This window comes from Chanodichthys erythropterus, chromosome 24, assembly GCF_024489055.1.
Source record: "Chanodichthys erythropterus isolate Z2021 chromosome 24, ASM2448905v1, whole genome shotgun sequence".
NCBI classification, from domain to species: domain Eukaryota; kingdom Metazoa; phylum Chordata; class Actinopteri; order Cypriniformes; family Xenocyprididae; genus Chanodichthys; species Chanodichthys erythropterus.
Window position 1 is genome coordinate 12,138,013 of NC_090244.1, and position 139,667 is coordinate 12,277,679.

The window sequence follows — 139,667 nt, forward strand, 5'->3', positions numbered from 1 at the left end:
TGTTTTGATATTTCTGTTTCTTATTACATTTTATTATAAAATGCTATGTCCTCTTATTTTAGCTTCTTCATTCATTGGTTCTCATTTCTAACCTAAACCCTCTGATGGGAATCTGTTTTGTAGTGACCTCAGGAATGCCTAGCCATTAAGAAAATACTTTGGCTGGTACTATATAAACCCTAAACTCATTTCTGGAATAGCCCTGGTTGAGGTCCCACAGAATGTGATTTTCTAGCTAATGTGTTCTCATTGTATACTGTTTCTAAAACTACGGGGCGGCGCACGAGCCAGGCTTCAGCTATGAGTGGTATGCTTTACCCTTTGGGCGTTAGCTGGAGAAAAACATTAGCTTGTCTGTATATTTTGCAATACTTGGAAATGGGAAATGTTTTCAATACAGAAAAACAAGTAGCTAGAGCTGCATGATTAATTGTTAAAAGATTGTGATTAATCGACCTACGTGATCAAATTAAAGATCTTGATTTAAAAGACCTATGCAATCAAATTATTACAGAGGTATCGTTAGATCATGTATTTTTCATTGAATCATTCATTCAAGAGTTTCTTTCAAAAGCGCCGATTCATCCAGTTATGAAACAAGTGAAGTCTTTATGAGCAAATGAGATAATTTTTATTTTTTTTTATAGACCACCGCAATTAACATTTTGCTAACAGCTCTGAAAAACATGTTTCTATTCAGAATTGTGGGAGAATCTTGATCACTATTTAAAAAAAAAAAAAAAAGATCAATTTATCCAGAATTGTGCAGAGTAGTGTTGTCACGGTACCAAAATTCCAGTAGTTGGTACCGATACCATGACAATTTTACGGTTCTCGGTACCAATTTCAGTACCACAGCAAAATCTGCTGGAATTATTTTTTATTTTATATAGGCTAGCCTATTTAAAAAACATTGTGTATGTTTGTGTGTGTACTACGGAAGAGGATTAGGGCCAAGCAATAATAAAAAAATAAAACCATCTCGAGATTAAAGTTAATTAAATTACGAGAAAAAAGTCATTAAATTACAAGAACAAATTTGTTAAATTATGAGAAAAATGCCGTTAAATTTCGAGAAAAAAGTAGAGATAAAATGTTGAGAATAAACTCATTAAATTATGAGAATAAAGTAATTAAATTACGAGAAAAAAGTCATTAAATTACAAGAACAAATTCGTTAAATTATGAGAAAAATGCCGTTAAATTTCGAGAAAAAAGTAGAGATAAAATGTTGAGAATAAACTCATTAAATTATGAGAATAAAGTCATTAAATTACGAGAAAAAAGTTGTTAAATTATGAGAACAAATTCGTAATTTATCACAAAGATGCGTCATAGCCAAAGTCCCATTATTCTATAGTCTCTGATATAGCCGCTTTGAGAGGGATGTGGGACACGAGCAGGAAAGAGACCACTTCTCTTTAATAATATCTTCATGTTTTCTCCTGATGTTACAAGCAACTGACACTTGTTGTAAAAGGTCTGAAGAGCGAGTTTTATCCTCCGCAAGGGAAAGATATTCAGGCTATGTTTGATTTTGCGCTGTCAGAGAAAATGAAAGTAAAAATCACCAGCGTGAAACGCGATATATACAAATAAACTTGACGCGCCTAAAGTCTAATAACGAGCACAAACTGTGTTAAATAGAAATTGACGTGCAAGCAAAAAGGTTTCTGTCCTACGGTGTTTTTTCTACTTTACCACAGTAAAGATTGCGAATAGCCTATAATAGGCCTCAATGCGAACGAAAGAAAGAAGCGTTTATAATCCCCTGCGTGATTGAAGATTTGGGAAAAGAAACAGATTCCATGTTCAGTGGAATAACTAATGGAATATTGTTAAATTCTCTGATAATCAGGTGACCAGATCGCGATTCGCAAAACAGAATACAAAGCTTAAATTTATGGAGTCACGTACCTCTCATTCGGCATGGACCAAAATATTTCCATGGCTGCGATTTCACATTTAATTGTTAACCCATTTTCTTTTGTAAACAAAGCTTTGGACACTCGTGTCATATTCAAGTAAATACTGCCACAGACTATCAGTAGGTACCGAATATACCCAGATTCTCGGTACTACAGAAATGCTGGTATCGTCACATTTTCAAAATTTCAGTACCGACTTGGTACCGAAGTACCGGTACTTTTGACAACACTAGTGCAGAGCCATTTTTTTCAGTATGCATTCTCTGAAAATTGGGAAACAAATTGTTTTACTGTGCGTGTTTAAAAGTCCAGTCCAGTACAGGATGTTGCTCAGGTTATATTACGTCACCTAAATTTCCTTTCAGATTTGGAGAGAAAACCCTTTATGCAAAGGGACCTATGGCTCTGACCGAAAAGTTTTGGATGACTTTAAGGGGAATTCTTCTTTTTTTGCTTTTTTTATTATAATACAAAATAAACCAATATTAGGACTGCTTACGCTTAATTGTCGAAGTTTCCCTCAGACCATGTCAGATTAGCTTCATGCCTGAGTCATATTTTATGAATATAGAAGTGGTGAAACAAAATATTTTAAGTTTTATTTTAGTTATTTCAGTTTGACATTTATTTCTTTTTTTTATTTCTCCAGTGAATCGGTTCAAAAACGGATTCATCTATTTGTTTGTCAACATTTTGCATGCTTTGATATGTTTTGATATTGCTGATTATTACTACTATATTGTGTTGAAAACTGCTTTGTCCTCCTATTTTAGCTACACATTCACCCATTCTCATTTCTAACCTAAACCTTCTGATGGGAATCTGTTTTTGTTTTGTTACCGTGCGTGTTATTGAAAGTTCAGTACGGTACTGGATGTCATAATGGCTCGGGTTGTGTTACTCAACTTAAATTTCCTTTCAGATTAGGAGAGAAAACCCAGTGATATATGTTCCTTTATGCAAAGGGACCCGCGGTGCTCACGGAAAAGTTTTGGATGACTTAAAGGGGAAGTCCGAATAACTGCTCTCTGCTGTAGGAGATTAGATAAGCAGTGTTTGGGTGGGATTTGTTTACAGAGTGCTCTCTGACTGGATGCTGAGCAGGAGGGGAGGAAAAAAACCCAGTGACCCATGTTTTCTCATTCTTGTTCACAGAAGCTGCTGTTAATGAAAGGCTTTAATGCTGTTTCGCTGCTGGCAGGCACGTGTGGATCATCTGCTGCGGCTATGTGTTCATATTCGGCTCTCTCCGGGCGGTTGACTGCGTGCCAGAGAGAGTCTGATGTTCTCACCCTTTTGCGAGCAACACAAGACGTTGAATCCCAGGGGTTAGGCTGTGATGATCAGCTGGGGTGGATTTCTGAAACTCCCACACCCTCTTTCACGCTGCCTGTTTGCGGTGAGAGGCTGCTGACAGCGGTTTTGACACAGCTGATCTCCCTAATCTCACGTCCCCTGACACGTTTCGCCGCCTTTGTTTTTTTTTTTTTAAACTGAAATCCCACCCCGATCGGCGCTCTCTCTAGACGGTGTGCCGTAAGCTTGTTTTCTGAACAGCTGCAGAGCTCCGTTGGCCTTCAGAGAGGTTATTGTGTGGTCAGGGCTCGCTGTCCCAGTAGCCGCTTTAGACTGTGGTCGCTCCAGGCTTTCCGGCTGCAGCTTGAACCAGATGACTTGGACCCCCTCCTTCCCACCCCACCGACCTCACAGGAAATAACTGAGCTGGACAGGGGTTCAAATTTAGCATGGCTTTGCTTGACGAACACTGGTTTGTACTGACTCAGAAAATGGTCTGTTTTAGCATGTGGCCACCGTTAGCATTGTTCCCAAATTCCACATTTTAGTCTTTCTTTTGGTCTGCGTGGAATCAGGTTGCACGGCCGAGAACAGTGGACTGATTGATACACAACACCTCCTTTTTGAAAACACTTTTGGTAAAGTTGATGCAGTAATGGTGAAAATTCTCTTGCTGCTGTTTTCACTTTTTTTAAGTGATATTTAGGTTGTAACCTTTTTTGTCTTAAAGAATCTGATTTGTTTACCCAATTATATTTTTGGTTTTAGTATAAAAAAAAAATAATAAAAAATCGCCCATTTTTTTTTTCACAGAAAACATGCTTACATTCAGATGTTTGGAGTCACCAATTTGGAGTTTGGAGTTATAATGTAATTTATTATTGGGCAGTCATTACACCAGTCTTCAGGTGCTCAAGAAACTTATTATAAATGTTGAAAACAGTTGTGATGCTTAAAATTTTTTTGGAAACTGGTGATTTAAAGGATTCTTTGACGAATAGAAAGATCAAAAGAACAGAATTTTTCATATATATATAAATATAAATAAAAAAAATTATAATAAAATATATAATATTTTTTATTTTTTTCCCTAGCTGATAACACTTTAACTTTGCTTCACACTTAGCAAGATTATCTGGCCGGCTCTATTTTGCAATATTTTCTAACATTATAAATATATTTTACTGTCACTTCTGATAAATTTACAATTTGTGTCCTTGTTGAATAATATTTTTTTTTTTTTTTTTTTTTTTTTTTTAATTGTACAAACCCCAAACTTCTGAATGGTAGTATGCATAAATATATAAAGCATTTTAGTATCATCAAAATGCTGAAAAATGACAAGCATCCATCTGAATCTGATCCATTTGCACATGGATCGGGAACATACATTCAGAATCTGTTTTTGTGGATGTGTAAATCATCCAAATCTGTATTTCTTCCAAAATAACCCCATATCCAGCAGTATCACGGCTAATACAACAGTAGCTCAATGTGTTTCTCACATGGCCAGGTCTGTGTCCTCTTTCACTGAAATTAAAATTATTTTTTTTAGATTTGAATTTGTATAAGGCATTTAACAACATTATCGTGTTGCCAGTGACGTCTGTATTTAATGAAATTACATGTCACCATCTTGACACTCAATAACTCATGTTACCAAATATTTGTATTCGGTAGTTGAAATTAGAAATTATGCGAAAAACATTGCATTGTTTGTTAGTTAGTTTGTTTTTAATCCAAGCTGTTCTTGGCTGATGTCCACAAATTGAGCTTTGCACTGAAATTACCACTATGAAATCTAATCTTACTTCAGGGGAAAGAGCTTGAACATTTGAAGTCTGGCCTGGACTCAAGCAAACATAACACGGGTGCAAAAGGGTCCTCTAAATAGTCTTAACAGTAACTCTTTGTTTGAGTTGGGAAGTCCAGACCTGCTCTGTTATGTCATCATTCTATTTGACCTGATTTCTGTAACTTCCCCTGATTCTTTCACCTGAAATGCGACTTCCTGCTGACTGTGGGCTGATGGGAATTTTTTTTTTCTTTCTTTTTTTTTTTTTTTTTTTTTTAAAAGATCTGAAAAACCACATTGATATAACTAAGCAGTCTTAAAACCTTGAATATATTTGGAACATTACCCAATTGCAATATAATTTAGCAGTATGAAATATTAACATGTTAGCATTTAGGGTCTGTTAACTGGCCTAATACCCTTTTGTCCTTCAATGCCCCTTGCTATTGGATTTCCCCCCTGTGCAGCCGGAGCGTGTGGTATTATCATGTTTAACTTATGTTAGGCTTTGGATTTAGTTGCTTTGCCCATCACTATGCTGGAGGTTTATTGGGGTTTAGGCCATAAGATCTTGTGCAGAATATAGAGCACTCTATTTGTTGTAACCGAGCCAAACATACTCAAGTTTGTACTGTCAGCTAAGCCATACTGTTACCAGGGCAGAAAATAGCCTCTCGTGCTTGAAACTGTAGTAGTTCTGTTGAAACAACAGCTGTCTGTTGAGTTCTCGACCACTGTGTTCCTATTTTGTGCTATACGACCAAGATGTTATGGCATGGGTAATTTCATGTCACGATTAGCTATAGGCCTATAGCATGATGGTTTTTGCTGGACGTTTTATGAAAAATGGCTTATATGAAAGCCCACATGGAATCTGTGCAGGCTGATTTGTATGCTTTGTTTAATAGTTTGCCCAATTTAGTAGTGTAAAGCATAATAAGAGGTTTGTTGTACCCTCAGCTCAATTTACCACAGTTTATTATATATTATATTATATTATATTATATTATATTATATTATATTATATTATATTATATTATATTATATTATATTATATTATATTATTATTTACATAGCTATCTTAAATATTATTACTATCATTATTATTATTATTATTATTATTATTATTATTATTAATAAAATATATTAATAAAAATAATAGTAGTTTTGTTTAATTATTTTATTTAAATAAAAAATATTTTTTATAATATACAACCTTGCAGATTGTTTATTTTTGTAAATAATTATTTGTTAATATTTTAATGATAATAAGTAGTTTTACATTGTTTAATTATATTTAAATAATAAATAAAATTTGTATAATATAAAAACAGTAGTTTTAAGATGTTTAATTATTATTATATTTAAATTTATAATAAAACAACCCTGTAGATTGTTTATTTTTGTAAATAATTATAAATAACCTATTAAAATATATTAAAGATAGTAGTTTTAAGTTGTTTAATTATATTTAAATAATAAACAGCAACATTTTTATAATAAAATCAACCCTGCAGATTGTTTATTTTTGTAAATCATAATAAAAAATAACATTATTATTTATAATTAAAAAAAATCATTTATTTATTATGATATATAATAATCATTAATTATAATTATTATTATTAAATGTCCTCATGCTAATTGTTTGGATATTCCAGTATAATACACATGAAACTTTATCATAGTGGATTTTTAAAAAAAAAATTCCAACTGCGAACAATTGTTCAATTGCCGTCTCTCTATTTTTTTGCCTTTTTCCTCTTTAAACTTGCATGTAAATAACATAAAGCAGTCCACTGATAGCTGCCCAAATATATCAAGCGTTGCACTATGTAGACCATTCCCGCCCATTTGTGTTTGTTTCACTCTGTGATTACTTTGTTATAATGCGTCATATAATGCGTGTGCAAATAATGGGTTGTGCAGCTTAAAATGAATCACAGCATGTGCTTCTGCAACACCTTTTGACTATGAAGACTAAGCTTGTTAAGGATGGCCTACATGAACAGGCATTAAAGGGAAACCTTAACTGTAACTTAATTTCAAAGCTTAGAATTTAAAAAGGTAGTCTCACATTGCCAAGCCACCGGTGAATTATTCATAGCGGCTTTTGTTACCGCATAAGTAGGGCCCTGTTGGTAGTTACAGCCGCTTACTAGTGACCTAGCATTACGTACTCTGGTATCAGTAACTGTAGCAACAGTTACTGTTTTAACTGTGTATCCTTTAACTTTAGGAGCTACATTCTCGATCGGGGAGCAACGGGCTCGGACAAACAGCAAAGCTTGTTAGTGACTGTGCATGAGGAGTTTGCTCTGTAGTTGATTATTAATGGTGACCAGGGTTAATTGTGTCATCAGACTCCTCCTCTGTCATCATCCAGTTTTGGTGTTTAGATCCGTCCTCGTCTGTCGCTAGGCAGCCAGCCTTTTCCCTCCGGTTGTCACGGTAGCAGATGTGGATGGGCCCGTTGACGTCAAAACCCCGATCCAACGGCAGACTCTCACTGCATCAGAACAGGAGAACAGCGTCATTAGACTCGAGATCATATCAATATAGACACAAAACACGACTCTTGAGCTTAAAGAGCGTGAGACGTGACTTATCAGACATCTCAGACCCAAACTACAGAGTCTGTCATTACATCACGTTAAATGTTACATTTAATTTTGGATGTGTATAAATCATCTTTATATTATTTGTCTGATTCAAATTGTAGCATTTTGCTCATCCAAGCAAATGCTCTTCTCCAGAGCTTTTGTAATAAAGTGTCCCACTGCTTTTCAATCAACAGCCTGTTGTCAAGGTAACCCCTCCATTAATTCTCATTCTTTCCTGATAATGTGTTCCAGGGCTCCAGAGATCATCCTTGGCTTACCCTTCTGTGAGGCCATTGACATGTGGTCACTGGGCTGCGTCATCGCTGAGCTCTTCTTGGGCTGGCCGCTTTACCCAGGAGCGCTGGAGTATGACCAGGTAATATAAGGCAGTGATCTTGGATAATGACCCACTTTGTCGCGTTGGGGCCATGCTAACGTGCAGTATTTTGGTGTATGACGTCATTTGCTTTTTTCTCAATTTAAGTCTTTAATTATTGGGCAAAACATGTATAATGGAATAGGGTGCAGGGGTCTCGTGACATGTTTTTAAAAGCTACAACTTGAATTCAACACAGTCGTGTTGCAAAGATGCTAAATAAAGACTAACCAATAGTGGATTTTGGATGGAACCACACCAAAAACAATTTTCATTTAATTAAATGTAATTTTAATGTGGTAAGCCCAGGATGATTTCAAATATATTTTATTTTAATTTGTGTTATTTTATTTCAGAGAATAGGGCTTACCCTTTTAAAATAAAATTAAATATTTTTACTGAAAGAAATCATCCTGAGCTTACTCTAATAAAATATATTATATATAAAAAAATATTGAATATTATGTATAATATAATAAAAAGATCTCTGGGGTTTATTCTTCTGTGATGCCATAAGCATGGTCACTATTTTGAATGATTTTTATTCAAATGTTATTAATTTATTTTTATTTATTTATTTATTTTTATTTTGTGTAAATTTATAATATAGTTATACAACCATTGTGAATTTTTGCTGGTAGAGATCTATGTAAATTAACATTAAATGCAATTTTTTATTAAACAATTTGGCTAATAAGTATTTAATAAAATTAATAGATATTTGTGGACAATTTTTTTGAGATCCTCCAATCAGAATGCTCGCAACCGATCAGCTTGGAGATTTCAGAAAAAATTCAAACAAGATGCCAGCCTCTAAGCGAAGAAAAGGAGCGTGAACTTATCTTTTTACGCTTGTAAGTTGTCGTGTCAACGCAAAACAGGGAATTTACCCACATACCCCAGTAGTGGGCACTCGTGCAACGTAATCAATGACGCACATCCGAGTCCACAAGACAGAGGGAAGTTAGCGAGTGAAGGACATTAAAATCTGGAGTGGAACGCAGCCACTCTCTCACTCGTTCACTCACTCAAAATTTGTTAGCTCACTATTTAAAGTGAATTTCGACACGTAACCTGAAAGGTGACTCACACACATTAAAATGTGTGAGCGCATTTATCGTCACCATGAACCAATGCTGCCGATAAACCAGATGTCGGAGGCGGTGTAAATGGCACATATGACAGTAACAAAACTAGTCGGCTGTGTCAGAGTATGCTGGTCTGGGTTTGCTGACCACAAACCCCTGGGCCGCCTGTCTGTGCCAGCAATGGGTCCAGTTCCACTCCACACAGCAGAATGTATTTATAACTGAAAGCCCCACTCGTGCACACACACCCTCTATCTCTGCACTATCAGCAGGTTCTCACTTCAGCGCGCTCTCTGTGTTTGTGCAGCGCTTTGGCAACCCGATCATGTCACTATAACACCCCTAAGATGCCATAAACACTGCTTGTTTAACACGGCGGTGTTGAGCCTCAGCGCTTGTAAAAGGAGAGGTGGCGTCATAGTCGAGAGAGGAAGAGACAGAGAGGAATGAGAGCGTGCAGCCAAAGAGGGCTTTGTAGTGGCTTGTGTTTTCACTGGTAGAGGCCCTCTATGACACAGTCTTTCTGAGAAGCAACAGATGCATGCTTGAAGGCGAACGTCGGCAGAGTTCACTGACCAGCAATACTTGGTTTCCCAAGGCAACAAGAACAATGGTGTTTTCAGACAGAGCCTCGTGCATTGGTGTGGTCGAACTGCTCCTGCCTTCCCTAAAAAGACAGCGCTGTGGTTAACCAAACACTGCTAATGCTTTTGCGATGTTATTTGCGTTATGAAGTCATTGCTAGTTACTGTCATAGATTTATAAAAGCATGTTATGGCAAACAAACCACAACACTAAAGCATTGATTTATACTGCCAGGTAGTTAAAAGGGAGAGATGTAGCATAATGTTTAAAGATCTGAGGTGAAAAACAAAGAGACTATTACAACAAACCTTAGTCCAGTTAGACGAGTTATTTAAATCTATTCAAATGAAAAACAAAGCTGTCATAATGTCATCGGTCATGTCTGGAAATGCATTTTCAGTGTGTTGTTGACTGAATGATCAATGCAGAGGGCAAAATTTGCCCCAGGAATTGATTTTCACGGGCTGTTCTATATTTCATTGTAAACACACACTGTTGTCTGTTTATTTTAAATACAAATACAATATAGGGGGCTTTTTTTTACACTCGCATTGTAAATTTAAAGGAACACTCAGTTGGGTTTTACCGTTTTCGAATCCATTCAGGCGATCTCCGGTTCTGGCGGTACCACTTTTAGCATAGCTTAGCATAGTTCATTGAATCTGATTAGACCGTTAGCATCACGCAAAAAAATGACCAAAGAGTTTTGATATTTTTCCTATTTAAAACTTGACTCTTCTGTAGTTAAATCGTGTACTAAGACTGACGGAAAATAAAAAGTTGTGATTTTCTAGGCTGATATGGCTAGGAACTATACTCTCATTCAGGCGTAATAATCAAGGAACTTTGCTGCCGTTCCATGGCTGAAGCAGTGCAATGATATTACGCAGCGCCCGTGAGCCCCTGCTTGCACAGGGAACGTGCCTTGCAACCATGGGGACGTTTGTGAGAGACGCTGCGTAATATCATTGCACTGCTGCAGCCATGATACGGCAGCAAAGTTCCTTGATTATTACGCCTGAATGAGAGTATAGTTCCTAGCCATATCAGCCTAGAAAATCGCAACTTCTCATTTTCTTTCGGTCGTAGTGCACGATTTAACAACAGAAGAATCAAGTTTTAAATAGGAAAAATATCAAAACTCTTTGGTCATTTTTTTGCGTGATGCTAATGGTCTAATCAGATTCAATGAACTATGCTAAGCTATGCTAAAAGTGGTACTGCCAGACCCGGAGATCGGCTGAATGGATTCAAAAACGGTAAAACTTAACTGTTTAACTTTAGGGGAGTTGGAAAATGAGCCTATTTTCAAAAAAAGTGGAGTGTTCCTTTAAGCTTTTTTGTCACTTTTTTTTTTAATCATATATTTTTAATATATTTTAATCACCTCCATTGGCATTTACCATGATGCATGGTTCGTTTCTGACCCTGTTGTCATTCACTTCCAATTAAACTTGCCGTTTCCTAACTAAGGCCAGTTGTGTCCTTGAGCGAGACATTTACCCTCAAGTTGCTTGATGGGAACTGTCCATATACTGTGCTGTAGGTGGTGTCTTATAAATCAATCTTGATTTAAAAACATCAACCAAATGGTAAAGAACACATTTTGCCCTGAGTTGGCTTGCATTAAGCCTGTGCAGTGTGAGAGGACTGACATCTGTTGTGGGCAGAAAGAGTGGCCAGCATCTTGACTTGGCATCTTTAATAAAGCCTCGAGGAGCAGCAGACCCCATACTGCGCTCTGTATTGAGAGTTAAACACTGAGCTTACCAAGCTTAGCCTTCATGAAGCTGAACTCAAAGCTTGGAATAACAACTGAAGTAGTTATTTGCTTATTTTTATCTCTTTTGTTGTGCATATCTGAGCTGGTTTTGCTGGTTCATGACGATTGATATCACTGTGTGCTTTGTAACTTCTTGAAACCTTTAATTTTTCATCCTGAACATGCACCATGCATCCTAAGTGACATCTAAGAATATTTGTTCCCGCCGAATAAATTCAAGCCATTGTTATCTTTAGTAAACACAAGGGTTGTCAGTATACAAATATACTTGTCAAGACAAAATACCATTCTGAATGGTTCATTGGTATTTTGGCACACAGTTCCCTTGCTGCATACCACTCATAGGGACTTGCCTATTCCAGACCAGTCTTATCTCGAATTACTTCCTCTTGGAATAGTGGAAAAGTACCACATGCACCCCACCATCTTGTCATGCTTTGTAAATCAAAGGATTTTCAGATGCATTTAGCTTTACTTGTTTTATCAGAAATGAGACTGTTGAGATCCACTAATAGTGAAAACATCTCTGCAGATTCGTTACATCTCTCAAACTCAAGGGTTGCCAGGAGAGCAGCTTCTGAATGTGGGGACGAAGACAGCCCGATTCTTCTGCAAGGAGTCTGATTCACCATATGCCACCTGGAGACTGAAGGCAAGGGTCCATTTCTCATCCACTTAACCAGACATAAATAGTGTTGTCAAAAGTGCTGACTTCGATACCAAGTCGGTACTGACATTTTAGAAATGTGACTCTTTGAGCGCTGTTAAGTGGATTTGTAAACACCTCTGATTAGCCATTGTGTTCACGCGCTCATCAGATATGTCTGTGATTGGCTACAATGATCGTCTATGAATAATCATGTTAAATAACCGTGATTTCAATATTAACTAAAATAATCATGATTGTGATTTTTGCCATAATCGATTAGCCCTACTCCGCATAAAGTTTTGATGTGAATTTCTTATATAATGACTTCAAATGTGCATCTGCAGACGACTGAAGAACATGAGAAAGAAACGGGCCTGAAGTCCAAAGAAGCGAGGAAGTACATTTTCAGCTGTCTGGATGACATTGGACATGTAAGACCTCATTAATCCTGCTTAGCTTTAAAATGAGAGTTTTTGCTTGCATATGCTTGTCAAACATCAAGAAAAGTGTTGCAAATTTGGAATTATTGTTCTAATAATTGTATAATATTTATAGTATTATATTGTATATAACAATTGATGATAATCATTAGTTTTGTTTATTAATAATAATAATAATAATAATTATTATTATTATTATTATTATTTTATTTAATAACTGTCATTATTATTGTTATTTTATAATAATCACATAACAATAATAAAACAATTTTATTATTATTATTATTGCATGTAGTAGTAGTAGTAGTAGTAGTAGTAGTAGTAGTAGTAATGTTGAATTATTTATATTTATTTTGTATTTTCTATGCATTTATCAGGTGAATCTAATGCTCAACATGGAGGGCTGTGACCAGTTGGCGGAGAAAGCTGACAGGAGAGAATTCGTGGACCTGCTGAAGATGATGCTGATGATTGATGCCGATCAGAGAATCGCCCCTTCAGATGCACTTACTCACCCTTTTGTCACTATGCAGCACCTGATGGATTTCCCTCATTGCAACCAGTATGTTCAGACATTTATATTGGCAATTTCACTGACTATTCGGTTGTGTGAAATCATTGTGTGTCTCCAACAGTGTCCAGTCTTGTTTCCATATCATGGATGCGTGTCACTCAAGAACCAGCATTTACGATACTCTCAACCGCAACAAAGCACCCCCACTCATGAAGCCTGTGACACTTCCAAGTGCTCCAAATATCACTGTCGCCTTCAACAAAATGCCATCTGTCCACTCTCAGGTAAAACAGCATGCTCTGAAAAGTCTCAGGGTTTAAGTGCAAGCAAGACGACGACAGATTGTTCCTGAGACTGATCTATTTACCTTTCCATTTAGACTCTGCCGCCGTCTGCTCCGCCTGTGGTGCATCCTGGAATTCCCATCCAGACAGGAAACGCCCAGTTTGGGTGTAACGACTCCTTTCAGCAGGCGCTCATTCTATGCCCTCCTGCTCTTCAAGGTACTGGAATTCACATTGTAGTGGGAGGCGCATAATGATTTGAACTAGGGATGCAAGATTTGGGGGCAATTTTTTAATTGCTGCTTTTAAAAAAAACAATAAAAAAATACAAATAAAAATAAGGTCCAGGTTTGCAGTGCTTGACTGTAGGGCACTACAATTTGGGCAAAATGTTGTGATTGTACAGTAATGGTCAAAAGTTTGGACACATTACTATTTTTAATGTTTTTGAAAGAAGTCTCTTATGCTCTTCAAGCCTGCATTTATTAGATCAGAAATACAGATAAAATGGTAATATTGTGAAATATTAAAATTATATATATATATATATATATATATATATATATATATATATATATATATATATATATATATATATATATATATATATATATATAATTCTTTAATGAATATAAAGCTAAAAAAAACAGCATTTGTTAAAAATGGGAATCTAACAATTCTAACAATATCAGTCTTTACTATCACATTTTTTAATCAATTTAACACATCTTTGCTGAATAAATATAAATGCTGTTATTTTTAACTTTTTATTCAATCCTGAAAAACATCACAGGTTATTAAAAATAAATAAATAAATATTAAGCAGGATAACTGTTTACAACATTGATAATAAATCAGCATATTAGAATGATTTCTGAAGGATCATGTGACACTGAAGACTGGAGTAATGATGCTGAAAATTCAGCTTTGCATCACAGAAATAAAATATATTAAGTATATTAAAATAAGAAAACCATTATTTTAAATTGTAATATTTTACAATATTTTTTCTGTATTTTTGATCAAATGAATGTAGGCTTAATGAGCGTAAGAGACTTATTTAAAAAAACATTAAAAATAGTAATGTATAACAATAAAAACGTTTTTGACCGGTACTGTATATCGATATGACTATAAAATAATGAATTCTAATTTTCTCTAAAATAAAATTACTATTGTTATTATTATTACTACTACTAAATTAAAATATAAGCAAAATAAGAAAAATTACCATTATTTAGTAATAAGAAATATTATTAATTGCTGTAAAATAAAATAAAAATTACTAACACTTTACATTAAGGTTCATTAGTTAAACATTAGTTAATGTATTAACTAACATGAACTAACCATGAACAATACACTTGTTACTGTATTTACTAGTCTTTGTTAACATTTAGTTATGAAAATAGTTTAGTTTGTTCATATTAGTTCACAGTGTATTAATGTTAACAAGTTTCTAATAACGTATTAGTAAATGTTGAAATGAACATTAACAAAGATTAATAAATGCTGTAGAAATGCAGTTCATTATTAGTTCATGTTAACTTATGTAGTTAACTAATGTTAACTACTGAACCTTACTGTAAAGTGTTACAAAAAAATCATTAATAGTAATAGTAGTCTTACAGTACATCTATAAAAATGACAATTCTTATATATATGGCTGTCTTCATTTTTTCATTTTAGAACCAAGATTTTATTTTGACAAAGTACATGCCTCTTTTGTTGACAACAGCCAGTTAATAAGTGCTTCTCATTACAAGTTTGGAAAGATAATTGGCACATTTTTCATTTCATTCATTTCTTTATTTAACCAGGTTAAAAAACTCAATGAGATTAAAATCTATTTTACAAGAGTGACCTGGCCAAGAAAGCAGCAGCAATAACATAGACATACAAATACACATCAAGACAAAAAACAAAAAAGCAAAAAAACAAAACAAAAAAACAATCAAGGATCACAGCAGCAATTTATCAAAGGATAAAACACATAATCTGTTAAAAGTAACTTAAACTCATTTAGTGATGGAAGCACAGTCAGCTTTAAGACATTTTGTAAGGTATTCCAAACAGCGGAAGCAGTGGAACCTTTTTTACCTAGCTCTGTTCGAACTCGAGGAACTTTAAGATATAACAAATTGTTTGATCGAAGATTGCAACAAACATTTGTGTTTGAAAAGCTATAGACGAGATTGAACAAAATCAAACGCTGACTGTAAATAATGAAGAGCTTGTGAAGCTGATGAAGCACAGCAACAAATGGCAGTGTCATCTGCATAAAGATGGTACATAGCATTGGGAATGTTATCACAAATATTATTTATATACAAAGAAAATAAAATGGTCCCAAAACAGACCCCTGAGGGACAACCCTTTAAAAACACACACTGTTCTCTTGCTGAAAGGTAGTTTGCAAACCATTTGATAGCATTATCTGAGAAACTAACAATGGCAAGTCTTTTTAGAAGGATGTCGGGATCAACTGTGTCAAAAGCCTTCGATAAATCAAGAAAAAGAGCTGAACAAATTTGTTTACAGTCTAAAACATTTATAATATCACTAAACACTTTCATGGCAGCAGTAACAGTGCTATGCTGCTTTCTGAAACCAGACTGAAAAGGAGATAGAATATTATGCGCATGTTGCGTTCCTAAATGCATTTTATTAGAGACCCAAGTTCAGAGCCGCTTTGAGAGACTGAAAACACTGGATCATGAGCTGCTTGCATGTAAAAAAAAACAAAAAAAAACAAAAAAAAAACACAGCTCTGCTGTGCATATATTTACATTGCAATTTGATAATCATACTAAGCCATATCATGAGCCAAATCTTGCAGCCCTAATTTGAACTGAGCATGACCGCAGATTTTCAATTTGATAAACATCGTGTGGGGCTAATTTGGTTGTTTGACTACAGGAATCCCTTCAAACCCAAATCAGCCAGCAGGATATTCGGTTAGAATGGAGAACACTCTTCCTCTGGTGACCCAAGCCCCAGCTATCCAGCCCTTACCCATGAGACCAGGAGTTATAGCACAAGTGAGTGCCTATTTCACAAGATAATGTGGAAAAAATAATGGAAAGGGAATGGCCAAGGGTTGTTCTCAATCTTGACGTACCAGTTTCGATATTAAACTCGAAGCCATATACATTACAAAGGTTCAGCATTGTCCTTTTTTGACCTTTCAGCAGCCGTGGTCCAACAGAACTCCACAGATCCTGGTGCCAGCTTGGCAGCAGGTCCCACCACCTGCTACGAGCTTGGCATCAGATACAGTCGTTGGACCGCAGAGGCGAGGAGACTGGGGGTAAGAAGATCAAGAAGGAGCCGCGCTTCAAATATCATGTGCTGACATGACCTCTTGAGCATTTCAGTGAACTAAAATGTGTCGTTGTTTTCTTTGTTAAAGGAAAATGCGGCCACACAGCAGCCATTACAGTTCGGTGATGCCCCAGCCTATTGTTCCTAACCAAATGGCTGTGTCAGCCCATCAGCCTATAAACATTGGCATTGCTCATGTTGTCTGGCCTCAGCCTGCATCTAACAAGAGGAACAAACCCAGCCAGAACAGGTGAGCAACAGCCTACAGTCATTGGCAGGGTCTCAAAAACTCTGTGAGACGCCTAGGCCTCTATTCAAACCTTATGATACTCTTGTTAGACAACTAATTCGGTTTTGACTCAATGGATCCGAAAGGCAGAGTGGAGATAAATATATTGATTCTTGTTGCTCTTTAGAAGTATGAATGTCTCGCACTACACGGACACACAGCCCTCAGTGTGTCCGTCACCAAAGATGGCGGACAGGTTGGTGAGTGTGGAGCAACAGCCGAGTTCTCCTGACAGAGAGGTGCAGGCCCAAGTGAAGCAGGAACCGGAGCAGCTGGAGGAAGAGGGCTGCTGTAAGGCAGCAGTGGCCAATCAGCAGCGAGAGTCTATCATTATCAGAGAGTCGCCCAGTCCGGTGGTTAGCGTCATTAGTATAAGCAGTGGCACGGATGAGGAGGAACAAGCACAGAGGTGCTCTCTTAACAAGTGAGTTGAACCTTCAATATGCATTCTCGTTTAAAAATCAACAAATAGTACCATGCAAAAGTTTTTTATTTTTTATATTTTTAAGTCTCTAACAGCATTTATTTGAAATGGAAGTCTTTTGTAACGTCACTTTTGATCAATTTAATGCATCCTTGCTGAATAAAAATATTGAACTCTTTCCAAGTAGTGTATATTCAGCATTCAGGCAGGGGTGGTATGACTTATTTTACTTGCAAATAGATTAACCAATTATAACTTATGTCATTTGCATATAGAACTCTTAAAGGTGTATGAGCAAATACACCCTCTTTAATTCAGAGGGTCAGCGAGAGGTTTTAGATGGTTATGTAAAGCTAAATTATAACTGTTTTGGTGCAAAACATCTTGACTAACTAACATTGTAAGTAGATTCCAGGGAAATAAAATGCTGCTAAATAAAATACTGTCATTTGTGGACTTGCTTGTGGACAAACATGTATTAAATTCTGTTTAGCTTGCATACATATCACTCTTGTAGCTAAATTGAGTGGCATGTGGTCTTTGATAGGTGTAAGGGCAGTCCAGAGTGTGAAGCATGCACAGGCTCTCTGAACATGGAGCGAGTGTGTTCCCTCAGCAGTCCTGATAGCAGTCTCAGCACCAGCTCCTCAGCCTCGGCACAATCCAGCCCCTCACCGTGCAAAAGACCCAGCAGGTACGCCATTTTATATTCAACACCAGTAGAACTGTGAGGTGAGGTTGAGTCTGCATGTGTTTTGATGTTTTTTGCCCTTCTATGCCTTACTGCAGTATATCAGAAGATGATGGCCATGAAAGTGGGTGTGAAACAGTAGACGGTTCACCCCCGTCTGACTCCTCCCTAGGGCCCCACGACAGCCCCTTCCCCGAAAGACGCTTTCTGACCAATCACAACCAGAACCAGGAACCCCAGGCCAGGCGTGGACACCCCAACACAAGGCTGAATAAACCTGCAGTGAGGACCGTGGTGGTGCCGCCCATGAGAGTGCTGAACAATAACCATCATCCCAATAGTGAGCACCACATGGCCAACACAGGTACGGATTTTCCATATGTTGAAGAATAACTGCAGCTGTAGATCTTCAGAAACTTCACTTGAAATAATATTTTAGGTTTTTTTATACAGGCTGCCGATTATTACTGAAAATCATTCAACTTGTCCTTCAGATTGTAAAAATGAACAATTTACTATGGAAGTCTATGGGGCATTGAGAGCTGAAGTGTTATCTAAATCAACCTTTTATATTTCTATGCTGTTTAAGTTCTACTAAAAGATGAAATTCCTGTCGGTGGAGTTTGCTTCATTTAAACAATACTTTGCAGATAGCTACACTATTATTCAAAAGTTTGGATTTGGTAAGATTTTTTTTCAAAGCTGCATTTATTTGATCAAAATACAGTAAAACAGTAATTCTGTTAAATATTATTACAATTTAAAAACTGTTCTCTATTTTAATATATTTTTAAATTTATTCTTGTGATGCAAAGTTGAATTTTCAGCATCATTACTCCAGTCTTCAGTGTCACATGATCCTTCAGAAATCATTCTAATATGATGATTTGCTGCTCAAGAAATATTTCTTACTGATATTATTAAAAACACTTATGCAGCTTAATATTTTTGTGGAAATTAGGGATGCTCATTTCGGTTAAATTTCTCAACCGACAACTGACGCTCGTTATCCGATTATTAACCGTTAACTGATAAGATTATAATATTGTACAGCCTATATGATGATAATATGACATATATAGGCTATGACATTAAATAAAAAATACAATTGACGAGTGTCTGTGTCTTCCACGGGTTTATTTTAACATGCAAACAGCAGCATAGAACAGATAAACAACAGAAAGTGCATGCCACTGATAAGCTTTGTAAATGCAGTATTACAGTAGCTATACACATACCAATTAAACGCGCAGGTCTCCTCTCGTGCGTCCTCCCCACTGTGTTGCCGGTCGAGGCAATAATTTTCGTTTCGCTTTTAGATATCTCTTTTATAGATGCCATCAATGCTTTTAACTTTCTAGATACCGAACTCAAAACATAAACTACAAATCCTCACGAAAACTTCAGTCAAGCCAGCTCGCGCGTCAATCTGAGAGATCAGCCTCTTACCTTAAAGTGTCAAATTTCTCGGTTTCTAAATGGACGGTTTGGCTTGATTGACAAACGCTAACGTTCGGCCATGATTTATATACCATCGACCGTTAGCACACTGTGATCGATTGCTTGGAGATCGCGTGTTTCCTCTTCTTCACATCTGCGACAAAACAGTTGATTATTTATGAAAGAAAGCTCACAGAAACGTGAAAATGGTCTCATTTGAAAGAAAATAAGCTAAAAGATGATATATTGTATGCAGCCCTTATCAAAAGTGCGGGGGTCGAATTCTGTCTTTTCAAAACTGCGGGGGTCCTGATCCCCCTGTCCCCCGTGCCAACGGCGCGCCTGACCATTTCTATTGAAATGGTCAGTACTTCTTTTCGCTCGCTTCAATTTGCTTGTTGCTTAGCGAAATATGTCTGGCACGTGTGAAACACCCCGCGAGTTAACAAATAATATGTATATATGTAACGGAGGCCAGCTAGTAGTTGCTGTGTGAGTAAACCTCACTCCTCTGATCACAAGAGATGCTCTAGCGACTGATGCTAGAGGTTGCAGCCTTTAGCCTCCTCGTTACTCCCACGCCGGAGACCCGGGTTCGAGGCCCGCACGGAGTGGGGCAAGTAGGACCTGGGTAGAGGGGTTACATATATAGCATATTTTTCTTTAACAATGCAGCAAACAGCAAAAAAAAAAAAAAAAAAAAAAAAAAAATCCGTTTAACTGATAGTATTAATCGGTTAAAATTCTTACTTTCGGTTAACGGTTAAACGGTCAATGTGAGCATCCCTAGTGGAAATAATTATGCTTTTTTCCCATTTTGATTCTTTGATGAATTGAAAGTTTAAAAGAGAATTAGAAATCTTTTGTAACATTATAAATGTCTTTATGGTCACTTTTGATTAATTTAATGAACAAAAGTGCTTAAAAAAATTGAACAGTAGTGTATCTCATCTCCCTTTGTGTTATTTGTGTGTGTATTGTGCAAAAGTTTACTTTGCAAGACATGAGTTTGGATTGGATTTAGAGTTGCACGATATATTGGCCACCATATCGGTATGGGCCAATATGTTAATTTTTAATGTTATTGTTAGTGGCCAAATTAGAAAATTTGGCAGATATATCAAAGCTGATAAAAAATGTATTATTTCCCTCAGTGGAGACACTTCAGATGCACTTTGTTTACCATGATGGTTTTGAATTGCTTGAAATATGATTGGTGTCACTTCAAAAAGGAAACTACAGTTAAGTGTAATGTGCAGCACAAGTCTGTCATATAGGCTACATAAAATTATAATGAGAACATTATAATTGTGTGCTTGAGACATGGCTTTTAATGGTGAAACTTGTTTTTGTAATCAGGCTCTCAAAAATTATATAAAAATTGTATTTAGATTTATTAGCTTTTAAATATAAAGAATTATTGGTTACCGGTATCGGCCAAAGTTTTCATATCGATGCATCCCTAAGTGTATTATAACTTTGCACAGACAAACACTTTCTTACCCTAGCATACAGTCAAACCAAAATTTATTCAGACACCTTGAACATTTCATTCATTAAAACAGTTTATTCACTATATTTTAAAAATGGTAATAACATATGACAAGATCTCCAGAAAAAAAAAATCTTAATTATGTCAGATAACACTTAAGAAAACATGGTCAGGTCAAAGTGTCTGAATAATTTTTGGTTCCAAATTTTGCTGGTAGTCCACTGTATGAAGAATTTTTGGGTATAATATGTCAAAATTTATTTTGCTATCCTCACTTACATAAATGAACTGTAGTGTCCTGCATCCACCAGTAAAAATATATCAAAAATGTTTGAATAATTTTTGGTTTGACTGTATAATGTTTAAATGTCCTGGCTGTATTTTCAAAAAAATGTGTATTTTAACTTCTAGTTAACTCTAGTGCAATGCTCTGTTAAATAGACTTCCAAAAAAGTTTTTTTTACTTAATTAACGATGGTCAAAATTATTTTCTGTGCCATCATGCCAGAAGTTTGACTGTCTAAAGAGCTCAACTTCCGTCAAACCTGTAATGATCCTTTGTCTTGTACGGGTTAATGTACAACAGTTTTTTGAAGTGCTATTTGCATCCCGTTTACATCTACGGCTCAGATTTTACATAGCTGCGTGGTAAAAATATAAACTGACTTGCTTCATTCCGTACCGTTGAACAGTTGCTGTTTTGTGAAAGTGTTTTTTTTTTTTTTTTGTGTGGTATAGACTGGTTACTCTGAATGGACTTTTTTCCAGTCTAAAATTGGGCTATTAATACAAAGTTCCTTCTGCACAACCAGTTTCTTTAGTGTGGTCACAGCCAATGTCTACTTTACAGGTCATAGGAGAGAAACAGGAAGTTGTCACAGAGGCTATCGCAGGTGATTATATGGGTATAACGTGCACTGCGACCCTGTGTCTTGTGCGCGACATCCCAGTGTTGAGTGAGACCCTTTCGGTTTGAGCTTCTTCTCCCATACCTGTGATCTTTTCATTCCTGTATTCATTTTTACTCTGCGTGTTGACTGCCCTAAATTTGTTTACTTTGGTTTTTTGAAAATATTTTCCTGGCCTCCCCCTTTCGTATCAAAGCATATCTGTCCTGCTTCCTACATGGAGCCAATGCTTTGTTTTCGACGCATGCTATCAACGAAATATTGCTGGAGCGGTAAACTCTTTCAGAGGCTTCTCATGGCACGTTACCCTGGCAACATGTTTGTTTTGGGGTGTCCATGGAAAGTTTGAGGAGAGTTTATGTTTTAGATACATTGCTATCTAAGTTTGTTTATAAGTTGGTAGGTCCCCAGTTTTGTTTTTCAGCCTCACAGTTCGTAATTGTTGTTTTTGATGTTTAAATTACTTTCTTGTGAGCAGTACGTCAGTGAATACTGGCAGCTGATTCAGTTCGTACAAGCTGCAGTTCTTGTGCCAAACTGCAAACGTTCATTTATATTAGCTGAAGTTTTGCATTTAAGTTTAATCATCCTCCTTTCTTCGTTTCCCTTTTATGTATTGATAACTCATTTTTTTGGTCTTTTCTGCTCTCTGCAGTCTTAGAATCCTCCTGCCAGTCCAGAGGTCGCTGCGGCCCAGGACGACTGAGCCACCTTTCCACGCCCACGCTGCCCCGCCAGCAGAAACTGAGCTCTTCATTCCAGCCACAGCTGCCAGGCTTTGGCCAGGTATGTCGGTCTTAACTCTCTGGCTTCTCTCAGTAATACTTTACGAACTGAAAATGTAGTTCATACTAAATTAATCATTTTACCAAAATAAACATTGTGAATGCTGATGTTGGATAAAACCATACACTGATTCTGTTCCAAAACAGTTTTTTAGATCCCGAACAGTACATGGATTAAAATGTTTATCGTATGTTTAAACCAAAAATACTGATGACTCATCCTGCACTATACAGATTTATGTCCCATCAGATACTTTAAAATGAGAGTGTCCCACCCACTAATAATGCCTGCAACTGACTACCAAGTAGCAAATCATAGTTCATGACTATGATGTAAACTAAAGCTATTGGTTATTTAATGAAAATTATACCATGATTTACTCACGCTCAAATCATCCTAGGTGTATATGACTATCTTTTTTCAGACAAACACAATCGGAGATACATTTAAAAATATCCTGGATCTACCAAGCTTTATAATTGTAGTGAAGGGAGGGGCCAGATTTTGTAGCCCCAAAAAATGCATCCATCCATCATAAAAATAATTCATACAACTCCAGGGGTTAATAAAGGGCTTCTTATGTGAAGCGATGGGTTTTTGAAAGAAAAATATCCATATTTTAACTTTATTAACTATAATAATTAGCTTTCGGCAGACGGTCGTACACATCAATTTGCGTCGGAAGAATAACCCCTGACCTGACGCATGATATATTGACGAACATGGAAGTGCAGAGGACAGAGCAAAACAAAACACCGGTCACAAATTAGAAGTCTAAAATGAGAAATTTTAAAGATCTGTTGGAAGAGAAGAGGAGCTTAACTTTGTTGCACAGTCCTATTTGCGAACGCGTCATACATCGCGTCAGAATTATTTGACTAATTATTTTAGTTTATAAAGTTTTAAATATGGACATTTTTCTTACAAAAACACATCACTTCGCTTCAGAAGGCCTTTATGGATTATTTTTTATAATGGATGGATGAATTTTTTTGAGCTTCAAAATCTGGTCCCCCCCCTTCACAACCATTATAAAGCTTGGAAGAGCCAGGATATTTTTAAATATAACTCCAATCGTGTTCGTCTGAAAGAAGATTGTCATACATCTAGGATGGCTCAAGGGTGAGTAAATCATGGGGTAATTTTCATTTTTGGGTGAACTATCCCTTTAAATAAAAATAAAAAAGATGAGCCACCCAACTTCCTATTTTAAAGTCAGCATGAAATATCACTATTTTGTAAATGCATGTTTTATGTTTATATTTTATGAAAGTTTATCCATGTATGTTTATTTATTTGTTTCACTTTTTTTATTATAATTTTTAATCAAAATGTCTACACAATCTTCTGGTGAATCATTAAGTATGCTTTTCTTACGATCAGCTTCAAGCTTCAGCTTGCCTCCATTCAATCAATAACCAGATAATCAGTTACACTTGGATGTTCATCACAATACAGAGGAAAAACTCTATCGCTACTTTCATTTCATAGCGACTTTAATTGGAAAATTGTCCAGATGGGGTAATTCATTAGGTTTTTAAGTTAATATTTAAAATGTTGGAACAAAATTGACATTTTGTTTTATCCCCGCTCAGGTCCAGCATTACGGCTCCTGCCACAAGGAGTGGAACGGCAACTACAGACAGCCGCGCCGGCCGCAGGCCTTCATCCCACCCACAGTGCACGGTCCCACCTTCCCGCTTCCCCACGGCAGCCCCACACACTCGGCCGGCCACCCACCACCTCCCGCCCTCCTCTCCTATCCACCTTCCGCGCCCGTGGCCCACCTCTTGCCTTCGCCGTGCCCACCACCGGGCCCCCGACCCGTCTTGCAACCCGCCTACAGCCTGGTGCACCACCAGGGCATCAGCGTGGGCATCAACCACAGGCTTCTGCCCTCGCCCACCCTGCTCCCGCAGGGCCAGTTCAAAGCCCTCTTTCCCCCGCACTCCTATGTGGCGTCGCCCGTCTACGCAGGCTTCCCCCTCAGCCCCAGCAAACTCAGTCAGTACCCATACATCTGAGCTGGAGCCCACGGCAGCCACGCGCACGCAGCCGACACTGAGCCGCAACATCTTTCTTTTTCATTTCCTTTTCTTATAAAGTTTGATGATGATGATGCAAATTGAGCTTTATAGATATCATGGAGAATAAAACAAACAAATGGATGCGTGAGCGAGCGAGTGGATTGAACACAACTCACTTTTAATGTGTTTTTGCACATTTGATACAACAAAATCCCTAGTCGTGAGATCCTCGGCAGAGGGTCGCAGCAGTTCCCCTATGCTATTTTTCGATATTGCCTTCTGACGTGCGTATTAGACACAGTGACTCTCGTTCAAGCCATCCCTGTCTCCAGTGTGTGTGTGTGCGAGTCCCCCTTGTGGCGACCCGGTGTTACCTGTCTGTATTTTTCCGTAGTAGCCCCATGCTCCTCAGTGTTAAGTCTCTCTTTTAGACCGGTGTTGAAAAGGTTCTGTCACGCTGCATGTCTCTGCATGGGCAAAAAACAATGTTGGACTTCAAAAAAGGGGGAGGGGGGGGGCTGCAAACCGTCGCTTTTCACCCTCTGTGTATATGTTGTAAGACTTGCTGCATTGAATCCTTGGGGTTCAATAAACAGTGCCTTAAAATACATGTTGTTGCAAGTTACCCCGAGTCCTACGTGCAGTCATGCGTGTACCGGACTGCAGCACTTGAAACATTTTCAATCGTTATTTGTGATTTTTATATTAGGGCTGTTTCATAGATCTTTTTGGTTTTTTTCGAGCTTGGTGCATTTGCGTATTCGTTAGCTTACGTAATATCTACATCGGTGTCATTTATCATTATTTAATTCATCTCTTAGGGTCTCGACAGGAGTTTTTGTTTGGAAAGCGGCTTGGGTGTCGGTCCAAATGGGTCTTAAACCGACAATAAAATCTCACCTGATCGGCTCATGATTTGACCCTTTGTGCAGGCGAAATGTTTCGTTTAACGCCTTAGATGATTTGCGCATTATTCGGAAGCGTGTGGTATTTACAGGTGGATGCATTACGCTGAGTGGTAGCAGAGTTCGATTTTTCAAGTATAACGTGCTTTGCCGTAGCAGAGGCCGATGAACTATGTATAGAAACGTTTGAGTACTTTCATATTGATAATCTGTTTCTACTCTAATAGTATTTACACTGTTTAATGAAACTGCAATACAATCCATAGATTTGAGGGGGGGGTGGGGGTGTTTTTCGTTTTCTTTCCACGAGTTTTATGTTAATTTTAGAGTTAGAAGTGTTATCGGTGTTGGACTTGTATCAGCAGATAGCTCTTTGATGATATTGTATGGTTTCATGTTTGCTTTGTGCAGAATTATTCAGTATTGAGTATCCAACTGTAAAGTCTATCATTGCTGGAGTATTCAGTGCTTTATAAGATGAGAGTTGATTGTGTGCAATTTTCTTCATAGATGCATGTGACAAGATTTGGATTTTTGTATTCCCTCTCTCACCGTTTAATTGCTTTTTTGACGCTGGCTGTTTTTATTTCATACATTCCGTCAGGGAGAAATAGCTTTTTTTTTTCTGTGTGAATTTCTTTTTAGATTTGAGTTTTTCATTAGGTGCATTCTTTCATTATTATGCTTTCGCTACACCAAAGACAGTAATTCATTTCTTAAGCAGAGTAGCTACTGTTTTAGCGTAGACCTCGAACGTAGTGTAGTTGAGGCCGTATTTAACAGAAAAAAAAATCTATGTAAAATGTTGAGGTTGATGTTTAGCTTTTTCGGGCAAGTTATGACTTTGTTTCATTTATTCTTGAATGTATCATAGATAAGCTGCTATATACTGATTGCCACTTCATAATAGCTGTGAAATTAGATGATTAACTTTGTTCTTAGCCTTCTTATTTTTATATATGTCTAATTACCTTGAAATAGAAGTGAGTTTTTTTTTTTTTTTTTTTTTTTTTTGTTTGTTTGTTTGTTTTTGGGTTTTACCGTACTGACTGGCATCAGAAGCATTTTAATGCCTCTTTCTCTGTTTTGCTTTCTTTTTTTGAAGTGTCATTGTAACTACTGTATTGCAAGTAATGGAGATTTTGGGGTTTTTGTGTGCGTGGGTTTTGTATTCTTTTACGTTTCGTTTGCATCAGTGTTTTATCTGTTGTTATCTTGGGGCTAATCTTACGTATTAGATGCATATTGGTGTATATCTATCTTAGTACGTATATTTGCATTTTGTTAAAGCATAGCTTGCAGGATAGATTTAACTTTTTGTTTTAAGTATCGATATAAATTCTGTATTCAACGACCCACTCATCTTACCATTTCAGAATATTAATTTCAGCACTTGATATGTTTGATAAGCTAGACAAAATTTAGGTTTGGGCAAAACAATCGCATTTGGGCGTCTCATCTCGGTAACTACAGTGCTTAGGATTTTCATTTGATTTCATTTTCCCCCTTATTATTATTATTATTATTATTATTATAATTTTACATTGAAATGCACACAAGTTGTATCAGGTATATACATGTATTAAGAAATGAAAAAAAAAAACGATACAGAATGCACGTTTTGCTTGTGTTTTAAGCCGGACCCGGCAGCCGTTCTCATTTTGTGGGCGATTATATATGGGTGTGTTCATTCTCCCGTCGGTCCCTGCTCTTAAAAGCGAGCGACACTGCGTTAGTGCCTTTGAAATGTGCTTCAGACCTTTATATCCCTTTGACAAACACTGCCTGCCAGCCTCTTCCTCGCTTTCATGCTTGACCGAGGAATGAAGGCGTAACTGCGGTGTTTGATAGTCGTAACTGAAGTGCTGTTACCGACCAGTTGCTTAATAAAGTAGTTCGTAATCCACGGTAGACTTCCTGTTGGATGTTGATAACCTGATAACCAATAGGTACTCATGCAATGCAGTAATCACCTGTGCGGTGAAAAATGGATGTTTGTTTCTTAAAATCGTGGAAAGGAAAATCCAATCATGCTTGATTAATTTATATTTTTATGACCAACAATGACGACAACAACAACAAAACAATAATGAAATGATATCAGGGATTGTTGTTATTATGCTGACTAAACACCCAAGACACGGTTTTCTTGTATTTGGGAAGCTTTACATGATACACTGTGAATGTAAACCACCATTTGTAAAGTAGAATGAACATTGCCCTTTGTTTCACAGGACGTTATCAGAGTTTATTGCTTTAGCGTAGCCGACTTCATGGAGATACAGTCCAAAATGTGGTGTGGTTCCTCACATTATGACCCTATATTTTATATTTAGCATGTAGCACTAGAGACGAGTACTAAATTGCTACTCATTCGCACATTATATGAATTCTTTGCATTAATTCACATTTCAGAAATGTTTTTCTTCTAATAAGGTCTACCAAACCCAACCTAATAAGAGTGAGGAGAGAGAGAGAGAGATTTGCAAACAAAACTAAAGATGAAATGTCTTTGAAACTCCCGAACCAAACTGATTTCTTTGATCCATGTTTTTCTTTTAGAACTTCTTGTACAGTTTATTCAGGGTCCTTGTATTTGTCATATGTGCTACTGTGTAACACTTGCCGTAAGATTTGGGTTGGATTGCTTTAGATCTATTTTTAACTCTTCTGCAGATTATATTTTAGTAAAAGTTAAATCTCACTGCAAGTTATCGGATAATATTTAGACTTAAGAGCAAACAGACTTGATTGACTAAATCTGAACTGTTACTGTTTTCATATTTGTACTTTTTTTGTGGCTTTCTGATTTCTGTTTGCTTTTGATTTCTATGCTACATTAGTTTGCCATGTAGCCACTGCACTGTGCAATATTCACTATATGAGGACTGGGAACCTTTTTTTTTTTTTTTTGATGTATTGTCTCTTACAGTTTGCGGTCGTATTTCTCTCTAGTTCTCAGTGATTTATATGTGACCAAGCCTTATGTACTTTGTCACAGAAAGCGGGTTTTCCTGGTGACTATTGGTGAGTGTCAAATTACAGAAATGGTGTATTGTCAAAATTCACTTTGAATTAAAATATATATTGCTGCGGGCACACAATGTTTGTTTGTCTTTATTTAAAGATCTCTTTAAGACAACTGAGAACATGAAGAATGTGGTACACTCTGAAAAATGCTGGGTTAAAAGCAACCCAAGTTGGGTTGAAAATGGACAAACCGAGCGGTTGGATTAAATGTTTGTCCAACCTTCTGGGTAGTTTTATTTAACCCAACTCTTGTTTAAAAATTACTGTATTGCTTGCTTAAAATGAACCCAAAATGTTTGAAATTAACATTTATTTAAAAGTTTAATGATTGATCATTAAACATTAAATTGCTTATTAATAAATTGTTGCCTCTAGTTATTATATCTGATATTATTATATCAACCTATTTTGAGTTTATTAATATTAATAAATATCCTGACGCATCCAAGCTTTATAATGGCAGTGAGCGAGGATCAATGAGTACGACCTAAAAAATGCTTCCATCTACATCCATCCATCATAAATGTACTCCACACGGCTCCAGGGGGTTAATAAAGGCCTTCTGAAGTGAAGCGATGCATTTGTTTAAAAAATATAGTTGTGAAGTACAATATCTAGCTTTAGCCAGACCGCCTTCCATATTCAAGTTACGAAGAAAGTGTAAACTGGCGTCATGTCAGTTAAGTTTTCCTTGGGTTGAATAAGGAAGGCGTAGGATGTAATGTAAACTGTGAGTTTTGAACTGTGAAGAGAAGGCGGTCTGGTGGAAGCTAGATATTTTACTTAAAGGGTTAGTTCACCCAAAAATGAAAATAATGTCATTAATTACTCACCCTCATGTCGTTCTACACCCGTAAGACCTTCGTTAATCTTCGGAACACAAATTAAGATATTTTTGATGAAATCCGATTATCAGTGAGGCCTGCATTGAGAGCAAAGCCATTCAAACTCTCAAGGTCCATAAAGGTACTAAAAACATTTGAAACTGTTCATGTGACTTCTACGGAAGAGGATTAGGGCCAAGCAATAATAAAAAAATAAAACCATCTCGAAATTAAAGTTGTTAAATTTCGAGAAAAAACTCGTTAAATTTTGAAAAAAAGTAAATAAAATGTTGAGAATAAACTCATTAAATTTCGAGAAAAAAGTCATTCAATTTCGAGAAAAAGATCGAGATAAAATGTTGAGAATAAAGTCTTTAGATTATGAAAACAAATTCGTTAAATTATGAGAAAAAGTCGTTAAATTTCGAGAAAAAAAGTCGAGATAAAATGTTGACAATAAAGTTGTTCGATTATGAGAACAAATTTGTTAAATTATGAGAAATTCGTTAAATTATGAGAAAAAAAGTCGTTAAATTTCGAGAAAAAAAGTTGAGATAAAATGTTGAGAATAAAGTAATTAAATTATGAGAAAAACATTAGATTACGAGAACAAATTCGTTAAATTATGAGAAAAAAAGTCGTTAAATTTCGAGAAAAAAGTCGAGATAAAATGTTGGGAATAAAGTTGTTAAATTATGAGAACAAATTCGTAATTTAACAAATTTGTTCTCATAATTTAACTACTTTTTTCTTGTAATTTAATGAGTTTATTCTCAACATTTTATTTCGAGTTTTTTCTCAAAATTGAACAACTTTAATCTCGAGATGGTTTTATTTTTTTATTATTGCTTGGCCCTAATCCTCTTCCGTAGACTTCAGTGGTTCTTAACTTAATATTATAAAGCGATAAGAAAAAAAAAAAAAAAAAGGACTTTTCAACAATATCTATATGGGCCGATTTCAAAACACTGCTTCATGAAGTTTCTGAGCTTTATGAATCTTTTGTTTCGAATCAGGGATTCGGGTCTCTATGGCTCTGCAAACGGCTAAACTGCTGAAATCACGTGACTTTGGCGCTCCGATTCACTGATTCGAAATTTCTGAAGCAGTGTTTTGAACTCGGCCCATACAGATATTGAAAAGTCTTTATTTTGTTTTTGCTGTTTGGCGCACAAAAAGGGTACGACATGAGGGTGAGTAATAAAGGACATTATTTTCATTTTTGGGTGAACTCACCCTTTAATAACTTGTTAAATATGGATATTTTTTTTACACAAGCGCATCGCTTCAGAAGGCATTTATTAACCCCCCGGAGCCATGTGCAGTAAGTTCATGATGGATGGATGTGGATGGAGACACTTTCGTTGATCCTCGCTCACTGCCATTATAAAGCTTAGATGCGTCAGGATATTAATATTTCTCTGATTGTGTTCATCAGAAAGAAAGTCGTAACGTTACATCTAGGAGGGCTTGAAGGTGTGTAAAGCTTGGGCTAATTTTCATTTGAAAGTGAACTATAATGCTTTAAGCCTGCCATATAGTAATTTTTAAACAATAGTTGAACAGAAAGTTGGGCTTATATTTAACCCAACATTTTAGTGTATGTTCCAGCTTGATAGATGTTGGCTACTTTTGTGGAATCATTCGTTTAAAATACTGATCACAAATAAGATTTTTAGCTTCTGAAGATTATATTTTAGTTTGTCTATTTGCATCAGATATATATTTTAAATCTATTTATATTATATTAGAAAATAAAAATATAATCTTGTACCAGGCCCAAAAAACTTAAGTTGAAACTGACGAAATTGCGCCATCATGCGGGTGGAAGCGGGATTTTTTTATGACGTTTGATATTGGTGCTTCCGGTTATGTAACAGACACTTACCATAAGTACACAAGGACATTAATACTGCTAAACTTTATTTAAAGAGAAGCCTACACGTATTTAAATACCAAGTATTTATTTGCAAATCAAATTACTGCTATAGTTTCATTACGTTGTCCACTTTTTAGTTGAGTAACAGTATATTTTAACTGTAACATTTATCTTAGCGGATTGTTGAAACAAGGTATTTGAAGTATCAGCATTGAATTGTTTCATAAACACCTTGTGGCAAAATTAAATTTGAAACTGTCACTCATTCTATATAAATATATACTAAGAGATTACATTATTATTATCATTTTAATAACATTTTTGCTTTATAATACACGGTGCTATTTATTTACCACTTAAAGGCAGTACAAAACGTCTGATAATGTATAAAATCATAAAGAATGTAGTAGAATGACCCACAATGTCGATGGACAGAAGCAGGTTTTCATTGGTGGCACCAGCCATCCTCGTGTAAACCCAGCAGAGGTCGTCTTCCTCTTGTACATCAGTCCTCGTCACCAGTTTGCCTGCATACGCTCGCTTGGAGACGCGGTATTTTTTCCCAATCAAAAGCAGACGATTTTCCGTCGCAGCATCATCGATATAATAGCGGGATTATAGGATTGACGCCCTTGGATTCCTATGCTGAATGTGTGTTTCATGAAGCGCGACAGATAACCTGCTCTAATAACGCGCGCGTGATTGATGTGGTGGTCGCGGATGCTTCTGAATGCGCTTTGAAGACGCATCGCCTTAAAGTTTCAATGCTGACATAGAGCAGAACATTGGAGAGAAGACCTCAGTCTAAGGAACTGGAAAGGATAGATCAAATGTCTTTTTCGGGACCTTTCGGCCTATTGCTGAATTTATCTCTAGCCCGATGGCCCCAAGAAATGCGCGCAACGATTTCTACATTTTGGGCTCCAATAGCGGGAATGGCAACGCTGGAACCCAAGGCATGTCGGAATGGATAGGCTTGTCCTTGTGCCGAAAATATGTTGACCTGGACGGAGTGTGGACCAAGTGTCTGATATCTGTTGGAATTACATTGCTCCTGGTTCCGTCCATATTTGCCATAGACGGTGAGATATTTTTGGGTTATTTTGTGGACAACCTGTTTGAGCGCCCAGCTTCAAAACCTTTCCAAAAAGGTTTTGTTTGTATGTTTAATTTGAACGTTCTGAAACTGCACGTTTGAATTTCTAATAATTTCAAACGAACTACATTGTATCTATGGAGGTTCTAATTGTTAAACGCAATGCGGAATATAAACAGTCTCTCTCGTGAAAACGAATCAAATTAACAGACAGACCAAATATGATTAACCACTTGTGCGTTTGATTTGTCTGCGATTTGTTTGCTTTCCTGTGGCCGTTTGCGAACAAAACAGCTGAAAGACACAACAGAACCTCTCAGACAAAAACAAGATGCAGGTAGCCCTACATCACTCTGAAGCACTTGTGTATAAACAGCATGTGACGTCTGACCAGGGCATTTGGTGCTGCAGTGCTGGGCGCTCGGTCTGTGTTCGCTCCTCAGACATTTCTATTCATTTTCAGTTCTTGGTGATTTTGCGCACTCGCAAAAAATCACCAAGTAGCTGAGGGAATATAAAAAAGTGCCTGAGGTGAAGGAATTTGAAGACTGTGATTCATCTCAGTGACGCGAATCTTTTGATTACCAAAAAGATTCATTCACTTCAGATTCATTTTCTGAAGGTTCGATATGCGCCAGATTCGCCACAAAACAACCGAATCGATTAAAAGGTCAAGAATGAGATGGCTGATTCGTTAACAAGATTGGCTATTTTGTTCATTCAGTTATTTGACAACCGAGATGTTTTGTTCATTTAATTAGTTCGAACGAGATGATTCAGTGAAGGAGCTATTTATTCATTAGCCAGTGAAATGCTCACAGCCGGCAATCGAATTCTATTGGTTTCTGCTATATTGAGTCTTTAAATGCAAGAAAATAAAGTCAGAAACGACTCTTTTAAAGGGATAGTTCATCCAAAAATGAAAATTCTGTCATTAATTAGGCTACTCACCCTCATGTCGTTTCAAACCCGTAAGACTTTTGTTTATCTTCAGAACACAAATGAAGATCTTTTTGATGAAATCTGAGAGCTTTCTGTCCCTCTGTTGACAGTTACGCAACCACTACTTTGCTTCAAAAAGTTCATAAGGAGATCGTAAAACTAATCCATATGAATTGAGCGGTTTAGTCCAAATATTCTGAAGAGACACGATCGCTTTATGTGATGAACAGATTAAATTTAGGCTTTTATTCACATGTAAACATTCATCAACTCACATATCAGTTGTGGTAAACTGAAGCTCAAGCATATTTGCTTGACGTGCGACAAAAAATGAGGTTCATTCTCTTGTGTGTTACGCCGCAAGTTTGAACCAATGCGGTTTGTTCTCGTGCGTCAAGCAGGTTTGGTTGAACTTCTGTTTATGTTCGCTGATCAATGTTTAAAGATTATGAATCTGCTCAACATATAAAGCGATCGTGTCTCTTCAGAAAATTTGTTCTAAATCGCTCAATTCATATGGATTAGTTTTACGATCTCTTTAGGAACTTTTTGAAGCGTGAAAGTGGTAGTTGCGTAGCTGTCAATGGAGGGACAGAAATCACTCAGATTTCATCAAAAAGATCTTCATTTGTGTTGTGAAGATAAACAAATGTCTTATGGGTTTGGAAAGACATGAGGGTGAGTAATTAATGACAGAATTTTCATTTTGGTCTAAACTTGGGTTCAAGTCTACCTCCTTTTTCACATTGTTATTTTCATTTCTGGGTCTAAACCACTCAAAACCACTAGTGAGCCATATGAATAAAACATTTGAGTTTGTATACAAGAACAGTTCATTCAATAAAATGTTTTATTCAACTACAAAAGCGGTTTGGTTTGCATAGCAACTGTTGCTGTTCTTATTGAAAGCCAAATTCATTTTACCTTTTCAACCATAAACCAACATTCTCAGAACGTTCCGGGAACAAATAATTGTTAAATGAGGCAAAAACACATAGGAAGGGGTGCTGTATCACCTTGAACTGGTATTTTTTGTGATAATTACATACCTTACCCCCTATCAAATGGCTATTTACCAAATAAGTTTATATATGGCCTTGTATACCTTTTAGTATTTACCTCAGTGTGTGATTCCACATGTGGTTGTCCCATTACCACCTGTGTTTTTATGGAGATTATCAGTATATTATACAAAACAGATTTTAGTACTTCAGTAAGTTGGGATATTAACATTATATCAATTAATGAAACATAGTTGTTTTTTTTACTGTAAATGTTTGTAAATTTAATCTGTAAAACCTAAAATATTGCTAACAAATATTTTTTATGGTACACAAAAAAGATGGAGGCAAAAAATAATAAAATATTTTGTATAAATCTTAATGGAACAAGGGAATGTACCATTTCGGAAGAGGATTAGAGCCTAGCAATAATAAAAAAATAAAACCATCTCGAGATTAAAGTTGTTAAATTTCGAGAAAAAAGTCGAAATAAAATGTTGAGAATAAACTCATTAAATTACTAGAAAGAAGTCGTTAAATTTCGAGAAAAAACTTGAAATAAAATGTTGAGAATAAACTCATTAAATTACGAGAAAAAAATCGTTAAATTTCAAGAAAAAAGTCAAGATAAAATGTTGAGAATAAACTCATTAAATTACGAGAAAAAAATCATTAAACTTCAAGAAAAAAGTCGAGATAAAATGTTGAGAATAAACTCATTAAATTACGAGAAAAAACTCATTAAATTTCAAGAAAAAAGTTGAGATAAAATTTTGAGAATAAACTCGTTAAATTATGAGAAAAAAAACTTGTTAAATTTCAAGAAAAAAGTCAAGATAAAATGCTGAGAACAAACGCATTAAATTATGAGAAAAAAGTTCTCAATTTTTCTTTGTTCTCATAATTTAACAACTTTTTTCTCGTAATTTAATGACTTTATTCTCAACATTTTATCTCGACTTTTTTCTCGATATTTAACAAGTTTATTCTCATAATTATCAAGTTTATTCTAAACATTTTATTCCGACTTTTTTCTCGAAATTTAACAACTTTAATCTTGAGATGGTTTTATTTTTTTATTATTGCTTGGCCCTAATCCTCTTCTGTACATTTCAGTTTATGTGATTCATATTCATTAATTTACATATTTTATTTATTGTTTTACAATTTATGAATACGAATCGCATAAACTGAAATTGTCCATTCCCTTGTTCCATTAACATTCATACAAAATGTTTTTTTAAACTCTAGTTTTCTTTTTAGCGATTAGTGATTTAATCCATAATAATATGTAAGCATTATTGAATTCAATTTGATGTAATTTTACTATACTATTGAAATTCATAAATCTTAAAAACAAGAGACTCTTAAAAATAAAGTTTCTATATAGGCATCAATGGTTTCATTAAAAAACGTTATCATCCGAAGCTCAACCCACAAAAAGATTCTTTATTTTGACAAAATGTTATTTAGATTATTAAAATGTTCTTTAAAAAAATATTTTATGGAACGGTTCACTGAAATATTCTTTGGGGAACTAAAAACGGTTCATTTATGTCATTGCACAAAAAAAAACCTTTTGGAACCGTTATTTTTAAGAGCGTACTGTTGTTTTTAAACACATATTTCATGGATTTATTCAAAAATATTTAACTACTGAATGTGCAAATGGCCATATAATAATAATATACAACTTGATTTTAAGTCCATATCAGTGACTGAAACACAGTAAGTTGCCTTCCATTGAAATATCTATTGTATGTATGCTTAATATTCTTGACCTGCATCACACATCCTCCTGAAAATGACACTCGAGCGTAGAAATTTCTACATCAATATGGCACTTTCAACTCCACTGTGTTCTCTATTCATGCTGCAATTTATCAGTAGCCTTTGCCTGAGGACCAGAAGAGCATTTAAACAAAAAAATGATTTAATTTGTGCAAACAAGTTCAGCGTTGATGATGTGAACTAACTCCAGGCATGATGGCCCTTCTTAAACATCTCAAATACAGATATCAAAAAGGCAGATTAGATTTTCGAAAGCTAGAATTACAAGAGAAATACATTTCTAAAGCTAGAATTACACCAGATTAGTTTTATGTGAGCACGCAGACATGCATCGGTCTGGACCATAGGCTTAATACACAGAGGTAAAGAGCCTATGCCTTCTCATTCATAAAACCACTATTGTCCTTGTTGGCTTTGAGCTGGGTCTATGGCGCATGGCCAGACACACTTGTGGCTTGCTGAGGATGAGGCATCTCTCCTCAATGCCCCTACAGTGATGCTACCGCTAGTCAACAGGAGCCTGCTGTGCTGTGTTGCCATGGGAACTGATCTACTTTTTTTTTTCTTTTTTTTTTTTTTGACCAGAGTGGAAAGAGTGAGTGTATTACCAGAATGACAGTGATGAACTGGTCCGTTTGATTTTCAAAGGCTTTTTTGTGGCCTCAGATCTGCAGTGACTGGATTCAGCAATTAGTTGAACAGAACTAGACTGGATTTGTGCTTTAATTGACTATTTTATGGGGATGTTTTGTCACTTGTCAGTAGAAAGGTTGTGTGTAACGGGAACCAAAGCCAAGTTTTAATGGAGTAGGCATAGTGTTTTTCCCCCTGTGGTGTGTGTGTGTGTGTAATTATTATAACTGGAGAAGCAGGTCTCTCAATGCTCTTTAAGAAATCTGTGGTGGTTTTGTTCTGTAACTCACATTATAAAACCTGGACCAGTCAATCTGATCCCATCAAAACGTTTGAAGCATCATTGCAAAACCCATCTGTTCACCCTCAAGAGGGGAGCTGCATTAAAAAAAAACGAAAAAACATGCAATGATGACAACAGCGGGAGTCTTTGATTCACAGCCATGTACTGTTGAAATGACTGAGAACAAAGGGAGAGCTTTTTACATTGTTAATACTGCCATTAAAATGATTTACAATATAAAAGACTTTAGGTTAAGAAAAATTATGACATCAATGTGAAATATTGATATGAGGTTGGTACAATATTATTGTGTATTTACTAGGATTGTCAATTGTGAATAAAATTGAATCAGATTGATTACATAATATACTGATTAATTAATCAATCAAATGAATTGCATGTCAATATTTGCTGAGATAAACCCTCATATGAAGATAATTTAAAGACATTATTGTGGTAGATGAGTAAAACATTACATTACAAAAAAAAAAAAAAAATGGCTTTAGAAATCAACATTTTGTTCATTTTTATCTCATGGAATGCATTTTTCTATGACTAAAGGCCTGATTACACTAGCTATATTTGTTGTTTAGATGTGCTCGAAACGTAGCATGCTAACAAGAAAGAGCAAAAACGTTCAATGTTCATCATATGTTAAGCTTAGAATAAATAGAACAATATCTTTCATTGATATAGTTAAAGTTATAGATATTTTACAGTTATCAACTGGCATTAAGGCTGTAAATATTTACTAAAAGAATGGCGAGTATGTTAAGCTATTTGGGTTATATTAAAGGTTAGTGAAAATTCTGTCATTATTAACTCACCCTCATGTTTTTCCAAACCTGTAAGACTTTCATTCATCTTCGAAATACAAATGATCTTTTAATGAAATCTGAGTGATTTTTGTCCCTCCATTGACAGTCTACGCAACTACTACTTGATGCTTCATAAAACTCGTTGTGTATTGAGCGTTTTACTCCAATTTTTCACTTTATATGACAAACAGGTTTAATTTAGGCTTTTATTCATATAAACATTCATCAACTCAGATTCGTTATGGTAAACCGAAGCTCAAGCATGTTAGCTTGATGTGCGAGAACCAATGAGGTTAATTCTTGTGTGTTACTCGGCACATTTGAGCTTCCCTAAGAACCAATGAGGTTTGTTCTCACGCATCAAGCAGGTTCGGTTATGTTATGGTTATGTTTGCTGATCAATGTTTATATGTGAATAAAAGACTAAATTCATATTTAAAATCATATAAAGTGATCAAATCTCTTCAGAAAATTTGGACTAAACTAATCCATTCATATGGATTAGTTTTACAATCCCTTTATGAACTTTTTGAAGCGTTGAAGTGGTAGTTGTGTGAACTGTCAATGGAAGACAGAAGTCTCTCAGATTTCATTTGTGTTTCGAAGATGAACAAAAGTCCTAGGGCTGGTTCACACAGAACGCATGTCAGTAGAACGGAAAAAAGCGCAAGGTCTAGAGATGTTTCAATCTTATTTTAGCTTGAGCGCCATGTTTTTAGAATGCTGTTGCCGTGTCATGGGAGACGCAAGCGCAGTGGTTAAAGGCGTCCATCTAGCACGTGATTACTTTGAACAATAATGTGTGAACGGCTCCTTACGAGTTTAAATGATGACAGAATTTTCATTTTTGGGTGAACTATCCCTTTAATTTAATAAGTTTGATACTACTAATAATTTTGATCAATTATTATTAATAATAAAAATAACTAACAATTAATACATAATATAAATAATCTGAATAAACCCCTAACCAGAATGTTGAAGCATTTTTTTTTATGGTTAAGGCTGTAGTTATCTACAGATTACAGAAATACAAAGAGTGTATGTTAAGCTATTTAAGTTGTATTAATTGCAAAAGTCGAATAATTTTATGAATAATAAATTAAAATAATAACAATGATAATTTGATTCATTATTATTGACAATAAAAATGACTAATTATTCATAAAAATGTGAATGATAATGAAAAACAGAATGTTGAAGGAATATCAAAACAGTGCCGCCTTGGCATTATTTCTCATAATTGCTTGTTAAATTCCACACAGATGTCAAATACTATATGTGGTCAGTGAATTTGCATCAGCAAAGGTGAAAAACCCACATAAAGAGCACGGTTTTATTACTCTAAGCCTTTTTAAGCCTTTTGGCTTGTCTTTTAACCATCCATTTTGTTTGTCTTTAGACACTTCATAGAATTACATTAGAGCCGACTTTGTTAGCACCAGGATTCTTTCCAGAGGATCAGCGCCTGCCAGGAAAAAGATGCTGCGCACCACAACTAGTGTTGAAATGCTAAAATATCACATTTTAACAAGTAGACGTGCCGTGTCCAAACAGAAGCACAATTACAGTTTCCAGTAGGACTGAATTCAGTCTTCGTAATACGTATTTCTCTCAGTCTAATTACTGCCACTAGAGTCCTGAACCAGTTAATTATCTGCTGATGTCAGCTATGACCAAAGCAGCTGATCTGCTTCCCTGACTGACCGTTTTCACAGTTGACATGTTCTCATTTCCGACAATTCCATGCTTCATTAGTGAAACAGTCCATGTGAAAGTTGATTATGTCGAGTCTTGAGGCGCTCACTCCGTTTCCATAAATACAAAAGGTTATTTTTTTCTTCCTTCATTCTTTTTTTGGCACAGTCTGCAAGTAGCCTTGCTGCAGGGCCTGAGCAAATTCATGAGTGGACTGAAATCCATACCCCCAATTCGACATACTCTGTCCTTATAACAAATCTATAGTAATTATGTTCTTTTATATAACACTATATACCCAGTCGTGGTTTTTGGCCCTTGCCTGGGACAAACTTACACATCTAATGCTTTTTTTGGTAATTTTATGAAATAGCTATATTGCCATTTATGAGTTCAGTAGTGACAACGGTGACCATTTCATGATGGATGATAAGTACAGAGCTTTGACAAGCCGTTTGCAAACAGCTCATCTCCAGAGATGAATGACTTCAATCAGGTTGCCCACCATCTTTTCCATCTTGTGATTTGACCTGTGGATTCAGGATGTTTGGTGCAAAATGGTTAGAAATTGCTGTCCTTGGCAGTTTATTGGATAATTCTTTATAATATGAAATATATAGTATACTGATCACCTGATAATGTGGTTATACTTCCTTTGAAGTATTGAAATGTAGGCCTGGACTACCATAAATTGTACTATACTTTGAATTCTCATTGAGGATAACTCTTAAACAAGGTGCGAAAAATGGGATCTGACAGTATTTATTCCATAACATAGTTATTTTTTTTGCATTTTCTTTACAGCTTCAGGATTTATTGGGTTGTAACAGTAAAATGTGATATTTTGATATTTAGGCCTTTTTTTCAACTTTAACAGGGAATGGTATTTAGTATTCAAACTTGCAGCATTGGATCTGACAACTTTTATCGTATATTGCATATCATAATTATTTTCTGTTGGGATGGACTGGTTATGGCTTGGTTTAGGGTTAGTTGCATGTAATTATGTATAATAATTTAATAAAAGGACATATGTTACATGTACTTACTATAGTAAACTGTTTTTAGAGATTAAATTTAAGTGAGTGTTACATGGAATAAATAATATTGGCGATATTATTTATTCCATGCAACACTCACTTAAATTTAATCTCTAAAAACGGTTAAGCTTTATTAGGTAACACTTTATTTTACAGTCCTTGCGACATATGTTATATGTACTTACAATAGTAATTACATTAAATTATACATAATTGCATGCAACTAACCCTAAACCAAACCTTATTCCTAACCCTACCCTATAGTAAGTACTTGTTAATTAATATTACTCAGTACTTAAATGTATAATTACACTGAGCACCTTAAAATAAAGTATAACCCTGTTACAGTGTAATTGGGTCATTGACGAATAAGGTTATTAAAAGTGTAAAAAAACATAATGGAGATTGGAGAAAAAGATTTAACAATGAGATAATGTGGTTTTTATAATCAATTAACACTGCTTTTGTCATTTTTTACAATATGGACAAAATTTGTCACCAAAAAAGCCATTCGGTTGTACTGAATGACACTTTTGGTTATACCAAATTATCATATTTCCAAACAATGCTAACAGGCTGATATCTAGCTATCTAGATAGCTAGCAAAAGGATAGTCAAATATTTTATATTTAGTACAAGTTTTTAAAATATTACATTTTCCATGTAGTTTTATTGCGGTTGTTCCGAATGACCAGATATTTCAGGACATGCGTATGAGCAAGTGACAACATGAATTTTTCAAATAGTTAAAAGAGAGTTAGCTACTTTGCTTCATGACCATGTGGTTCTTTGCAGGTGTCTGAATGATATCAAATCCTGCCACATGATATTGACCGCAAGACTTGATCCAAAATGGTCCCTTTATATTGGTTACTCCGAATGACATTAATGAAATTCATTTTTCCAGACATTCTTTCTCATAACAAAGCAATGACTTCTACACATAATTTTAATACCATTTTTGCACTATATGGATAGATGATGCTATAAAGTCATGCCAGAATTAAAAAATATAAACATTTATTAAATTTTAAGATATTTTAATCATAAATGAAATGGCTGTATTGGCCTTTGGACGGTTAAACCAAATGACCTTTTGACATTTCAAAATCTTTAAAATACCTTTATATGTAGCAAAATATAATTAAAAACTTTTGGAATCAATAAAAGAGATCTAGTTGTACTACCTTACTGTAACGAAGCGGGACTGAGGCAGAGATCCAGTTGCAAGCTTTTATTCAAAGTGAGCATAGTCGTACAGGCTGGGTCGATCAGGGGCAAACAGGAACAGCAAGGAACAGGCAGAGTCGTAGTCAGAGTACAGGCAGTAGATCGAGGCAGGCGGATATCATTCACAGGTCGGTATACAAGGCAAGAGTCAGGACAGGCAGCAACGGGTCAATAAACAGGAACAGGCAAGATCAAACACGGGCAGACAGGAAACACAGAAACGCTCAGAAATGACACACTGGGAAATCAAGACTTCGCGGTGAGGTGGTGTGTGTGACAGTCCTTTATAGTCCTGGTAATGAGTGGCAGCTGGGTGTGGTGATTAGTGTGGAGTGATTGTGAAGTGAGTGTAGGTGATGAGCAATGGAGGATCATGGGAAATGTAGTCCGGGATGTGACAGGAACAGACGTGATCGTGACATAACGCCCCCCTCCCGGAAGGCGCGTCCTCGCGGCGTAGATGACACCAATAGGGAGGGGGGGTGGGTGCATTGGAGCTCTAGTGGCGGACAGGAATGGAGTCTCCAATGCAGGTTCCCGGGCCGCCATGGCGGGTCAGGCGCTACGGGCAGCTATGGCGGGTCAGGTGCTATGGGCAGCCATGGCGGATCAGGTGCCACGGGCAGCCATGGTGAGTCCGGAGTGTCAGAAGGCCATAGGGGATCAGGTGGCTTGGGTAACCTCGGCAGGTCAGGTGACTTGAGCAACCACGGCAGGTCAGGTGGTTTGGGTAACCACGGTAGGTCAGGTGGTTTGGGTAACCACGGCAGGTTAGGGTCCATAAACGGCCATAATAGTTCAAAGGCCAATGACGGCAGTGGCCAGGCAGAGTGCCCACCCACAGGTATACTGCCCCCCCCCAAAAAGTTCTTGGGGATTTCAACGGGGTCTGTTGCGGCCTCGTGGGCAAGGAGTACAGGTGGTTCCGGCAGGGCGAGACGCCTGGGTTGCGTTGGCAGGGCTAGGAGCTTGGATGGCGCCGGCAGGGCCAGGAGCTCGGGTGGTGCTGGCAAGGCAGGGCGAGGAGCGCAGGTGGCGCCGGCAGGGCGAGGAGCGCAGGTGGCGCCGGCAGGGCGAGGAGCGCAGGTGGCGCCGGCAGGGCGAGGAGCTCAGGTGGCGCCGGCAGGGCGAGGAGCGCAGGTGGCGCCGGCAGGGCGAGGAGCGCAGGTGGCGCCGGCAGGGCGAGGAGCGCAGGTGGCGCCGGCAGGGCGAGGAGCTCAGTAGGCGCCGGCAGGGCGAGGAGCGCAGGTGGCGCCGGCAGGGCGAGGAGCTCAGTAGGCGCCGGCAGGGCAAGACGCTTAAGCGGTGCTGGTAGAGCATGACGCTTGGGCGGAGCAGGAGAGACCTCTGGAGTGGTCTCCAGGCCCACAGCGGCCTCTTGAACGGCGTCTGCGTCTTGAGGAGAGGAGGACGCCTTCTTCCTCCTCCTCCTCCTCTTCCTCCGGGAGTGAGGCGATGGTTCACCGACTGGAGCGGTCTCTGGAGCAAACTCACTGGCTGAAGCGGGTTCTGGAGCGGACTCAATGGCTGGAACGCCCCTTACCTCCGTGAGCACTGAAGGGGCGGCCATCTTGCCCGTAGGCACTGGCAAAGCAGCCATCTTGTCCATCGCGTCCAGGGCGCTTGAGAGCGTTACAACAGGCGAGCCTGAGAGCGTTGCAACGGGCGAGCTTGAGAGCGTTGCAACAGGCGAGCTTGAGAGCGTTGCAACAGGCGAGCTTGAGAGCGTTGCAACAGGCGAGCTTGAGAGCGAAGCGGCCGGCGGGCTTGAGAGCGAAGCGGCCGGCGGGCTTGAGAGCGAAGCGGCCGGCGGGCTTGAGAGCGAAGCGTCCGGCTGGCTTGAGAGCGAAGCGTCCGGCTGGCTTGAGAGCGAAGCGTCCGGCTGGCTTGAGAGCGAAGCGCCCATGGGTTTCGGAATGCCAGCTGCTCGTGCTGTAGTCAGTGGAGGATCATTCATGCTGGCACGCAATCCTCTCCGCTCTCTGACAGGACCAGCGACGTGACGTGACTCTGGACGATCAGCGGAGACGTGACGTTGCTCTTGGCGATCAGCGGAGACGTGACGTGGCTCTGGGCGATCAGCAGAGACGTGGACTGGTGTTGCTGTTATGGAAGCCGCCATCTTGTGAGTGTCCTTAGGTGCGGCGGCCATTACACAGCCAGCCGAGGAATCGCATTCCACCGCGACACCCACAGTAAATGGAGAACCAACTAACAACAGAGCATAGTCCATAAAACCGCAGAGTGATGAACGCGGTCCCTCTCGTCTTAATCTACTCTGGAGAGGTTGGTTGACGCCATCACAAAAGAAGTCAATCAGAGCACAGTCCGGTAGATCAGAGAGGTAAGCAATGTCCAGATATTCCTGCACATAATCCTCTAACGATCGCGTGCCCTGCGTACTCCACAATAACAAATGATCAAGATCCATACCATACAAATGTTCTCTGGTAAAGCTGCTGGATCTTGGTGGTGGCGAAGTCTTCTGTAACGAAGCGGGACTGAGGCAGAGATCCAGTTGCAAGCTTTTATTCAAAGTGAGCATAGTCGTACAGGCTGGGTCGATCAGGGGCAAACAGGAACAGCAAGGAACAGGCAGAGTCGTAGTCAGAGTACAGGCAGTAGATCGAGGCAGGCGGATATCATTCACAGGTCGGTATACAAGGCAAGAGTCAGGACAGGCAGCAACGGGTCAATAAACAGGAACAGGCAAGATCAAACACGGGCAGACAGGAAACACAGAAACGCTCAGAAATGACACACTGGGAAATCAAGACTTCGCGGTGAGGTGGTGTGTGTGACAGTCCTTTATAGTCCTGGTAATGAGTGGCAGCTGGGTGTGGTGATTAGTGTGGAGTGATTGTGAAGTGAGTGTAGGTGATGAGCAATGGAGGATCATGGGAAATGTAGTCCGGGATGTGACAGGAACAGACGTGATCGTGACACTTACATACTTTTATTGTTATTATTATTATTATTATTATTATTAAGGCCTTTGTACAAAAAATTACCCATCATGTCATTGACCCAATTTTACATGTACTTACTATAGGGTTATGGTTAGGATCAGTTAGAAAAACACTAATAGTATAATAACACCGTTAAATGTAATCTTTAGCAATATCAAATTGATAGTATATCAATTTTAGTAAATAATATATATTTTTAAATATCAGCCATAACATGAAAATAATTATCAGCTTATCGACGATAATAACATCGATCCCTAATGTTTTGAATTTATTATACAGCTTCATGGTCATTTATTGCAGCTCTCTTGTTTGTCACTTGCCTATGAGGACATCTGCTGTAACACAAGCCAGTCATTTTCAGGTCACGTGCGTCGAGCTAATACTTAGATCCAACCATCTGATGCCAATCGTCTCCCTAAAAGTGTTCCTTTGCCAGGAGCGATGACAAACAAATATGTTTTATTTAATCTGTTTTGTTAATGAATGAACAGATTATGATGTCCATTATCAATGCCATAAACCAAAGGGTTATCGTTTTGCTCCCTCGCTTTGATCTATTTGGCTTAGATCAAGGGATTGATGCTGACCTCTGCCAGATTAATACACAATTCGGAGAACCGGTAATGAAATTGTGTGCCAGCTCACACCTGAAAATCTCCTCAGGCTTATGAAACCAGGTTTATGCTGGGGAGGGGCTAATCTGGTTTGTGAGCAAGAAGAAGGGGCATTAAAGGGTCAATAGCTGCATAAAGAGAGACATCTCTTGTTTTATGGAGCTTTTCGTATATGGGCGGATGTCATTAATTTAATTATTGTTTTGTAGCTGTTATAGCGCACCCATTTTTTTCAGAGGTTATTCATCCTACTTCAAAGCTCCAGACAGGCTCAGCTGTGCGTGTTTCGGTGTCTGATGTCTGTCTGTCTGTCTTTTGGGACTGATCAAATCCGCGTCCTCGTTTTACTCAACCGTCGACCAGTGTTAATTTACACGGAACTCATAACTGTGGCCTCATTTAACTCTAGAGGCGTTTGAAATCTAGTCAAAGCGTTGTTCCAGCAAATATGCGGGAAAACCGGAGCACAAATATTCCGAGCTAATTAGGCATATGCATACGCATAATTCTCTTTGTGCTTGTGGAATCGCTTGCGTAATTAAATCAGGCAGTCGTCTTTGTACTTGTTGATAGAATTGCCACGTTCGATTTTGATCCTACCCTTAGATTTATTTAATTGCTAAACTGTATCTTGAAATAAAAGTATTCCGCTTCATGTTCACACCTGGAATTTCACACATGACAGTGCTCATTAGATGAGAAAAAGGAAAAAGGAGCTTTTTGTGTAATGAGCTCTGTCCTTGTCGAACCTCAGACGTCATCAGCTTTACCCTAAAAAATCCCTTAGGAAATGATGCCATGTAAAAGGAATGGGATTATCTATTTTTGCCTTCAGAGAAGGCTGATGTTATGTGGCCATGTCATGTTTGCTATGCTAAAGCCCATAATATTCAGTGTAATTCATGTGCAGAATGAATATTTCGAGGACTCTTGGTTGCTCTGCTCTCTTCCCTGGGGGTCAGATTGGCTTGAACATAAGAGGTGGTCTGGAAAACTGGGAAAGAGACTGAGGGGCCAATTCACTAAACAGCTGCGCTACTTTTCTGTGCTGATGTACCACCCACAATCCAGTTCAACCAGGCTATAAATGCGCTAAAATAACACATCTTTTTTTTTTTTTTTAGTCCTATTTTGTAGTCCTTTAAATTTAGTCAGTGTTTCATCACGTCATATTCATTCATGTTAGTCAGTATTAAAGGGTTAGTTCACCCAAAAATGAAAATTATGTCGTTCCACACCTGTAAGACCTTTGTTCATCTTCTGAACACAGTTTAAGATATTTTAGATTCAGTCCGAGAGCTTTCTGTCCCTCCATTGAAAGTGTTTGTACGGTAGACTGTCCATGTCCAGAAAGGTAATAAAAACATCACCAAAGTAGTCCATGTGACATCAGTGGGTTAGTTAGAAGTTTTTGAAGCATCGAAAATACATTTTGGTCCAAAAATAACAAAAACTACGACTTTATTCAGCATTGTATTCTCTTCCGGGTCTGTTGTCAATCCGCGTTCACGACTCCGCAGTGACACTGCTGACATGTTATCCGGTACGCCCGAGCTTCGTTTACAGTCTGAGGGAGACGCACGCTGTAAACAAAACAACCTTTGCAAACATGTCTAAGGATTTCGACACAGAGGAAGACTTGCATTTTTTTGCTCAGCCATATTTATTTGAACTCGAATACACGGACGAAGAACTGAAGCCCCGTTCACACCGCCAGCGACGCGCAGCGACAAAGCGACAGGATCCCATTCATTTCAATGGAGCCCTGCCGACTTCCGGCGACAGTGACCGTTGGCCATGGGCGTAGGTTTGGTCTCAGCTTTGGTGGGGACATTTATTTGTTTATTTGTGGGGCTAGCTAATTATAGTTAAAACGGAATATTAAAATGTTTTTACTCTGGCCTTTGTATGTGGCAGAGAGACAGCCCTGGTAACTTACCGTCGGCGTCGTCAACATGCGCGCGCGCGCACACACACCAACCGCTCGCTGCTAGTGCAAGCACAAAAGTAGTCCCGGCCCGCGCGTGTAGCCTGTAAGATACCCCGCCGCCAATCAAATTACGGCGTTTCTTGTACTGTCGTCGTCCTGGCCGTTAGAATCGATCCAAGTAGCAGTGCAAAGGAGCTTGCTAAATATTGGTGGAGACAAATTTGTCATATCAAAATATTGATAGGGACTAGTACCTAGCGTCCCCCCCTAAACCTACGCCCATGCCGTTGGCGACAGAATGTAGGCGTGTCAAGTGATGGGAGACATGCAACAAAAGTTCAGATATTTCAACTTTATGCAAATCAGGAGCAAATTTCACGAGCAACAACCAATAGGAGTGGAGCTTATGTCACCGTCTCGAGTGCAGGCAAGACAGACAGGAATAGTTCCTGAGCGATTTTACTGTTTTATATGATTTGACTGTACATGGATATAATAAAATGATGCGTAGAAAAGAAACTGTCGGCAGTCTTGTGAGTTTGATTCATACATTTTGTGTTGTTAATTATATGATGCTGTGAGCAGTTTAGCACTGCTGCAGTTTCCCTTGCATTGTGATTATTATTAGGGACAAGAAAATTGATTATTTGTCAAATTCGAATGACGTTTTAGTATTTTTTGACAGTATGAGTGAGTTTAATTTGTTGATAGACTGATAGACTCTGCAGTCACAACACTCTACAACAGCAGAATGTTACTTTGAATTATTTTAAACCTAATTCCTTGTCAAATTGGAATGATTTCTTAGTTTTATATATCATTTGTGATTGCATTTTCTATAGATATGATCAGACGTGCAGTCTACCAATGATATTAGAGCGACAGCACTAGGAACGCCCACAAGCGACTTCACAATAGGAGACTAGCGACATGCAGCGAAAAAGTCGCTGGCGGTTTGAACGGGGCTTGAGAGTGATGGAAGAAGCTCCTACACAGCAGCAACCGCTGTCACAAGCAGCATCACTGCGGAGTCGTGAACGCGGATTGACAACAGACCCGGAAGAGAAGACAATGCTGAATAAAGTCGTAGTTTTTTTTATTTTTGGACCAAAATGTATTTTCGATGCTTCAAAAAATTCTAACTAACCCACTGATGTCACATGGACTACTTTGATGATGTTTTTATTACCTTTCTGGACATGGACAGTCTACCGCACATAATTATTCAATGGAGGGACAGAAAGCTCTCGGACTAAATCTAAAATATCTTAATTTGTGTTCCGAAGATGAACGGAGGTCTTACAGGTTTGGAACGACATGAGGGTGAGTCATTAATGACATAATTTTCATTTTTGGGTGAACTAACCCTTTAATCAAACTTAAATTGCATCTGATTAGAGTTAACGAAAATAACATTTTAGTCAACGGGAGAGCAAAAATGTTAATTATTTGTGTTTTAGTGCATTGTTATGGAAATAACATATTTACAACATGATGTACATGTTCTGACTAGCACATAGTTAAAGTTCACTTTTCGCATTTGTGTCATTTTGTGTAGAGTAGGGTCGTCATACGCACCAGTACTACTAGTACCAGTCGGTACAAAAAAAAAAAGTTAATGATACCAGCATTTTTGCAGTACCGGTACCCACTGATATATTCGGTACCTGCTGAAAGACGCTGCATTTGTGCTTGTTCATGTTGGTTTGAGCATCAAAGGTTTCTTTTTACAAGTGTTGAGGGTTGTAGCCAATCACAATCATATGTGCAAGAATGCAGTGGCCCATCAGAGGTGCTAGTCAATACATAGGTCAGAATCCGCTGACTAACACACAAGGTTTTGTTTTGTTTAACACGAGACGCACGCTTGCATACTTTTTCATTAAAATTAATAAAGTGTAACATGATGTAAATAAGAGATTCATTGTATAATTTTTTATTGTAACGTGAGTTTTCGCAAGAGTGCAGAATTCATTGATCTTGCGCTTTAGAGATTGACAGCCTAAGTGATTATAAATGAGGCTCTTCTCTTGTTTTCTGTTTATTACCCATTCACAATTTAGTTTATCATGCTGCTAAGTACACTGCAAGTTGCTGCAGTTTCTGGGTTAAAAACTGTATTTAAATGCGCTATTGAATCAGAAACTGCAATGACTGATAGTGATAGCCAACAGACACCATTTTTAAAGTACTTAATTCAATAGTTTTTGCTCTGGTACCAATTTTTTTCATAAATAGTATGTTTAAATGAAAATAATTCAATTATTGTCATCATGTGCTTTTTTTCTCATGTTCATTGTCATTGACATAACCAAAAAATTGTAAACAAGCGCTTTCGTCAGTAATTTAAATGATTGTTGCTGCAGAATTGGGCTACTTTTAAGTTGTTGCCGCAGGTAAAAAAATTCTGCAGGTTGATTTCCATCCCCGTATGTATGATTTCAGCGCTCCAACACCCCCCGAAGTACAAATTCAGTGGAGAATTCAGCCACACGATGGAGAAAATCGCTATTTTTGGGCACTTTTGTTGCAAAGACCTGGCAACCCTGCATTGGTCATGCATTAATTTGCAAGCCAACTTGGTTTTGAAATTATAAGTAAAATAAGATCTGTGGTTAGCATTACGTAAATAGACTTTCTCGGTTTGTTTAACAACGTGGTTTTATAAGTAAATTTGATTTGTATTTTTTAAAAACATAAGTTGCTAACATGTTGCTACATAAAGACTACAACTGTTGTCCAGTTCGTTAAAGGTGCCATCGAATTGAAAATTGAATTTACCTCGTCATAGTTGAATAACAAGAGTTCATTACATGGAAATGATGTACAGTGAGTCTCAAATACCATGGTTTTACCCTTCTTATGTAAATCTCATTTTGTTTAAAAGACCTCCGAAGAACAGGCGAATCTCAACATAACACCGACTGTTACGTAACAGTCGGGGTGTACGCCCCCAATATTTGCTTATGCCAGCCCATGATCAAGGCATTACACAAGGGCAGCCAGTATTAATGTCTGGATCTGCGCACAGCTGAATCATCAGACTAGATAAACAAGCAAGAACAACAGCGAAAAATGGCAGATGGAGCAATAATAACTGACATGATCCATGATAACATGATATTTTTAGTGATATTTGTAAATTGTCTTTATAAATGTTTCGTTAGCATGCTGCTAATGTACTGTTAAATGTGGTTAAAGTTACCATCGTTTCTTACTGTATTCACGGAGACAAGAGAGCCGTCGCTAGTTTCATTTTTAAACACTTGCAGTCTGTATAATTCATAAACACAACTTCATTCTTTATAAATCTCTCCAACAGTGTGTAATGTTAGCTTTAGCCACAGATCACAGCCTCAAACTCATTCAGAATCAAATGTAAACATCCAAATAAATACCATACTTACGCAATTAGACATGCTGCATAACAAACACTTTGTAAAGATCCATTTTGAGGGTTATATTAGCTGTGTGAACTTTGTTTATGCAATGATAGAGTCGAGAGCTTGGGAGGGGGCAGAGAGCACGAGCAATTAAAGGGGCCGCAGCCTGAATCGGCACATTTCTAATTATGACTCAAAAGGCAGTTAAAAAATTTATTTAAAAAAAATCTATGAGGTATTTTGAGCTGCAACTTCACAGACACATTCAGGGGACACCTTAGACTTATATTACATCTTGTAAAAAAACGTTCGATGGCACCTTTAAGTAAGTAAACTCACATTCTTAAAGTAGTTGTAGTTCTTTTTTAGTAACTTGTTAGCGGAAAGCATATTTATTCTTAGCAAACCAGAGAGAGTGAGACACTCATTCAGTTTTAATGGGGTTTGCAATAACCTGCCTTGCCCTTGCGACTCTTGAGTCAAGTGCTTCAAAGGTGTCCTGTACGAGCTACTGAATATTCCAACATGTTCCGGATGGAATATGGAATCTTTTCCATACTGTGTAAAAATTTATATCACTTCCAGTCAATGCCAGAGCTGAAACTAACCAGGTCTGACAGTTGTGTAATGCAGTGAGAGGCTTTGAAAAGTAAAACAAACATGGGAAAGCATCAGTTGAGCCTGCAGGATTGTGCATGAGGCTGAGGAGACATGCCGTTACGAGGATTGATGGGAAGGGTAGCGTGAAGGCTTGCGGAATTACACTTTTGCTGTGTTGGCATGTTGAGCACTCGGCATCTGATTGCTAATTTCATCTTGAGTCAAAATAAATCAGTCATTGCATGCTTATTGTTTTAGTTCCTTTTCTTAATGATGTAATATGATGATGTAATATTTTCGACTGCATCATTAGTCTTTTTTAAACCTTCGCTGGAGAGTATGATTAGTGTAAGTCAGACACATACACACAGTTTTTTTCCCCCAGACTCGACAGGGACTAAATGACCTACTGAGTTCCTATGCGAGGAAGTCACATGACCCTGTTTATCCAATCAGGCGCTGCTTGGTGATGCTTACACAGATGTGTGATGGTGTTTGCCTCATCAGTTAGAGAGGCTGGAAGGGTACAGGCTGTTATTTTAATCAGATCTGTGTTTGTATCTTCTTCAATAATTCATGCCATCGTCCTTTCAGCTAAACGGAGCCACAGCTTTTATGATTACAGCAGCTCAATGGCTCACTTTTCAGAATTGTGGTATAAATGGGGGAGTCTTAGGAAACCGGTGGCATTATTGGAAGTACATTTTTCTCCACAGTTTACATTTTCATTACTGTGATGCAAAAATCTTATTTTCATCAATGTAATGGTGAAAACAATTAATATAAACAACAATATTGTTTCAATTTATGCTATACATTTATGCTGATTTAAATGTTGTATTACAGTAATTCTGTGCTGGAATACTGTGGTATTACATGTCAATTTTTTCAGTTCTTTTTAGAAAAACATTGTATTATTTGTTTATTTGATGGATACTATTTATATATAGAAACATATTTATGTTAAAGCCACACAACATAATGATGGATGGTGGGAATGGACTGATCAAGTAAAAGATGAATCAATCTTAAATATTTGGTTGGCATTTCATATCTTTCCCATAGATTACACTTACAGTCTGATATTATCTCTACTTTGGCCATTTTGCTACATTTTTCAATATGACTGGAGAAAATGCAGGTCATAATGGAAGAAAAAGAAATTATGGCATGGGCAAATATTACATAGGCTACATCTCAAATATTTGAAGATGTACAGTCTATACAAAAAAGTTCATTGTTAGATAGTTCAAACATATTATGCACTGGTTTTACATCTATGAAATGAGAGAAACCAGTCATTACGCTAAACAGATTAACATGAGACCACATTTTTCTAGCTACTCTCGGTGTTGCTGTTGGGATGGTGCCTTTCCCACCTTTGTTGGAACCGACCAATGACATATTTTGCAGACCGGCTGGGCCAGTTCACACAGAATGAGTTTTTGCATTCCACTACGCTACTTTTCCATTATTTTTCAATGTAAATGCGCCAGATGAATGTGTTTGACCGTTGCACTAATTCTGTAGAGTCTTGCGCATAACACAGCGTTCTACAACCCGAATTCCAGAAAAGTTGGGACGTTATTTAAATTTGAATAAAATGAAAACTAAAAGTCTTTCAAATCACATTGAGCCAATATTTTATTCACAATAGAACATAGATAACATAACAAATGTTTAAACTGAGAAATTTCACAATTTTATGCACAAAATGAGCTCATTTCAAATTTGATGCCTGCTACAGGTCTCAAAATAGTTAGGACAGGGGCGACAAATGGCTGAAAAAGCAAGACATTTTGAAAAGATTTAGCTGGGAGAACATCTAGCAACTAATTAAGTTCAGTGATATCAGGTCTGTAACATGATTAGCTATGAAATGGATGTCTTAGAAAGGCAGAGTCTCTCAGAAGTAAAGACAGGCAGAGGCTCTCCAATCTGTGAAAGAGTGCATAAAAAAGATTGTGGAATACTTAAAAAAAATGTCAAATTGCAAAGGCTTTGCAAATCTCATCATCTACAATGCATAAAATCATCAAAAGATTCAGAGAAACTGGAGAAATCTCTGTGCGTAAGGGACAAAGGCGAAGACCTTTATTGGATGCACGTGGTCTTCGGGCCCTCAGACGACACTGCATCACTCATCGGGATGATTGTGTCCGTGACATTACTAAATGAGCCCAGGAATACTTCCAGAAACCACTGTCAGTAAACACAATCCGCCGTGCCATCTGCAGATGCCAACTAAAGCTCTATTATGCAAAAAGGAAGCCATATGTGAACATGGTCCAGAAACGCTGTTGTGTCCTGTGGGCCAAGGCTCATTTAAAATGGACTGTATGAAAGTAGAAAAGTGTTCTATGGTCAAACGAGTCCAAATTTGACATTCTTGTTGGAAATCACGGACGCCGTGTCCTCCGGGCTAAAAAGGAGGGAGACCTTCCAGCGTGTTATCAGCGTTCAGTTCAAAAGCCAGCATCTCTGATGGTATGGGGGCAGCTTGCTGTGGTTGTTGTCACATTTATTTCTGTTGTTTTATAGCCTGGTAGGGTAATCCATATGTCGTGTAAAAATGCCCAGAGCTTTTATCGCGATCTCGATATGATTATTGCCCAGCCCTACCTTCATGTCATTTCAGTCTCGTATGCCCTCTTTAAATGTATGGCAAGAGCTGCATATAAATCCTTCTGTTGCACCGAAAAAATGACAGCAAATGGGTTTGAAATGATCTGAGGGTGAATAATGTATGATTTTTTTGGATGAACTATGCTGATTAATGCAAAATCTGGAGACATGTTAAATATAATATGCACAGCTTCTTCCTTTTTAAGACAGTGATGTTCAACAAAGACATTGATGCACAGTTCGGCCATGTCATGTTGCTTTTAGACGTGAGCCCAGATGCTTAGCCAGCACTTGAATTATTCAAAGAAGGGCTGTGCTCTGCAGTACTTACCCATCCCAGTGTTCTTAGCAGGTGTGCCACGGTATATCAACTCTAAAAACACATATAGCCATCAGCAGAGGGATAAACTTTAATACAGCTCAAATCTCAAATCTGCTTTCCACTGCTGTTACCTCAGCTCCCCGCCAAGAGCACACTGTTCCCTGTCTCTCAGATTTATCCCCTGTCTCATCTAAAAACAGTGATGGTGTTGGTGTGTGTGGGATGTGCGTGTCCGCCATGCCCCTAATTTCCTTGCTCGCAGCGTTTTAAAATACACTGAAGGATGTGGGTTGTTGCTTAGTTCAAGGGAGGCCCTAAGGTGTTGTTTTTGCACCGGCTGTTCATATATTATGATGCATCCTTTTTCTTTTGCCTTAAGAAAAAAGGAACAGGGATTTTATGCTTTAAAGCGATAGTTCAACCAAAAATGAAACTGCTTTTGTTAATCAACCTCAAACCCATTTGAATGCTGTCAGGTGTCTGAACAAGAACTTCTAGGAATAGAATCTGAATGTAAACAAGAATACCCAAAGCAAATGTGCTGTGTTGTCTTAATTTAGTCTGGCCTCATCCAGCCCTGCCCTGCCGGGAGCAGTTTGTTGAAATTGGAGTCAATTGTTTCTTTTTTTATTTTCTTGCTGGCAGCACTGCGTTGTTTAGTAGCTACAAGCCCATTTTTAAGGAGGTACAGTATGAGCTATGCCCTGTATGCGATTAGTTTACCATTATTGAGTGGCATAATTGTTGTTTTGAAAATCTAATGATTAATGAACAGTGCTAAACAGTTTCAGAAGGAGAACAGAGCTTCACTAAAAAAAAGTACCATGGTATGATAATACCATGTTTTGGGGCATATAACCTTGTATTCTGTAAAGTACCTATGAGTATCATTGAAATATCAGGTAATCATGGCTTTACCGTCTGATATCTTCATGGTACCGAAGTTGAAAAAACAGAATCCAGGTGTTTTTGCTGTATTTTCTTCCACTTACTAGTTTTTTAACCCAGGCTCGTCGGAAAAATTTGCTTTTGGTGACATTTCTGTAAAATGATATTACATTGCTTTGTGAGTGTTTTGTGAAATGTCCAAATAGTGGCACTCAAAGCTTGTTTAGTTTTATTTGAAACATGAATCTGGCAATGTTTTATTATGTTGGTTGTATCACTGCAGTTTCTAAATTAAATGTCCAGCGAGTGGTGCTGAAAGGTCAATGCTCTATTGTAATTTAAACTTTCTTTTGGTTAAAAATTGCCCAAAAACAATTTTTGAGCAAGTACATAACCAGCTAGTGTTCAAAACTATTTCCTTACCTTAGCCCGATTCACAATGGTAAGCTTTTAATAATGTTTTCTAATCCGAGCGGTACTGGTAGGTTTCCGTGGGAAATTCGAGCCTTCCACCATTCGTCTTTGCATCATTACGTCATGTCTGTTTACATAAAGAAGGAGTCCCAGCTAGTAGGCTATATCGCATGTGAAGATGCTGCAAGTGGCAGATCTTTTAAAGCCTTTTCTCACAGCAGCTGGAATAATTAAACTTATCATTTTGTTGGCGGATTGTATGGTATGACAAATTAACGTTAGAGATTAGACTGTACAGAAATTGAAATCTTGTAATGCTTATACACACTAAATACACATAGTCACGCAATGCTGATGTTGGTAACATTAAAGGTGCCCTAGAATCAAAATTTACCTCGGCATAGTTAAATAACAAGAGTTCAGTACATGGAAAAGTCATACATTGAGTTTCAAACCCCATTGTTTCCTCCTTCTTATGTAAATCTCATTTGTTTAAAAGACGCGGATCTCAACATAACACCGACTGTTACGTAACAGTCGGGATCATTAATATGTACGCCCCCAATATTTGCATATATGCTAGCCCATGTTGAAGGCATTAGACAAGGAAAGGCAGTATTAACGTCTGGATCTGTGCACAGACAAGGTAAGCCAGCAAGAACAACAGCGAAAAATGGCAGATGGAGCAATAATAACTGACATGACCCATGATAGCATTATATTTTTAGTGATATTTGTAAATTATCTTTCTAAATGTTTCATTAGCATGTTGCTAATGTACTGTTAAATGTGGTTAAATTTACCATCGTTTCTTACTGTATTTACGGAGACAAGAGCCGTCGCTATTTTCATTTTTTAACACTTGCAGTCTGTATAATTCATAAACAAAACTTCATTCTTTATAAATCTCTCCGAAAGTGTAGCATGAGCCGTTAGCCACAGAGCATAGCCTCAAACTCATACAGAATCAAACGTACACATCAAAATAAATACTTTACTCACATAATTCGAAGCATGCATGACGAACATCTTATAAAGATCCATTTGAGGGTTATATTAGCTGAACTTTGTAAATGCACTGTAATATAGTCGAGAGCTCGTGTGGCAGGGAGCAGGCGAATTAAAGGGGTGGCACGCTGCCAAAATCAGTGTATAGTTAATGATGCCCCAAAATAGGCAGTTAAAAAAAATAATTTAAAAAAATCTATGGGGTATTTTGAGCTGAAAATTTACAGACACATTCAGGAGACACCTTAGACTTATATTACATCTTGTGAAAAGCATTCTTGGGTACCTTTAACAATTTGACAACAAAGTATAACAATAATAATAAATTGCACGGTTTGATGTGATATGAGCTAAGTGATCGTTAGATTTAATCACCATTTGCAGCACGATTTATTTATTTATTGCATATTTGTTACTTACTTGTTCAGATGACATTTTCCGGTGAAAATTCTTATTCCAAGTCTTTCCGAAGTACAGTATCCACTGGTGCAGTGACTGACAGCTATGCATTCTGTGCCGATGCATAACCCATGTAAAGATGATAATTACACATTAATCCACAAATAACTGCAATTGCAGGTTTCAAACAGTGATGGCGACAAAGAGACAAAACTTACAGACTGTAGCTTTAAAAAATAAAGTATCACCATACACTAAACCCAATTCTAAACCCAAATGATAGTGTGAACAAAAGCAAAAGTATAATAAAAATAAAAATGCCATTTTACCATTTTACCTCTTTCACGAGACTCACACGGCTGTACCAGATTAGCTACAGAGTTTACTATGTCAAAAAAGCAATACATATGGAGCTTGTTATATTATAGGTAATATATGATGCAAATGTGATTTATATATATATATATATATATATATACATATATATATATATATAAAATTAATAGGGCAAAAAATGTCTTTTTTGAGTCATAATATAATTTTTTTATCTGTACATGATACTAATGCAGACATGTGTCCACAGCTGAGACTATTGTGCAGCGTCTGTGGTCGGTGTGGAATCATTTTGTTATGCGACATTCAAAGTGCTTTCTCTTCTGAGGATTGATGGGTGTTCGTTTGGACGTCATCCCATTCCATGTCAAAGCATTTAATCTGCTTCATTGCACATAGACTCCCTAATCTGCTTTGCTGTATAATTTTATGATGTTAGAAATATGAATTACCACAGGTTTACAAAAATGTGATTTTTAAATGACAAAATCCTCTTTTGGAAGTTACATTTTTCTAAGTACAAGAAAATGTTCAGACTTACAGAGCACCTATTGATAAAGGAATATTTTACCCGAAACTCACTCCAATGTTGTTCCAAACCCATATGACTTTCTTTATTCTGTGTAACATAAAATATGAAGTTTTAAATAATATACTGTTTTTTCATGACTGAAAAAAGGGACTGGAGATTTCAAGCTTGAAAAGGACACAAAAGCAGCATAAAAGTTTCACAAAAGTTATATAAAAATAGTAGTCAGTGTGTCATATTTCAAGTCTTCTGAGGCTATACAATAGCTTTGAACAGACCTTAAGAACCAGATCAGTCTGATTCATTGATGAATTAATCATGTCGTATTTTTGAAGCAGATCAATAGGTTCACTCAAAAGAATGATTCATTCACAAATTGCTTTTTCCACTTTTAACTGATTTGTTCACAATTTAACATTTACAGTGAATAAAGACTTATATTTCAGTCTATTTCTCACACAAACATATCAAATGGCTTTTGAAGAACTGGAATATAGTCATATGTACCACTTTTGAGGTTCATTTTTGTCAGTTCAGAGCTTGAGAGTGTATTCCTTTCATTGGGGAAAAATCGCCAGATATTGTACAAAAATTGTGTTCATATGGGTTTGGAAATTATGTGAACTATCCCTTTAAATCTTTAATTTTATGACAAACAGATGTAATGCTGTTACCTTCGCAATGCCACAACAAGATGCAACAAAAGCAGATGGGATCTATGAATAGACTACGGATGCGGATCTGTCCTGCTGGAATGGCGTGACTCCATGCTTCGGTTCCCCATATACTCCCTCATGGGCTTCAGTGGCTTTGGCCTGTTACCCATCAGCCCCCTCCACCACCTGTCCTCATAATGGAGGAGGTCCATGTCTTTCTAGCCCACTGATGTCTACAATATGCAGTGGCTTTGTCCCTCAATATAAAACACGTCCTTCATTTTTAACACTTGACGTTATTGATTAGAAAGCTCCCACATATAGAACAATATGCAGTGGGACCTGTTTGAGACCAGGCCATCCACTTGGGTCAGTGATGGATGAAGCCTTTTTGGCATTTACCATCCTGTCTTCCAATCAACTTGCTCCGTCCTGCCTAGCAGTAGGGTTTGATTGGCTCAGCTCACTGACCCAAGTCATGTGAGCCATTACGGGTACGTAAATCTCAGGCCGGCAGCAAGCGTACTTAAATGTCTAGAGCTCTAGAGTTTATTGCTATCCCGTTCACAGGAAGTGCAGTCATTAGGATGATGGGTTGGATGTACACCCAGAGCCCCCTTCACACGACATCTCATCTTCTCTCTAGCTGCCTGTTAATCAGGACAATCCCATATGTTCGAACTGTCAGAGCAGGTGGCTATCTGTTGGAGGATAGGAATTCAACGTGACCGCTTACAGAACCTGCACACACATCCATCCATCCATCCATCCATCTATCTATCTAATTCTGACTAGTATGTAACTTAGTTCACACTCACTTGAGCTTTTGCGTCATTTTGTGCAGATAATATTACGTTTATGTTGTGTATATGTCTAATAGGATATGATTTGTTGAGTTAATTAACCCAATAACAAAGCACCTTAGAGCTTTAGGTTGTTCACTAGGAACACAGTAAGAGAGTGAGAAAGGGACCAAGAGAGCTCGCAGCACCCAAGTAAACCCTGCACATTTCTAATTTGGTCCTCCGGCTAAAGGATTTATGATTAATGTCCACAAGTCACTATATTGTATGACTCCGTCCATGTTATGTTCCCCAAGATAAAAATAAAGTAAAGAGCTGTAAAGGTCGATTAATCATGATATTAATCATCTCGGATGGACTCGCCAGCAGTCGGGATGGTAGTCGATTTTCTTTTCTGAGATGTTAAGCAAGCTAAATAATTCAAAGACACCCAAGAGAGTGTTATTGTAGAGGGACTTAAAAAAAGTGTAAAAAAAAAACTTGTCTTCACTATACATAAAAATATATTTTTCTTAAATAGCAAGAGCCGTCTAATTTTTTTTTTGTATTTTTTTTTACAATAAAAATGTCTACATTGTGAGAGTTGTTTTCAGAGAATATATTTCAAATTCAGTTTAATTTCTTGTTGTAAGCATAAATCTCACAAAAATATTATTTATGTTTTTAAAAATGAAAAGAAAAATATCTTTACGGAAGAGGATTAGGGCCAAGCAATAATAAAAAAATAAAACCATCTCGAGATTAAAGTTGTTAAATTTTGAGAAAAAACTCATTAAATTTTGAGAAAAAAGTCGAGATAAAATGTTGAGAATAAAGTCATAAAATTATGAGGAAAAAGTTGTTAAATTACGAGAACAAATTCGTTAAATTATGAGAAAAATGTAGAGAAAAAAAATCGTGATAAAACGTTGAGAATAAAGTCATTAAATTAACAATTTTATTCTCGTAATTTAACAAATTTGTTCTCGTAATTTAACAACTTTTTTCTCGTAAATTAATGAGTTTATTCTCGTAATTTAATGACTTTATTCTCAACATTTTATCTCAACTTTTTTCTCGAAATTTAATGAGTTTGTTCTTGTAATTTAATTACTTTTTTCTTGTAATTTAATTACTTTATTCTCAACATTTTATCTCGACTTTTTTCTCGAAATTTAACGAGTTTGTTCTCGTAATTTAATGACTTTTTTCTCGTAATTTAACAAGTTTATTCTCAACATTTTATTTAGACTTTTTTCTCGAAATTTAACGACATTTTTCTCATAATTTAATGAATTTGTTCTCATAATTTAACGACTTTTTTCTCGTAATTTAACGAGTGTATTCTCAACATTTTATCTCGACTTTTTTCTCGAAATTTAACGAGTTTGTTCTCGTAATTTAATTAATTTTTTCTCGTAATTTAACAAATTTATTCTCAACATTTTATTTAGACTTTTTTCTCTAAGTTTAACGACATTTTTCTCATAATATAACGAATTTGTTCTCATAATTTAACGACTTTTTTCTCGTAATTTAACGAGTGTATTCTCAACATTTTATCTCGACTATTTTCTCGAAATTTAATGAGTTTGTTCTCGTAATTTAATTACTTTTTTCTCGTAATTTAACAAGTTTATTCTCAACATTTTATTTAGACTTTTTTCTCGAAATTTAACGACATTTTTCTCATAATTTAATGAATTTGTTCTCATAATTTAACGACTTTTTTCTCGTAATTTAACGAGTGTATTCTCAACATTTTATCTCGACTTTTTTCTCGAAATTTAACGAGTTTGTTCTCGTAATTTAATTAATTTTTTCTCGTAATTTAACAAATTTATTCTCAACATTTTATTTAGACTTTTTTCTCTAAGTTTAACAACATTTTTCTCATAATATAATGAATTTGTTCTCATAATTTAACGACTTTTTTCTCGTAATTTAACGAGTGTATTCTCAACATTTTATCTCGACTTTTTTCTCGAAATTTAACGAGTTTGTTCTCGTAATTTAATGACTTTTTTCTCGTAATTTAACAAGTTTATTCTCAACATTTTATTTAGACTTTTTTCTCGAAATTTAACGACATTTTTCTCATAATTTAATGAATTTGTTCTCATAATTTAACGACTTTTTTCTCGTAATTTAACGAGTGTATTCTCAACATTTTATCTCGACTTTTTTCTCGAAATTTAACGAGTTTGTTCTCGTAATTTAATTAATTTTTTCTCGTAATTTAACAAATTTATTCTCAACATTTTATTTAGACTTTTTTCTCTAAGTTTAACGACATTTTTCTCATAATATAACGAATTTGTTCTCATAATTTAACGACTTTTTTCTCGTAATTTAACGTGTATTCTCAACATTTTATCTCGACTTTTTTCTCGAAATTTAACGAGTTTGTTCTCGTAATTTAATTACTTTTTCCTCGTAATTTAACAAGTTTATTCTCAACATTTTATTTAGACTTTTTTCTCGAAATTTAACGACATTTTTCTCATAATTTAATGAATTTGTCCTAAGAATTTAACAACTTTTTTCTCATAATTTAATGAGTGTATTCTCAACATTTTATCTCGACTTTTTTCTCGAAATTTAACGAGTTTGTTCTTGTAATTTAATTACTTTTTTCTTGTAATTTAATTACTTTATTCTCAACATTTTATCTCGACTTTTTTCTCGAAATTTAACGAGTTTGTTCTCGTAATTTAATTACTTTTTTCTCGTAATTTAACAAGTTTATTCTCAACATTTTATTTAGACTTTTTTCTCGAAATTTAACGACATTTTTCTCATAATTTAATGAATTTGTTCTCATAATTTAACGACTTTTTTCTCGTAATTTAACGAGTGTATTCTCAACATTTTATCTCGACTTTTTTCTCGAAATTTAACGAGTTTGTTCTCGTAATTTAATTAATTTTTTCTCGTAATTTAACAAATTTATTCTCAACATTTTATTTAGACTTTTTTCTCTAAGTTTAACAACATTTTTCTCATAATATAATGAATTTGTTCTCATAATTTAACGACTTTTTTCTCGTAATTTAACGAGTGTATTCTCAACATTTTATCTCGACTTTTTTCTCGAAATTTAACGAGTTTGTTCTCGTAATTTAATGACTTTTTTCTCGTAATTTAACAAGTTTATTCTCAACATTTTATTTAGACTTTTTTCTCGAAATTTAACGACATTTTTCTCATAATTTAATGAATTTGTTCTCATAATTTAACGACTTTTTTCTCGTAATTTAACGAGTGTATTCTCAACATTTTATCTCGACTTTTTTCTCGAAATTTAACGAGTTTGTTCTCGTAATTTAATTAATTTTTTCTCGTAATTTAACAAATTTATTCTCAACATTTTATTTAGACTTTTTTCTCTAAGTTTAACGACATTTTTCTCATAATATAACGAATTTGTTCTCATAATTTAACGACTTTTTTCTCGTAATTTAACGTGTATTCTCAACATTTTATCTCGACTTTTTTCTCGAAATTTAACGAGTTTGTTCTCGTAATTTAATTACTTTTTTCTCGTAATTTAACAAGTTTATTCTCAACATTTTATTTAGACTTTTTTCTCGAAATTTAACGACATTTTACTCATAATTTAATGAATTTGTCCTAAGAATTTAACAACTTTTTTCTCATAATTTAATGAGTGTATTCTCAACATTTTATCTCGACTTTTTTCTCGAAATTTAACGAGTTTGTTCTTGTAATTTAATTACTTTTTTCTTGTAATTTAATTACTTTATTCTCAACATTTTATCTCGACTTTTTTCTCGAAATTTAACGAGTTTGTTCTCATAATTTAATGACTTTTTTCTCGTAATTTAACAAGTTTATTCTCAACATTTTATTTAGACTTTTTTCTCGAAATTTAACGACATTTTTCTCATAATTTAATGAATTTGTTCTCATAATTTAACGACTTTTTTCTCGTAATTTAACGAGTGTATTCTCAACATTTTATCTCGACTTTTTCCTCGTAATTTAACAAGTTTATTCTCAACATTTTGTTTCGACTTTTTTCTCAAAATTTAATGAGTTTTTTTCTCGAAATTTAACAACTTTAATCTTGAGATGGTTTTATTTTTTTTATTATTGCTTGGCCCTAATCCTCTTCCGTATATCTTAAACTTAGTTCAAGATATATTATCTGAAAACAAGTATTATTATCTTTATAAAAGATGTGTCTTGTTTTAAAGATGTTTAGATATCGTCCTGATACCCAGCATTTCATTTTTGTCACAGTGATAAATCGGAGTGTATCTCGACGAAAACATTCTGGGCAGTATTATCCAAAAGCATTGTAAGGCTATGATGATTGTAGCTCTATTGGTGGCAATGGTTCTACGATCAACTTAGGCTTATGATGCTTTTGGGAAACGCTGCCCTGGGGCCCGTTCTTCGTACGTCGCTAACTCAGTTAGCTGGATTTGATTGTTGAGTATTTGGCATGATCTTGGATCGTTTGGTTCTTCGAAGCTCATCCTAGACTTGTGTAGTGTCATAATATAGACACCGACAGTTTTACTCTGTGAGAGATTCATTCGTGAGGGAATAATTACGTAATATTTTTTATTGGAGTTTTACACACAGATGTACAGATGTCTATGCCATACATGCATTTGTGCATTTGAACCGCGACATATATTATTGGAGTGGCTTGATGAAGCGCAGGAGATGCAGATAACTTGATCTTGACCCTTAAGAAACTTTAATTAATGCTGTCAAATATGCTTCAAAGGTAAATTAGTTGCTAATTACAACATTGAAATAAAAAATTGAATGTACAAATAATAGAAATTGTGAAAATAATTGGCCTAAATAATTGGGTAATCATGTAAAAAAAAAAAAAATAGTGCACATTTAATTTATCTAACATTTATGTCGTTCTTCTGTCATTTATTCGCTTGGCTGTTTCCTTATAAATGTCTAGAAATTCGTTTCATCAGTTTTTCGTCAGGTGTCTTTTCTCATTCTATGATGTCATTACGTTGCCGTCTTGACAGCCAATCGCTGCATTGCTGATCAGTGTTTCTACTATCGATACATATCCCCTTTTAAGCCAACACATGAACGCGCAATTATCTCAGATAACTCAATCCAGCGATACTAATCATACACAACAGGTGTGTTCGAAGAACCCAATTAGCCGGATCATGATTAGCACGATGATATCATCTTGGATGTGTCATTTGATCTCGGATGTAATAAGCGACGTACGAAGAACGGGCCCCAGGTCTTTTTTTAGAGTAATCAAATGTTTGGGGGCGTGTTTCCGCCACTATATTAGAAAAAGTAATTGTGCTTTTTTTAATCTCACAATTCAAACTTTTTTTTCTCACAATTGTGAGTTTACATCTTCCAATTGAGACATAAACTTGCAATTGAGTTATAAAGTCCGAACTGTGAGATGCAAACTCATAATTCTGAGGAATAAAGTCAGAATTACAAGATTGCAAATCTGACTTTTTTCTCACAATTGCAAGTTTATATCTCGCAATTCTGAAATATAATATAAAAAACTAACAATACGAGATAAAAACATCCACTATGGCTACCAGAACAGAGAAATTTTGAGTGTAAATATAACAAATTATCACTAAAAATAGTTCAGTGTAATTAAAATTTATTATTTTCCCCACAGTTTGTATGAGCTATATATTTTTACTCATATTATGAAAGTATTGCACTGTTAGCTTAGCAAGATGTTAACGGCAAACTCTATTGAAATCAATTGTGAATCTAGACTTTGGTGCGAAATGTGCCAAAATATAGTGTTCCAAAATGGTAATTTACTGTAAAATATTCCATGACAGTTAGGATGCTCCCTTAGAAGACAGCTTATGCTGGCAGTTAGGCTTGTTTCTCCCTTATTTTTTCCCTTAATTATTCCACTGTCTCAAATACCTTGAGAGCAATTAAATCCAGTGCATTATCATTAATGCCCATTAAACATCAGTGTGTGCCATTAGGTTCACAATCTTAACGCAGCTGCCTCTAATGCCATTGAGTATTTAAAATCTTGGCTCGACAAATGAAATCATATATTTTTAGATTTTCATTTGGTGTATTAGCATCTATAAGAGTAATGTTTATTATTTTGCACCATAACTTCTCCTTTTATTTTATTACCAGATGAAGCAAAGCTGGAGGCATCTGGGCAACCCTTCAGCCCTTCCCAGGATCCGACTGGAGCCCCAAACATTACAGTCTCATCGTCATTACTGGAGGACGAAGACTTTGCCTCGCAGTTTCACTCCCCACCAGCGAGGGCAGAAAGCACAAGGGAGCAGCCTGTGTTCGCCTCAGTGCAGACCCTGCAGGTTGCAGAGACAGAGCCTCAGGCGCTGGTGCATTCTCTGCCCTCCCCACCCGGCAACAGTGACAATCGCACCAATCAAAAGTCCCCTGGGGAGCTGGCCGTCAGAGTGCCAAATCCACCATCCCCGGCACAGAAAATCAACAGTGTCTTGACCACTAGCTCAGGTAACGCTCGATTGTGAGGTGTTGAATGAATGCTGGTACAAAAATCAAGTTCTATATTTAAAGATGTCTCTTTTCAGGGACTTTGCTGATTTGTTGTTGTCGTCATCCCTTCTTCATCATTTTTTCATCATTATCATCAACGTCATCATCATTTTCAAGGTCATTGTGTTTGTTGTTACTGTCATCATCATCATCATCATCAAAAATAATCCCTTTAAAGTCAACATGAAAGTGCATTCACATCAACACAACATGACATTTCTGAGTAAAACAGTATTTTAGTCAAACAATTTAGGACTTCATCAGGCATTGACTGGATCATGAAATATTAGACTATGATGTTATTGTTAAAAAACTTTTGAAAGAAATTAAAGGTGCCCTAGAATTAAAAATTGAATTACCTTGGCATAGTTGAATAACAAGAGTTCAGTACATGGAAATGACAACAGTGAGTCTCAAACACCTTTGTTCCTCCTTCTTATATAAATATAATTTGTTTAAAAGACCTCAGAAGAACAGGCGAATCTCAACATAACACCGACTGTTATGTAACAGTCTGGGTGTACGCCCCCGATATTTACATATGCCAGCCCATGATCGAGGCATTAGACAAGGGCAGCCAGTATTAACGTCTGGATGTGCACAGCTGAATCATCAGACTAGGTAAGCAAGCAAGGAAAACAGCAAAAAATGGCAGATGGAGCAATAATAACTGACATGATCCATGATAACATGATATTTTTAGTGATATTTGTAAATTATCTTTCTAAATGTTTTGTTAGCATGTTGCTAATGTACTGTTAAATGTGGTTAAAGTTACCATCGTTTCTTACTGTATTCACGGAGACAAGAGCCGTCGCTATTTTCAGTATTAAACACTTGCAGTCTGTATAATTCATAAACACAACTTCATTCTTTATAAATCTCTCCAACAGTGTAGCATTAGCCGTTAGCCACGAAGCACCATCAAACTCATTCAGAATCAAATGTAAACATCCAAATAAATACAATACTCACATAATCCAACGCATGCATGCAGTATGCATGATGAACACTTTGTAAAGATCCATTTTGAGGGTTATATTAGCTGTGTAAACTTTGTTTATGCACTTATTAAGGCAAGCGCGAGCTCCGTGGGCGGAGAGCACGAGATTTAAAGGGGCCGCAACCCTGAATTGGCGCATTTCTAATTATGCCCCAAAATAGGCAGTTAAAAAATTAATAAAAAAAAAACTATGGGGTATTTTGAGCTGAAACTTCACAGACACATTCAGTGGACACCTTAGACTTATATTACATCTTGTAAAAAAACATTCGATGGCACCTTTAATGCTTTAATTCAGCAAGGATGCATTAAAATAACCAGTGATAGTAAAGACATTTATAATTTTACAAAAGATCTCTGTTTGAAATGAATGTTCATTGGATCTTTCTATTCATCAAAGAATCTTGAAAAATAAATGTATCATGGTTTCCACAAAAATATTAAACATCAGAACTGTTGTCAACACTGATAATAACAAGTAATTTTTATTGAGCAGCAAATCACCATATTAGAATGATTTCTGAAGGATCATGTGACACTGAAGACTGGAGTAATGATGCTGAAAATTCAGTAAATATAAAGTCAGAATTACGTGTTATAAAGTCAGAATTGCGAGATATAAACTTGTTCTCGCAATTGCGAGTTTATATATTTATATAATTTTGACTTCATTTCTCAGAATTGTGAGATATAAACTTGCAATTATGAGTTATAAAGTCAAATTCTGAGGAAAAAAGACTGACTTTTTTTTCTCAGAATTGTGACTTTATATCATGCAATTCTGACTTTATAACTCGCAATTGCGAGTTTATATCATGCAATTCTGACTTAACTCCCAATTGTGAGTTTATATTGCGCAATTCTGACTTTATAACTCACAATTGCAAGTTTAGATCACGTAATTTCAGAGAAAAAAAGTCACAATTATCTTTTTTATTTTTTATTCTGTGGCGGAAACAAGCTTCCATACATAAGAGACTTAGCTTTCTTAAAGGGTACCTATTATGCCCCTTTTCACAAGAAAAGTAATGTAAGTCTCTGGTGCCCCCAGAATGTGTCTGTGAAGTTTCAACTCAAAATACCCCACAGATCATTTATTATAGCTTGTCAAATTTGCCCCTATTTGGGTGTGAGCAAAACATGCCATTTTGGTGTGTGTCCCTTTAAATTTAAATTAGCTGCTGCTCCCGGTCCGATTTCCAAAAGAGGGCGGAGCTTTAACAACTTTGGTTGCTCAACAACAACAAAGCAGGACAATCTCACGCAGTCAAAATGACAATTGTCAGTAAAGGTGTTCAGTCTTACATTGTTCAAACCGGAGTCCGACACTGATGGAGAGACTCAGGAAGAAGTTACAACTTTTAGAATGCAACTGGACATTTCTGAATGGTTAGTGGATACATATATGTTACTCTATACTCTAAATAGTGTTCTGTGCTCATCCCTGCAGCCAACGACAGAACAGTTAGCATGCTTTGCTCGAACTTTTGCCATGGCATTAGAACTAGTACACCACTTTCGCTTGCGAAAACAAAATGGCGGCGCCGTGGGTGAAAACTTGTCAATTAAGGGGCGGTAATATTATAATAAGATCCCCTTCCTACGTCGCTAGGGGAGCGAAATCTGAGCTGGTTGTTTTTTCATATGCTTGCAGAGAAAGGCTTGCCAAAACAAAGTTACTGGGTTGTCCTTTTTCACGTATTCGGGGACCCCATTATGGGACATAAACAATAAAATAGTCTAGGGTTGTCAAACGATTAATCATGATTAATCGCATACAAAATAAAAGTTTGAGTTTGCCTAATATATGTGGGTGTACTGTGTATAATTATTATGTATATATAAATACAAACACATACATATACACATATATATTTGAGAAATATTTACAAGTATATGTATTTATTTATATTTTTATATATATTATATATAAATAATTTTTTAGTACATTAATAACATATTTCTCTTAAATATATACATTAATTTGTGTGTATTTATATATACATATTAATTACACACATTACTCACACATATATTATACAAACTCAAACTTTTATTTTGTATAATCGCGATTAATCGTTTGACAGCCCTAAAATAGTCACATTTTCATATGTCCCCATCAAAGACTAAAACATTTGACCCCAAAATTTTCAATTTTGATTTCATGTTGACATTAAAGCTAGTGAATGTAATTTTTGTGCATGCCATCTAGCCTGACACCACAAAATCTGTTTGTCTGATCAATAATAATTTTAAATGAAAATAAAATTATTATCTTCAGTTATATTTGGTTTGTTGATGCTAGTGGTACAAAAATCACACACTTCAACAAGTCCTGCTACTGAATATTCCCCAGAGCTACATATGTCCTGTCCCTCATGTCCTATGTGTCATTCTTCACAATCAGCTAGCATTCATATGTCCTCAATCTCATTTCCTGCTTCTGAGGTGGTTCACTTAAACGTTCTCTGCTTTCAGATGAGAATCTCAGTGAATTCCCCAGGAATCCTGATCTACCCACTGCCCCGGGTTCCTCTTTCATGACTGTGGCAGACACAGACGCCACTCTCACTAACAATGTGACAACTTCGGTCTCCATTTCCGCTTTTAACGTCACCTCTCCTGAAAGGGCTGAAAATGCTTCGTCTGGCACTTCAGCCCACAGCAACTCCCACACTGTGACCAGCGACAGTCTCCAACTCACCACAGTGACCACAACGACTGCCACGCCCTTAACTGTGACATCCTTGACTGTGACTCCGCCCACCGCGGTCGTTGTGGCGAAAGAGGTCGCGACCACTATGCCGACCACAACGGCCACCCAAACCACAACAACCAAGACGGAACCACCGACGACGACAACCACCACCACAACCACTACGACAACTACTACCACCACCACAAAAGTAGCACCAACAACCACAAAACCACCCACAACCACTTTAGCAACTACGCCAATGACAACCCCTCTTCAAACCACCGCTGTATCTACCTCTGGAAGTATTGCGACTGAAAGAAACATCCCTACTACTGACAGTGCTCCTTTGACCTGTAATGTGACCGAAAGGTTATGGGTGAAAACAGGTAAGCCCGTTTACCATATTAGCGTTTATCTGCACGTGTCTGCATTGTTTGGCGATAATTCGGTAAAGAAATTATGCCAATTTTGTAAGGAGGCAAATGCGGCCACAAATCTATGCTGAATGCAATTTACATTCTATTACAACAAATTTAGCGGCTCATTAAACCGAATTGTTGAAATAATATTGTGTGCAAAAGTGCTGCCAGTGTGTGAATTTACCACTGCGAGTGTTTTTGCATGTACACTGTTTTTGTTTAATCAACAGGTGTTGTGCCGAATTTCGACCCCCCTGCAAGATTATTACCCCCCCTAGTATTTTAGGAGTAGGCGTGGAGGAGGGGTTAGGATTAGGGGTGGGGAGCCAGTGCTATTCAGAGGCAAATTCAGAGGCAATACACGCATACATCGTCTCAATCGTGTATTTATTGTCTTGAAAAGTGTTTATCTGGATGCATGCCGAAGACATGCCGTCAATTCCTGGTTCATTTTCTTCTTTATATGAATTTTTGGCCTGAAGGTGTACCCTCCGGCTGCAAGTATGAATTGAAAACACAGTATCCAGCACTCATACTGATGACAATAAATATTGAATGAGTATTACTCTGTATATAAAATTGACATAAACATATAAGAATCCATCAATATTTCTCCAAATGTGCATGCTTTTATAAATAAAAGCATATATGAAATGCCATAGAGGTAACATAATTGTTCAGACACTTTGCATCACAGAAATGCATTATATTTTAAAGAATATAATAGATTACCATTATTTTAAATTGAGCTGAGACATGATTATAGAGGGTTTTTTTCACAGCCTACCTGACTGAAAGGCCTCATTAATATGCAAGTCATTTCAGGTCATTATTATGTGATTCTTTTGTCTTCTCAGGTGTAAATGACCCATTATTCATGATGATTTATGCCTCCACGCATACTGTGAAAAAATTAAATATATTGTTTTATATGAAGGAGTAGGCAGCATAATTTTTACATAATTCTGAAGCAAAAACTTTAGACAACCTCCAATACCCAGAAGTCTTGTCAATACAGATTTAATATACTTTTTTTGGCCTTATTTCAGTGACTTAAGTTTTTTTGTTTTTTCAATATCCATGCATAAACATTATTCCTTCAAAAACAAAAACATGTACATACATATTCCTCACATATAATTGTAGCCTAGTTTGTGTTGAATACAGTGTAATGACACTTGTGTCATTAATAATGTTTATGAACAACTGAAAAAAGCACAAATGTCAGGGCATGTCAAAAATTCCCCAGGCCCCAAATCAGCCTCAGACTCCAGAGGGTTAAGATTAGGCAATCATATAGCGACTTCAACGAGGGGGCAATAATTTGGCAGGGCGTCAAAATTCGGCACAACACCGCCAACATGGAACATTGTATCTAAACTTAAACAATGTTTGTAGGGGAAAATTTGTTACGTTTTAAGTAAAACCCAGTCAGCACACCTACATTTTTTCCAGTTACCCTGGTTTTGCTTTGCATGTAAATGCTTTTGGGGTTTACTGTGCAATGTGTTAGTTCACATTGAGATTGGAGAGAAAAAAATGTATTAATTATTTTATTAATTACTAAAAACATAAAGAATTTATTCAGAAAGTTCTTTAATGATGTTTTTAAAAAGTTCTCATTAGGAAAAAACATTTAGATTTCCAATTGAATATTAAACTCTTACAAAAAAATCATAAAAGATCTTTTACTGTGATTTATTTATTGTCAATATACTTTAAACTATTCTGTTCTGTGATATGGCATGAAAATTATTTTATTTTTTATTATATATTAAAAGTTTATATAAAAATTATGTATGGATTTGTTTGGGTGTTATCTAATAATTTTTTTAATTTTATTTTGCTTCATTAACAGTTTCATATATAGGATTTATCCATGTCAAAGGTATAAAAATAGATTTTTTTTAGTTCAACTGACTTAATACTTTAATTAATAATATAATTTTTGTGTAAATTTTAAATAAATTTAAGTGTACTTTTTGTATATCCCTCTAGTGATTGTTTGTTTTCTCATAAATAATAATTATATAATAATTATATAATAATATAATAAATAATTAATTTATATATATAATTATTTATATAATAAATAATTTAAAAAAATATGATTTATTAAAATAAAAATGAATTATTAATGCACATGTAAATCTTTACAAAAGGATTTTAAAATGACCTGATTTTCTTTTAATTGGCAGTGTTTTGTGCATGTAAGCGCACTGAGATAGCTTAAAATATTTTAGTGTTTGCAATTAGATTTTAATTTTAATTAAAAACAAATAATAAACAGCTATGGAAAAATGAATAAACATGCAGTAAAATGAAAAAAAAAAAGATTTTGACATTTAAATTATGCTCAGCTCATTACAACAGAGCCAAATGACAAAACCAATGTACTAGTGTACGTATCTTGTAAAGGGCTGTATTATGCAAATTATATTATGCCATAATTTTACTCCTCCTCGCCGACATTCTACAGTGACAGCATATGCACTGCAGTGAAACCAACATATGTTCACTGTAAACAGACATGTTCACAGGCATGATCGTGTCCCTCGGGATCTGGACTGCTTTGATATGCTTAGAAAATCATGATTTTCACGTGTTGTATCATTTCTTCCCTCAGTGCTGTCCATCCAGATGCGACGAAATCGCCTAGAAGCTGGAATGAGACAGAACCTGTCTAAAGGTTTCACACAGGCACTTCAGAAAGCATTCAACGACAGCAACATCCAGGTTCAGGTTGGTAGTTTTGCATTGTTAGTTAATAATAAGGAAAACATCTTTTATCAAAAGTTCAAAAGTATGGGATCGCTAATGTTTTTGAAAGAAGTCTCTTATGCTCACCTAGGCTGCATTTATTTGATCAAAAACACATTAAAAATAGTAATATTGGGAAATATTATTACAATTTACAATAACTGTTTTCTATTATAATATATTTTAAAATGTCATTTATTCCTGTGATGGCAAAGCTGAATTTTCAGCATCATTACTCCAGTCCTCAGTGTCACATGATCCTTCAGAAATCATTCTAATATGATGATTTACTGCTCAAGAAACATTTCAAATTATTATCAATATTGAATATTTTTTTGTGGAAACCATGATACATAGTTTTCAGGGTTATTTGATTTACAGAACATCTGAAAGCCTATCTGACACCAACAACCATGCCACATTCAAAGTCACAGAAATCACTTTTCTTCCCCATTCTGATGCTCATTTTGAACTTCAGCAGATCATCTTGACCATGTCTACTACATGCCTAAATGCATTGAGTTTCTGCCATGTGATTGGCTGTTTAGATATTTGCATAACGAGCAGTTGAACAGGTGTACCTAATAAAGTGGCCAGTAACCTCATCACATTTCATATTTATTTTGTCAATTGGCATCACGGATATATGTATATATAAAAAAAGTATTTCATGTTGTACAGTAGTATGCTTAATCAAAACCCTTTTCTTTCTCTTCCACTGCAAGTACAACATGAAATGAGAAATGCAAAATAAATAATGAAAATAACAAATCAGAATAGTTTGTTGCCATTGGAAACACAGTAAAATATGCCTTATACAGTAGAATATTCAGCAGCAACAAGATAAGTGCTTTGACCACAGTCAACTTGGATCTTATCACAGTTGCATCATGGGAATTGTAGTTTAACAGAGGACAGTGTGGTGGGAGGTTGCGTGGGAGGTGTTTCCTGTGTATGATCAGTGTGCAGCTCATTGAGTGAGATTGTGTTGAACATCTCCCTGTTTTTCAAGCACAGAGAAAGGACCGTCTTATGAAACACTTGGTTTGAAGCCTAAGGAGCATTCGCATGTCTGTCTGTCAGAACTGCACATTCATAAATAGCACAGCGCTGGTACCTCATATGCTGCAAATAAAGAATCAATATCATGGTAACAGCAGAGACGATACACTGAAGGGAGCGCAGCCAACTAAATAGAGTATTTAAAGGAACAGTTCAACCAAAAAGTGACATTCTTTCATCGTTTAATCAGCCTTGTGTCATTCCAAATCTGTATGACTCTAAGTGCTAGTCATATGGGTTTGTTATGACATGAGGATGATGAATTCTTATTTTTTGGGTGTACTGTCCCTTTAATGACGAATGACCACTGAATAGGTTGTTATTAGCATTTGAAGGGCAACCATCTGTGTCTATTATGCTCTGTACTGAGTGACTCAATCTGTTCTCTTGAAGATCTTTCTCTATATATGTCTGTTTTGCTCTCTGTGTGATGTTTTCCTCCTCTTTCTCCTCCTCCTCAACTGTCCATCAGATCAGAGGTTCTGTATCATTACAGACCCTGGAGGTGATCAGCAGGAGACGACACAATCACTATCTACACACAAACACAGAGAGAGAGAGTGTGTTTATGTTGGAGTAAAAAGAGAGAGATGGTCAGTCAGCTTGGCTCAATATAATGAAATTTATTCGTGTGGGATTTGTATTAGCATTTGCCTCAAGCGCTTAATAAACAAAGCCAGTAAGAGCATTTGTGTGAATATAGCACTATTATATGAATTCAGAGAGGCATATGTAAACAGCTAAAACTCATAAAATATTGACATTGTATACACTTTTCATACATTCATACACATTTTAAATTTTCACTGTCCACATGAATACATGCTTCATACAAGCTATTCATGTCATTTTACATTACCTGTGTTCTCTCTAGTTGGAAAGAGATATCTGCACACCTTCTAATGTGACTGTGGGCTACTACGTCTCGAGAGGAAAGACTGTGTTGGTGGTCTCTGTTGTAATGGAGACCTTAGCTTCCTATGGCTTTGACAAGCTTTTGAATGACATCAGAGAGTATGTTCCTGTGGTGTTGGCCGTCCCCAATCCAGTGGCTCCTTGGCTCTCCAGCCTTGGCATCCACCTGCAGCTCAAAACGGGTGAGATTCTTTTCCATTTTGAGTTCGTTGGGACAGGAAATGTTCTGTCGTTCAGTGTGATGAACCATTTTAAATAGGCACAGTTTTTATATATAAGCCTCTTCGTTTAACTCTTTTCACACTACATGGACATGTCAACTCAACTAGTCTTAAAAGGTTAGTTCATCCAAAAATGAAAATTCTGTCATTAATTACTCACCCTCATGTCGTTCCAAACTCGTAAGACTTCGTTCATCTTCGAAACACAAATGAAGATCTTTTTGATGAAATCTGAGAGCTTTCTGTCCCTCCATAGACAGCTACGAGACTGACACTTTGATGCTTCAAAAAGTTCCTAAAGAGATCGTAAAACTAATCCATATGAATTGAGCGCTTGGCGTGTGAGAACAAACCTCTTGCGGAAGATGAAACGAGAATTAACCTCATTACTCTCGCACTTGTCAAGCAAACATGTTTATTCACAATGTTTATATGTGAATAAAAGCCTAAATTCAACGTGTTCATCATATAAAGTGATCGAGTCTATTCAGAAAATTTGGACTAAACTGCTAAAGTCCCTTTAAGACAAGTCATTTCACTCTGCGGCCATCTTTGAAACGATTCTCGGGCATGCAAATGCAGCTCCTATCTCTTTGAATGGGGAAATATCAAATTCTCCAAAGCTGTTTGCCAAGCTTTTGATTAAAGGTGCCATCGAATGTTTTTTTTTTTACAAGATGTAATATAAGTTTCAGCTCAAAATACCCCATAGATTTTTTTTTATTCATTTTTTTAACTCCCTATTTTTGGGGCATAATTAGAAATGCGTCAATTCGGGGTTGCAGCCCCTTTAAATCTCGTGCTCTCCACCCACGGAGCTTGCGCTTGCCTTCAACAGTGCATAAACAAAGTTTACACAGCTAATATAACCCTCAAAATGAATCTTTACAAAGTGTTCATCATTCATACTGCATGCATGCGTCGGATTATGTGAGTATTGTATACTGTTATATTGTTTACATTTGATTCTGAAGGAATTTGAGGCTGTGCTCTGTGGCTAACAGCTAATGCTACACTGTTGGAGAGATTTATAAAGAATGAAACATTTAGAAAGACAATTTACAAATATCACTAAAAATATCATGTAATCATGGATCATGTCAGTTATTATTGCTCCATCTGCCATTTTTCGCTATTGTTCTTGCTTGCTTACCTAGTCTGATGATTCAGTTGTGCGCAGATCCAGACGTTATTGGCTGCCCTTGTCTAATGCCTTTCATAATGTTTGGAACATGAGCTGGCATATGCAAATATTGGGGGCGTACATATTAATGATCCCGACTGTTACGTAACAGTCGATGTTATTTTGAGATTTGCCTGTTCTTCAGAGGTCTTTTAAACAAATTAGATTTATATAAGAAGGCGGAAACAATGGAGTTTGAGACTCACTGTATGTCATTTCCATGTACTGAACTCTTGTTATTCAACTATGCCAAGATAAATTCAATTTTTAATTCTAGGGCACCTTTAAATTTCTTATTTGAAATCACCAATGAAATCTGACAACAACTGTCTCATAAATTTTGTTTCTAAACGCTCGAATCATGACAAAAAACTGTATTATTCAGGCTGGATCAAGCTAATGATCTAGACCTAAGTGCATGTCTCTATAGGAAGTGCGTGTCTGACTGTTTCTATAGGAACCGGAGCTTCTAACGGCCACTGCAGTGACGCGATGACTTTACCAATCCCCGATTGGCTCTTATCTAGAAGGCGGGACTTATACCGCCATATTGCGCATTGCACTTTCTCCCATTCAAAACAATACAAGTGACGCATCTAGTATTATTCTATAGTCTTTGAAACCACTCAATTCATATGGATTATTTTTATGATCTCTTTATAAACTTTTTGAAGTGCCAAAGTGTCAGTTGCGTATCTGTCAAAGGAGAGATAGACATCTCTCAGATTTCATCAAAAAGATCTTCATTTATGTTTCGAAGATGTACAAAAGTCTTACGGGTTTGAAATAACATGAGAGTGAGTAATTTATGATAGAATTGTCATTTTTGCGTTAACTGTTTCATTAAGCCAACATCCATTTATTGTTTGTTAAACTGCATTTTACTCAGAAGGTAACTAGAAGGGAAACTGGTCTTTTTTCCCCCCTCCATATAGTTCTCAGGTTTGTTGGGCCAGCGGATGATATCAAGTCTTGCGTGTTCATCCAAATGATGGAACAACGATTGGAAAATGTATTTGCTGAGGCGCAGGAAAAAGTGGAGGATTCTTATGGGACTCTTTCTGTTGAGGTATTTGAACTTGAACACAAAGTTTGATAAATGGCTTATCTTCAGAGGTCTGATAATGCTGTCCTTCTGTTAGATTTGGATTTATAGTTTCTTTGTGTTTTTGGACAGATTCTAAACACATATCAAACTGGGAATTCATTGGCAGTCACTCTGGTGTATGTGGTGTGGAACGGTAGCACTCCGTTGAACGGTACTGTGTCCAGCGGTCTCCTTAATCAGCTCACTGCCGAACTGGTGGGCTACTTTCTCTTCTTCCCCCCTCTGATCATCGCTGAGCGTAAGTTCCAGCTTGTGTTTACCACTTGATGTTACATTAACTTGCCGCACGAAACGGTAGTTCATGTTTATTTCTGTTTGAATCCATGAGTTTGTTTTCCTTAAGGCAGAGATCTTCAGTTTTGCTTGGTCCAGAAGACATTTTACAAGGATGCATAACATTCTCCTTTTTTAGATGGGTAGTTGATATGAAACACTTTTGAGAAGCTGACATTATATATATATATATATATATATAGGCTCTCAGTAACATATTATCTCAAGTATATATGGTGTTCAGTGATCATTTGACTTTAATTTATCATCTTATTTTACATATAAGACTGATATGATAACATTAAATTCACATTTATTATTACCAATATAACATAAGGTTGAGTAAATGTCTAAATGATGACAGAATTGTCTTTTTTTTCCCAGAATGGTTTTCCAGTAAACATCCATCTGTCTTTAACTCCTTTCACAGCTCTAGAGTACCACAATCTTAACACTTCAGTAGCAACCCGAGATTACTGGGTAATCACAGGTAATTACCTTAACATTTCAGGTGCTAACTAGCACCCAGACAGCTATTTGCCAGCATGTGTTATGTGAGTAAGTCTAGCTCCCTCCTTTTAAACTCAGAGCTATTGATGTATTATTTAGCGTCCCCCATCAACTGATTTGGAGAGATCACATTTGATCAGAAAAAGCTATTTCTAGCTTTAAGTTCTCGAACCCAATGTTCTCTCTGTTGCCTTTGCTAGCTCTTCCTCCCCCACTTTTATCCGTTCTCCCCTTTTTATCACTGTCAGGGGAATGAATCATTTTACCAAGGTCATCTCTATAGTAATTGAAGTTTTTTAGATTCAAAGTGTAAGAAAGGTAAGTTTTCTTTTTTAACTTGCTTCATCTCTCTCTCTCTCTCTCTCTCTCTCTCTCTCCAGTAATTCAGGATGTTGACAGCTCTTCTCTTGAAGGGAGTTATCAGAGCTTTGCAAGTCTAATGGAGCAGCGGCTGGCGGAGCTCTTTCTGGTTGCCAGTCGACATGGACTCCGCTTCAGGAGAGCCACGACTGTAGGCGATTACACCGTCCAGGTGTGACGTCAATTTTTTCTTTGTTTGTAATTTAGAGTTTTTTCTTGTCTTGAGAAAACGGACCAAATATATCGACGACTCATCCTGCACTACACAGGTTTTTGTCCAATAAAATGCTCTAGAATGTGAAAATCCCACCCCAAAACAAACTGCAACCAATTAGCAAAACATGTTAATGACGTGTTAATGATGTTTTTTAAAAGGTGGATGGGAATTATGTTACTCATTTTGCAAGAAAAGAGTTTAGCCAATCATAAATGAGGTAATTTGCATATAGATGTCTGTTTTGGTGCATGAAAATTTACTAATGTTTTATATGGAATTAAGTGAAAAAAGTATAAAGTTTGGCCGTTTAGATTGAGGCTAGTTGCTGACGTTTGCATGGGAAACATTAAACATGAACTTAAAGTGTTTTCCTCATACCAGATGGTCAGTATCCGACGACTGCCTGGTCCTAAAAACCCAGCTGAAATGACCTACTACGTACAAGTAGATGGTTCTCCCATAACTGGCACTACTGCGGCCAAGACCCTCAACACAGTGGACTCTCAGACCATGGCTCTCACTCTGGGATACTTCGTTCAGATTCAAGCAGAGCGTATGTATATATTTCACTCATCTAGCCCAACTTCTTTTCAAACCATCAATTAGTTTCTTTTTATATGCAGGAAAACCTAGGATTTTGTGAGTGTTTACTGTACATCATATCTATAACTATATGTCTGAAGTGTCAAAAATGACCAGTACATTATAGTTTACATTAAAGGTGCCCTAGAATAAAAAATTGAATTTATCTTGGCATAGTTGAATAACAAGAGTTCAGTACATGGAAATGACATCCAGTGAATTTCAAACTCCATTGTTTCCTCCTTCTTATATAAATCTCATTTGTTTAAAAGACCTCCGAAAAACAGGCCAATCTCAACATAACACCGACTGTTACGTAACAGTCAGGATCATTAATATGTACACCCCCAATATTTGCATATGCCAGCCCATGATCAAGGCATTACACAAGGGCAGCTAGTATTAACGTCTGGATCTGTGCACAGCTGAATCATCAGACTAGGTAGGCAAGCAAGAACAATAGCGAAAAATGGCAGAAGGAGCAATAATAACTGACATGATCCATGATATCATGATATTTTTAGTAATATTTGTAAATTGTCTTTCTAAATGTTTCGTTAGCATGTTGCTAATGTACTGTTAAATGTGGTTAAAGTTACCATCGTTTCTTACTGTATTCACGGAGACGAGAGGGCCGTCGCTATTTTCATTTTTAAACACTTGCAGTCTGTATAATTCATAAACAAAACTTCATTCTTTATAAATCTCTCCAACAGTGTAGCATTAGCTGTTAGCCACGGAGCATAGCCTCAAACTCATTCAGAATCAAATGTAAACATCCAAATAAATACAATACTCACATAATCCGACGCATGCATGCAGCATGCATGAGGAACACTTTGTAAAGATCCATTTTGAGGGTTATATTAGCTGTGTGAACTTTGTTTATGCAGTGATAGAGTCGAGCGGTCGGGAGGGGGTGGAGAGCGCGAGCAATTAAAGGGGCCACAGCCTGAATCGGCACATTTCAAATTATGCAACAAATAATCAAACAATTATTATTGTTAAAAATATATATAAAAAAAAAAACAAAACTATGAGGTATTTTGAGCTGAAACTTCACAGACACATTCAGGGGACACCTTAGACTTATATTACATCTTGTAAAAAAATGTTCGATCGCACCTTTAATGATGTTTGCTAATGCTCATACTTAAGATTAATAATTTGAACAAACCCCTAATCATAACTATTAAACTTTGGTGTGTAACTTAGTAGCGTACTGACAACAGAGATATTTCAAACTGTGTGAATTTTTGTAAAAACAAAATTTTCTACTGCCAGGCAATTAAGGGTGCAGTGTGTAAATTTTAGCGGCATCTAGAAGTGAGGTTGCAAATTGCAACATAGAGAAGTGTAATGGATGTAGACCGGTAAGAGCAGTGCGTGTAAACTTCACTCCCATGATCTCAAGAGACGCTTTAGCGACTGACGCTACAGACTACGATCTTTAGCCTCCTCCTTTAGCCTCTTAGAGTGCCCAACTCCTATGCCGACAGACTCGGGTTTAAGTCCTGCTTAGAGCGGGTGGTTTGAAAAGGAGGGGTTACAGAAGCTACGGTGGCCAACACAGGACAAAGATGTCATCTTCTGAGACAGCAGAGAGTAGCCAGTCAAGCAAACGTGCTCTGTAGAGCAATTTGTCTGTTTAGGGCTACTGTAGAAACATGCTGGCGCAAAATGGCGACTTAACATGACCCGCGGTGTAGAATGGCTCATTCTAAGGTAATTAAAAACATAACGGTTCATTATGTAAAGTCTTTATACACCACTGAAAACACAGTTATGTATATTATATTGCATTTTTGTCAATAGATCCTCCTAAAATGTACACATTGCACCTTCAAAATAAGCAGAATAAACCCCATAGACTAAAGTATACTTCGGTTTGTGTGGGGATGCTAGGGTATGCGTACAGTATGCATAATGTAAATTTCGTCATCAGTATAGTATGTGTGCAACCTGATTGTTTGTCCACAAGGTGGTGACACTTGTGGACACACACACACAAAAAAACAGAAACTACAGAATAACAGAAACAAACTACCAGAGACGGCAACAACAATAGATGCCTACCTTGACAAGGGAGTTTAGAGATAAAATTTAAATTTAAAGGGTTAGTTCAACCAAAAATGAAAATTCTGTCATTTATTACTCACCCTCATGACGTTCCACACCCGTAAGACCTTCGTTAATCTTCGGAACACAAATTAAGATATTTTTGTTGAAATCCGATGGCTTCCTCTCTCAAGATCCATTAGTGTACTGAAAACATATTTAAATCAGTTCATGTGAGTACAGTGGTTCAATATTAATATTATAAAGCAACGAGAATATTTTTGGTGCGCCAAAAAAAAACAAAATTACGACTTATATAGTGATGGCCGATTTCAAAACACTGCTTCATGAAGCTTCAGAGCACAAATGAATCAGTGTATCGAATCATGATTCAGATCGCATGTCAAACTGCCAACGGCTGAAATCACGTGACTTTGGCGCTCTGAACAGCAGATTCGATACACTGATTCATTTGTGCTCCAAATCTTCCTGAAGTAGTGTTTTGAAATCTAAGACGAAGGTCTTACGGGTGTGGAACGGCATGAGGGTAAGTAATAAATGACAGAATTTTCATTTTTGGGTGAACTAACCCTTTTCAACAAGTGCAAAGACGTTTTTTTTTTATCAGTCATAACTTCTGGAGAGAAATAGCGCATACACTGGATAAGAATTCAACTTTCTAGTGTGCATGTGGTGACCACCTCTTTTCGCGCACTGTATCGAATGGGGTAGATTTTGAAAGGCTATATGTTTGGCTGTACATATTCACATCAAAATTGAAGTATACTTTGGGCTTTTATAGTTACTTTTATACAGGGACCCAAGACATTTCTAGAAAACAGAATATCTTGCCAAATAAGTACCCAGCTTGCATCTTAGCATCAAATTTTGCACCACTCACACTTATGACAGAAAATGTGAAAATATTCTTACATTAATGCAAGAACAGCCAACAAAAATGATTTATCAGTGAAACTCTACTTTGACTTGATAAGGGCGAGGATGATAATGCTGACTTATTTTTCCAAATGAGGTCTATAGCTATCTCACTCTACACTAGAGAAACCGCAGGGGATTTGGGTGTAGAGAGTTTACACAAGTTTACTGAGCTCTCAACTGGGGCATCAAGCCCAGTTTATCTGGCGGAGAAGAGCAAAGCCCCAGTTTTGTATGAATAAAACACAATCAGACCCAACAGTGGGGGTTTAATCTCCCAGATAAGAGCTACAGCCGAAAGACAGATTCAGCTCATTAGGAGCTAACCATAGACAGTAGGAGACAGAGGGGAGTTGGATTACTGTAAGAGAGTGTGCTGAAGACACAAGTGGCGGAAATCATGTGCAAACATTGTGAATGAGTCTATTGATTTCCAATGTATGTCTGTGTTGGTGTTTGTGTGTAAACAGCGGTGGTGAAGAGTCTGCCTAGTAACCTCTGGATACTGGCCGTCCTGATACCCGTATCGCTGGTGATGGTCGTGGTGGTCATGGCGGTTGCTATCATATGCAGGAGAAACCGAACCGTCTTCAAGACCAGTGCGTTTCGCAATTTCCATCCCCGCACTAAGGTAGGCTCTTCCAGAGCACGACTCTTCAAATCACCACTGTCTTGTCAAAACGGGGCCGGTTATGTCAGCATCATATTAATAAATCCATTTAATATTAATATGACTTTATAAGTGACAATGGGTCTCATTCACTTATAATTGCAATAGGGATACACCAATTTTCAAATTCTGACTGACACGGAGAAGCTGATCATTGTTTTCATTTTATGGCTGATAACTGATGAATGGTTGATTATTAAAATTCTGTACTATTTTTTTTTAAATAGATTAAAAATAAAACACTAAATACTACAACAATTGTTTTAAATAAAAAATATTAAATAGTTTTAATGTTTAATGTTATTATATGTGTGTGTGTAAATATAACAATCAATTTCATATATGTATATGTAATTTTTTAATGTAAATATTTTTATCTTTTATTTTCTAGATTTAACAGTTTATTAATTTGTAGTTATATAAATATATAATATAAAATATATTATTTTATACACAATTTAATCGAATCTTTGTATATTTTAATTATTTTTAATGTGTTTTTATATATTATTTTCAATATATAACAATTTATTAATTTTGTAAATAAATCATTGATTATTATTATTATATTGATTGCATATATTTTATATATAAAATAAAATATATTATTTTATACATAATTTAATGGAATTTTTGTGTACTTTAATTATTTTTAATGTAAATATTTTATATTTTATTTTCAATATATAACAATTTATTAATTTTGTTAATTAAATAATTGATTATTTATCATTAATTATATTGATTGCATATATTTTATATATAAAATAAAATATATTATTTTATACATAATTTAATAGAATTTTTGTATATTTTAATTATTTTTAATGTAAATATTTTTATATTTTATTTTCAGTATATAACAATTTATTCATTTTGTTAATTCAATCATTGATTATCAATTATATATATTGCATTTATTAATTGTATATATTTATATATAAAATCAAATATATTTTACATTACTAAAGTATATTTATATATTAAAAATCTGTAATATTGGCTGATAACAACTTTGTGTACTTATGCGCAAAACCTTCTGTCTGATTTGTGTGCGAGTTTGTCTTTATTCTCAGTATTAATGAGGATATTAATACTATATAATAATTATATATATATATATATATATATATATATATATATATAAAATACGATATCATTAATTCATTATTTTAAATGAGGGAATGAGACCCGTTGTGATGTCATACTGATGATATCATCTCATGACTACTAACAGGCTCAAAATATCCTGCTTTCCTTCACAAAATACCTTTGTTTTTATCATATATCTGAATATGGTGCTAGACATACATTTTTAAAATGGTGGTTTGTTCCTCAAACATTTTGTTTTGGCACCACACACGAGACATGCTGTTTAAAACATTGGAATGACACATTTCACTTTAACGTCCCCAAAATATCCTTCCAATTGTGTCTTCACTACTTTTCCCGTCCAGACCTCATATCGAAGAGATGGGAGTTATCACCACCAGGTATTTCTGGCTTGTTCATCGTGCTTGGCTGCATGTTTATAGTCCAGACATTCTTATTGTTGACTGTGCTTGTGGGAAATCAGTTTGCAGGGGGAAGGGGAAACAGAAGGTTATCCATCCTCCGCGTAATCGATGAACTCTTCAGTAAGATCTAGTGCATCGAGGATATCTTTGATCTGTACAGCACAAATATCTCCTCTCTTGTTCCTTCATTTGAGATTGCAGGGCGATGACTAATAACAGAATGGGGTGGATTTGAAGTATTACCACAGTATTACTGTAATTATGATTTCTTTGTTTTGGTTGGATTATGAGGCTTTTAAATAGATACAGACCAAATGCAGGGTAATGAATTAGGCCACCCCAAGCTGAGAGATACTCCAAGGTTACATTTATGAATAATTAGGTGAAGTTTAAATAGATTACCAGGACTTTTTCATCTAAAACGGGAAACATTAAATGACCCAACAGGAATGAGCTAAAGGATCTATATGTGCATATGTAGAGGGATGTATTTATAGCAAATGTGAATATTGTATACATTCAAAAATTTGGAGACAAACTTCAAAGAAAAAAAAAATATATATTCAGCAAGGATGTATTACATTTATCAAAAGTGAGCGTAAAGACATTTATAATGTTCTATTCCAAATAAACGCTGTTCCGTCGAACTTTATATTCTTTAAAGAATCCTAAAAATGTATCACATTTTCACATCGTATGCTGTTTTCAACAATTTTGAAATAGAAAACAGTTGTTTGAAATTGTAATAATATTTCACAATATTACTGTTTTACCATATTTGTGATCAAATAAATGCAGCCTACGACTTCCATAGAAGTCAAAAAGAGAAGTTTAGCAGAATGTCTAAGCTGCTCTTTCTGTACAATGAAAGTGAATGGTGACCAAAACTTAAAATCAGTCTGTGCCTCACACTAAGTTATCAAATGGCTTCAGAAGACTTGGAATGTAATGCACAATTCATATAAACAACTTATATGATGATTTTATGGTGGTTTTTGTGTCACCTTCCACTATCATTGTAAGTAAAAGAACAGCTTCGACATTCTGGATAAAGCTTCTGGAAAAGTCATATGGGCATGGAATATGAGCATGATGGTATTTTCATTTTTAGGTGATATATCCCTGTAGTATAACTGTATTGTTTTTAGTAATGGATTAAAACAATATGCAAATCAATTGTAATTATGATAATCGTCTCTTTGATCGTACTCCCTCTTAGCCATGTTCTCTGATCTGAAAACATTCCTTGCTCCGTCCAATTAAGATGTCCTTTCAGGAACATGATTTTGCTTATGCACGGTAATTTGTGGATCAGTGTATAAAGCGTTCCGGTTTCACGCAAGAGCTTCCCGTGTTAGCACAGGGGAATTAGAGGAGGTGTGTGTAAATGAGAATAAAGTCACATAAGGACACAGATACCGGCACTGATGATTGGTCAGGCTCAGACGTGATCAATTGCATGTGTGTCTGCTTGCATGCTCTTTGCTTCTACATGTCGATGTGTTTGAACAGTCCTTATGTGTTTTCCCTGCTTATTTGCACAATAGCACGTATTTGTGAAGAAGATCAGCTGACATCCTGTGCAAGGCTCTACCCTTAAATCAACTTGGATTAAAATAAGATTTATATAAGGGGTTTGTGGACTGTCGCGATCCACGTCTGGCTCCTCTCAAATACAATCGGATGAAGCACAAGTGAATTATATGTAGTTCAGCTGAGCATGTGAATTATATTTGAGTGTATATGACCTCATTGAAGGTCAACTTCCACTATAGAACATCCAGGAAGATGATCATTTTCAACACATTTTAGATAGGTATGCATCTAAAATCGGTACCTACCAATATTAGATTTTTATTTACCTACCAATATTTTCTTTTATTTATCTGTATCTGTGCATGACGTGGATCTGACGCGCATCTCATTTTCTCACAAGTTAACTTAAGATGTTATATAACTCATCTAAGACTGCTCTTATGAGGATACTCGACAAAACTGATATTTGGGCATAATTCTGTGTTATTGTTTGTTCAAGCGCGAAAGAGAACTTGATACTGGTGCACGTCTTTCTGACCATCTTTTACAGACAGTGCATTCTCCTTTGTCTTGTGGCATTTGAATGGTTTAAAAGCATTTGCATGAATAAGAGCGTGATCATATAATGTAACATTAATCAAATTATAATGGAAAAACGGATGCTGTGTTAACTGCATTAAATATTTTTAATGCGTTAAACTGAAAAGAAATTATGGTAAAATCGATTAATCGTGATTAATCGCATCTAACGTAAAAGTTTATACATATATATATATATATATATATATATATATATATATATATATATATATATATATATATATATATATATATATATATGTTAGATGCGATTAATCACGATTAATCGATTTTATATACACACTATAATCGATTAATCGCAAAATCGATTAATCGTGATTCAGCGCATCTAACATGAGCATTTGTATATATGTATATGTATATATATAATATTTTGTTAGATGTGATTAAGCACAATTTAATCGATTTTAATCAATTTTATATATAATACCAATTTTATACTATATATATGATATTATCAAAATATATAAATGTTAAATGTAATCTTTACCAAATCTTGAAATTAAATATTAATTTTCAAAATATTAATTTGAAATGTTATGATGCACTTGAAGCATTTAGAATGACTGTTTGTTTCTTCTTGTTTTTTTTTATAACAATATTGTATACAATTTTAATATTGGTATTTATTGTTTATTAGCCATAACATGAAAATAATTATCAGTTTGCCACACCAGTCAGAATGTGAATATTGTGCATTCTTAATTATTATTTTTGCATTTCTATTTGATAACTCTCATAGTGTGGAAATTATACACCTCACTAAAGGATCTTGTAGATGTGACAGCAGCATGTGCAAAGTGCTGCATCCCATGAATTATTAATTGAATTAATAATAAATAATCACACATTTTCCCAACGTACATCATAACACCAATAACCTGTGACACATACATACACCTTTTTCCAAAAGATCCAAAAGGCACCCTGCCTCCGTACGCCCTGTTCTGCAGGAGATTGATCCATAATTCATTAAAACGAGGGGCTCCATAGCTCTTCCATATTAAATATCCCATGGCAACTTGATGCATCGTATGCGGGCTCCATAAAATATAGTTAGACTCAAAGTACTTTCAGCCCATGAATAAATTAGGATGGCCGGCATTCCTTTGCTGATTGAAATGAAATGCTGGATGCTGCATTGTGTAACTCTTACTTTTTTCTTCACTGTCCAATCACGGCGCATCATTCCCTGTCCAGCCCGTGCAGGGTTTCGACTACGCCAAGCAGCACATGGGCCAGACAGGTGAGGAGGCTCTCACTGTCACCAAAGAAACACTTGTCTTGTCCCTCCCGGTACGGGACGCCCCCCTCACACAAGACAGGGTGGCGGCGTTACAAGATGGTACGGCCTCAAAAAGACCCCAGTCGACGGAGATGCATCTCAGGTGAGTGCTTTAATTATAGAACAAAGAAGCGCTGTGGAAGAATGTGCATATTTTTAGGCATACCAAATGGAATAAGCTAGTATGATAGTATATCGCTCAACTCTCTATAGAACATTAGAGGCTTTAAAGCCTGAACGTCATAAATATTTGAAAAGCCTTCCCACCTGATATGACCACAAAGTTCTATTTGAGTTGCATTTCTTATCTCCTTCCGCTGAAAAATCAAGTACACCTCAAGTATGACATATAATTACTAGTGAGCGGATTGAGCTCTTGACTTTAAGACGCAGCAGAGACATTGATAACCGTGGAGGGAAGAACAAAGTACACTGTGTCCTTAAGAACAAAGACATGGTTCTTTTGACGTATATTTATAGAATCTAAATCAAGGAAGAGAGACGTGGCACACAAAAATCACCAATGCCAACATATGCCTGGTGCACATTGTATGATTTGTCATAATTTTGTGTAAAAAAACATATATTATATATGCAATGAGGAATACATTGAGGAAGAATAAGAATTAGAACAAAATAAAGTCTTTAATAGTAATTCACAGAGTGAAGCAAACACTATACACAAATGTGACTGGACAAATGAACACCGAAAGGGCTGCAACTTAAATACAAAGCAAATGAGGGAAATAATGACAAACACCTGTGATTATTAATGAATCTCCATAGTAACTAATAAGTGGTGGGAAACTAAACAAAGGACAACAAGAACAAATGAAATCAAACTAAGAGTCCATGAAAATGAAACTAAGACAAAAACAACTGAATATCTGTGACAGTACACCCCCTCCCAGAAGGTGCGACCCCGCGCCATAACAGATGCAGTGAGAGAGGAAAGGTGGGGGCGTTGGAGGTGGATGAGGAGCCGACGAAGGGCTGATGAGAGCAGACAGAACAGGCCGAGTCGGCCATGGAGGAGATGATGGGAGGTGTGGCCAAGTGGTGGTGATGCAGAGCGCAGCCAGGACAATAGCCCACGGCAGAGTCGATGGAGGGAGGAGCCATGAGAGTGACTTGGCAGATGACATCCAGGGGACAGCTAACGAAGATGAAGCCGTTGTTAGGGGAGCCCATGGCACAGACGGAAAGCCGTTGGGACCAAAAGACACCGCTTGCACTGGAGACCAAGGCAAAACTGCAGCGACAAGCTTCCTAGAAGGAACCAGAGTGCTGAGGCGGAGCCGGTGCAACCAAGGACCAAGACGGAGCCGGAGGGAGGGCAGAGCCCACTGGAGCCGAAGGGGTAAAGAGACAGAGCACCGCGGTTGGCTCTTAAGTCAACAGCGCAGGCAGGGTGACGGCTGACTGAGGTTGAACCGAGGGAACGAGGGAGCCTGGTGGAGCCATATGGCCGAGGGTCTCTGGTGGAGCCAAGGCAGAGCCGACAGGTCAACGGGCCAAGGTGGAGCAAAGGGATCAGTGGCCGGATGCGGAGCTGGAGGATCCTCACACTTGGGCAATGCTGGTGAGTGCACGGCCTGAAGCTTCACAGAGAAAGGCGAAGGGCTGCAGGAAACCAGCTAAGGCAGGGCTGAAGGACTGTCTGAGCTCTGCAGTGGAGGTGAGAGTGGGAGGCTGGGAGGGATCAATGACAATTCTGTGTTTTTTGCAGGGTGATGATACAGGCTCTATGCTGGCTAGAACCAACGGTGATGATTGTTCTGATGATGATGGTTCAGGGTTGGAAGTGACACTTCAGAGTCCCAATCAATTAACAAGTCCTCTGAGTCATGCTCCACCAGGACTCCTACTGGAACGATGGTTGCCGGCACACACCCCTGATCAGACTTACATTGGGGCTTTGGCTCTGTGGCGTTAGTTGGCACTGTCATCACATGCTCTGTTTTACGGCGGGCAGAAGCTTTCTGTCTGTGGGGGGCTCTGCCGTCATCGTCTCCTTGGTGAGGGGTGGTGGTGGGCTGTGCTCTGGGTCTGGCTGTGGTCTGGATCCAGACACCCGATGATGGCCTCCCTCCAGTTAAGTCCTGTAGTGTCTGGGAGGTCTACAGGATGATAGTAATTTGCCCCGATCCAGAGGAGAGAATGTAAAGTCTCACCGTCGAGCGTAGTTCTTACGGCGAACTGGCTAAAGCAGAGTGTGTAGTCCAGGAAGGGAAGTCCCACGCTGTTTACGTTCAGCGCTTCCAGGTTCTACGTAGGAGCGCCGACTCAGCATTGACCGACACTGTACACGTGAGCAGCACGAAGCATGCATGTGATGCTAACTTAGGAGCCGGACAATATATGGATAAATAATTAATGGTTATTGAATAGGCCAGATTTTTTAAATTGGTGCATCTCTAAAATATTGAATTATTCCCGTCACATTGTGATGACCAGAATTACCTGAAGTTTATTCTGAAGAATGAGCAGTCCACAAAATTTCTTTGAAAAGAAATTACCATAATGGCTTGTTTGGGTTTATATTTCATTAATATTTGGTGATAGATATTGTTATGTAACACAAATGACCCAGTCAGTGCTGTCTATTTGAGTCCAAAGTCCTAACTAATATGTATATTGTATATGCAGACATAAGACCATCATGCAAGATCTCACTGGAGTCATATCGTACAAGCAAAAAACATAAAGGACAGATCAAATCGTATAGTGTGCACCAGATTTAAAGCACTTGATTCTTCAAATTAATTTTTTAGTGTTTTCTTTTGTCCTCGATGCTTCAGAGAAATTTCTTTCTTTCTTCACAAAGAGCAAAACCTCCCAAGGTCCTTTTCTCATCTTGCATAAAAATGCAAATGAAAGATGGTAGGAAATTTATCAGCGTTCAGCTTGCACGACAGGCTGGTCGCAAAAGCGGCCCTTCAAGGTCATTAAAACCCACCACCCCGCATCTCCCACATCTCCAGGCTTACTTAACCACTCTCTGCAGGCCGTGGGATCGTAAATATGCCTTTATGTCGTACGTGGGACAATGCGACAGAGTAAAGAGCACCGATCCTTGAAATGGTTGCAATGTGGCTTCTCCTCTTTTTCCTCTCACTCTCTTTGTTTCTCCTTCTCTTGCTCTTTCTCTATTAGCCTCCGTGCTTATTAGCCAGAATACAAATGTATTCTGCCGTTTGTTATCTCTCCTGAGTGGCACGATTAAAGGGAAATGAGCCTGCAGAGAGCAGGGCTGGGGAAATAATTATTTGGAAAAGCAAATGTAGTGAATACACGAGCATTTAAACCTGGCAGAGACAGACAGAGATGCATGCAAGGAAGCTAAGCACACTCACAGCTCCAGAATCATGTATGATTCAGTGTGCCCATAGGCAGCTTGGGCAGCGCATCCACGCTCTCTTCTGCCCGACTGTGTTAGACCTAGAAGATGTGTGTGTGCGTGTTCGTGCGGCAGCGAGTCTAGCGGGGCTGGGTGTTATGTGCATGGCAGATTGTTGGCACGCATGCCTGAGAGATTAGCAGATTTAATGTAATATTCATATTTTGTTGACTGTGCTTTATTACCCTCTTCTTAGAGAGAGATGGTTTCGGTTGAAGCATTTATTTCGTGATGAGAAAATGAAATATTCATTTTTTCTGTAATTGTAGTTAATTGCTTTTAAGGTTCCTTGAACTTATGGATGGTATATAAAATTAAATTATAAAATCAGAGTGGATTTTATATACACACATATGATACATAAAGTAGATGGGGTCAATTTTGATTTCAAATTCACATTCTGTTTAACTTTTGTCCAATATGGATCTCTTGGGACCTGTTCAGTTTCTTCATTATTCACCATAAACAAGTCAGCTTCAAATTTTCTTCATTCTAGCAAGTCAATATTGAGGTGAAATGCTTGCCAACATTCTTTCTAGTAGTGATGCCTTACAACTCTCGCTGGCACATGATGTGCATTCTGATACATTGTCTGTGGCCCATTGTAGTTGTTGTTCCAGGGCAGAATTCGTCCTGTTGTTGAACATTCGTTTAAATGGCACAAAACATGATGAGTGGATGCTCACCCTACGGTGATGTCTGCTAAATGACACCACTGCAATTTAACGCAGGTTAACAGAGGCCAGAGAGCCCTGCAAGGCAACTGTTAACCCTGCATTGCAATGCATGCAGCAAACTAACCATTGCCTCTGTTGCCATGGCTACCCGCAGCAGGTTGCCAAGCGAGGACGGCTCTGTTTCAAGCAATGAATCTGGGAAGCTGAACACGGGCAGAAGCTCCACAGCTCGGAGATCGACAGCACAGAAAGCGGCCAAAGAAGAGCAACACACAAGAAATGGTGAGAAAGTCACAGAAGTAAAAGGAACAACAAAATTCTCATTCCGTTATTAGGTTCATTAGGTTAACCCATAATTGTCCTATAAGAATGTTGGATTTAGTGCACAGAAGAAGAAAAAAAGAAACACATTAAGTTTTTAAAATCAGTTTTTTTCTTGTTTTCCAGGAAAAGAAAATCTAAGCATAATTAAAAAAGATAAATGACTGTAAAAGTAAAATTGCATATTATGTTTGGATATTTAAAGAAAAAAAAATATATTATTAAGTTATATTTATAACTTTCATGAGAACATAAATAATAAACATTTGTAAAATTTCACTTTGCTTTACTTTACTTTGCTTTGCTTTGCTTTGCTTTGATTTGTTTTGCTTTGATTTGTTTTGTTTTACTTTGTTTTAATTTGCTCTGCTTTGATTTTTTTTTTTGCTTTGCTTTGATAAATGATTTGTTTTGCTTCTCTTTGTTTTGCTTTAATTTGCTCTGCTTTGATTTGTTTTGCTTTGCTTCTGTTTTGTTTTGCTTTGCTTAGATATATGATATGATATATGATATGATATGATTTGCTTTGCTTTGTTTTGCTTTGATTTATTTTGATTTTGTTTTGTTTTGAAAAACTAGTGTTGAAACACTAAAATAACAAAATGTCAACAAACATCAGTTCTGTAACTGGCTCAAACAAGTATTAATAAATATTTCTTTCTCATAAAGTTTTATAAGTGTTTTGAAGGTCTTCAAATAGCAATACAGTAACATTATTCTCATACAATTTTTATATATGCAGTCCAACAAGGAGCTTTTGCCATCCAAGATATCTCACACACCACTAAACCCATAAATAACTGATTGTTCAGTGTATTCTGCACCAGTGGCTAGTATCACGCTCTTTTTGAGTATTTACATCTGCACTCTTTACTGATCCCCTTTTTACCCTTCTACTGTAATTTTATGATTGCATCAGTCTCCTGTGTCTTTTTGCAGACCATTATGACTCTTTAACTGGCTCTTTGCGCCTCATCACCATCAAGCCTATGACTGCCCCACTCAACTATTCTTATCCTGACTCCTCCAATCACAGCCAAGACTCTGTCATCCTGAACGGAGAGGTGAGCTTGCTGTCACCATGGAGATGGGGCCACCTCATTAGGAGGCTTTTATTGTTGATTTATTTTTACCAATGTTGAGTGCTTGTCAACAGAAACCTGTCGTATGGTCAGGCCCACACAGAATCTGTTCCACAGCTTTTCTCTGCAAGATCAGCAAAAATGATTCTATTTGAACAGATTTATGAGCAACTGTGTTGCACTAAATGGGAACAAAAAAATAACATCAGCTTTTCACCTGCAGGTCAACATGGGGCTGAAGCAGAAGTCGGACATTGAGCATTATCGGAATAAGCTGAGGTTAAAAGCTAAAAGGAAAGGTTACAGCGATGGGCCGGTCACTAGCAGCTGCGGGAGCGGCAGCAGCCACATGTACAGCCATCGAGACAGGCTGAGACGTGAGAATGCTTCCTTGGACTTGGAAGATCTGAGGGGGCCGAAGGAGGACAGGAAACCCTCCACTTACGTAAAGTACCGCAGGAGGTAGGTGGAGATTAAATCCCTTCTATTACTCATCCCAAAATATTTAGAGAAATTGAAGCCAGTTGCGTGTTCCTAGATACAGGACACAAACGCATATCAAAGGTGGAGCGATTATGATATATTTGCGCTAAAATCATTGGGCTGAATTTACTAAACAGTTAAGGCACTATTATATTATATTATATTATATTATATTATATTATATTATATTATATTATATTATATTATATTATATTATATTATATTATATTATATTATATTATATTATAGTTTATTTACACCTTGTTCAAATGAATTATTTTATATTTTATGAAATAAAATAAATTTGTGCAGTTTTGCATACTTGCACATATATATATATATATATATATATATATATATATATATATATATATATATATATATATATATATATATATATATATATATATATTTTACAATAATTAATTAATTCATACCATTTACAAAACCAAAATTTTGTGGTCTGTAAGATGTTTTTGAAAGACGTCTCTTATACTCACCAAGGCTACATTTATTTCATCAAACATACAGCCAAAACATTAATAATGTGAAATATTATGATTTAAAATAACCACTTTATATTTTAAAGTTTTTACATGTAATTTATTCCTGTGATGGTAAAGCTGAATTTTCAGCATTATTACTCCAGTCTTCAGTGTCACATGATCCTTCAGAAATCATTCTAATATGCTGATTTGCTGTTTAAATTATTATCTTATTATTATCAATTTTGAAAACAGTTAATATTTTTGTGTGATACATTTAACTGTAATAGTCAGGATTATTTGATGACTAGAAAGTTTAAAAGAACAGAAAACTTGAAATAGAAATCTTTTGTAACATTATACATGTCTTTACCGTCACTTCTGATTACTTTAATATATAACTGCTGAATAAAAGTATACATTTCTTAAAAAATTATCTTACAGACCCCATACATTTGAATGGTAGTGTATGTACAGTGTAAGTTTTTTTTATTTTTGTGCCTCTGTTGCATGATTCTTTTTATTGAATTGTGGCCTAAAACAATACAGATGATGCAAATAAACCACACTATTAATTCTTAGTATATTCCCCCTGTGGCATGAATGAAAATCTCTTTAATGCTGTTCTCCGAAAAAGAGAATGCGCAATGTTTGTACATCAATATTTCATTGTGTATAAAAATAAAAATAAATTAAAATGTAAAATTAACCATGACTTCGATAACCATATGTTGGTTCGTAAGATCACAATACTGAATTTTTCAAATATTCTCTCACCAGTGACTCCCACAGGGAACCTGCATATTGGAGCAGGCAGTCTCTGAACACCCCGAGCCCTGTAGAGACAGAGATGGACATGCTGGTCATGAGGGAGAGATCTAGGAGGGGCATCCGCAACAGCGGCTACGATGTAAGCGCTGCCGGCCTCTTGCATCATGGGACCCCAAATCCCCCAATATAAAGTCTTCTGCTGTAGTCTTTCCACACAGCGCGTGTCATTCACAGTTCAGGGAGCCAGCAGAGATTCTTTTTGCTTTAGTAATGACTATCAGCTTAAGTTTCCTTCGAGGCTTAAATGAAGATGATTACCTTTAGCTTTAACTTCAAATCCGGTTTATGACGGAAGAGAGCTTGAGATGATGGTACTAACCCACGTTATTATAAAACAGCACAACATCATTGAACATCAACACCCCCAAAGCTTTCACAGTCCTATAGCTAATCCTGGGTCGACATTTCTTGCAGTAATGTTAGGTAGTTTTGATTTATATGCTGTTTAATTTTGATGAGTGCGTTATTTTACATATGCATATGATTACATATGCTATCGCTTGTTTCTTTATCTTCTTCACTTGTGTTTTGATCAGGAGTTTCAGTACCCTTTCAGAAGATGTGTAATAGCGCCCTCTACTTTATAACACATAAAGCCGTAAAATCTCATCTTTAGAGGGGAAAGAGTTAAAAGTGCTGAGTTTTCGGAATATTTGCAACACATATGAGATCAGGGCTTTTTACACTGCGTTTAACCCCGCTTTTAACCTCGGGTAAAGGAACATTTCACATTTGTAATTTAGAAGCGGCTTATGAAACCTTGCCATTGTTAACCCCGCATTGCAGTGCCAATCATGTACACTGTGAAATGAAGCGGTGTTTGAATGTTACGGCTAGATTCTTAGCAACATACAGCCAATCGAATGATGCAAATAAGAACATTAAACCAGGTTTAAGAATGTACAGTGCAATGTGAAAGTTGAAGCAAGTTACACTTGATCTAATTTGTGATTTAAAAAACTTGAAATGAAAAGAAAGTTTCGGAACCGGGTGTGCCTCATACGTCCTGAAAAGTGAAGCTGCAGGCTCTTTGATCGCCCCCTGGTGGCTGGATGCAGTACATGTCATTAACCTCGCCATCTCCATTCAAACGAACGGGACTTGAGTCAATACAAAAAAATAAATTACACTTCAAATAAAATTTTCCAAAAGATGGTTTTTGGTCATTTAAGGTAGTAGTAATCATATATATATATATATATATATATATATATATATATATATATATATATATATATATATATATATATATATATATATTCAATTGTTCGTTTTGGTGATAAGTTTGATTTTAGCTAGCAATTTGATGCAATAGAAACGTGGCGTGGCGTGATGATTGACAGTTGTGACTGACAGCTTCTCTGAGGATTGTCGGGGCTTCGAGGGGAGATTGAAGATATATAACTAACTATTTTTTTTCGATTTCTTTCTTATTTCACATTGACAAAATGAGTTGTTCAGCAGTAAACTGTACTAACCGACCTACAGGATCTGACGGATCACTGAATTTTTTTCGGTAACGTTAAATGTGGGCTTTATAGGCTAAGTAATAAATGTTATTAGTTAAGATAACACGCCTAACGTTTACCATGATGGGAAAAAGCAGGTGATCGTTATCTGGCAGTTACTAATTATTTTTATGGGTATAAAACAATAATTAGCAGGACAAAACTAATGATGGCCTATTCTAATTAATTATAGAGCACTGTCTACAGCAATCAATCTCCTGTTACGTTAGTTCAACTTGATTTAAAATGGCAGGACCGTTTCTGACATTTTAGAGTTGTTTCTAGTGGCATATTAATGAGTTTATCTAATGAATTTGCTGTTTCAAAAATATTATTGCTCTACAAACAGAATAGCCTATTATTTTATAGGTAAAATTTTAAATTGTGTATAATTTAAAATACATTAATGATGACGCTGGCGGAAGTTTGATACCGCGACCACTTACGATTCCTTCTGCGCATGCCCAGGCTCCAAACTGACGTTTTTGCATAACATGTCAACGCCCATCATCGTACGTTTTACATTCAGTTCATTACAATGGAGGGAAGCGGCGTTGCGGCGTCCATCTTTTTTTACAGTCTTATGTTCAGAACTTTAAAACAAAGTTGCGTAAGAAATATTTAAGGTGTCATTTAATTATGTCTCATATCAGGGTGAGCCTGAACCATTTGAAGAGACAGATGTGGACCGCCTTCTGAGTTCCCTGGGTTTCGGCGGTGGCCACCAGGTCAAAGGTCACTCTGACTCATCCACCCTAAGCTCGCAGCCTTCCATCGATGAAGTGAGGCAGCAGATGCACCTCCTCTTGGATAACGCATTTGGTTTGGCCTCTGCCGAGCCAACCCCGGGAAACCACCTCCACCATCACCACCACCCTCACAGTCCGTACAACCCCAGCCATGGTAGCCCTTACCTGGACGGAGTTACCAGCGCACCTGGGACTATGAACCACCCCAATGGAGCTCTACAGCACGGCTCCTCCTTTGGGCCGGAAATGCACCAGTGTAGCCTCCCCAAACCAGTGAGTGCCGTGCATTGACTTCATTGACGATTGTGAAATGAATCAAAACATTTGTACACTGAATTGAGTTTGGAAAGAAACTAGAGGATGTTGATATAAGTCATTATATAAGTATTCATAAAGCTGCTTTGTGCTTGGCTCTGCAGGGATTCAGGTTTACCCAGCTGCCTGATATGGGTTTGGGTTCCCCACCACCCCTCATCCCTCCAAGAGGCGGAGCCCCACCTGGAACTTCATTGAGACGGTGAGAGAAACGCGTTTATACTCATATTTGGTTATATTATATTATATTATATTATATTATTGCTTATTTGCACGCTATATAAAATAAATTAGCGCAAAATGATTTTCTGTCTTTTAATTACATAATTTTTATGAATGTTTTTGAAAAAAGTATCTTTAACTAAAAATGTAATTTAACAAATATAACTGCTTTATAATATTGCTTTAATAATGTTTTAGTTATTTTTATGATATATATATATATATATATATATATATATATATATATATATATAAATATATATATATATATATTAATACTCATATTTGGATCATGCATTGGGTTATATTCTATATTATATTAATTATATTGGCTGTTTGCATGCTAACAAAAATAATTAGCACACAATAAGTAATTATCCATACTTTAATTATATTTTTTATTAATATTTTTGAAACAAAAGTCATGCTCACCAAGGCTGCATTTTTTTTAAATGTCAAAATGATTAGAATTTAAAATAACTGTTTTATATTTTAATATATTTTAAAATGTAATTTATACCTGTGATGTCAAAGCTGAATTTTTAGCAGTCATTACTCCAGCTGCTTAATATTATATATTTAATACACATTTATACTCATATTTGGATCATTTGTTTTGTTGTGGTTTGTATTATATCTACACATAAAAGGTACATTTTTATGTATCCTTTTATGTAAGACCAAATATGACAGTCAATAATCATTTGAAAAATTTGATAAATTAAGAAATCAGTAAGTCAATAGAATAGTTGATTTATCAATTGAAAAAAAAAAAAAAAACATTTTTTCATCTTGTAATGAGAAATTAAAAGTATCAATTGGCTTATTTATCTTATTATTAAATTATTTTTGAAATATATTTGAAAAAAATATCAAATAGCAAATACTTTAATATCCATATTAAAATGGATTATAATTATTAGCTACATCGATTTACCTTTTTCAATTAATGTATTGATTGCTTTTTTTATTGATTGATTTATCAGTTTCTCAAATGATTATTGACTGTCAAATTGCCCTTTAGGGGAAGATAAGGTTTAGCTTATGTTTAAGTGTACAGCGAGCGGGTGTACAACTACTACGCGACAAGCTTTTTTTTCCTTTTTCTGAGCGTCACAGCACATAGCATTACAGCACTGCATTGCGAGCTGTATTGAGATGAGCCTTGTGTATATTTAAATAAGCTTTTTTCCTCTGAGATTCAGTGGCTGGCATGCATTAAAGGTGCTTTGCATGGTTGTCAGTGCTGCTGACTGCATTGAGGTGTGTTATGCGGCTCTGAGGCGATGCTGGCCAGCGTTGCCCCCTGGTGGTTTGATCACATTATAACAAGATTTCTTCATCTGTTAATGTAGCTCCACACCAGACATGAGTCTGAAGCCTCGAGTGTCTGAGGCCTCTGAGATGAGTCAGCACAATGGCACCCCCTACCTGCCAATCAACCGAGCTCCTTTCCCTGCTGTTACTGTCGACGAGTCTATGACAAGCTACTCAGGTTAGTGTGTTCGGTAAACAGTGGTGTTTTAAACCAGAACACTAGGTTTAGCTCCTGATCTAGATGGATTAAAGGGTTAGTTAAACCAAAATCGAAAATTCTGTCATAGATTCTCAACATCATGTCGTTCCACACCCATAAAACGATTTCTAAACATTGCTTCATGAAGCTTCGAAGCTTTACGAATCTTTTATTTCGGATCAGTGGTTCAGAGTGTGTATCAAACTGCTAAAGTGATGTGAACCATTGAAATGTTCAAAATACCTAACGAAGCCTCGTTTACTGAAATCACATGACTTTGGCAGTTTGATCGCATAAAAAAAAAAATCTGCCTTCCAATGTTTTGCAGGAAACCCAATGACAGCAGTATATGCCATATCTGCCAACCGCCCCGGCTACTCGGACTACTTCGTCCTGTCTCCACCATCCTCCTACCGGAGCCCGTCTTGGATGTCCTACCCTCCAGAGCCAGAGGACCTTCCACATCAGTGGAATGACACGGTAAAGGCAAGCTCTGTTTCTATATACAGTAGCGGCAGCGTGACTAACACTACCCGATGACTCCTAACACATCTGGTATTGTGACCTTATTACATTCACATCTTGCTATTATCCACAAAGAACCATTATTCATCTGGATTGTCTGTTGTCTAATCTTAAATGTAAATGTAATTTTTTTTATTTTTTATATATTTCTTACAGAACCAGTGTCACCTGGAGACCATCTGCTGAACTGGAGTAATTTCTGATGTTGAGAAGACACAGAAATTTACCAGGGTATATTGGAGTTTTAGATTACTAACTATTTTCATTATTATGACAATGATTATACATTAAAAAAAAAAAAAATTAAGGTAACACTTTACAATAAGTTCTCATTTGTTAAAACCGATGTATTAACTAACAGTGAGCAGTAGATTTGTTACATTTAATAATCCTTGTCCATTTTTTAGTTAACAAAATGAAGTTACAGTTGTTTATTGTTTAGATCACAACTAATGTTAACAAATTAGTTAATTTTAAAAATTAGTAAAAGTTGAAATTTACATTAACTAAGGATATGTTTACTAAAAAACAATGTACTAAAAACAAAAAAGGTTTTTCCTTTGCATTTTTCATGTACAGACGACACCATTGCCTAAACCAGTGGTTCCCAAACTGGGGTAACTTACGTGTACCCCTGGGGGTACGTGAGGTAACAAAAGGGGGTATGCGAACAAAATGCTGAGTAGTTCATTTAATTCTACATTAAAATAATATTAAAATAGAGCATGTATTTCTAACTGCCAAAATGTCGTAAATCCAGTACATTTAATCAAATTACCTCATCATTTGCAGTCAAAAATGACTGTATCCACACAAGCAGCATGAATATGATAGATTGCGTGCCGAATCTGCTGCCTTAAATCACGCTAAATTACTGTCGTTCTCGACAATGCATCTTTGTAAAAGTGGAGATTGAGCACTTACTCACATGAAGAACAAATAGACACAGATAATTAATAATTTCGATTTAAGACTCAAACTTTCTCCGATACAAAAACATACCTTGTGTGAGTTCTTGTATTTAATGATGATAACGAGCAAGAATGCAATTGTTCTCAAATATCCACATGACTGCTAACGTGACATTATTATACAACAGGTCAAAAAACAAAACATACATTTTAAACACAGTACTGTAAGTATTTTCTCAATTTTGCAATGAAATAATAACGAAAACCACAGCAGAACTACAACACACGTCTGTGTTTCGCGAACAATTCTGCGGCTTTGAACAAATTGTGAGAGTCGATTCAGTGATTCATTCACAGCCACTTGCTTCGTTACTGAATGAATGACTCGATGACTCACTCACAAAAACAGTGACTTGCTGCCACCTACTGGCGGTTTTAGTTTAATATTTAAAAGTTTTACTTAGTTTACCATCATTTTTATTTAAAACATTATTTATTTTATGAAGTTATTCATAAAGGTAAAAAAATGCACTGGAAAATCAATTTAGGGGGCAAATATTGTCCCTTAATGGTAAAGGTGTGACTGCAGTCGAAGTGGAAGAGAGGGGGTACGCGGAAGGATGGTAATGCCTTCAGGGGGTACTCAACGCTAAAAAGTTTGGGAACCACTGGCCTAAACGATCCCCGTTCGCACAGATCCTCAAAAACGATTAAAAATGCTGATAACTAGGCCCCCAAAATGCTGTTGTCGTGTGAATGAATGGCGAAAATGCATAAAAAATTTGCAGGTTTTTTCGGTGGAACGCAAAAAAGAACATTGGAACAGGTTTGGAACGACATGAGGGTGAACTGTTTCTTTAAGAAGCTATGTGATTGTCATTCATGTACAGACGACACCATTGTCAAAACGATCCCCTTTCACACGGATCTGCAAAAAATGACTAAAAAAATTATGCTGCCAGGCCAGTAGATGGCGATGTCACTTTGTAAATAAACACTACATGCCTGTAGACTGAATTTGTAATACACATGCGCATGACGTCACTTATTTTATTTTTTGTAGTCTGCATTTTCAGGCCCCCAAAACTCTGTTGTCGTGTGAATGAACAGCCAAAACGCATAAGAAGCGTAAACAGAAAATGGTGTCGTGTAAACAGCCTCTAAGACTATAGAATTAATGTTCATTGATAGTTCAATGTAGTTAACTAATGAAACCTTATTTTAAAGTGTTACCAAAATTATTATAAATTTATCTTTGATTATATTTATATATATTTATTTAATTCAATAAATAATTAAATTATAATTGCATATTTAATATTCATTTAATTAAGGGATATTTGACCCAAAAATGAATTATATCAACATGTATTCACCCTCAAGTTGTTCCAAACCTGTATGAATTGTTCAAAATATCTTTTTTTTTTTTTTCTTCAGCAATTCATACAGGTTTGTAACAACATTAGAGTTTCATTTTTGGGTTAACTATCCCTTTAATTATAAGAGAAAATGTTAAAGATGATGGTGTTATTATTTTATTAGCAAATATTTGTCCATACAAGGCAACATGAAACAGTTCACCCTAACGTCGGTTTGGAACGACGTAAGGGTGAACTGTTTCTTTAAGAAGATATGTGATTGTATCTTTCAGGTTGCGGACCACCAAAAAGAATCATCGTCCACTCTTAAATTTTGGATTCAGCAGCCCCAACCGACCACGACACTCGGCCGAACAGCCAACCAGACCCATAAGCCACAAACTCACCTGCCAGCCTAAGTGAGATGCAGCACCCGTTATTAATCAACGTCTGCAGTGAGGGTAAATCACCACAACAACCACGCTGAACAAGCAACAGGTTGCCTCACTGGCCAAAACTGTGTTTTTCTTAAAGCTTTTTCAAATTAAGAAGTGTTGTATCTTATGCAGGTGGTTTTATGTGTTTTAAACACCCGACTTACTAATAACAAAAAACTAAAACATATTTTTTTCCTTGCTTCATCGATGCCTATCTGTGTCTTTTGCTCTCTCATTCATGCATTTTTTAAAGAAACGGTTCTAGCAGGCGATTCTTTTCGTGCACTCCGTATGGCTTGTGTAAAAAAACGATGACGATGAATGATATAAAAGAAATCGAACATTTGGACGGATGCGACATCCTGTACTGTATCTACTGTAGTCTCAATGCAAAAAAAAATAGTATATGCTTTTTCTTTCTCTCAAAAATGCCATAGCTTATGCTGTATTAAAGTGTTTCACAATGCAAAAGCATTCATGAAAGGCATGAATCATGTTTTGAGAGTTTACGTGTCATGTGGGAAGATAGCCATAAAGGTTTAGTGGATAAAGAGATAGATATGGATGGATGGATTATGGATATGGATGGAGGGATTCATATTTTTACTAGCCTTTTTGTAAGTACAGAAAGAGTAACAAAAACTACATATTTTATTGCCTTTCTAAAAGGTACCAAAACACAGAGATATTTATGAGATAAAATATGCAGCATACACCAAAATTGAGTTGAAATCTGATTTAGAATATATTGATCACATTCAAATTAAAACTGTAGCATAATATCTTAATATGATATAAATTTGCTCTAATTAAGCAAGTACGGTGTTACAAAAGTAACATTGGGCATGTGTTCTTAAGAGAATGAGTCTAATGCATGTAGTCTGGACATATGAATCATAAGGGCTTTGTATGTCAAGTAAGTCCCATATTTTATTTGGGCAGTTATAGGACGGAAATCTATTGTAAAAAGAATCATATCCCATTAAATACATGCTATCTGTCAATGTACTTTACAATTATTATTTTTTGTTTTGTTTTTTTGGTTAAGGCCCATTTGCAGAATGAATCAAGATACGTTGGAATACATAATCGGACTATGAAAATTACATGTGTTGTGTAAATTATTGATTTGTGTTGAAATTAACGTTGTCCTTTCTGTTTAACTTCGGTGGTGCAGGGGATGTGCAAATATATATCATGTAATAGTTCCTTTTTAATGTATTTTCTTTTAATATTTTTATATCAACTGAATCACCCTTTTTGGCCAACAACGGAGGACATTCTGCTAAAAATTGTTACCAATGTAAAATATTGTGCTTCAAATGTTAAAAAAAAAAAAAAACTACAAAAAAATGCCTCGTTGTGAACCTATGTGAGAAAATTGTGTAATATTCATAATGTGTACATCATCATAACAATAAGATGTTGACTTCTTTTCCTACTTATACGACACTAAACAACTCCATATTTGCCAGTACTGTATATTTTCCTTCGTTACTGTAAAGATAATTCGCTTTAAACATTCTACTTGTTATTTTCTTTTCTTCTTTTTTATTTTATTTAGCATAATGTAAAATAACCATCATTATAATGGTTTAACACTTTGAAGGACTCATTTTTGTGGGTTACACATTGAATCAAATCTAATAAAAACTACATTTGATCATTTAAAAACGATTTTAAAAGACTTAATCTTGTGTTTAATGTTTTATTAATAGATTTATTGTACATTTTTAGTATTTGTAAACACCTCTGTGCTCTTGCTAGCCTTGCTTAGCTTTTCATTTCCTGTCCACTAGAGGTCAGCACTACCCCTGCATTTCAGTTCTACACGGCGAACCAAACCTTCCTCCGCTACAAAATCATTCCTGGCATTGATGGAGCGGCTTTTATTCACTTTGTAAAATCCATTATGTCCTCTAACTCTAGTTTAAGCGCATTTCGAGAAGTATTTTCTATCTGCCCCTGCTTTGGATATTAAGGTCCCTTGTTTCTAACCACTTCCCTTAAGGGGATCCATCTACCTTGCCAAGGTGTGTTTTATCGGGCTGACTTGTGGACTGGCCGGGAGGGGTGGCTGTCAGACCGGCTGAGGTGAGTTTCTCTAACGACGCTGGATGCTGCCGGAGGGTAAAAGCGGCCTGTCCACTTCTATCTCGTCTCTGCCCCTTTATCTGTGACAGCAAAGCCATTCAAAGCCACATGAGTCACATCAATCACTGCAGGGACGAGGCTTCTGTCTCTCCCAAATGTCTGGCTGCATTTAAAGCGCTAATCACTGTTCACCTTATACTGCAGGTAAAGCTACATAGACTAAATGGATTTTTGGTCATAATTCACGCGAAACGGCTTCCATTATGACTATAAGCTACAAAGCGTGGCAATCATTTAGTTTAATGGTGACCAAATAGGAACACTTTCATTAGCAAAACTACTAGCAAAAACATCTAATTACAGAATATTGCTAAAATAGGGTGAATGAGGACTCTTTTGCACTTTCGAACTTAAATTGTGTCACTCCAACAGGGTTAGTTCACCCAAAAATGAAAATTCTGTCATTTATACTTACCCTCATGCCGTTCCAGACCTTCGTTAATCTTCGGAACACAAATTAAGATATTTTAGTTGGCTCCGCGAGGCCCCCATAGGAAGCAATGACACATCCTCTCTCAAGATCCATAAAGGTACTAAAAACATATTTAAATCGGTTCATGTGAGTACAGTGGTTCAATATTAATATTATAAATCGGCGAGAAAAATTTTGTGCGCCAAAAAAAAAACAAAATAACGACTTATTTGGTGATGGCCGATTTCAAAACACTGCTTCAGGAAGATTCGGAGCACAAATGAATCAGTGTATCGAATCTGCTGTTCGGAGCGCCAAAGTCACGTGATTTCAGCCGTTGGCAGTTTGACACGCGATCTGAATCATGATTCGACATATTACTGATTCATTTGTGCTCTGAAGCTTCATGAAGCAGTGTTTTGAAATCGGCCATCACTATAAGTCCTTATTTTGTTGTGTTTTTTGGCGCTCCAAAAATATTCTCGTCGCTTTATAATATTAATTTGAACCACTGTACTCACATGAACTGATTTAAATATGTTTTTAGTACCTTTATGGATCTTGAGAGAGGAAATGTCATTGCTCCCTGTGCAAGCCTCACGGAGCCATCGGACTTCATATCTTAATTTGTGTTCTGAAGATGAACGAAGGTCTTACGGGTGTGGAACAACATGAGGGTGAGTGATAAATGACATTATTTTCATTTTTGGGTGAACTAACCCATTAAGACTAGCAAACAAGAGGTTTTTTTGGCTATGTTATTCAAGAATATATTAAAAGTTCAGTTCATACATATAATGACTAGCCTATACACCTATTATATGATGTTTTTATTTTTGAATGTATTGATTTATTTTTTACATTTTTTTATAAAGTTAATATGTCAGAGTGATAAATGTCCTGATATCATACTTGATAATTCATCAAAACTGCTCATTAATATTAAAATTAATATTATTATTATTTAAAGGATTAGTCCACTTTTAAATAAAATTTTCTTCATAATTTACTCACCCCCATGTCATCCAAGATGTCTTTCTTTCTTCAGTCAAAAAGAAATTAAGGTTTTTGATGAAAACATTCCAGGACAGTGGCGTAGCAAGTCAGCCCCGGGCCCATATGCAAACATTTTTTACGGGCCCCCCTTGGCTTCGCAGACTTTTACATGAATAAGATATCATCACTAACAGCACTACAGTAAGCCTACTATGCGCTCCTCCATCATTTTTAATTTGCATTGCGGATCTGTTTCAAAAATGTCAAACAAACCTGCTTTTCAACACAGTCTACACTTGAATTCGACCGATTTGACTTTGGAATTTCAGAATGATCATAGCATCATTTCAGATGCGATGAGTCTGAAGATTATTCCAGTTATGAATTAATTATTCTGTCGCAGACTATTTTAATGCACGTGTTTTATTCCTAATAAATTTACTAGAAGTTTCTTCTCTAAAGTTGTTTCCATTACATTTTATGTGCATTTTATTTAGTTGAATATAAAGTAGGCCTATCCACCCCAGCAAGAGTACGAGTTACATTTATTCAAATTTTGTGCAGACGTAGTCATTTTTTCAGAAAACCAATATGACTCCTTTAAAATTCTGTATTACTGACATTACTGCATGCATAAGTTTCAGAAACCCACTTTAAAAATGACAGAAAAGCGAATACCGGTCAAATACAATAGATCATCGCTAAGACATGGCATGGACCATTTTATGGTCCATTTATTCAGATTCTTAATGATTTTCAGTACATTTAACATAGATAGACTATAGCAAGTTATTGATAACATTATTTCTATCATACTTCATTTTTCTGAACATATGTACACAGGTTCTGTCTTTGTACACAGGTTCCGCGTGTGAGACTTTGAAAGTATTTGGCTGCAGAAAGACGCGTTCGGCGTGTGCACTTTTGTTTTCAAGCACTCAATTCACTCTCGCATGGGTTGTTGTACAGTACACAAACACTGTCCGTGCCATCACAAAAATTGGGCTGCATGCGGACGGGGAGTGTGGACGTCCGCGAACCCTCCTTATGACGAAAATTTCGCGATGCGGACGGTGTGCGGACGCCCGATGTATACTTTGGGGTTAAGCCCATAATAGTGGGCCCCCAATCCTCCTGGGCCCTTATGCACGTGCATACCTTGCATGCCCAGACGCTACGCCACTGTTCCAGGATTATTCTCCTTATAGTAGACTTCAATGGCCTCCAAACAGTTGAAGGTCAAAATTACAGTTTCAGTGCAGCTTCAAAGGGCTTTAAACGATACCAGACGAGGAGTAAAGGCCTGTTCACACTGGGACGAATATCGTGCGCGATTTTCGCCGACGTTTAATGCCTTGTGACTAAACAACGGGTGCCAATGTGAGTGTGCACACCGACGCGAAAAACCCGAGGCGTAAAAGCGTCATTTTTTTAAAAAACGCCTTGGGTTGGTTTTTTTGGTTTGACGCGCCGCGTTAAAAACTGGCCGACCAATGAGATTGGTGCTTTTGTTCACGTGCCTGGAGCTGCTGAAGTTACAGTAAAACACGACTTGGTGGCGCTCAAGCACAAAACTGTCTTGCTGAGCACACAAAACGACGAAGACAAAATAAGTAGACGAGGAAGACCCCTACAAACTATCCCTGCGTCTCAAACAGCTCCCTAACTTCCTAGGTCGTGTTTCAGTATACCATTTAAATGAATGTGGCCTCCACTTCTTTGCCATACCAATAGATGTATATTATTTCTGTATTTTTGCTGTTTTTTTTTCTTTTACATTCAAGAAATATAGTTGAGAATGTCTATTTCATAATTTGCACTACTGTTTCTGACTACCATCTCTCATATATATGCCATTTAATATCTGCATTCTTATTAATATCATAAATATGTTTATTTGCACTACCGTTAAGCACAAGCGCCACATACTATCAGGGAGTGAATTTGCACGTTCACTCTGCGCATCGCCAGTGAAAACCGCTTGGGTGTGAACACGAAAAACGTCTCGAAAAACGCTGGCGATAAACGCGTGCGATAAGAATGTGGAAAGCGGAAGCATGCACAAGGCAATCATCTGTTTATATAAAACATATACCGTTGTATTTTTTTCGAAAATGAGCGATGGTTTCTCTAGATAAGACCTTATTCCTCGTCTGGTATCGTTTAAAGCCCTTTGAAGCTGCACTGAAACTGTAATTTTGACCTTCAACCGTTTGGAGGCCATTGAAGTCCGATATAAGGAGAATAATCCTGGAATGTTTTCATCTTAATTTCTCTTCGACTGAAGAAAGAAAGACAAACATTTTGGATGACATGGGGGTGAGTAAATTATTTGGAAAATGTATTTAAAAGTGAACTAATCCTTTAAAGTAATTTTTCAGTTTTATGAACTTTAGTTCAGATGAACTGTGAAATGACGTGTTGCGACTTCTTAAAATAAATATATTTAAAATAAAATGGAACATTGGAAAAATATAAAACATCTGTTGTCATGAGAAATCAAATCCTCCCCAGGACCCAGGTGGTAATGCCTGATCAAAAGTTATCACGATCATCATGTCTTGAGTAATTTTAACCTATTTCACTTTTGAGAAATGGGTTATACTCAAGGAGACCCGATTCCTGGGAGGACTCGATTTCTCACCACACCGCGTCACGCTCGCAACAGTCAGGTCCATATGTCTCCAGTGGGTTAATAAATGCCTTCTGAAGCTAAACTATGGGTTTTTGTAAGAAAACTATCCATATTTAAAACGGGCCGTACACGCTTTCACGAGAGTTGAGTTCCGGCGGAAGGGTGACCTCTGACCCGACTTATGATGTAGACGTAGCGTAAAAAAAAAAAAAACTCGGGCACTATTTAATACCATTACAAAGCTGGGAAGAGCCAGGATATTTTTTAATATAACTTTCAACACCATATTAAACCAACATCAATACAAAGAGTACATTTCTATGAACTAAATCTTTGAAAATATTTGTCCTTGTCTTTACTGTGGACTGTCTTATGCGTCATTGACCCTCATGCAATTTACAGTGATTGTCACTTCATCTTTCTCATACTTCCTGATCCTTTGCTAGATGTTTGGCTTTAAAGCCAGAGCAGCAACTTTACACTGTAGCACTTGCACTGTTGTCAAGGATGTAAATAAGTGTTTGGAGCCCTTCGGAGCTCTGCTGGCTCAGCTCGTGTGGACTGCCTGGGAGGCCTGGTGTAATAAGAGATGTTTAATCGCCTCTTTCAGTAATTAATGTGCAATCACTGAAAGGCAAACAAATGGGAATTGCACAGCACTCAGCAAATGATCAGAACGGAGGGTATCAGCCACTCGGAGGATTTACATTTCCACTGAGAGAGTGAAAACGCAGCTTAAGTGAACTAAATATGGTTAAAGCTAAAGTGATTCTCATTTAAGAAAGCCATAAAGTGACATAATGCGAATGCATGCATGCATTTTTAACAAGTTCAGGAAAGTAAAAAATGGTAAAAATGTGGGTCCCCAAGGCATCACGTGGCTCTTGGATTACAGAGGGGGGATGTAGGTAGGCGAAGCTGTGATATTATTAACCGAAGATGTTTACATTTTAAATATGCCAGGAGGATATTTGCATATTTATCTCAAGCGGCTTAAATTTGCACCATCCTTGTATTTCCTGCATCGCAGAAACTCTTTACACTGGTTAAACCACAACAGCAAATGCTCATTTTGTGTTGTGGTCCCTGTGGTTTATTACAGCTCTTTTGAATATTTAATAATCATGGAGCTATTTTAGAAGCCTATAATCTATTCACTTTAGAATCTACTTCCTGTAGAATTAGCTTTTCTTTTTATTTATAAAGCCTTATTTTTCTAAAAAATGTATCTCCTCTGAACTGTTATGGGATATGCAAATATTCTTGAAACTAAATCATTTTTGTATTTCGCATATAGAGTATGTGACTTAGTTAGGTAACCTTAAGAGAACCCAAGGAAAGGTTGCATTACCACATCCAGAATCCATCCCAGGATATTTGAAAAAATTAAGATAATTATAAATAACTATAATATATTTATAAAGCAGCTGTAAATGATTTGTACACCATTAGCAACACCAAATGCATAAATACACTAAAAGTTTTGGGTTGGTAAAAATGTGTATTTTTTTTGAAAAACAGCTCACCAAGGCTGCATTTATTTGATGAAAAACAAAGAAAAAACAGTATATTGTTTTCTATATGAATGTTCTTTAAAATGTAATTTATTCCTGTGATGGCAAAGCTGAATTTTCAACATCATTATTCCAAGAAGTGTCACATGATCATTCAGAAATCATTCTAATATGCTGACTTGGTGCTCAAAAAAACGAGAAAAAAAAAAAAATTCTATTATTATCAATGTTGAAAACAGGTGTGCTGTTTAATATTTTTTCCCAGATTCTTAGAATTAGAAACTTTCAAAGAATTAATTCAGCATTAATTTGAAATAGATTCTTGTTACATTCTTGTTCCTGAATCGCTCATGAACACTAATATGACAAACCCAAGGACTTGACAGTCACAATCCAGCGGTGAGGCTAATGCTACCCCAGGCAGGCTCTGATGCACAGCCCCGGTGGCAACTGTGTGAGATAAGGAGCTTACTGGATGACTGCCTTGAGTAATTAATAGTTGGAGAGGGTGAATCTATGTTTCAGCTGCCCCACGCCTGGCTCTTTGTAGACGAAGAACAATGACCCTCACCACCCAAACGCCTTCTCAGTAAGACAGAAGGCTACTGCAACACCCTCTAAGTTCTTTTATCCTTTGCAATACTGAACTGTGTGCTTGACAACCATTTTATAAATATACTGAATGCAGCATTATTACCATTAGCTACCCAGAGATGAGCAAACTGCACTTTAAAAAATGCTGGGTTAAAAACAACCCAAGTTGGGTTGAAAATGGACAAACCCAGCATTTGGGTTAAATTTTTGCCCAACATGCTGGGTGGTTTTATTTAACCAAACTCTTGTTTAAAAATTACTATATGGCTGGCTTAAAATGAACCCAAATAGGTTGGAAATTAAAAATCTGACACATAATTACAGTAATAATCAAAAGATGACCATTTATTAATAAGCAATCTAATAAATGTTTATTGTTTAATTATTATTCATTTAACTTATTAATAAATTTTCATTTATTAAATATATTAATAAATGTTAATTTCCAACCTACTTTGAGTTCATTTTAAGCAAGCAATACAGTCATTTTTAAACAATAGTTGAGTTAAATAAAACTATCCAGCAGGTTGGGCAAACGTTTAACCAAACCACTTGGTTAAAACAACCCAATTGCTGGGTTTGTCCATTTTCAACCAAACTTGGGTTGTTTTTAACCCAGTATTTTTTTAAATGTATGATATGCTGCAATACCTGATATTCACAGCTTTAGTATGACATTTAAAGGGATAGTTCACCCAAAAATGAAAATTTGATGTTTATCTGCTTACCCCCAGGGCATCCAAGATGTAGATGACTTTTTTTCTTCAGTCGAACGCAAATTATGATTTTTAACTGCAACCGCTGCCGTCTGTCAGTCAATTAATAGTAGTGATTGGGAACTTGAACAATAAGAGTCGAAAAAACTTCCATAGACAAATCCAAATTAAACCCTGCGGCTCGTGACGGCACATTGATGTCCTAAGACACAAAACGATCGGTTTGTGCGAGAAACCGAACAGTATTTATATAATTTTTTACCTCTAATACACCACTATGTCCAACTTCGTTCAGCTTCCGGCTAGTGAGGTCTGATCGCGCTCTGACAACGGAAGTGATGTCTCGCGCTCATTGAAGTATATGGGCGAGACATCACTTCCGTCTTCAGAACGCGTTTTTTGACCTCACTAACAGGAAGCTGAATGAAGTTGGACATAGTGGTGTATTAGAGGTAAAAATTATATAAATAATGTTCGGTTTCTCGCACAAACCGATCGTTTCATGTCTTAGGACATTAATGTGTCGTCACGAGCCGCAGGTTTTAATTTGGATTTGTCTAAGCAAGTTTTATTTACTGTTATAGTTGAAGTTCCCATCTACTGCTATTATTTGACTGACAGACGGCAGCGGTTGCAGTTAAAAATCATAATTTGCGTTCGACTGAAGAAAAAAAGTCACCTACATCTTGGATGCACTGGGGGTAAGCAGATAAACATCAAATTTTCATTTTTGGGTGAACTATCCCTTTAATAGCATTTTTGTGTGTGTGTGTTTAAAAAGTATATATTTTTTAAATAATACAGTTTACCTTTTATAGTGTGACAACATGATTCACTATTATTCAACAAGTTCAATTGTTGAATGAAGAAATATCCAAAATCTTTTTGATGAACTATTGTTGCGCCCACTAGTGGCACCCAACAGAATTGCAAAAACAATGATAAATTAACTATACAGTTTTTCAAACACGCCCTATTTATTTATTGGTCAAAAAGCAATTAGCCTCACTCTTAAAACCACTCCATTGGTTGAGCCTGACGCTATGCCCCTCCCCACCAGGCCAGCAGACAAACACATTGCAGTTCCATTTTGTGGCACTAGAGGTGCAGAAATTACACATTTCAACTAGTGCTGTCAAACGACGAATCGCATCCAAAATAAAAGTTTGTGTTTAGGTAATATATGTGTGTGTACTATTTAATATGTATATATATATATATATTTATATATATACATATATATATATGTGACCCTGGACCACAAAACCAGTCAAAAGAGTCCATTTTTTGAAATTGAGATTTATACATCATCTGAAAGCTGAATAAATAAGGTTTTCATTGATGTATGGTTTGTTATAGGACAATATTTGGCGAGATACAACTATCTGAATATCTGAAATCTGAGGGTGCAAAAAAATCATAATAGAGAAAATCGCCTTTAAATTTGTCCAAATGAAGTCTGCATATCAACTCACAAAAATACATTTTCGATATGTTTACGGTAGGAAATTTACAAAATATCCTCATTGAACATGATCTTTACTTAATATCCTAATGATTTTTGGCATAAAAGAAAAATTGATTATTTTGACCCATACAATGTATTGTTGTCTATTTCTACAAATATACCCGTGCGACTTATGACTGTTTTTTTTTTTGTCCAGGGCCACATTTAAGAAATATTTACATGTATACATTTAGCTATATATATATACTTTATATTATATATAAAAACAAATATTTTATATATATATATAAATATATTTTTGTTAAAATTTATTCATGCATGTGTGTGTATTTATATATACATAATGAATATAGACAGTACACACATATTATGTAAACACAAACTTTTATTTTGGATGCGATTAATCGTTTGACAGCACTAAAAGTGCTTCTATTCAGAAGTTTTCGTTCAAAATATATCTAGTAAAACAAATTAAAAAAAAATCGGAATAAAAAGTATGACAACAACCAGACAACAAGCATAAATATTATATGCTATTTAAAGTTTTACAAGTGAGGTAAAAACTGCTCTCGATAAACGCTGTTTCTGTTACGTAGGAGTTCTGGGTGAGTCATTTTCTAGCATTAGGCTCAAAAAAGTGAGATGTCAGCTGAGACAATGAATAATGTCCCGATGACTAAGAAAATAACTAGTTTTAGCAGAATGTTTGTGAGTCAAACTTAATGAAGCAATATTTTGGATTTGAACGCCAAGGACGCTGAGTAAGTGCACTTGCTTGAGTCAGGGCGGTAGAATGTCTCATTAGTCGGACGGAAATGGAACAAATCTTGAATTAATGAAGCTGTTGGTGTGCTATAATTTCTGTCAGATCTCCATTCGGCATCTACACCTTAATCGCCCCGTTTTTACATGGGCAACACGAGCGCCAAGCTCATATAGATGCCTTGTTTGGCCAGAAGCAATTCCATTTGGATTCTCTCCGAGGGCTCATTATCAAAGTCTCATCTACTAATAAGAAGGCAAGGCTATAATTATAGCTCAATATACCTGGCAGAGCTACGGCTCTGATTAAATTGTTGAAGGGCAAAATGAGGGGCCCGAGAGAGGGAATGAGGTAGAGAAATGACATTAAGGGAGGTGGAGAGAGGAACTAGAGGGGAAAAAATGTTTTCAAATGATAAAAATGTGCATACACTGTTCCCTGAGCTGAATTTTCTTATTCTGATTGACAACCCGTTTCATGAATTAGGAATTGCGTTTATGTCCTGTGGGGAGCGATTTTTACTTTGCATTTGATTAGATATGTATTTTTGTTTGCTTCTTAGAATATGGTTATAGTTGATTTTGACTAGTTCTTGTCTTTCTCAGGGATCAAATCATCTTAATCTTCCAAATGCCGTTTTATCAGCGAAACATTTGATTTTCTGATTTCTATAATTTACATAAATCTTTGCTCATGCAGCATTATGCAAGGCACAGTCACCACATGAAACCTAAATAAATCGGGGGGAAAGTAGGTAGAAAGCTAGAGCAAAAATGTACAACTTTCTGTATATTTTCCTTGCATCTTTCTGAAAAAAGCAAAGTACAGGACGCCAGTCATATTTGGAAGTGCAATGGAGCAATGACTCCATGTCATTTGCATGCCCCTTACTGATTGGCTGCATCTGTGCCTTATGCAAATGAGCGCTAGGGAAGTGTCAGGGTTGCAGAATGCCGTATGGAACACAAGTGCAGCATCAGCAGTCTGACAGCTATAGACACACTGTGTGCTGTTTTCTCTTTACCTGTTTCCTCACACTGTCCTAAACACCCCAGAAGCAATGCAGGTACACTTTTAAGCATGATTACCCTACAATAATGGGAGACACAGCAGCCCACACAGAGTAGACTACTTTTGTTTTCTGGGGCCAGTTGCATAAACATAGCCATTATGTTAAAGGTGCCCTAGAATCAAAAATTTAATTTACCTTGGCATAGTTGAATAACAAGAGTTTAGTACAAGGAAAAGACATACACTGAGTTTCAAACTCCATTGCTTCCTCCTCCTTATGTAAATCTCATTTATTTATTTTTCGCTATTTTCATTTTTAAACACTTGCAGTCTATATAATGCACAAACACAACTTCTTTATAAATCTCTCCAACAGTGTGTAATGTTAGCTTTAGCCCCGTTAGCCACGGAGCACTATCAAATTCATTCAGAATCAAATGTAAACATCCAAATAAATACTATACTCATATATACTTTACATTTTGTAAAGATCCATTTGAGGGTTATATTAGCTGTGTGAACTTTGTAAATGCACAGTATTATGGTCGAGAGCTCGGGGGGGCGGGGAGCGCTTGATTTAAAGGGGCTGCGCGTTGAATTGGTGCATAGTTAATGATGCCCCAAAATAGGCAGTTAAAAAAATTAATTAAAAAAAATCTATGGGGTATTTTGAGCTCAAACTTCACAGACACATTCAGGGGACACCTTAGACTTATATTACATCTTGTAAAAACTGGTTCTAGGGCACCTTTAAGACTGTGTCTTAAGAACTAGTATGATCAACTAGCAGTTATAGTTAGGGGTGATCAGTCTTAATTTTTAGTATCAAATTAGACCAATCTACGTGTTACCTGACTTATAAAAGTAATTAACAGTCTTAAAGAAAAAAAATTGACTAACTAGAAAAGCTAGTCTCAAACCCAAAGTATACTTCACTTTTTACGCATATGCGAGGGTCAGCATACAGTGCGTGTGATGAGAATTCAGTCATCATAACAGTTTGTGTGTACTGTACGTGCACCGCCGGATTTTTGTAACCGCACATGCTGTAAGGTTGCACATGCTCATGCTCAATTTTTTTTGTAGTAACTAGTTTATCCACAAGGTGGCAGCCGTGCCCTGGGGGAGTCAATTCACAAGGTAGTCGAAGGAAAACTGCATAAACAGAACAGACCGGAACACATGCAAGCTACAGCAACAGTGGAGGCCTACATTATACGAGAGATTGTGCTAAGAGGTTAGAAAGTACCCTCATTTGTACAACTCTAGCTTGAAAGAATAGAAAGATATTTACATGGGTTGTAACTCGTGGCGAGAGATTGCTCAAAACCGTGCATGCATCGAATGCCTGTATACGAGTGCGAGCCAAATGAAGAATACTTGGCGGGCACCTTGATATTACTTGAATTATATTTGACATCAAATGTTAGTCAAGACTTGATCAAGATGCTGTATCATCATTTTAAGGTCAGTTTGGACAGCAAGTTCTTCCAGTGTTAATTGGGTGAAAAAAGGGAAGTTAATACCCACAGTGAAATTATAATGTATATGCAGGCCAATATGTTTGACATTCAGTTTACATCAAATCAATGTCATGGTTTAGACATCAAATTTATGTCATATGGATGTCACATTGACAGCAATGATTTGTGTGTTAGATTGATATTTATTGCATAATATGAATTCTTTGTCAGCCCGATTAAGTGATGTCAAAAACTTAACGTCCATTTGCCATCCACTTACTCAGGTCCAAACAATGTTACAAAAAAAAAACCTGTCAAATTGACGTCAAAAACGTCCATTTGACATCCACACACTGATGTCCAATTGATGTTGAAAAAAGACAAAAAAACACGTCAAATTAACGTCAAAAACAGGTCAAAAATGCAAATCAAACTGACTATAAAAAATCTGGACATCCATTTGATGTCCACACACTGAAGTTCAATTGATGTTGAGGAAAAAAAAGTCAAATTGACGTCCATTTTGACGTCCACATACTGATGTCCAATTGATGTTGAAAAAAAAAAAAAAAATGTCAAATTGACGCCAAAAACAGGTCAAAAATGCAAATCAAACTGACTTTAAAAAATCTGGACATCCATTTGACGTCTACACACAGATGTCCAATTGATGTCGAGAAAAAAAGCCGTCAAATGTACTTTTTTTTTTTTTTGCTGTCAATTTGTCGTCAACACACTGATGTCCAATTGATGTTGGGAAAAAAAAACAAATTGACGCCAAAAAATTACATCTGTTTGATGTCCACACACTGATGTCCAATTGATGTAAAAAACAAACAAAAAAAACATCAAATTGATACATTTTTTGACGTCAATTTGACGTCCACACACTGATGGCAAATTGATGTCGAAAAAAAACAGCAAATTGAAGTCCATTTGACATCCACACACTGATGTCCAATTGATGTTGAAAAAAGACAAAAAAACACGTCAAATTAACGTCAAAAACAGGTCAAAAATGCAAATCAAACTGACTATAAAAAATCTGGACATCCATTTGATGTCCACACACTGAAGTTCAATTGATGTTGAGGAAAAAAAAGTCAAATTGACGTCCATTTTGACGTCCACATACTGATGTCCAATTGATGTTGAAAAAAAAAAAAAAAATGTCAAATTGACGCCAAAAACAGGTCAAAAATGCAAATCAAACTGACTTTAAAAAATCTGGACATCCATTTGACGTCTACACACAGATGTCCAATTGATGTCGAGAAAAAAAGCCGTCAAATGTACTTTTTTTTTTTTTTTGCTGTCAATTTGTCGTCAACACACTGATGTCCAATTGATGTTGGGAAAAAAAAACAAATTGACGCCAAAAAATTACATCTGTTTGATGTCCACACACTGATGTCCAATTGATGTAAAAAACAAACAAAAAAAACATCAAATTGATACATTTTTTGACGTCAATTTGACGTCCACACACTGATGGCAAATTGATGTCGAAAAAAAACAGCAAATTGAAGTCAATTTGACGTCCACACGCTGATGTCAAATTGATGTAAAAAAACAAAACAAAAAAAAAAACATGAAATTGATGTCCGTCAATTTTTTGACATCCACACACTGATGTAAAATTGATGTCGAAAAAAAGAACATCAAATTGACGTTGAAAAATTTACGTCCATTTGACGTTCACACTGATGTCAAGTTGATGTCGAAAAACAAATGTCAAGTTGACGTCAAAAAATTGATGTCCATTTGACGTCCACACACTGATGTCCAATTGATGTCGGGAAAAAAAAAGACAAGTTGACATCAAAAAACTGACATTCGTTTGACGTCAACAAGTGATACAAGTTGTCCATCTTCATACAGGTGCTGTACAGCAGTCAAATCCAGAATCGTCTGAGGCTGACATCATCAAATACATAAAGAACTATCTCTGATCAGCTGATCAGACATGGGGGTATGGGACGCCAGAAGGGCCAGACAGCCCTTGATCTTTGTTCTCAATCAGAATAGGTGCATTCTTGTTTTTATTTACATTTTTATGATTGATTTGAAGTTTTATGAATAAAATTTTTTTTCTTATTGCATTGCTTTTGTGTTGTTATTTTGGTGGTCAAAAGAACATCAGTGTGTGGATGTCAAATGGACGTCAAGATTTTGACGTCAGTGTTTGATTTCAATTTAATGTCTTCTCAATATCAAGTTCCCACTGAGTTAGTGGTAGAAAGGACATCAGTGTGTGGATGTCAAATGGATGTCAAGTTTCTGACGTCAGTTTGATTTGGATAATTTACCTGTTTTTTGTCGTCAATTTGACGTTTTTTTCTTTTTTCAATATCAGTTGGACATCAGTGTGTGGATGTCAAATGGACGTCAATTTGACGTTTTTTTTTTCAACATCAGTAAGTGGATGTCAATGGATGTCAAGTTTTTGATGTCAATTTGACGTTTTTTTTTTCAACATCAAATGGACATCAGTGTGTGGATGTCAAGTTTTTGACATCAGTTTGATTTGCATTTTTGATGTCAATTTGACGGGGGGGGGGGGGGGGTTTTCATCATCAATTGGACATCAGTGAGTGGATGGAAAATGGACGTCAAGTTTTTGATGTTAATTTTGACGTTTTTTTTTTTTTTTTTTTACATCAATTGGACATCAGTGTGTGGATGTCAAATGCTCGTCAAGTTTTACAATAACAACGCTGGCATGCAATATTTGTATTTATGTAAAACCCAGATGACCTGCTACATTTTCCAGATAGTACAACAAGGGCACACTGGATTGAGTAATATATCCCACAATGCAATGCACTTGACTTTTAACATCTCTTTCTTTTCTAATTATTTGGTTGGACTGGCCAAAACTGAAGACATTTTTGTAAAAAATTGGATTAAAATGCAACCTTATATTTTTTCTGAGATGGTAACTGGTCAGCACTCACCAACTGAAGCATGCACATAACAGTGTAGCATACTACTATATTAAACTTTTTTGTATATTAGAAACTGTTTCACATACATATATATATATATATATATATATATATATATATATATATATATATATATATATATATATATATATATATATATATATATATATATGGTATGATACAGTACATACTGAACAGTATGCTAGTGTTCTTTTACTAACATAGTTCTTGATTTTTGATTAATCTGAAATTACACCTCATTCCCATTAGGGGGCGCTATGTGTCATTTGATCTTAGGAGAGAGAGCTTGTGACTATGAAGTAGTTTAGAAAGACTTCCACTTTTCCCTCCCATGATGCATCGTGGTACCAAATATCATTTTCTACCCAACTGAATGATACAGCATGACAGCCGTTTTTGCCTTATCTGGCTGATTGTCAAGTGTGAATCGATTTTCAGCGGGGGCTATTTTCTGTGACTGTAATTCTGTCACATTTTCCATTTTCTGTGCGTCTCCTCTTCTTTGAGGAGTTAAATAAAAGCGCCGTGTCTCTTTTGGCGCTGTCTCTCTTTTAATACTATTGTGAAAGGGAGGGTTTTCACAATGAGCCTGATAGCTGAATGTATTGTGTCTTTCAGGGCTAGTGAATGTCGTTTCTCAGCCTCTCTCCCATCCTCTTATTCTGTCTTCCTTTCTCTCTTATTCTCTCTCTCTCTCACCTTTAGGAAACAATAGATTCACTGCATGTCCCTGCGGCTGACTGTCCCCTGCCCACACACATTTTCTCTCCATCTGTCACTACATTTTCCTACCTCTTCATCTATCTCTCAGTCCATCTATCGACTGTGACTGCCAGTGGGATAGTGCGTGTGTGTGTGTTTTAGGCTCACCACCTCATGACCAGCTGCAACCTGCTCCACTGCTTTTCTGAGTCTGAATGTTTTGTGCTATTCTTGTCCTTGTCTCTTATCTTGCACATATTTTGAGCCCCCACACCGAGTTTTTCACCAGGCGACCGAAAACTTTTCCCTGGCTGACTTTTAGAGCTCCAGTTCCTCGTGTTAACAGGGGGCTTTATACATGGGTGCCATTGAGACAATATATATATATATATTTTAAATATATATATATATATATATATTTTACTATTGTGCACTGAAAATGCTCATTAACCTTTGCTGAATCTAATTATGTGGCTTTCAGTTGCACTATAAAAATGCTTTGTGCCTTTGTCAGGTACTAACCAAAAAAATTGTGCTTTTTATGTTCAATATATTTTCAATGTGCTTCATCTGAATTAACTGGTTTTATTTGATTCAGAAAATGATTTAATCAAAGGGTTAAATCAGGTAGAAATAAGCACTGAATGAATTAGTGTTTTGACCAAATATTTCAAGTTAATGAATCCTCCTTGTTCAATTCAGTGTGCTGACTCATTGTTCTCATAAATCGCGCTTATGAAGTGTGTGACTGCTTTTGGCACAAACTGATTGTTTGTGAACAAACTAAGGGCATGTTTAAATGACAACGATGTACTAAAAAGGGAAAAGTTTTTCCTTTGTGTTTTTTCGCTTAAAGAAGACGATCCTCCTTCACACGGATCTGCGAAAACGTTTAAAAACGCTGTATTATACTGCCAGGCCAGTAGCTGGCGATGTCACTTTGTAAAGAAAAACTATGTGCCTATATACTGATCATGTAATACAAATATTTTTTGTAGTTTACACAGAGACAATAACAGTAGCCTATACTTTTCAAAAATCCATTTTCGAAAGTTTGCATTTTCAGGCCCGCAAGTACCATTGGCAAAAAGCATTAAAAACATTTTCCGTTTTTAGTTGAAAACGGTGTTGTGTAAACAGCCCCTTAATGAACTTGCCGCGTTTTTTTGTGAATGAATGAGCCGTGTATGATGGCATCCACGTGAAAGGTTGCATCTTGTTCATTAATTTCAGCAAGGAATGAGGCATGCTAATTTTAGTAAAGGTTAAAGTCATGATGAAATGAAAGATCTTTTCTTTTTAAAAAAATACAGGACGGGAACTTGGTTCTATTGATGGAGGCACTTGTGAATGCAATCTTGCAGTCGATTGTAAGAAAGGGGCAGAGTTTAAAGAGACTAAATTATTGTAAAAAGTCTGGCATATGTCACCACCAGCGAGAAATCCAATTATGAGATTAAAAGTTACGAAGTCAAAACATTTTTTTTAAAGGTGCCATCGAACATTTTTTTACAAGATGTATTATAAGTATGTATTATAAGGTGTCCCCTGAATGTGTCTGTGAAGTTTCAGCTCAAAATACCCATAGATTTTTTTTTATTAATTTTTTTAACTGCCTATTTTGGGGCATCATTAACTAAGCACCGATTCAGGGGCTGCTGGCCCTTTAAATCTCGTGCTCCCTGCCCATTGAGCTCGTGACTCTATAATACAGTGCATTTACAAAGTTCACACAGCTAATATAACCCTCAAATGGATCTTTACAAGATATTCGTCATGTATGCTACATGCATGCTTCGGGTCATGTGAGTATAGTATTTATTTGGGTGTTTATATTTGATTCTGAATGAGTTTGATAGTACTCCGTGGCTAAAGCTAACATTACACACTGTTGGAGAGATTTATAAAGTGTTTAAATGTGTTTATGAATTATACAGACTGCAAGTGTTAAAAAATGAAAATAGCGACGGCTCTTGTCTCCGTGAATACAGTAATAAACGATGGTAACTTTAACCAACAGTAGCCTACATTAGCAACATGCTAACGAAACATTTAGAAAGACAATTTACAAATATCACTAAAAATATCATGATATCATGGATCATGTCAGTTATTATTGCTCCATCTGCCATTTTTCGCTGTTGTTATTGCTTGCTTACCTAGTCTGATGATTCAGCTGTGCACATTCAGACGTTACTGGCTGCCCTTGTCTAACGCCTTTCATAATGTCGGGAACATGGGCTGGCATATGCAAATATTGGGGGCGTACACCCCGACTGTTACGTAACTGTTACGTATGTTGAGATTCTTCGTTCTTTGTTATGTGAGATTATTCTACTGTTCTTCAGAGGTCTTTTAAACAAATGAGATTTATATAAGAAGGAGGAAACAATGGAGTTTGAAACTCAGTGTATGTCTTTTCCATGTACTGAACTCTTGTTATTCAACTATGCCAAGATAAATTCAGTTTTTAATTCTAGGGCACCTTTAAGAAACACTAAGATTTCAATAATATGTATTTAGAAAATAGGGTGAAATTAATTTAAAGGCCAACTTTAATTGTTTTGGTTATGAATTTGATGAATTTATGAATCAGTGACTGATTACATGACAGTTTTCTATCCATTTTGGTTTCAAATTGCAAGTTTTTGAAACAGATACTGTGTATACTACAAAAACACAAATTTGTGAAAACAGTGACTTCATGCGCATGAGTATGACGTGTTCAGTCTATAGTGTTTCTTTACAAAGTAACATCACCAACTACTGGCCTGGCAGCATAATACAGCGTTTAGTCATTTTCACAGATCCATGTGAACGGGGATCATTTTGACAATGTTGTCGGCTGTACGGGAAAAAAATAAAGGAAAAACTTTTCCATTTTTAGTACATCGTTGTTGTCTAAACATAACCAAAGACTTTTGCTGTCACCTGTGGCGCTTTTCTACTACTCGGCTCAGTATGGCACAGCTCGGTTCGCTATACTTTCGGTTTGCTTTTCCACTGCAGTTTAGTACCCCTTCAAAGTGGGAGGGATTATAGACTGATCATATAGTCGCGCCACCTCTACTGCCGTGAATGCGCGCCTCGTCTACCAATGAGTCTGCACCTCATCTACTGACCATGATACAGCCATTTCTTTTTTCAAATTGCGCGCAATGGTCGTTTAAAGCAAGGTGTTTTGTGAACAAATGATACTGATACAGACTATCTAAATCTAGCGGGTTTTGTGTCTCGTGTTTCAAATCCAATGACTCTGGTAGTGACGATTCTCTTTGACCAATCAGAGATCTGCAGTGTTTACACATCACATTTAGTATCGGTACGGCACGCTTGGAACTTCAACCAAGGTGGTACTATTAAGCGCCACTAGTCTAATGAGGTAGGGTCTGAGATCAAATCAGTCAACTGGGTAAATCAAAATAATCTACCAGATATTTTCAGTTTTTTTTCCATTTAGGTCTCTTGGTCTAAATGGTTCATTAACATCATCTTGTCTTTTTGTTTCAACTGATAATTAATTTGGAAACGTCCTCACTTCCATTCCGTCGTGTTCATTCTCATCAGCTGACTGCGCCCTCCTACATCATTTCCACCCTCTTAAAGACATCATGGACATGGTCCCTTGACTTACATTATTGTAAACTGCCTTTTCATCCAGCAGCACCAGTCATGGGTCGCTGGCGATTCCAGGCATGTTTCTCATTAGGTCTCGGGCTGGAATCATGTGACAGGGCAATCAAGCCAACGTCATGGCTGTCCACAGGGATCTGGACAAGTTCTGTATCTCTGCGACCTCTGTGCTCCACCGTTCTCGTGTGACATGACCACTGTGCCCCATCCCCCTCTGTTCTCAGTCACTTTAAACTCGGTGTGGGTGATTTTGCCAGTGTGGTTGGGCAGGGAGCTGAGTGATAGGTTTTCTTGACACAGTGCTAATAACACTTACTGGACAAAAACTGCTTACACTAGAGGTAACCACAGGGGCAGTAACGGGAACAATCTCAAGTGGGCAATGGAGAATTGAGAAAAAAAAGGTAAATTAAGGCCTAAAATGAGGTCTTAAATCTGTATTTCTGTCTTTCTCTCTCCACCCTCTTTTGCTTTCTCAAGTATGTCTGTAAGTGAAATTAATGAAAAAAAAAAAATATTTTTATATTTTCAGTTTAGTTTTTTTTTAATTAGTTTAGTACTTCCAACTTTTTTTAGCTTCGAATTTACATTTAAGTTTTTAATTTTATTTCAACTTTAATTCAATTAACAATTAAAAAAAAAAAAGTTTTAGTTAACAATAACAACACTGCTACACATATATATGCCTAGTTCTGTCATGTAACTCTAGATAGCGCAGGCTGATGGGTCCTTAACGCGAACTGATGACATTGGTTCATGTCGCATCTGCAGCCAATGAGCTTGCTGCTAACAACATTTAAATGGCTGGTTAACATTCACTATTACGGAAGAGGATTAGGGCCAAGCAATAATAAAAAATAAAACCATCTCGAGATTAAAGTTGTTAAATTGCGAGAAAAAAATCGTTACATTTTGAGAAAAAAGTTGAGATAAAATGTTGAGAATAAAGTCATTAAATTACAGGAAAAAAAGTCGTTAAATTACGAGAACAAATTTGTTAAATTACGAGAAAAAAGTCGTTAAATTACAAGAACAAATTCGTTAAATTATGAGAAAAATGCCTTTAAATTTTGAGAAAAAAGTCGAGATAATGTTGAGAATAAACTCATTAAATTATGAGAATAAAGTCATTAAATTAGGAGAAAAAAGTCGTTAAGTTTAACGACATTTCTCATAATTTAATGACTTTATTCTCAACATTATCTCAACTTTTTTCTCGAAATTTAACGACATTTTTCTCATAATTTAACGAATTTGTTCTTGTAATTTAACGACTTTTTTCTCGTAATTTAATGACTTTATTCTCATAATTGAATGACTTTATTCTCAACATTTTATCTTGACTTTTTTCTCGAAATTTAACAATTTTTTCCTCGTAATTTAATGACTTTATTCTCAACATTTTATCTCAAATTTTTTCTCGAAATGTAACAAGTTTTTTCTCGAAATTTAACAACTTTAATCTTGAGATGGTTTTATTTTTTTATTATTGCTTGGCCCTAATCCTTTTCCGCACTTTGCAGCTTGCTTTTAGAGTTTCTCAGAAACCCTCCATCTTCCCCAGCTCCACCTGTATAGATCTGCTAGGAGTAATTCATTATATATATACTATTTGTACAGCTGCAATGTGTTTTACATATGCACATCAGCGTATCAACGTATGTATTCGCAGTAGCAAATTCCTGTACTTGCTCTGCAGCAGCAGCAATAATCCACAACAACAGCAATAATCAATAGCAGCAGCGTCGCAGATCTATTCCACCAAGACCAAATATATTAACATTGTCATATCCATTACCATGCTAAAAATCTTCTGAGAGTGACAGAAATATATATGAACAGAAAGCATGTTTCTACATTTGACCAACATGCTACTGTATTACACATATGAGTTCCAGTTGAATCTATGTGAGAAAAGTCATACTCTGGTAACACTTTCGCTCTGTCTGACAAGAGAAATATAGAGCAGTGTTGATTTACAGTGTTTTGCTGTGAGGTGCTAGATCTGTGTCCTTCTGCTAGCGTAGAGGGGTCACGGTAACATACATACTATTTCAGGGGTGAATAAAGACATCCTCCATTTCAATCTCCAAATTTCAGTGACAGTCAGAGTTCAGTTAAGATCTATCTGCCTGTCTGAATACTGTGCTGGCAGACAGTGGGCAAATTAGTGAGCATTAATGCCCACTATTAAAAAAAAATAATAATAAAAGAGCCATAAACTTTTATTTTGTTTTCTTAAAGGCATAGTTAACCCAAAAATGAAATCTGTCATCATTTACTCACTTCAAGTTGTTCTAAACCTGCATGAAGTTCTTTCTTTTGTTGAACACAAAAGAAGATATTTTGAAGAATGTTGATTTCGCACCTAAACTAGCCCTTTAATTCAGGTGCAAAAGTGTCATTTTTTAAATTCAATTTTTTTTAATGAATTCTTTCTATGTGATTTGTACAAAAACATACAACTTTTAAAAAAAAGTGAGCTTGAAGGTCCACACCACACTCCACCCCACCACTAAACTTAACTATCACTGCGGCATAAGCAGATTGTACAAGTTTTCCTACAATCTCATTCATGGGAATTAGCCACCAATTCAGCAAAACATAAAATAGTTACTATTGCTATGAGATTCATTCCGAGAACATTCTGAAACAATTGCTTGGAAGAACTAAAAACTATGCTGGCTGCTTTCACGATATCAAACAGGGCTGCCCGATTACATTCTGAAAACTCTGACTGCCAGATCCACAGCAGGACTTAACCAATACGTGAGAAAGTGTATTTTGGCAGATGGATGTAAAAATAAAACACAGCATCTTACTCATCTATCGTGTTTAGTTAATTTTGCTGGGGAGGAAAAAGGATGTGGACGGTAATCCAATGTTTATAGAAACACTAAGAGTTGTTTGTGTGCCGCTTTGGCTCCCTTGCGCACATTCAAAATTTTCCGTACAAAAACAACCCACCGAACCTCATTAAAGCAGCAGACGAGAACTGATGCAACTGGCAGGTCTTTTGTGGTGTTGCATTCAAACGTCAGCAAGGTTCTGCATCATGGGACAAATGCATTTAAATCTTTTAGCAAACGTTAGTAAAAAACAGAAGTAAGTGGAAGCTACAGCTAAGCTTTGAAAAATATTGACAGGTATTATGTAGCTAGATGTGATCAACAACTTACAATATCTCACTATAGGCTATTCATTTCTTTTTCAATTTGTGAATGCAGATAATGGGTGATTTGCTGGGATGCATTGCTTTATAAGCAAGATTGCAGTCCATGCTCTGGAGTTACAATTCAGTAGGCTAATTAGCAAATGAAGAGAGAGTATGACAGTCTAATAGCACAAAATTGCCCCTATTTTCTGACAATCTCACTGTAATTTAAGTAAAGAATACCAAGCAGCCAAATTATTGTTGTTTCAGCTGAGAGAGGGCCGGTAATGATCCACAGTCCTATTTTCAAAACCGCACCATGTACCTGGGACAAAACAGCTCTAGATGATGATCACAGCAAATCACCATGTTATGACATCTCTATGCTCTAGAGACCAAGGTTTATATGCTTTTAAGACTGGAGAATAGACCATCACATATTATTATGTTTTGATTGACTCATGTCTGGTCCAAATCCATTTTTGAGCCTTTTAAATGCGTGTTTTTGTTTTCTAAACTTGCAGGTAAAGGCAAGGTTATTTTTGCTTATAGCTTTTGAATGCCTTGTCCCAAAATCATGAGGATGTTTTTTTAGATTCCTTGAGGCATTGTGAGTTGAACGATATTCAAATATCTTTGGTCGGTCATTTTGGGTGTCGGCCATTTTGAATTTTGGCATAAAATGCTGTGTTTTACGAACGCATGAACGTATCGTTACGAAACTTGGTATGACTCATTGAGGCCATGTAAAGTTTTAGGTCAGCAGATCCTAGTGGTCAAGAGATATAATGAAATTCATGAAAATGCTTTTAACATATGAAAAATTCAACATATTGTCATTTAACTTACGTCATTAGATTTGTTGACTTATGCCGGCTCCTACAATACCAAATTTGCCATATGTGACCCTGGACCACAAAACCAGTCATAAGTCGCACTGGTGTATTTGTAGCAATAGCCAACAATAAATAGTATGGGTCAAAATGATCAATTTTTCTTTTATGCCAAAAATCATTGGGATATTAAGTAAAGATCATGTTCCATGAAGATATTTAGTAAATTTCCTACTGTAAATATATAAAAAATGTATTTTTGTGAGTGGATATGCATTGCTAAGGACTTCATTTGGACAACTTTAAAGGCGATTTTCTCAATATTTAGATTTTTTGCACCCTCAGATTCCAGATTTTCAAATAGTTGTATCTTCGCCAAATATTTTCATATCCTAACATATTTATTCAGCTTTCAGATAATTTATAAATCTCAATTTCAAAAAATTGACCCTTATGACTGGTTTTGTGTTCCAGGGTCACATATTCTACCATACTTACTGTCTTCCATATTGAATTTTATTCAAAACCTACTTTTTCGAACTCCTCGTACAAAATTTGTCAGATTTGTACGGAATTTGGTATGTAGCATCTACAGACCCTCATGACAAAAAGCTATTAAACGATTTTTGATAGACCCAACCATTTTTTTTTAACTGCTTCAACAAATTTGACCGCGAGCACGCCAAATGGATATGCGGCTGTATCTTTGCAGTAGTTTTGTGTATTGACACGAAACTTGGTACTTGTCGTCTCAGGCATTACTTGAGGGTGCATGCAGAGTTTTGTCATAGCACAGTAGTTATAAACCATGATATTATTTTATAAGTGCTTTAACTGATGTAATTTATACAGCTTTATCCTAACCTCATGATCACAGATGATCACAAATATTTCCTTTTCTGCCCTTATTCGGCTTGACCCCGTAATTGCTGCTTGCAGCTATATTTCTTTCATTTTTGTTTGTTTGTTTATAAATAAATGTTTTATTCATCACTTTATTTTCTAATTTAATAAAAAATATTCATTTTATTTTTATGTATTTTATTTATCTTTATTCATTCATTCAGTTTTTAAATTAGCTATTTCTTTGATTTCAGTTGACGCCAAAAACTTCTCACATCCTGTTTTGGCAGGAAGTAGGCCTTCTTTCAAAGGTTTTCTGTGAGTTACATCTTGTCATTCGATTCCAAACCAAACAGTTTTACGGCCTCCTGCATCCCCTTGCTCCGCGTGTCAGGGTTAAAGCGCTAAAATGGAGAAAAATGCACCTTGCCCTCATATTGAACACATAAATCATCAGAGCATGGAGGCCTTGACTGCTGTTTCCTTTCCCTCTAATGGATCCCTCGTTCCACACCTCTTCTCCTTCAGCTGAGGATCAGTAAAGACATGGCATTCAGTCAGCTGGGTGTGAAAAACACCCTGGAAGATGATCATTATCTAGATCGTCCTGGTTCCCAGATGCTCTGTGTAAAGTGGTACATTCTGTGTTTTTTAGCTCATGCATTTTCATGGTTGTCCTTAGGATGTTACAAAACTATGGTAGTTATAGTAGAGAAATATTTTTTGTGAAAAGCACAAGTATACTGCATATTTCATGTAAAGGGGTCATGCTGCTTTACTGATGAATACTTTATACGTAGCAGTCAAACTCTTTAGAGACTCTGGAGGACCTAAAGTATTCCAAACAGCATTGTCCATTTTCGAAGTATCAGCAACTCCTTACAGCACCTGCTGCAGACATGCGTGCCCAATACCATTATGTTTTACCTGCCGTGCTTAATGGCGCCACACATGAATTTGTATTAAAACACTCCAGCCGTCTCCTACGAACATATCTGACACCATCCAATGCTAGGTTGTTAAATTTTGACTTGTCAGACTGCAGAGCATGGCTCCAATCTTCCTTATTTTCTTTGGCAAATGCAAGTTGTTTTTTTTTTGCAGTAGATAAAACTAAGAAATGGTTTCATTACTGGTACACAGCCTCTCAATCGAGCTTCTTTTGCAGCTCAGGATGAAATTGGAGGCTGGAGGTCTCAACCAGGTCTTTAGAAGCTGTTTTGAGGTGGTCCCACATTCAGGTGATTTTCATCCTCCTGTTAAAAATGCTCACTGGTCTTACTTGACCAGCCACAGCACTTTAAGTTCTGTATGGTAGTGGTCTCAGTGTGCTTTTTTTGTGGATATTGTGACCATTCACATCCTGCCAAGTGAGCAATATCCCAAACCGATTGAAAATCCTCCTTGGTTGCAGAGAACAGCTCCTTTCACTTGGCCATTTTCACTAAAATCCACAAAATAACATATCCAACATAGTGATTTATGGAATTATAGGCTGGGAATGATGAGTACAGGCTTGGTATGACCACTTGGGGGGGGGGGGGACTTCTACACAATACCGAATGTTTCATTGTGTCATGACAAATGTCAATACAATTGGAACGTGGAACACATACATACATTTTACACTTCACAACATGCTAGGGTTGTCAATATTACCGACTTTGGAACCAGCATTTTCCCCTAACATTTTGAGCACTGTTGAGCAGATTCTTAAACACCTCTGATTGGACATTGTGTTCAAACATCACTAGACATCTGTGACGCTCTTCACAGAGCGCTTACACACAGGAGTGTTTGAAAGCATGCGTCAGATCTCTAATATATCCGCCGATAAACACCCACTTTCAAACGCTCCCATGTGTATCTGTGTAAGTGCTCTATAAAGAGCGTCAAAGATGTCCATTTACAACATGTTTTTGAAGCAGTGATCATTGTATCCAATCACAGACCTATCTGTTGAGCGCATGAACAATGGTTAAACAGAGGTGTTTAAAGGTGCCCTAGATTCAAAAATTTAATTTACCTCAGCATAGTTGAATAACAAGAGTTCAGTACATAGAAATGACATACAGTGAGTCTCAAACTCCATTGTTTCCTCCTTCTTATATAAATCTCATTTGTTTAAAAGACCTCTGAAGAACAGGCGAATCTCAACATAACACCGACTGTTACGTAACAGTCGGGCTACTTCCCCAATATTTGCATATGCCAGCTCATGTTCAAGCCATTAGACAAGGGCAGCCAGTATTAACGTCTGGATCTGTGCACAGCTGAATCAACAGAGAAGCAAGAACAACAGCGAAAAATGGCAGATGGAGCAATAATAACTGACATGATCCATGATAACATGATATTTTTAGTGGTGTTTGTACAGTAAATTGCTTTTCTAAATGTTTCGTTAGCATGTTGCTAATGTACTGTTAAATGTGGTTAAAGTTACCATTGTTTCTTACTGTATTCACGGAGACAAGACTGTCGTTATTTTCATTTTTTAAACATTTGCGGTCTGTATAATTCATAAACACAACTTCATTCTTTATAAATCTCTCCAACAGTGTGTAATGTTAGCTTTAGCCACGGAGCACAGCCTCAAACTCATTCAGAATCAAATGTAAACATCCAAATAAATACTATACTTACGCCATTAGACATGCTGCATGACGAATGCTCCATGCTCCATTTTGAGGGTTATATTAGCTGTGTGAACTTTTTTTGTGTTGTTTAAGGCAAGCGCGAGCTCTTGGGGTGTGGAGCACGAGAATTAAAGGGGCCGCGCAAGAAATCTGTGCATATATAATTATGGCTCAAAATAGGCAGTTAAAAAAATGTATATAAAAAAAAAAAACTATGGGGTATTTTGAGCTGAAACTTCACAGACACATTCAGGAGACACCTTAGACTTATATTACATCTTTTAAAAACATGTTCTTTGGCACCTTTAAGACAACAGTGCTCAAAATGCTAGTGGGAAATGCTGGTATCATCACATTTTTTTAAATTTCAGTACTGACTTGGTACCGAAGTCGGTACTTTTGACAACCCTACAACATGCAAACAAAATACTTAATACAAGTTTGAATAAAGTGCGAAGAAGCCAGTTTTCCTAGGTTGGATATCACTTTTGGCCAATACTGTATATATAGTAGAATTATTAGTGCAAATGCTTTTCCCCATAATTTGACTTATGACTCAGTTTGAAGATCAATTACCAGTCTTTGAGTTTGTAATCTGTCAGTCAAATGTCTTTTGAATGATAGCTTAATCTTACAGCCATCTCATCCTCCAGTCATTTCAAGTCACTGTTTAGAGCATGACAGATGCATTGTTGCCTAAACGGTGAAATATCAGATATTCAGCATTGCAGAAATAATAGAGCGACTCACACATTGATTATGTCACCTTGTATTTTGATCTCACCTGGAACAATTACATGTAGTAGGAATAGGAACATAGACAAGTTTCTAAACGTCTCTTGAATGTTGATGGTTTCATGCTTTCGGTAGCCAGTAATTTGCCAGACACTGCGGTCGGCATAACCCGTTGTTGCAAGTGAACCACATATTTCTGCTTATTTGTGCCAAACTGTTTGAAAAAAATAACACTGAATAATCAAATATTTCACTATGTCTAATGATCAGCATCTAAAAGACAGGTTGATACTCAATGAGATGTAGTCATGGGGTGAAGAAGAACCCTCACCTGAAGTCCCTGCGAGCCCTTGATGGGGACCGTGTGCAATTGAGAACTCATCGCCAACACATACTGGTGTGAAATGGCTGACGCTGCACCATCCAATAAATTCTAGATGCTGCAGATCATTAAAATGATGATGGATATCACAGTAAAGGCACTGCAATCCAGAGTTAGATGAGCACACTTTCAGTGTGCCGTCACATTAAACTTGAATCACATAATGTGAAATTGAAATGAGCTCGCTAAATATATCAAAGTTGCAGCCAACGGCGTTACTATGAAACAGGAAATAAAGTAATTGGCAAGAACAAGTGAATTTGATCCTGAAAAACTCAAAGTTTCATAGAAATATTCAATTTAAGGCACACAGTATGTCTTAAACATCAGCAGGAGATAACATTTCCCATTCTGTGACAGTTTTATTCTATATCTTCTGCTAAATTGGATTCTGCAGGAATGTATTGGAAGGTTATGAGGAGCAATCTGAAATCGCTTCAAGGCTGTTTTGTTTTTTCTTCATGTTTTTCTTTCTTTTCAAATCTTACTCGTCCCAATATTCCATCTACAAGGTGAAGCACTTGAGATATCAGTAAAGAGACTACTACTCCCTGGGTATCTCCAAGGTGCAGTTCAATAAAGTTTCATTTTTGTGTTTCATTTTGTAAGAAGCCGAGGGCTACGGAGAACACCAGCTTGACTGGGCTCTGCGAATGACAGCGGTATATCTCTCGGTGTGAAACATAGTTACAAAAAGAAAGAAAGAAGTGACTCATGACACATTGTTCCAAAATTATATTTCACAGCAGCGTTGCAAAACTCATATCCCGTGCCAGATGTCTGTAGCCTGCAGTTTGTCTTCCGGAAAAAAGATTTTGGAGATTTATAGGCACCTAAGCATGAGGTCTCTGCTTGTAAGCTATAAACAACAGACAAATTACCCGCCAGTTCATCTTCTATCATCAAATGATAGAAGACGTTCGACATAAATCTGACAACTAGCTTCCATGCTCAAAGTCATCAGAAAACAAGCTTTGCAAGGTGCTTTGTTGGGTTTTTCAATTGTTTGATGATGGATATGTTCAAAAAATAATGTTCCTGGAAGTATTTTTGAATTAACCTAAAGGCACAATAAGAGAGAAAATGAAATGACCATAAGCTAAACACCCTCGGTGAAAATGGGAAAGCCTTGTGAACAAAATGAACCTGAACTTTGCTTAATTCATCTCCATTAGCTTGAAGCTAGCATATGTCTTTGTGGTGAAATAAATTGTCTCTCAGTGTCATACAGAATAAATGGTGCAAAGCAGAGGCTGTTTAAAGTGAAATGGGTTTTATGTGGAGATAGGATTTGGTGTTATTTAGTGCTTATTTTTGTGATATTTTAGCAGTATGTGGAGTATAATTGTAATTGTCAATGGTAACCGATAGATTTATTCATGTTTATTATTCGATTTAAATTGGTATGTTTTCCTGTCATTTTTGCTTGTTTCTTTAACATACAGTGGGCTGAGATCACTTTGAAAATCTGGGATTTAAAACTAATTTAAACTACAAATAAGCTGAAGTTTGGGATTTAAAGAAAAGATATGACATTAATCCAAAAATGAAAATTTATGTTTAAGACTTTCATTCATCTTCGAAACACAAATTAGATATTTTAAATGAAATCTAAAGAGTTTCTGTCCCTCCATTGACAGTCCATGCAACTACCACTTTGACACTTAAAAAAGTTGTGATCGTAAAATTAATCTATATGAATTGAGCTGTTTAGTCCAAATTTTCCTGAAGAGACACGATTGCTTTATATGATGAACGAATTTAATTTTTATTCACATATAAACATTAATCTATGCACACACCAGTTATGGTAAATGGAAGCTCAAGCTTGTGGTTCTCATTGAGGGAGTCATTTTTGGGTGAACTAACTCTTAAAAAAATTTACTGATATACTGTAATTGTTTTCCTAACAATTTGTCACAGGAATCTTTTTCCCTCAGGCCTGTTGCTGTCTGCCTTTCCATAAGTCTGGTGACATAGGACTGCGCAAGACTTTCCAGTTCCCGCTGGATTTCATCCTCCGCATATAAGCTTTGGCTCCATTGGTCGTAATTTTTAAACTCCATTGTTGATTTGAATAGCAAACAACTCTTACTGCACGCACCGCAACATACTTTTAAAAATGGTGGTTGAAATAAAATGCTGCATGGAGTCAACCAAATCAAAATGCTGTGTGAACTCAACCAATCAGTATGTTCACCGCCCAAGTCCCACCCTCGAAAGTTCTGGAGCTCCTAGCGAGCAAGTACTTTCTGAGGGGGAAATTTTTACTCGGAACTTAATTTAGGCCCTAGTTCCTGCGGTGAAAATACGCCGAGTACCACCCAAAAGTCCCTAGTTCCTGGAGAAAGTTCCTGTGGTGGAAACGCGGCTTAAAGTACCGTGAAGATTAAGTCTGGTGACGTAGGACTGCGTGTGACCTTCGAGTTTCCGCTGGATTTCGTCCTCTGCATATAAAACCTGAACCTCGTCGTCGGTCCATCTTTCATATTTTTTAAACTTCATTGTTGATTCGAACAGCAAATGACTTTTACTGCACGCACCGCAACAAGTCTGAAAATGGTGGTTGAAATAAAATGCTGCGTGAACTCAACCAATCAGCATGTTTAGCACCTAAGTCCCACCCCCGAAAGTTCCTGAACTTTGAAAAAGTACCACCTCATGAGCAGGGACTTTCTGAGTGGTATATTTTTACCTGTAACTTCATTTAGAACACACCGAGTACCACCCCAAAGTTCCTAGAACGTACCTGGAGAAAGTTCCTGTGGTGGAAACGTGGCTATACTGTACCAAATACTAAAATGTTCTGCAATTCATATAAATTTTAGATAAACATTTGACTTAAAATATGCTGATAAAAAGAAATAAATGGAATAATCCTTACTGATTTGTTGATTGTTATAATATGATAAGCAATATTACATTTAGACTCATGTCAGAAATAACTTTTTCTGGTTCTAAAAAACTAGTTCTTTCTCAAAACAGTGTATGGAATTGTTTTGTCTGGTTTGCCTCAGTTAGACCCAACTTTAAAGGAAATGGGCATGTTAAATGCCCCTGAGGTATGTAAACAAATGCTCAGCATGTGGGACAAGTTCAACTCATAACTTCCAACTGCTGCATTCAATTACTCTTGTAATGTGCAGTTGTTTGTTTGTGCTCATGTATATTTATTTCATGAATATAATTTTTAGTTGTGTTTTTAGGGCCAAATAGCAAAAGATGTGATCTGTCTTTCTTTTAATAGGAAAAGGGGCATCATATTAGTGGCTTTTATAGCTTTTGGTGGCCAACTTTTTAGAAACAGACAATATAAAGTTCACTGTTTTTGATCAGTTATTATTATTTAAGACATTGATAAAGCACCTCTCACCCGCCTAGACCTAAACAGAAAGACAGAAATATTATAGTTCGACCCATATCTCTAGAGAAACAGTTCATAAAGGACAGCCATCTTGGACATAAATGTTCAATAGAGGGGTGTAGAAAGTGATAAGATTCAAATTTTCTCTGTGACTTATAAAAAATCTTTATCTCTGAAGGTTTGGAAAGGTCATTGGTGAATGAAAGCAGGCGATGTGGATTCAAACTGAGATAAAAGATGAAAACACAATCTTTTTCGTCTTTGGGAAGGATCTGAGATCTTATTATCTGAGACGTTATTTGACTTACAGTGACATGAGTTTTGAGTTGGTAATAATCTTTAAAAAACCAATGATGCTAAAGCTATTATAAAACGGTTTGATTATTTTCTCGGTTGGCCTAATGTGGTTATCTGTAATCAAATTGTGCATAAGGATAAAGATCCCAGTTGAATTCGGTGCCTACAACAATTTGCAAATCGGCTTTATTCAATGCTAGATCTTGTGCAAATTAAATCAAGCTTCTTTTGATTGTGCAAAACGTATGTTAAACCTAATTGCAGTGTTACAGCAAATCCGTTGTTGCACTCCGAGTGACATTTACGCAACGTAAGCCATTTGTCAAGGCGTCACGACTCCAGCAAGTACAGTAATGTGAATGTAATAGTAATTTAAGCAGTGGTACTCACAAGTCTTTCAAAGTGGGATTCACACTAATGCAGATTTATGAAGGACGCCGCGTCCGTTCTGCGATTAAGGGTATAATGATTTCATACAGCCAAGCCAGGACGATTGTCATGACGAGAAACCGGGTAGCAATTATTCATAATTAGATCCCTGTACTCACAGTGTACTATTGGAAATCATTGTGGCTTTCTGTAGTTGTTTTCTTTCAGCTGTCTTGATGTTGAGTGAAATGTGACCCTTCTTTTTTTATTTATTTAACAAAGCAAATTTGTTTTGCTCAGGTAGTTACTGTCTCGCACTTCAGAACAGAGAGAGAACATCACATACATTATTCTTTAAATGAAAGAAAATGTCACAGATGAGGATTTGTATAGACTGATATTTTTGGTGAAAACAGTCTTCCTCTGCAAATACTTCTGTTATGAATGTGTCTGCTGGACAGTGGGATTAAAAGACAGAATTAGATAAAAAGCTAAATGTCTTATGCTTTCCAGGGATAACAAAAATCAAGCATGTGCCTAATACTCTAGATAATTCACATTCTGGCCTTTGAGGGATATAGTGTGCATTATATATATATATATATAGAGAGAGAGAGAGAGAGAGAGAGAGAGATAGAGAGAGCGAGGTGTGTGTGTGTGTGTAACAGTGTCTGTCTGATCTTCAGTGGCCTTGGTTGCAGAAATATTTTTCACATTCATCTTATTTTAAAAGTCTTCCATAAAGATCGAGTTATAAGCCATGAACCAAACCAACCGAGGTGAAGCACAACATTACAAACTTTGATTTGAAGCAAAAAAGTATTTGAAAATCAGACAAAGGTACAAGAATGTGTACTTATTTACTTTAATGGGGACAAGAACTACAATCCAGTGAAGACTGTGAATGATGTAATCAAATTAAATTATGCATGAAATTATGCATAAAATATGCAAATATTTAAATAGTTTGAGAGAGAAACTCAATTAGGGCTGGGCGATATGGCCAAAAAATCTTATCTCTGTATTTTTTGGCTGCATGGCGATATGCGGTATATATCTCTGTATCTAAAAATCAAAATAATGCTGTTTAAAACAGAAGTTAAATTCACTAAACTAACAATGAAAATAAATAAAAACTATTATTCAATTCAATTCAATTCACATATACAGTACAGTCCAAAAGTTTGGAACCACTAAGATTTTTAATGTTTTTAAAAGAAGTTTCGTCTGCTCACCAAGGCTACATTTATTTAATTAAAAATACAGTAAAAACAGTAATATTGTGAAATATTATTACAATTTAAAATAACTGTTTTCTATTTGAATATATTTCACAAAGTAATTTATTCCTGTGATGGCAAAGCTGAATTTTCAGCATCATTACTCCAGTCTTCAGTGTCACATGATCCTTCAGAAATCATTCTAATATGCTGATCTGCTGCTCAAGAAACATTTATTGTTTACAATTGTACAAAATATTTGTGTACAATATTTTTTTTCAGGATTATTTGATGAATAGAAAGTTCAAAAGAACAGTGTTTATCTGAAATCTAATCTTTTGTAATTAAAAAAATACTGTTTTTTACTGTATTTTTAATTAAATAAATGTAGCCTTGGTGAGCAGACGAAACTTCTTTTAAAAACATTAAAAATCTTAGTGGTTCCAAGCTTTTGGACTGCACTGTATTTGTATAGCGCTTTTCACGATACATATAATTTCAAAGCAGCTTTACAGAGAATGCATGTCAACGTCACAATTTAAAGAATGCAGTTAGCAAATAATGTAATAATTTAGGCTATTTTGATTTCCCCATTACAATAGTCATTTTACAGTTACTGCTATCAAATAAATACCTGTACTTTTACTCTTTGTAGGTTTACATATGGCACATTAATTGTTTAACAACAAATATTTTAGCAAAATGTTTATTTTAGTCAGAATTATGGCGCGCTGATTCTATAGAGTGCCCCAGGGATGACGCATTTTTGTAGGCAAAACCCGGGAGCGAGTTAGCATTTTTTGACTTCCGGTTCCAACGCCGTAAAGTCTATGGGTTTTTTGAATGGGTTTTTGCTAAATCACCTGAAATAAGGTCTGTGGTTAACAAAGCCTCTAAATACTTTCACATTTTGATCTATGACATAAAACACACCAGTTATAACCCACTTGTGATTTTTTTAAACCTTTACTGTGTCTTAAAATTGGCGGTTGCTAACAAAGTGCTAAAACGGACTACTTCCTTTGGCGGGGACTTTAGACGTCATCAATAAAAACGGGACATTTGGACAGCATTTCTCATGAAAAAGTGGATAAGTATTCATACACAGCGCAGATCATAATCAGTGAGCATGTTTTTAAATAGAGTTGTTTTCTAAATAAGTTTGAGGAAGCTTGCTGGTGACGACGTTGATCCGCAACCATGGTGTGCTGTAGTCTGTTTATAGTCTACTGTTAGCCTTTTATATCTGACAACTTTATTTAGGCTTCAAAATCTATAAATGTTGTGTTCACTTGTAAAGATTATCTTGATAGACAAAACGTGTAAGTGTCATAACCCTTTGTTAAACACAGAGCTTATTTTCTGCGATTTTCCAAAAGTCTATGGGGAAAAATGCATAGGCTTTCAATCGAGGGAACCCGGCCGCTAACTTCCGGGTTGACCTACAAAAACCATAGACAGTAAAAGAAATGGACACAGCGACCCTATTGGAACTCAACTGAGTCAAGTGAAGCCCATTTTTAGCGATTTTTAGCACTTCCGTTTCTGACGCGCAGACTCAAACTAAGCTTGATGACGTCCGCAACCTGTCTGACCGATGTAAATCTTCTTGTAGCTGTGCGTGCAAACTGCCATCGTTAATCTTGCAGAGACGGCGAGCTTGAGCGGGGAGTTCTTTGGCGTGAGTGAGCAGGAGTAAGTATTCTGATTAATTAGTTTGTATAGTATTTTAAAATGTAACGCCAGTACGCCATATAAGGATAATCTCCCCGATTGCCTGCGAGCTTCTCCTCCTGTCTGTACGGTAATTTCGCTACTGTGCGACAGAGAGTCGAGTGGTTATGACGCAATCGTTAGCTTATTTTTACAAAAACTGTTTCTACGGGGTCATAATGTAACATAGAAGGTAATGGAGCCCTTTATACATTGTCGTGTATCTTTGGAAATAAATAATGGACAAATGGAGTCTTTAAACGCCTCAGATATAAAGTTATTCACTGTCAAAGTGACGCCAAAATGAATGGGAGTCAATGGGGATGCTAACGCAAGTGAAGTTCTGCTACAAGATGGCAGCACGCGGCCGACTTCAACTTCCGGTTGACTTCCTTGGGCACTGACAAAAACGCGTCATCCCTGGGGCACTCTATCCGCTTGTTAAGTCGTGACGTAAGGAAC

General features: G+C 36.5%; 2 protein-coding genes across 2 annotated transcripts in view; both read left to right on the forward strand.

Moving 5' to 3' along the window:
* The window catches only part of hipk3a (homeodomain interacting protein kinase 3a), a 43,453-nt gene extending 14,877 nt beyond the window's left edge, over positions 1-28,576 (forward strand). The window contains exons 3-16 of the mRNA XM_067378777.1: positions 7,875-7,998; positions 11,987-12,106; positions 12,448-12,534; positions 12,921-13,105; positions 13,179-13,341; positions 13,437-13,560; positions 16,261-16,382; positions 16,536-16,651; positions 16,754-16,915; positions 17,082-17,378; positions 17,926-18,072; positions 18,168-18,433; positions 22,565-22,695; positions 24,291-28,576. Of these exons, the coding sequence (XP_067234878.1) occupies positions 7,875-7,998; positions 11,987-12,106; positions 12,448-12,534; positions 12,921-13,105; positions 13,179-13,341; positions 13,437-13,560; positions 16,261-16,382; positions 16,536-16,651; positions 16,754-16,915; positions 17,082-17,378; positions 17,926-18,072; positions 18,168-18,433; positions 22,565-22,695; positions 24,291-24,719 (2,473 nt within the window). The 3' untranslated portion in view covers positions 24,720-28,576. The remainder of the gene's footprint in view (positions 1-7,874; positions 7,999-11,986; positions 12,107-12,447; positions 12,535-12,920; positions 13,106-13,178; positions 13,342-13,436; positions 13,561-16,260; positions 16,383-16,535; positions 16,652-16,753; positions 16,916-17,081; positions 17,379-17,925; positions 18,073-18,167; positions 18,434-22,564; positions 22,696-24,290) is intronic.
* Positions 28,577-32,158: 3,582 nt separating this feature from the next.
* On the forward strand, positions 32,159-104,048 carry kiaa1549la (KIAA1549-like a). Its single transcript, XM_067379942.1, has 23 exons — positions 32,159-32,442; positions 65,504-65,854; positions 69,378-69,983; positions 72,643-72,758; positions 74,713-74,935; positions 77,093-77,226; positions 77,335-77,503; positions 77,969-78,028; positions 78,429-78,580; positions 79,007-79,178; positions 82,672-82,832; positions 84,329-84,364; positions 87,725-87,912; positions 92,041-92,168; positions 93,147-93,271; positions 93,513-93,751; positions 95,038-95,167; positions 97,250-97,618; positions 97,765-97,862; positions 99,238-99,377; positions 99,727-99,884; positions 100,080-100,154; positions 102,486-104,048. The coding sequence occupies exons 1-22, from the start codon at positions 32,241-32,243 to the stop codon at positions 100,107-100,109; spliced, it is 3,987 nt and encodes a 1,328-aa protein (XP_067236043.1). The 5' UTR covers positions 32,159-32,240; the 3' UTR covers positions 100,110-100,154; positions 102,486-104,048.
* Positions 104,049-139,667: the final 35,619 nt, after the last annotated feature.

Bases quoted from the DNA above. Each gene is read 5' to 3' on its own strand.
- kiaa1549la (XM_067379942.1), top strand. From the start codon at position 32,241: ATGGCCCCAAGAAATGCGCGCAACGATTTCTACATTTTGGGCTCCAAT. The intron at 77,504-77,968 runs GTAAGTTCCAGC...CTCCTTTCACAG, and splicing joins CCCTCTGATCATCGCTGAGC to CTCTAGAGTACCACAATCTT. The intron at 78,029-78,428 runs GTAATTACCTTA...CTCTCTCTCCAG, and splicing joins AGATTACTGGGTAATCACAG to TAATTCAGGATGTTGACAGC.